At 50.3% G+C, this 141,093-nt stretch overlaps 2 protein-coding genes and 2 long non-coding RNA genes across 8 annotated transcripts in view; all 4 read left to right on the forward strand.

The window, feature by feature from the left end:
* Window positions 1-9,153, forward strand: part of MFNG (MFNG O-fucosylpeptide 3-beta-N-acetylglucosaminyltransferase) — a 17,727-nt gene extending 8,574 nt beyond the window's left edge. The window contains exons 6-9 of one of the 3 annotated variants that reach the window (XR_010305001.1): window positions 1,926-2,091; window positions 2,605-2,690; window positions 3,725-6,519; window positions 9,015-9,153. Coding sequence is in view for 1 of the 3 variants with exons in the window: in XM_064155302.1 (XP_064011372.1) it covers window positions 1,926-2,091; window positions 2,605-2,690; window positions 3,728-3,794 (319 nt within the window). In the remaining 2 variants the exon portion in view is untranslated. Of the gene's footprint in view, window positions 1-1,925; window positions 2,092-2,604; window positions 2,691-3,724; window positions 6,520-9,014 lie in introns of those variants that run through there. The other 2 variants (XR_010305002.1, XM_064155302.1) reach the window with 2 other exon arrangements.
* A 16,552-nt stretch (window positions 9,154-25,705) lies between these two features.
* On the forward strand, window positions 25,706-86,819 carry LOC135181867 (uncharacterized). 3 transcript variants are annotated; one of them, XR_010305003.1, is made up of 4 exons: window positions 25,706-25,901; window positions 27,174-27,271; window positions 45,679-45,858; window positions 86,566-86,819. It is a non-coding gene; the product is annotated as an uncharacterized LOC135181867 (long non-coding RNA). The 3 variants fall into 3 exon arrangements; XR_010305005.1 differs by lacking the exon at window positions 86,566-86,819 and adding an exon at window positions 53,865-55,207; XR_010305004.1 differs by lacking the exon at window positions 86,566-86,819 and adding an exon at window positions 49,889-50,734.
* A 54-nt stretch (window positions 86,820-86,873) lies between these two features.
* Window positions 86,874-95,739, forward strand: ELFN2 (extracellular leucine rich repeat and fibronectin type III domain containing 2). Its single transcript, XM_064155306.1, has one exon. The coding sequence runs from the start codon at window positions 87,225-87,227 to the stop codon at window positions 89,649-89,651; it is 2,427 nt and encodes an 808-aa protein (XP_064011376.1). The 5' UTR covers window positions 86,874-87,224; the 3' UTR covers window positions 89,652-95,739.
* A 5,374-nt stretch (window positions 95,740-101,113) lies between these two features.
* On the forward strand, window positions 101,114-102,476 carry LOC135181553 (uncharacterized). The gene is made up of 2 exons (XR_010304917.1): window positions 101,114-101,837; window positions 102,011-102,476. It is a non-coding gene; the product is annotated as an uncharacterized LOC135181553 (long non-coding RNA).
* Window positions 102,477-141,093: the final 38,617 nt, after the last annotated feature.

The raw sequence follows: 141,093 nt of genomic DNA on the forward strand, positions 1-141,093 counted from the left end.
CTAATTTTGCATTCTCCCACCCCAAACACTCTTCAGCTTCTTACAGTGGTTAACATCATTTCATTATCTTGGTGCATGGAGAACAGAGGTAGGTCCCAGGATCTTGTGTTAGCCCAGTCTACAAGAACCTCCTAGATGATGGGAGGTTGACCATGAGCCAGCAATGTGCTCTTGTGGCCAGGAAGGCCAATGCCATTCTGGGGTGTATTAAAAGGGGTTTGGCTAGTAGGTCAAGAGAGGTTCTCCTGCCCCTCTACTCTATCCTGGTGAGGCTGCATCTGGGATTACTATGTCCAGTTCTGGGCTCCCAAGTTCAAGAGAGACATAGAACTTCTTGAGAGAGTCCAGCACAGAGCCACAAAGATGATTAAGGGAATGGAACATCTCTGTTATGAGGAGAGCCTGAGTGAGCTGGGGCTCTTCAGCCTGGAGAAGAGGAGACTGAGAGGTGACCTCATCATTGTTTATAAAGATGTGCAGGGTGAGTGCCAGGAAGCTGGAGCCAGGCTCTGCTTGGTGATGCCTGATGGCAGGACAAGGGGCAGTGGGTGGAAGCTGAGGCACAGGAAGTTTCATGTAAACATGATGAGGATTTTTTTCCCTGTGAAGGTGACAGAGCACTGGAACAGGCTGCCCAGGGGGGTTGTGGAGTCTCCCTCTCTGGAGATATTCAAAACCTGCCTGTACATGTTCCTGTGTGATCTGCTCTAAGTGCCCTTGCTCTTCAGGGGCATTGAACTGGATGAGCTTTTGAGGCTTCTTCCAGCCCCTGACAATTGTGTGATTCTGTGAAGATGATGCTTTCCATGATGCCCTAGGTTCTCTTGCAGACTGCGTGCATGTACACTGACAGGTAATAGCTGTTCCAGCCTGAAACTGAGCTGTGTATACCCAGAAAGATGGATCTGATCCACACCAGGAGGCTGGTTTAGCTGAAGCCCATGATATGTGTTTTATGGTAGATTCAGACTGGATGATCTGTGGCCTAGGGTAAAAGGAAAGTGTCCTGCATAAGTAACACCTAACTTGGCATAAAGCCTTCCACTACTGCTGAAATTGCTCAAAACACATTTGAGCTAGCTGAGAGGTGTTACAGCAGACAGTGCTTCATGCTGTGTGGCTTCTTCCAGTTCTAGGAGCCAGAAAATGTGGTCGTCTGTCATCAAAGGGTGGCCAGGATGTTACATTACAGTGGAGCCATAAATAGCTTACTCAAGCTGCACGAGGCTGTCCTGTTTCTTCTTCCTTCTGGTTTTGGCCAAGTGGTCCAATGATTCTCTTATGCTAGCGTATCTGACCCCTCCAGGGACCCAGTGCAGCTCACCAAACAGGTGGAAAAGTCATTTGTCAAAATCCATCAGCTCACCAAGGAGCTTATTGCTCTCTACAACTACCTGAAGGGAGATCATAGCCAGGTGGGGTTGGTCTCTTCTCCCAGGCACCCAGTGACAGAACAGCTGGACACAGTCTCAAACTGCTCCAGGACAGGTTTAGGTTGGATGTTAGGAAGGAGTTCTTCACTGCAAGAGTGATTTGCATCAGAATGGGCTGCCCCAGGAGGTGGTGGAGTCACTGTCCCTGGAGGTGTTTAAAAGGAGGCTGGATGAGGCACTTAGTGCTGTGGTTTAGTTGATTAGAAGGATTAGCTGATCTATGGGACTCAATGATCTTAGGGGTCTTTTCCAACCTGGTTAGTTCTGTGATTCTGTGTATCAGGGACAGCACCCAACAGTTGGTAGGGCAGGATGGCTGAGTGTGGTCAGGGAGCAAACTCTACCCAACTCTTTGCAAACAGAACTCAGGGATTTCTTGCCTAGTTCCAAGATTTACTCTGTTTTTCAGTGAAGTCATTCATCCCTCACCCAGATGGATGTCTGTACCCTCCCAGGTCTTTCCCTAACCCATGCAGCCCTGCTCTTTTCCAGTGGCAGGAACTTCCTGAGTACTTCAGAGCTCATTCGCCTGCCAGATGACTGCACTGTGGGTTACATCATCGAGTGCAAAGTTGGTGGGCAGCTGCTGCCCAATCTGCTCTTCCACTCCCACCTGGAGAACCTGCAGCTCATCCCCACCTCTCAGCTCATGCAGCAGGTAAGGAGTGGAGATGGAGCAAGATGGGGGTGTGTGAGGAAGAAGAAGTGGAAGGCAGCTTAAAGGTGCATTGCTCTGATGGTGGCACTGATGTGGATTGAATCAACTGTCTGCTCTTTTAGGGAGCCTTTCCTGGCAAATGCTTCTTTGAAGTAAAGAGCAGATGTTACCTGCTGCACAGATGCCAGGTGCCATACTCCTGGGGTCAGCAGTGGGGAGCACATATATGAGATGTGATGAGAGGATTGAGGGCATCTCAGGGGGAATGTGGCACAAGGACAAGGGAGGAGTCTTTGACATGGCACTGTGTGCACCTTGTGTGGAGAGATAACAAGGTCGGGGGGCTTGGAAAGGTGAGAGGCTGGCCTGGTGGACTGTCATGGGAGGACAGGCAGGAGAGATGTGGAAGTCAGAGGCCAGGGAACCAGAGTGGGAATTTCTGTCACCCAAAGCAAATTCTTTGCTCCTGAACTCACCTGATTTTCCCTGATCCTTTCTCACTACTCTATGCAGGTCACCCTCAGCTATGGTGTCTTGGAGAACAAACTTAATGTTATTGAACTTAGTGGCCCCTTCTCACCTCAAGAGGATCCCTCAAGGTATAAGGCATGAGTGCTCTTAGCATTGTGAGGGTGGTGTGGGCCCTCAGACAATAGGCTGGGAGGAGGAGACAGCCAGCTGGGGTGCAGGAGGTCTAAGAGTGAGGAACCTTGCATTCCCATGGCTTAATGGGTGAGAGGCACACCAGCATTAGAATCATTTGTGAATGCTTATGAACTTTGCAAAGCTTACTGGATGAGTGAGAAGAAAGGGAATATCAGAACACTTTATCTGGACAATTTCTGAGCCAAAAGTATTGCCATTTATTTCACATTTTGAGACTGAACAAGCCAGCCTTTTACCTCTGGGACTGGAACAAAAAAATGTTCTTTTAAACTCAGGAAAGGAAATTCTGCTTGCTTTTTCCTTTTCTTGTTTTGCTGAGAAAACTGAAGGGAAATAAAGAAAAAGGTTCACTTTGGGCTGACTGCAAACAAAAGTGTTCTTTGATTTACCTTCTCTGCTTTCAGTGAACAAACCTAAAGTTGTTATTTGCAGAGCATGGGTAGGAAGCTCTTGGCTGGAGACAGCAGGGGTGGGAAGTATCTCAGTGATGAAAAGAGCATCAGCAGAACCACGAAGTGGGGGCTGGTGCAGTGCCTATCTCCCTGCCTGTGATCAAGGTGAACCATGGGCTTGGGCTATATGGGCCAGAGCTGGATTCAGGTGTCACAGAGAGTGATTTCTCATTGGAATGGGCTGCCCAGGGAGGTGGTGGAGGCACCGTCCCTGGAGGTCTTCAAGAAAAGACTGGATGAGGCACTTGGTGCCATGGTCTGGTTGACTGGATAGGGCTGGGTGCTAGGTTGGACTGGATGATCTTGGAGGTCTCTTCCAACCTGGCTGATTCCATGATTCTATGAAAAAGAGGCCTGGCAGCTTAGCTTTGTGAGAGGTGAACAACCAATCCTGGAGCTCTGTAGAGCAGGGTGAGTGCCTGATGTGGGATGGGATGTGAGGGAGAGGTCTTCCATTCTCCAGATGTGCAGTGGTGTAAATACTGTCACCTGACCTTCCTTTGCTCTCTCCCCAGCAGGTTTCGATCACTCCACTGCCACCTCTATCCCAACACCTCCTGGTGCCTGCAGGCTGTTGGCTGGTGATGCCTGAGCCTCAACTACAATGGGTCCCAGTGACATCCATTCACCTTTTGCATGTAGCAGGTGGGACACTGAAGAAGCTTGGTGCTCCACATTTCCCCTTTTTTGTGATGGTTTTGGGGCTATGTGATAGCTTTTTTTGGCCCTTTCTGAATACTGGTGACACAAGGTGAGAGTCAAGATCTGTCCCAAAGATGGACAGCAACAGTCTTCCCATCTGGGCTAGAATCTATGCAAGGGATGGGAGCAGGATGCCCTCTGAGCAGATGAAAGACTGAATAGTGACTGCTGGGCACCTGGATAGAGATGGGGACCCGCTGCTGCTCCTCGCTGTGGATTCATCCTGATGGACCAGAAAGGTCTGGGTCTGGGTAATCAGTGCCCACGTGGGGGTGGCTAATAGTGTGTCCTGGTTCCAGCCTCCCTGAGCAGGTCCTCTGCCTCTGTGTCTGCCTATACTTTCCTCACCACCCACTCCTCCTAGCCATAGACCCTCATCCGAGTCTCTGATAAGTCAGGGTCTATAGAAATGGAAAATGTGGCCATTTCTGTGCTGGATGAGTGCTGGACAAGTGTAGTCCTTGCTCAGCAGAGGGGGAATGGGCAGGAAGTACAAAGAACGAGGAATTCCTCCTCTGATGGGACAAAGGAGAGAGTTTGGCCTGGGGAACCCAGGAGGAGACAGGCTGAGATGAGGATAACTCCTGCTCTGAACATTGAAGGCTTGATCTTGTATGGCCCTGCATTATTCCTCTCTTTTTACCTTCTTGATATGGGGCCAGGATAATCTCTTGCTCTAATTACCAACCTGTCGTCTGAGATTAGGCTCCAGCTCCTACCTGTGAGAGAGGAGACATGAAGGATTAGAACTGGCTGAAAGGGAAGAGAAAGGAAGAGAGAGAGAAGGAGCACTCAGGAGCAGATTAGAGGTTACAGCTTTATAATCTTCTCTGTGTCCCAACCAACTGAAAAAAAAGAAAATATGAAGTCATGAAGAAATGGAAACAGCAAAGACCTTTTTACTCAGCCTCATTCCTCCAGATACTAAAAGCAGCTTTCTGCCTTCTTGCTGTCCCTGCTGAACGCAGCAGGGGGAAGGAACAAGACCAAATAGGCTACAAGCTTTCTGGAATGTTTGTGGAGAGACCTTTTCTCAGCACAGAGCCTGGCATGAAATCTGGTCGAGTCTGCTTGCTGGGGAATGAACTTTGGCACCATTTTGTCCTTACACATACAGTTAAATGGCAGGGGGAGAGTGTTGCAGGGAAAGCTGGAAAACAGAAAGGCTGTTTTAAGTGGCGGGGGGTGCCACAAACAGGTATTTCACTTTAAAGAGCGTTTCAAAACACACTACTGGGATCTGTGAAAGATTCCTGTAATCTCCAGATGAAAGGACAAGTGCCCTTTCTCCAAAGAGCTTCTCAGCTTTGATGCTACTGATGTGAGCAAGCCTGCTGTTGGTGGGCTGGAAGAGCCGAGGGCGACTCTTGCTGTGCCTCTACCATTTTGAAAACTGGCCACCCTGTCACCTCCTCCCACTCCCTGCCAAGCACCAGCATCTCCTACACAGCACACATGAGGTTTAAAGGAAAAGTGTCAGGAGGACCTTCCACCTCTGTCAAGGGGATTCTAGAAATAAACAAGCACTTTAATTACAGGAGAAGTGGAAAGCAGGAGTCTGTTGAGCTGTTTTCCAGGCTGGTCATTCTTAGTGACATTTAATCAGCTTGTGAAGCAGCACAGAGCCCTGCTCCCTTTTTTTTTTGGACAACGTGCCTTTCAACTGGAAATTCATCCTCAGCAGGGGCAGGGGGTAGCTGATGCCAGCTGCATGAACCCAGGAGTCATGCAGCTCAAAACAAAGACACCCTACTACTGCAAGGTAGGTGCAGCACAAAGAAGTCCTGCTCTACAGGGCAGCTGTTTTGATTTGCACTCAAGCAGAGGATGAAGAATGCTTCATGAGAAGGAATGAGAATCTTCAAGAGAAATCTACACTACCTGTGTGTCTTTCCCCCCCCCACTCAACCTTTCAGCTGTTGTTAATTGAGTCTTTGTAGGAAAAGGCCAGTCCTATCCGTCCTGGTGACAGGCAAAGCAAAGTGCCTGGAGAAGCAGAAGAAGAATCTGGTACAGCAGCTGCACTTCACTGGGAAAAAGCAAAGCAGAGAAAGTGGAAGCCCACTTTGGATCCTGGCCTCAGCTGCTCTGAATTACCTGGTGCCTTTTGAATGGCTGAAGATCAGTTATTAAATGGGTTGAGTCCTTGAGTGGCTGCACGGGGACTGATTTAAGACTGGGCTCCGTTGGTGGAGCAGTTAAGTGCCACTTCTGTGGAAAATGTCTTGTCTCATAAGGAAGCTGAGAACAGATGAGAAGATGTCTGGGGCAAGGTATCTCTTGGGCTGTGGAGAAAGGAATGACAGAAAAATCCTGTTATGCCTGTGACGACAGCACACGGCAAAGAACAGAGCTCCTCGGAGCTGACAAAAGCAAGCAGGTTTTCTCCAAGAACAGAGAGGCAGCTTAAGGGGACATTCACCACATGAAATCTGATCAACGTTAAAACCCGAGTTAAAATTAGTCTCAGGAACGGTTCCTGCCCCTGGGGCTTGCTGTCAGATGTTGTGGTTTTACAGACTCATTTCCCTACTCTATTAAAATGTTTGGCTGCTCGGGAAAATGCGAAGCAACCTCACGTGAAGCTTCTTCGGGAGGACTCTCCTTTGTAAGTGCTCCTTCATCATTTTCTCCTCTAACAGGGAAAGTTTTTAGAAAGGTTCCACTGGATCTATTTTTTTTTCCCCTCTCTCTCTGTCTTTTTTTATATCTCACTTTCTCTGGATCATGCTCCCTTTTCTCATGGCAGAGCAAAAAAAAAGAAACAACCCACCTCTCCCAAGAAGGAAAAGGGATGGAGACGTAGTCTTTATGTTTTACTGGGGAAAATGGGGTCAAAGTCAAAGGTGTTGGCACGACCCTGCTGTGGTACAACATTAAGTATAATCCAAGGTTTCAAGTACAGAGACCTCTGCCTGCCCAACACCATAGCAACCAACGCTATTAATGATGTTTAAGCTGTATACTGAAGATTCAGAAGAAGGAGAAGGAGGGGAACAAGAGGCAGTTACAGTATTTGAATGGGAAGCATTAAGCGAGGCTTTCATGTTAACAAGATCCTTCACTTCCCCCCTTAGCTGTGAAGAATTTTTATAAGGAAACCCCTATTTGGCAGTGCAAAAAAATGGCTAATGACTACCCTTTCTTTAGGGGAAAAGAGGAGTTACTTGGAATAGGTGGGAAACTGCAGTTGTTGCTAAAGACTTGAAGGGGAGAGAGGAGAATAGCAACGCTAGACAATTCTCCTGTCTCTGTTGCCAACTCCTCTTAACAGCTCTGCTGCCGAGGGAAAACAGGTTTCTAAGGCACTGTGAGATTTACCTGACTTGTACCCTGATTGCAGCCTTCAGCTCTTTCCCCAGGCCTCTTGCTAAGTATGCAGCCTCCCAAAGATGAGCAGTTTGTTAGGCAGAAGCCAAAAGGTGAGAGATAGGAAAAGACAGATAGGAGAGTGGAGGGAGAGAAACCACCAAGTGGAGGAGAGCGTGAGAGCATGGGGATATCAGCTGTCCACTCAGAGTGCTGTCTGGGAGATGCCCAGCAATGCCCAGCACTAGCAGGAAAGGGAATGTTGCCTGGAACCCCAGCTCTGGAGAGGTTTTTTCTGTGATTAAAATGATTGTAGCCCACCAGTACTATAGAGAATGCCAGCCCAGGATGTGAGTTACCTTGGAAGAAGTGAGATCAGGTTGGCTGCCCTCTAACCTTGTCTCTTTTTTTAACTAACACTCCAGACAGGTTCACATATTTTTGTCTGACAATTATACTTCATTCCTTCCAGCAGATTTTGCCTCTTAATTTTGGTACTTCCTCTGCCCTTGCCTAAAATGCAGGCTCTCCAAATAGTCCAGGAATAGGATCAGCAGCTCTCTTCATTAACTTAATTTATTTTGTCTTCAATCCCTGACAAACCCTGCAAGGCAGCTTGCTTGCCCTTTGCACCATGGGCCACAGGGTTCTTCTTGTGTGACCTCACTGTTCCAGATGGGTTTGAAGGTGAAGAGGTGTGGGTGACTGCTCTCTTTGGTGCCTATTGCGTCAGGAATGGTGCGGTCAGCAGGAGCAGGGAGGTCATTCTGCCCCTGTACTCTGCACTGGTTAGACCACACCTTGAGTGCTGTGTTCAGTTCTGGGCCCCCCAGTTTAGGAAGGACATTGAGATGCTTGAGCGTGTCCAGAGAAGGGCGACGAGGCTGGGGAGAGGCCTTGAGCACAGCCCTATGAGGAGAGGCTGAGGGAGCTGGGATTGGTTAGCTCAGGGGTGACCTCATTGCTGTCTACAACTACCTGAGGCGTGGTTGTGGCCAGGAGGAGGTTGCTCTCTTCTCTCAGGTGGCCAGCACCAGAACGAGAGGACACAGCCTCAAGCTATGCCAGGGGAAATTTAGGCTGGAGGTGAGGAGAAAGTTCTTCACTGAGAGAGTCATTGGACACTGGAATGGGCTGCCCAGGGAGGTGGTGGAGTCACTGTCCCTGGAGCTGTTCAAGGCAGGATTGGACATGGCACTTGGTGCCATGGTCTAGCCTTGAGCTCTGTGATAAAGGGTTGGACTGATGATCTGTGAGGTCTCTTCCAACCCTGATGATACTGTGGTACTGTGATACTATTGGCATAGATAGGGATGCACCATCCTTATGTTCTTCCTTGAGGCACCTGCTAGCAGCTGGTGCCAGAGATGGGGTCTCATGTTAACTAGGACTTTAGTTTGTCCCAAATGCTGCTCGATGTATGACTCCACTGAAGAGGATGCAAATGGAGTCTCTAGACATAAGCAAGGCCAGGAAAAAAGAGCAGCATCACAACTGTACAAATAACTGTTTTTATTCTTAGCAGCTGATGAAGGAATTTTTCCTCTAGACTTTCTGCTCAATTATGTGGGAGGTTAAAGAAGTGCAGGGCTGAGCTGTTGTTGCTCAGCTGGCTTTGCCTATTTAAGGCTGTTCCTTGACAGCCTGCATTTTTGTAACTCTGTGTTTGATCGAGCCTGGACTTCAAGAAAGCTGAAAACTCATCTCTCTCTCTCTGTTTGAACTGTTTGTGATTAATTACAGGCCCCGAGAATGGGCTCCTTGCCTATCTCTCATGTTTAAATTGCCTTCCAGGATTTTGCAAGGCTAAGGAGCCTCTTCAGATGTTACCTCTGACTGTGCTTCGGTCAAGCCTCCCTTGGTTTTGCTGGGAGCTGCATCTGATTCATAGCAAACTTTGAGAACAAATTAAACTGAATGCTTTGTACATGGATTTGCTGGCCCTGACCCTTATGCTGCTGCTTGAGAAGAAGACAGTGTTGATTTTAGAAACGTAGGAAAAAGAAGTGCAGCTAACCAGGGTGGTTGCTTGGGGAGAGATGCTGCTATTCTGAAGCTCTGCATTCCCTAACCCACCCTTAAAAGTGGGGCACAGAGAGGATCTGCAGCTGGTGCCTTTGGCCATGATGATATCATGTGAAAGACAGGCCATGAAATATCCAGCACTGTCAGAGAATCCAGCAGTCCCAGTTGTGAGCCAAGGCCAGCTTGTGCTTGGTGCTGGACTGAGGGAAAAATGGAATGCTTTCAAGCAGAGACAAGGTGGGAAAGGAGGGGAGGACTTGCAGGACAGATGATGTAGTATTGTCACATCTAAGCAGGGAAAACATAGTGGCCTTTAGGACAGGGAAGGGCAGAGTTCTGGAGCAAAGATCCCTCTCCACTCAGAAATACCATGCAGCAACAGATCTGAAGGATGGTTGATATAAACACGTGGTGAGGGAGAGGGGAGGGTGAAGAAAGTGATTTGGATAAGAGAAAGACCTCAAGCAAAATCTACATTCTCTTCCTGGCTGCATTGGCTACTGGTGAATGCTGGCCTGAGGACCAGTCCCTTGAGTCTTAGGGGTTCAACAAAAAGAAGGGAAAGCTGGAAAGGAGGAGGCAATGACTGTTTTATCCTAGCCACACACTCGGTGCTGACCTGTGGCTTCTCACTCATGTCTCCTTCAGTATCAGAGGAGGAGAGGTGGGGTATGAAAGTCATCAGCCTTTATTCTGTGCTGTCATCTGCCAGAGGAGGCTGCACACAGCTTGGCTTTTGTGAAGGCTCAGAGAAGCAGCAGGCTGGGGCAATGAGCAGTATGGATGTGCTGAAGACTCTGCTCGCCGCCCCACCTTCACCACATCACCATCAGCTTTGGCTGGAGAGAGGCAGCTTGCAGAAGCTGGCCGAGCTCTGGCTTGCAGCAGTGTTTCCTCTAGCGTGCAGGGGCAGCTCTCCGCTCTGGGCTCACAGGCAGACCTGTTTCCCAACGGCACGGCGTGGAGTGCAGACAGAAAAGGTCTTGGTGCAGCTGCTAGGCAGAGCAGGGCCCCTCCACAGCCCCCTCCCTTTCCCCCGGCATTCAGCTAGTGTTGGACAGTGTCTGTTTTTAGCAAAAGTCGCAGATTCAACAGCTGAGCTGATTTTCCAAAGGGACATCTAAACCAAACAGCCTGCCATCTGCTCTATTGTCCTGGAATAGCGGCTTGGAGGGTGCAGGGAGAGGGAAGGAGGTGCAGGGAGAGGGTGGGAAGGGGAGAGCGGAAGAGAAGGCAGAAAAGGGAGGCATGGAGGATGTGGAAGGGGAGGGTGCAAGTGAAGACTGAGGTGTGTGTGGGGGGGGTCGTGTGTGTGGGTAAAGGACAGCCATGTGAAAGTAGAGAGGTGGTAAGGGGAGAGAACCAGAGGCAGGCATGAGGGCAAACAAGGCTTGCTTGGGAGCACCCTGGCTGGATCCCTGTCAGTGCTGTGAGCCCCAGGGGCAGGCACTTCCATCACCCCTGTCCTTGCAGAGCCACAGCCTGACTGCAGAAGAAACAAAGGGGACTTAGCGACCTGGATAATCACTCCTCTTCCACCCACACAGCCCTGCCTGCCTGTCCTACGTCCCCCCCCCATCCTGCCCATGCTGGCTTTTATTGAGTGCTGCAGGGCAGGGACTGAACTCCAGGTTTGGCAGCAGAGTAAATAACAGCAGCATTGGCCTCTCTGGCCCAGTGTGGGAGGAGGGTTGGTTTTAATCAAAGGTAAATAACAGTCAATATTCTCTGACCCTTAATCCAATTTCCTAGAACTGGAGAATAATGTTCCAGCTTAGACACATGGTGCTGGCCCACAGGAGAGGGATGGCTACTCAGCCAGCTGCTGGGCACAGCCAAGGTAGGCAGAACTGGGGATAATGCCACAAGGCAAGTAGTTCATCCCAGCTGGTCTAGAACTGTGCTGTTCTGACTCTTCCTGGTGGACCTTCTTTGCTTCAGTCATCCCCAAAAATGGGGCTGACTTGCTGGTAGGCATTACATCCTCCTGCCCTGTTCACAGAAGAGTTGGGACCCAGCTGATGCCCCACATCCACATCTGTGAAGGACATTTTGCCTTCCATGGTGACCTGGTGATTATGAAGTTGTGCTTGCTGTTAAGTGGCCATGGCAGGAATCACTACCTGCTGCTGAGTGTGAGCAAGGTTTCAGTGTTGGAAAGAGATGTCTGTGTTGTCATTAGTCTGGCAACACACGAGTCTGTGATTGGAGAGTCTGCCACATATTAGAATCACAGAGGCAGTTATGGAGCTCTCAGGAGGCTGTCTAGTCCTGCAGTGGGCTCAGCCATCTTACACCCCTTCTGTCAGATCTTTTTCCAGCACTCTTCAAACATATTGTTCTAGTCCAGACCATTGCTGACAGATTAGAAAAGGAGGTTGCTGGTAACAAAAGACTTGTACCAGGCTGATCTTGGAAGGGCAGGTTTCTTCTGCAGCTCTGTGCCAACACCGATTTGCAGATGCCCATGGAGCAACTCTGTCAGACTCTGGAGCACTGCTTTCTCCTCTGTGGGGCAGCTGATTTGCAATTCTCTGGAACAAAAACAGCCTGGTGAGGCCAAGACGTGTTTGTAAAGAGGCAGAGGAGTCCACTTCCCTTCCAGTCCTTTAATCTTGCAAAATGACCTGGCAGTCCACAGCAGGGGCTTGAGCTGCTGTGGAGGCAGAGCACCTGTCTACCCTGTGGGTGGATCATGATTTTAAGACCACATTTCAGATCAAGCCTTTTGTAAGCCTCGAGACATGGAGAAAAACCTCCTGACCAAAAGCTGCCTGATGGTGACTGCCACTCAACACGCAGAGCCACTTGTATGGCTGCCAGCTCCTGGTCATACAATCTGGGTAGATCAGGTCCAGGTGGGATATTCAAGTCCATCCTGCCATCTCCATCTCTGCTTTTCCTGTGTGGATGCCCAAATCCTGGCATCCAGCAGGAATGAGCACAGGCACCACCCAGGCACATCTGGGGCAATGCAGACTGGGAGTACTGAGAGCCCAGCACAAGCAGGAGTGGGGTCTGTCCTGTACAGACAGGCTAAGGCAGGGCTGATCCTTACAGTGACCTATACAGGCAGGTCAGAAATGCAGCTCCAGAGGTGTTGTATGTTCATTCAGCTCTGCAGCCTCGGACATGTGATTTACTACCAGTCATTCAGTCCTGCCTTCAGAGAGTCCAGGAGAGAGAGAGAGGAACAATTTCTGTTGCACCCAGTTGATGGTGTTTCTTTTCCCCTTGCTCAGCCCACTCCAGGAGGCACACTGACGTCTTTTGTAACTGTTTGAAGTCGCATGAATGGTCCCTGCCCTCTGTGCAGGAGAGGGGTCAGGAGGACGTGGGGGGCTGTGGGGCCTGAGGCTGGGAGACAGCAGTCGCTGGTCAGCACCATGGACAGGGGCGGACCCTGTCTGCTCCTGTCTTGGCTTCCTTCCCTTTCCCCCTTCCCCCTTCCCCCTTCCCCCTTCCCCCTTCCCCCTTCCCCCTTCCCCGTTCCCCCTTCCCCCTTCCCCCTTCCCTCTTCCCTCTTCCCCCTTTCCCCCTTATCCTTTTCCCCTTCCACCTTCTCCCTTCTCCCTTCCCCCTTTCCCCCTTATCCTTTTCCCCTTCCCCCTTTCTCCCTTCCCCCTTCCCTCTTTCTCCTTCCCCCTTCCCTCTTTCTCCTTCCCCCTTTCCCCTTCCCCCTTTCCCCTTCCCCCTTTCCCCTTCCCCCTTTCCCCTTCCCCCTTTCCCCTTTCCCTTTTCCCGTTCCCCCTTTTCCCCTTCCCCCTTTTCCCTTTCCTCCTTTCCCCCTTTTCCCCTTCCCCTTCATCTTGGTTCAGGCTCACGGGCACAACCCTGCTTTGCGTGCAGCTTGCCCAAGCCCCATTTTTGCTGTTGCTTAAGAACAAATACACAGTGCTGTGGCTCTGTACGCAGCTGCTCTGAAGCTGTGGCTTAGATCTGGGTTATTTTTTGCAAATAAATCCTCTTTTCTATCAGATTTGACATCAGGCAATCCCTCCAGATCCCTCCTTTTTTCCCCTGTCTGATTTTCCTCTTCTCTTCCCTGCCCCGTTGTTCTCTTTCCTTGCATCTGTGCTCTTCCCTCTATATGCCTCCCTTTCCTTTTCATTCCCTGTAGCCAGGTCTCTGTGAATATAATTTCATCTGCTCACTTTCTGCTGCTCTGCATCTTCACATTACTCTTCGTGTCTCCGCTGCCCTCAAATGTATGTATTTTACTGCTTTCCTTTTCGTGTCTCTTTTTCTCATTCCCTCTCCTTGTTGTTCCTCTGGGGTCATTTTCACAGAGAGCCCTCTTTGCCCTGGAGTTCTGCATGCTGAGGTCAGGTGTAGAATACCTCGTATGTGCTGGCTTGGGGGGGACCTTGCTATAGCTTCTGAAGCCAGGTGTCCTCTGCAGGCTACTTAACTGTTTTATGCATTGCCACTTGACTTCCAGCTGATATGAGGAGGAACTTTCAGGGTGGTGGAGGGATAAAGCAATCACAGGGAAGGGAATTAAAGCTACAAGCAGTCTGAGAGACAGCTGGAGTCACAGGCTGATAGGTGGATTGAGTGGGTAGGGCTCTGACCAAAAACATTTCAGAATCCTGGTCTGTTTCCCTCAGGTTCTGTGCCCACAGGGAACAACCAGCCTAGGAATGTGGCAGACTGCTGTAGAGACCTGGAGGGGAAGAAGAAGCCTGCAGGGAATTGCAGTCAAGGTTCATTACAGGAATCCAGTGCAGGTTTCTATCTCTCCAATCTTCTCCTCAGAGTCTGGTCTGAGTGGCACAAGAATCACCCTTGGCTTCCTCCTGGGAGCTCTGCAGGCTCTGAAATGTGCCTGAAGTAGGTTTCCAACATTGCTGCAGGACATCAATAATGTGCATTGACTTATTTGGTAAAGCTGGTACCTAGCAGGCAAGAAAGGAGGCCAAGGGCTTCAGTGCTGCTTGGAAGTGGTCCAGTTTGGGATAAAGGGATCTCAGTTTCAGTTGCTAAAAATCCTTTTAATTTAGAGGAGCCCAGGGAACTCCCAGCCTGACGTCACTTTGGTTGGGATTTAGCAAAGGGACCATGGAGAATGGGATCCGTGACAACACCTTAGGCTTCTGAATTTGAGTAGGGAAAGTCTTGACTGTCTTTCATCTTTTTTTTGGGTGCCTTTTAAAATGGCAGCCCCTGTGGTGGTGCCAAACTCATCCACAGGTAAATGGACTGCAGCAGCTGAATGTTGAGTAGATGGTTCTGGAAAAACAGCAGTTGTGTTCAACTTTGCAAGACACAATGTGGCATCCAGGAGAACTTACTACCTGTTTGGAAGAGGCAGTGGATTTTGTGTCAAGCTGGAGCTGTTTTCTGTAAGGTGACATTTACATTTCCCCTAGACAAAGTCCTGCTGGCCTGCAATTCTTGCAGCACTCTGGGTTAATAGGAGCAGAGGCTGGCTCCGCATTGTCTGTGCCTCGACATTTAGATGACAGTCAGATGGGGAGAGAGGGCAGTGGTTGCAGCAGTGCTTTATGAAAAGCTGAGGGAGATGAAAGTAAAGTTTTTACTCCACTTTGGACACTTAGCAGCTTACTTTTTACATTACTCTAACAAAGGCCAGGGAAGAATGATTGCCACTGGTAGCTCTCTTCCTGGCAGGCAGCTGCCATGCACAGCATTTCAAGACCAAAAGCAGTCCCAGTGAGGGTGCCTGCACTATCTATTAGTCTCACGCTGAAGCCTTTTGATGGACTGCATGTCTAAGCAATTTCAATGTCTTTTTCCAGTGCAGGGCACAGCACTGTTCCACTTGCTGAGGCTGCAGGACACCTTTGTTTGCTCCTTTAAAAAAACACCCACAACCCAACACCAAATCTCCTTCCTCTGCATATTTTTTTCCCTGTCATTGGTTTGTGATATTTACAAAAGACAGTTCCTGATGGAAGTGCTCTCAGGGCTTTGCTGACTACCCATGACATGTGGGAGGAAGTTTTTCCTTGGAGACTCATCTGGGACTATCCCCTGCTCTGTCAGGCCCTCTAGTACTGGCATGTCCAGCACCTCTCTGCAGCTCTTCCTCATAGGCCCCTAAATAGCTCAACACAGCACCCTAGTTTCAAACTCCCTGGGTGTTCCAGTTTCTGTTGCCTCTCTACCACTAACAATTGCCTTGAACAGTAACCAGCCTTAGCATTCACCATTTCTGCAGCACTTCAGCCTGGAAGGAGCTCAAAGAGAGCACTGCTAATTAGTTCACATCTTATCTGTCAGGTCAGAGATACTCCTGTTTGAATGACTTAGCTGCCAAAGCACAGTGACCAGCTCCGTGGAGGGACTTGAACTTCTTGGGTCATAATCCTCCTCTCTTCTTCTCTCCCCTGTTGACAGCAACAGAAGGTCACCTCTGTAGCTCTAAAGCCCACAAGTAGTGTGTCAGGTTTTCTGCTATTCCAAGTTATCATAAACCCACAGGCACTTCAGACCCCCAGTATGAATGCACATTCCTGGGAGACTCCTTAGAACAACCTGGGAATCAACCTTGAGGTCCCAACCCAGCTGTCCTGTATTCAGGTAGAATGATCCCAGCCTTCCCTGCCAGTTTCAGCATGGCTAATCAGGATAATCAAAACATGAGGAGATATCTAGGGGAGCTCTGGAGGAAAGCTTAGGGCAAGGACAGAAGGCCTGCACATCCCAGTGTGATGGAGGTTCCCAGCTGCCCGGAGCAGGTGAGTGGCCAGAGTGTTTTGCCCCAGCTCAGTGGAGACTCATTCAAAGTGGCCAGACCATCCCTTCCTATCACAAGGTCAACCATCTGACCCTCCCAAAGCCTCAAGGGAGAGAGTGACCTCTTCAGCCACTTTCACCATCCTCTGATTTTCTTGCCGCTTGCAGCAGAGCAGCAGAGGATGGATTGTTCTTCTCACAGGACTACAAGGATAAGCAAAAAGCTCCTGGGAGCCCCTGCCAGACCTCCACAGGAATACTCGGCAAGCTTGGGAGCGATGCCTGCACTCTCGCACTCGCCCACAGCCACAGCTAAGCGCTGCCCTGCAGCTGTTTGTGGGGCAGCTTGCTCAGCCTGTGGGCTCCTCTGGGGCTGTGAGCCAGCCGAGCCAGGACTCTGTGCTGCTCGTGGGCCGGCTGGGACTGACTGCTGCTGGAGCAGTGCCCGCCGCGGCTGGCGCGCCCAGGCCTGGCAGGGGCAAGCCGACACCAAACTTTCCAGGGGTACTGGAGGTGTGCAAGGCTTGGGCGATCCAAATAGTCCAGAAATGGGGCCAGCAGAGGGCACTCCGATACCACCGCTCACCCACCGGGCCGAGCCCTCAGGTGGGGAACGGGGCCGCCCCCAAAGCCCCGCAGTCCTTCTCCGCTTTGCCCTGGGCGTAGGCGGCGACGGGGAGCGAGAGCGGCAGCCACCAGCAGCGCTTTCTCCACCTCTGGAAGGAGAAAATGGGTGAGGAGAATGCAAGGGGAGAGACGTCCCAGGCATCTCCTCCGTCTGCCTCCCTCTGTGGCAGCCCCAGCACACGGGCAGGGGCGGTGGATGCAGAGCACAGCGCCCAGGCTTTTGCTGCGGGCGGCAGAGCGCAGCACGGCTTGCAGCGCAGGGCAGCTGGGGCAGGCACTGCCTTTCGCTCCTTGGAACGACTGCTGAGCCGCAGGCTCAAAGCCAGACTTGTCCGCCCCCTTCCCCAGCTGCCTGTCCTGGGGTGTCCCTGTCACTCAGAGAGACCGTCTCTCTCCAGCCATCTCCACCTTGCAGACAGCCAGCAGGAGTGTCATCAGGGCTGACTCGCAAGTGGAAGATGGTCAAGGCTGCTCCCTTGGCAGCTGAGAAGTCTGTCCTTAATGGAGTCGACAGCAGCCATGCCAGCACTGCCGCTCATGGTGTGGAGTGGCCGTGGCGATGGAGAGGGGCCTGGTGAAGCCCTGAGGGGTTGAGACATCCTTTAGAGAGGTACCTAGCGGCAGGCTCTTGGAGAAAAGTTTTGCAAAGGCCACAGTGCAGCAAAACCTTTGAGGAGACTGGCAGGCAGCCCCTGCAGGAAGCCTAGGGTCGCTGTGGTGAGCCCTCTCCTGTCTCCTTAACACCTGGCAGCTCTTTGCAAGCAGCTCAAGGAGCGCTGCAGGCCGGTGCAGGAGGCATTGCTCCTGCTGTGCTTGCAGCAAAGTGAGCAGCACAATGCCTCGCAGAACTGCGGGGCTGCAGCCACAAAATCAGAGGGGTCTTAACTGGCCTGCTTGTTTCTGCCTGAGCTCTGGACACCTTCCCTATCACAAAATAGCACGATAGCTACAGAGGAAACAAGGATTCCCGGGAACTCTTGTGGAAGGGAATGTCCCTGGTTTCTCTGCAGAGATGGCAGGAGCAGAGAACCTTCAAACGTGCTCTGAGAGCCTGAGCGCCTTGTGGTTTTGCTGCAATAAATCTGGAGCAGCTCTAAATCTGGAGCAGCTGGCTTAAGTTCCTCCAGGGTTCAGAAGAAAACACATCCAGCCTGATGCATTTTGTTTGCCCACTCACTGTGTTTCTAATTGGAATGTTTGTAGCTTGGGAAATTGCTTCTTAGACTACAGTACCCACAGTCCTTCACTAGCAGCTCAGCATAGCCTGCTAGGGCAAAGCAAAACCCAGACCTCTGAGCGAGGTCTTTCCTTACCTGACCCTGCAGGCAGCTGGAGGTCTTCAGTCAAGCCTGACCTAAAAGCAGGTGCACTTATTCAGTCCAATGAGAAAAGACTGGAGAGATCAGTGAGTGAGAAATACGGCTGTGGTTCCCTGCTACCTCCCCAAGGCGCTTTCCAGACCTTGGTCCTAGCAAGCAGGGTCTCTTGAGTCTATTTCTTCTCCATCTCTGCAAGCCCCATGCAGAACTCCTTTTTTTTTTTGTCTAAATGAACCCTGAAGTCCAGTTGGGGAGAGATCACAAGGCAGAAACAACAAGCATAATGAACCATATTTAAAATGGTATTTTTTTTCCTGCCTTTGGAGTTTGGTTAATTTATAATCTATAAAAGTCTCTGCATAATTGTATCTTGATTAAAATGGTATAATTAGGCGCTCTGGATCTCTCTCCCCTTTCCCTAAGATTATTTCTGTCTAATTGCTTTAATCTGTGTTTTCATGCACCCACTAGAAAATCAAAGCATGCTCCCATGAGGACACGGGTGAGAGTGAATAAAGCTGACGACTCATTAAGTGCAGCAGAGAGAGGAAACTGCTTCTAAATCACCACTATATTAACGAGGTAAAATAAAAAATCAAACCCAATCAATAACAAAGAGGTAGAGGATTTAAAAAGGAGAAAACCACAACAGAACAACCTGACATAGATTTTAATATTAATTAAGAACCCAGCGAATAGCAAATTATCTGCTGTGAAAGTCAGCTTCCTCATTGCTGATGGAGACCAGAAGGGCTGGGAATTTTAGCTCTCTGGATCTAGGGGTGTTTTGTGGTGGAAGGGGTAACTTGTGCAGCACACAGCCCTGCTGAGGACAGCATAAAGTTCTGAAGGACCTAGGTAAGAAGGATGTCAGTCCAATCCAGCCGTGCTTAGCCTGCTTTGGAATGAGAAATGGATTAGATTCCAGGATGCTCAGCACCTGGATTCATGGCTGGCTGACTGCATTGCTGTGGAGGCTTTGACAAGGCCTTCTGGAGCTGATCAAGCAGATCCCATGCCCTAAGACCAGAACAACTTCACTTCTCCTTCCCAGGTGACTTTCTGTCGTGCTATCAATGATGTTCAGGCTACAGACTTTCAGCTAGCCCCAGCAACCTACAAACAAGTCACTTATCTCCCTCCAAGTGAGAAATCAGGAAAACAGAGTGTTTTAAAACTGCTGCTGTGCATGGCTTACTAGCATCTACTCCAGCCTTGTGAGGAGAAGCCCAAGGTAGTGCTGTCCTCTGGTATCTCACTGCAGAGGAACCCTTTGTTAGTTGCCTGGCTTAGGTGCAGCATGAGGAGGCTGATCTTTACCCCAAATGCAGCTGGCAAAGTTTGTCACCAACTGTCTATTTGCAGCAGTGCTAAGCAGCCCAGGCAGGGCACTCTGCTCTGGGATCTGGAGCTTTGCACTGTGTGGCACAGACATGATCCATGGCAGGGCTGGTGATCCAGCTGCTCAGAGCATGAGTGAGCACTATGATTTCCTCTCCAGTTGTCAATGATGGCACGATATGCCCATGACCCATCCATTCCCTCTTCATTAGTGTGGGATGTTATGGAAATGTGCATTCAAGTGGGGTTCTGTAAAGGTCCCTAGACAGTCACCTTGGGCAAAAGTTGGTCAGTCTCTGTCTCCACATGATCTTCATACTCATTACTGCACTCCACACTTTTTCCTGCTGTGGATAGACAGATCTTCAAAGAGAAGGCAAAAGGCATGTGAAGGTGGTAAGGAAGGCCAGGAACATCATTACTTGACCAATGAATAAGAGCTGTTGTCTCAGCAGAAAGCTTGTCCTAGCTGCATTCCCTGGACCCTGGCTGCAGGGCAGGCCTTGAACCTTTGCCCTGACTGAGGGAACACTTCACGCTGCTCCATCAAGTGAGCAGATAAGCGCAGGGTTAGTGGCCTGTATTTAAATGCCCTGCTGGGTCACCGCTTGGTAACAGGTCCTGATTCCCCAGAGTTTCCCTGTCAGCATCCCACGGAAGGGCAAGAGGAGGCTCGATGGTCACATCATCCATGGTCACAGCAGCTGACAGGATAACACTGAAAGAGAAAGAAGGATCAGCAGCTTGCAGCCCTCGAGTTCAAGAAGAGCCTAATCTAATTAAGTGGAGACCACTATCGAATTAGCATCTCTCTTTTAACGTAGCCATTTAAAGTGGTTTGGTGTATTTATAGTAGGAGAGTGAGGGAGGGCATTTCTCTCTTGAGGTTATGCTTGTGTGTAAGGGAGAGACGTAAAATCTGATCCCAGCTAGTCGCTTCCTATGCCTAGGAAGGAAGTGTCTGTCTGGGTTGTTTCTGATCTTGCCCTAAGACAGCAGCACAGAAGCTTCCTCTTAGGATTAAGCTTTCCTTAAAGTAAATGTATCTCGCACAGATACCTCAGGTCAGTTGACAGCCTTGAAAGGGCAAGAGGAGGGGCTGGCTTGCCATGGCTAGAAATCAGCAGCTGGTTTCTGCTGAACTTTGATGAGAGTGGGCTGGACCTGTCAGCAGTGGTTAGAGAGTGCGTGGAGAGGCTCTTGGCCCCACAGCCTGGCCTGAGTTGCTGGTTGATTGAGTGCCCCTGGTTTGTCTTGCCTTGATTGGTGTCTCTAGCAACCTGCAGCCCTCTCTGTTACTCTCTCCATAGTTCCATCTCTGGAGGGAGCTCCTGTGTGGCAGGATCTGTGTCAAATGGCCCCCCATGATCGTGGGAGGGATGAGTTGGGAAATGCTTGTTTGGAGCTGTTTCCATGCCTAACAACAGCAGTAATCCTTAGCCCTTTATCTAAAGCTTTTATGAATGTTAGTTCATTAACCTCTCACAATCACTCTTTGAGGTGAGGATTATTATCCACAGGATTGGACAGATGGGGGAAGCTGGGATGTGGAGCACCCAGCCTGAGGCTGTGGGACATGGCACTCAGTGCCACCAAGTCCTCCCTTGTGCCTCAGAAACTTGTCTCTCCTCTCCTAGTGAGGAGTGGGCTGGCTTCTTCAGGTCATTCTGCCTCTGACAAGAGGATACATTCCTGGCAACGTTTGCTGTTCATCTCTGACTCTGAAAGAACCTTTCACGAAATGCTGGGGCACAGAGCCTTGTGCCTCTCTACAGCCACAGACTGTCACCAGGGGAGGGCTTGACCTGCATCACACAGAGGCCATGGCACTGCCCTTTCTCCAGGTGCTGAGACCCCCCCAGCGTGTTTCTGTGTCTGTCAAGTCACTGCCTATGTTATTGCTTGTAAGCACAGAGGAAAAAGGCAGGAGGAGAGAGACACACAGAGAAAGGGAACGAGGCAGAAGGCCTGGAAAAAAGAGACCCATCTCTCTTTCAACTGGGATTTCTTCTGCTCTTAATGATGTATCTCATTCGTGATGTGAAAGATCAAAACCCAAGAGATTAAAAGATTACACAAAGTGGATGAGATGGACTTTGCTGCCACCCTGCCTCTTGCTGGGACAAACCTCTGGGAAACCTCTCTTTCCTGCTTTTCCCATCTTCCTTCTCCTCCCTTCCCCTCCCACTCCTTGATCTTTACAGATCAAAAGACTTTTGCCTTCTGACGGTTTCAGCCTTTCTGACCATCTTCAAGGCCACTCTCTGATCCTTGCTCAGGGGTAGGTGTAGAGAGAAAGGGTATGTGTAAGCCTGGGGGAGCCACTGACATAATGTCCTAGCTGTCCATCTTCAGTAACTCTAGCATTTCTCCTCTGAGAAACCCTCCTTCCTTGGGCAGTTGGAGCTCTGCGACAAGGCAGGAAAAACTCTGAGGCATCCTGAGCCCATTGCAGTTACGACACCACCCGTGGTGATGTGAAGCTGCTCTTGGGAGATGACTGCGTGGGACGAAGGCTGGAGCAGACCAAAGTGATGATGGTTCCTTCAGTTATTCCTCCCAATGATGGGCAGATGCAAAAGTGATGCACGAGTGAGAAATCCCCTGAGTAGACCTTTCAGCTCTGACAGCAGCCAAGTCTGATAGTTCAGAGATTTGATCCTGTTCACTCCAGTGGTGTTTGGAGTGTAGAGAGGAACATGTTGCACTTTGGGTTGATCTCTCCATTCTCTGCTCTTTCTTTGAACACCAATTTTCCCAGACTGTCTTCTGCTAATGGGGACTTTGAGGATTTGAACTGTCTCACTGTAGTTTGAGACCAGAGCTGGAAAACCCAATACCTTTCTGCCCTTTGATTTTGCTACCCTCTCCTCGCTTCAGTTCACTGTTGCTCTTCTTGATGGCACAATAACCGTCAGAGTCACCACCAGGTCTGCCTCCCTCTGGGTAATGTCTAAACCATAAGAGGGAAGAAGGTTGATTCCCTGCCTGGAGGAGCTACCGAATCCCAGCAGAACCTCCTAGTTGTGGCATACTCAGAGACCTCTCAGCCTGAGGAAGACAGCAGCATACAGCCCTTGCACCACCCTCTAGGTCTACAGCTCTTAGGGGAGAACTTGGAAGCACTTCCACCCTACAGGCTGTGAGCAGGTCCAGTGCACTGACAGGATGTGATTTCCAAACATGCTGCCCCTTGTAGTAAAAACTGGGCCCCACTCATGGCACTTGGCAAAGAAGGAGCCGTCAGCATAACAGTGCAGGAGGCATCCACGCTACGGAGCGCTTATACAGCACTTGCCATCTCCCACGGCCCTTGCAATGTGCAGCTACCCATGTCGAAGGAGCCTCATGTCTTCATTCCTGACAGCTGTCAGTCCCTGGAAAACAATCTCTTCCTTCCCTCCTCCCAGAGTCTCAAAGCCAAACTGGGAGGCTGGGAGCACACGAGCAAGGAAGGAAATCTGCCAACTTTGTCTCTCTCCCTCTTGCTCTTTCTTTAGCTGCCTGTGAGGGAAGTTGCAGGAAAATAATGAAATAAAAGGCAAGGCCCAGAGAAAGCTGATTCATCCACAGCCCAGGGCCAGCGGCCGGCTCCAAGCAGAGCTGTAAAATCAATCTGTCACTGCTCACCGCAGTATAGATCAGCGAAGAGATTCTGACTGCAGCGAGGGCAGAGCCCAGCCTCCTCCCAGGGCTTGCTTTCCCCAGCCGTGGGACCTGGTTGTACCCCTGGGGAAGATGGGCAGATGGGCGGGGGAAGAGGCAGAGAGGGAGAAGAGCTGATCCATCACCTCTGAGAGCTGGAAACACTCCCAGAGAGACTCCTTTCCTTGGCAGCAAGCACTGAAGGCAGCACAGGCAGACTGCATGGCTGCCTTCCCTGCCTGACTCTTCCCTCCTCGGGCAGGCAAATGGCACAAGGGCCAGGTGATGGGGGATGAGTGCGAATGGCTTTCTGCACTCCCAGCCCCTGCTCCCTTGAGGTAGTGTCCACGTTGAACATTACCTCCAGGATTCCCTGGTTCGGTCACAGAGGGTTAAAAAACACACTTTTATCATCACCTTTGTGACTCCCAGATTCTGGGATATTCTGGGACTTAATAGCTCCCTGGCATATGTTGGAATAACACCAGGGAATCGCTCTAATAAGGTCAGCTCCCGTGCTCATCCCTATAACAGCATCTCCAGTCTTAGAGGATGTAGCCAACAGAGCAGCAGCTGAGAAGAAAGGTGCAAATCAAGGTGGTTCTCAGGGCTGTTTCCATCCCCATTAAGGAGGCAGAGAGGTTAGACCTGGCTGGAGGGTGGTGGTCTCAGGGACATGATTACAAAAGTACTCAATGATTTTCCTTCTGTAGTGCTGGGCATGGAGAATGAAGCATCTCTGCAGCTGACTTAACATTTCTGTGACGTCCTTAGGAGGTTTTTTTAATTGGTGAAAGTTTTTGGGTTGTTGTGGGTTTTTTTTTCTTCTTTCTTTTTTTCCCCCTTACTTGTAAAGTAACAAACAACAGAGTCTTTCCCGGGCTTTTGACAAGGTCAGAGACACTGCAAAATAATCATGAGGGTGAGCTCCTGTATCCCGTGAATGATCATCTGCAATGGGACAAATAAGCAGTGGGAGCCTGGCTCTGAATCAAATTGAGGACCCAAATGTCCCACACTGCTGAGGATATGGTGCTTGCTCCTGCTTGTCTCTCATGGGAGTTCTGTTCTGCTGGATTTAGGTGCTCTTCCCAGGTCAGCAGTAGTATAAGGAAGTACTATTTGACCCCCATGGGCCCTGGCAGCACAAAGATCCTTCCCTAGCACTTCTGAGTCCAGAACAGGTCTGTGCCAGCAGAAGAGCCTCACAGAGTCTCAACCCAATCAGAATGCAAGATGATCTTGGAGGATCTCAAGCAGGAGCAAATCCTGCATTCATTTAGAGATGGAAACCTTTTCGCCTACTTTGACACCCTCCAAGATTAGGTAGTGTCTGTCCTTGGAAGAGGTAGAAAAAGGTGGAAGCAAGTCTCTGTTCCTTTCGCTTTTAGCTTCAAAAGAGCTTGGAGGAAAAACCTCGTGGTCACAAACCTGCAGAGCAACAGGGGCAAGGAAACGAGAACCTGCAGTTGCCAAGATGAGCTTCTTTCTCTTCTCATCCCAGGCTGAGTAACTCTGGCATTTAATCCAGTGGGAACAGCCATCTGCAGATGGTCCAGGGAACATCCAGAAGTGTCCTCAGAGCTGCTCATCTCCTGTCTCTCTGAGGAGTGTGTGTGTGTTTGTCCACTCGAGTTTGCAGGTTTGGAGCAAAAGAGGACACAACAAGCTTCTTATATGTCATTTTCATCAGGGCTGATGACTTTGTGTGTTTGTACTTGGTGTTTCCTTATGTCATCTAGGTGGTCTCTGTGGTGTCTGGGGTAAGTTTTGTAGATGGATCCTCCACTCTTGGTGGCTTTGTTTTGAGGGAAGCAGCTCATTCCCTTAAGGCTACTGATTGTTTGCCCCTCTGTGTAGAGTGTTAGTGGGCCTAGAGTCCTGTCCCTCAGGCTGCTGTATGCATGTGAAGCAGGCAGGGGCAGTCCTGTACTTGCTGGGTTTGGATTTCTGTGAGATTATTTCTCTCCCAACAGAGACAAAAATGTGCAGGAGGATCAGAGGAGTTCACCACTCTCCTATAGATCTGCAGATGTGAGATAGATGAGGTAATGACACTGTTCTGTGCTTACACAACAACTATCAGGATGAGGAGGTAGGCCAGAGGTGAGCTGCTTTTAGGATGAGAGGAAATGGCCTCAAGTTGCACCAGGGGATGTTTAGATTCAGGATTAAAAGAAACTGGTTCACTCAAAGGGTTCTCAAAACCTGGAAGAGGCTCCCCACGGAGGTAGTTGAATGCCCATCCTTGGAGGTGTTTAAATGATGCATAAATGTGGTGGTAAGGGACATGGTTTAGCATTAACTTGGTAGTTAGGTAAGGGTTGGATTCAATGATCTTAAAGGTCTCTTCCGGACAAAACGATTCTATGACTCTCTAGGTGCAACTGGACATTGTGATATAATGCATTTAATAACAGTGCTGCCTGCACTGGGGTGTGTGTGGCAGAGTAATTCCACTGCAGTTTTTGGACTGCATGAAGAAACTCATCAGAGGTTACCTGTGTTTGTCTGTCTGTACCTGTGTGTGTGAGTAGGTGCAGGGGGCAGAGTTTGGGCATCTGTTTCCTAGAAGCTGTTGTAAGCATGTTGATATTTATGCTGAGGGGAACATCTTCACTCAGCTGTTGCCTATGTGTGCATTTGCATGAGGCAGGGGTGCAGGTGGTGCCTGTTCAGCTACAAGCGGACGTTTCAGAGCACTTCCTTTGTTCTTGCAGTCAGACGACACAAGAACAGGTGGGTGTGAATTGGTCATGAGTAAATGCAGGTGTTGGGGCAGATATCTAACATCGGAGGGGCCAGACCAGCCTCTGAGCAGGCAGCAAATGCTCTCACAGTGCTAGGATGGACCTTGAGACGTTTCTGAGCAAGATGATATGATGTGGTTGCCTGGAATAGCAGGAGACTGGATCGTGCATCCAGGAAGCCAGCTCCCATCCAGTGTCCTATATTCCTGAGTTTCTTTACAGCTGTTGCATGTCTGTGCGAGTCCAGGCCAGGGAGTCCCTCCACAGTTGTGGTGAGTGTAAAGGACTCATGGTGTCCTGTGAGTTGTGCTCTGTGTCTGTATGCCTGCACAGAGATTATTTAAGCCTAATTGTCATGTATGTTTGTGCTTTCTGTAAAGGGGATGGGAAGGAATTTCTCTGGGGTCACCTTCTGTTTGGTAAGGTGGATTCCTAGCAGATAGTTGCCTCATGCAATATTGGGGGGGCTGAGCTGTGAGCAGCTCCCCAGCCCCTGGTGCATGTGGGTGCTTGTTTCTGAGTGCCATCAGTGATGGCATGTGTGGGTTTGGGTGCAGGGAGGGTGGAAGGTCTCACAGTAAATTGCTGCCTGTCCATGAGGGTATGTAGTTGCAGGTGGCTTCTGAGGAGCTGTTGCATTTTCATGTGTGGTGATTTGAGGAGGGACATGAAAGACTGTCTCCACAGAGAGGTCACATATGTGTGTTTGGATGAATGGTTTCCTCCACCTCCTGTTGCATCAATGTGTGCCAGTTTTCTTGGAAAATAGTGCAGGGGCATGTACCAAGGCATAGTTTCACATGGCTGTAGCACACACCTGTGACAGCAGGTGTTAGCTGTTGCATGCATGTGCCTGTGCATGTAGCTCCTGGGGAGCTGCTGCTGTATCATTTCCAGCAGATGTGATATTTTCACGGGGGAGACTTGATTCTGAGAAGCTGTAGCCTCTGTGTGTGTGTGTGTGTGATTCCCCAGCAGCTGTTGTTTACATGTGTTCCTGGGAAGCTGTTGTATGTTGTGTGTAGCTCTCCGGCAGCTGTTGGAAGGGAATTGTGCGTGTGTGTGCAGTTCCCAGCAGCTGTTGCATGCGTGCTCATGCCTACGGTGGAGGCCCACCCCTTTCTGCCTGCACCGGAGCGGCGGCAGTGCAGGCGAGGAGAGCTCGGAGCTGGCTCCATGGGAGAGCGACTTTTGCTTGTCACAGCCTTCCCAGCTGGGAGAAGCAGTGCCGGCTCTGGTCCCACAGCCCTATCAGCCGAGCCAGTGCCGAATTAATCACTCTCGTTTTAAATGCCAATACAGCCCTTTCTGCCGTCTTCCCCCAGTGATGCGGATGCGGCGAAGGCAGCAAATCCTCCGGCTGTGTGTGCCCTCCCCGGACTGCTGCTCCCTCCCCGCCTGTCGGGCTCGCCTGTGTGCCAGGCTGGGAGTGCTGCCTAGGTGCAGCCGGGAATGAGGCAGCTGTGGGGCAGGGGACAGCACAGCTCCAAGGGGTGGCACAAGGTGGGGGATACCCCCCCATAAACACACACACACATCCACAGGGCTGCAAGTTGCTGAAGACAGGGCTCTTCCGTGCCTCCACTTCGCCTCTTGTCATGCCCCATTTGGAAGCTGGGAGCAATCGCCCCTCCAGAAGCAGGTACGTGTGCGTGTGCGTGACACGTCCGTGTGTGCAGTCCTAGTGCAGCTGCCTCGCTGTGTCCTCCGCTCCCTCTCGTCGTCCGTGTCGCCTCTGCGAGAAGCGGCTGAGATTGGAGGGGAAGGACTGAGGCTGGGGAGAAGGGCAGGATGGATAGATTGCCTTTCTCCTGTCCGTACATGCACTTCCTGGGGGGTTCATGTCTCTGATCTGAGGATGAAGGCAAGGGGTGAGTGCAAGGGAGATAGGGAAGTGGCTGGAGGGGTGGAGGTGTGTGGGGGGTGGGGTGTGGGGGAGATAATGCCCACATGGGGTGATGGGAGGGAGAGAGGCTTGGAGACAGGTCTCCTTTCTGTGTGCATGTGTGTGTATGTGTGCTCTTGGTTAGGATTAGGATGCTGAATAGGTGCAGGACTTGCTGCACACAGCTGGGTTTTGACTGTTCTGCTTCTGTTCAGACCTTGCAAGAGGAGGGGATGCATGTGTATGTATATGTGTGTGTGTGTGTATACATAGAAATGTATAGGAATAGCTCTAGGTGTATGTATATACCCCCTCACGTACATGTATGTGCATATACAGCTATAGATACAGACATATATGTACATTAGCTGCAGTTATGGGAGGGAAGAGCAGGCAGCCTCATCCCACAGCCCTCTGCTCCCTGCCTCTTTGCAAACTTTGTTGGGGAGCCCTTGCAGACAGTGATGCCTGTGTCAGTGTGTGTGTGTGAACACTCTCCTGGTTTGGATGCAGAGGTGTGAGTAAATCTCTGCTCTGCTCTTAAACTGCTCTGCTGGGAGGCAGACTGGCTGCAGAAAAGTCATTGCGTGGTGTCTGTCGGGTGTGTGAGTGTGCGTGTGGTGGCGGTGGGAGCTGGTTATTTATGTAGGGGCCCAGGACAGCTACTCCAAAGCTTATGTATGTGCATAGGCATTGCTTGCTGGGTGTCTGTGTGCCCATTTATTCCATCAGAGAAAGCATGCCCACGTTTTTTATGCATAAGGATTCTCCTGCTTTGGGGCATCGGATGGGGGGAGGAGAAGCTGAATGAATGAATGGGAGCAAGAGGAGGGGGAGGAGGAGGCGTGGGGGTGGGGGAGAGAGACGAACAGACGCATCCTATTCTCATCCCAGGACGGGCAGGAGTGCACAGCTGCTGCTGTTCCCGTTCCAAGGCTTGGATTTGGCCGGAGGAAGGCAGCATAAATCTGCTAATGCTGCGGCAGGCAGCGTATTTGGGAGCTGCCGTGTGTAATGCCCTCTCATGTGTGTGCTGGTGTGGCTCCCCCCTGCCTCTGCATGCATGCATGGGAGCCCTTGTGTGTGCACTGCGTGTGTGCAGAGGCAGTGGCGGCTGTACACAAACAATATGTTTGCAAGCACCCGAGGAAGGAGTTGTCGGCGATGGGGAGGAGAGCGCTGCTCGTCGTGCGCTGCGGGTGCGTGCATCTTGCGGCCGTGCTCAGCCCGCGGTCCGCTGGCACCCGCTCCGGGCTCACACAAGTACCCGCTGCTGGGGGCTGGTGTGCGCACACCAAGTGGGTGCACAGAAAGTGGATGCACATGTGGAGGCCAGACTCAGGAGCTGCTCCCTCCCTTTTCTCCTAAAGGCTGGAGAGCACAATCTTTCTTCCCATCCCGAGGTAGGGAACTAGAAACCAAGCTATGGAGCAGGGACGGGATTGCTGAGATTAGAGAGGGGGGAGGGGGAGAAGATGATGTAGGGGGTGGGGAGGAAGGGGGTGTCCGTGTCCCTGAAGGTTGCCTAGGGGACTGGGGAGCCCGGCTGCATTGCATGCTGTGAGCCAAGGAATTTGCTGTGCGCTGGGAGGTGGGAGCGTAGTGGGAGCGTGTGATACGGGAGAGATGGGGAGAAGGGGGGCTGGGATGGGATGGGAAGGGATTCCTGGTGACCTGCATCCTGCCCCTCCACTCCCCATAAATACTGCCACTCCTGGGTTCCAGGAAGCGCAGCCTGACAGCATCACTAATGGAATATTCAGAGGAAGCTTCATTTGCATGGAACATGCATTATTAATATATTTAAATACAGCCCCCCCCTTTTCGCCCCCCCCGCAGGCCCTACCAGTAGCAGCGAGGAAGCTGCAGGGAGCGGAGGGGTGCCGATGCAGTGCCTGAGGTGATAAACAGCCACTGTAATCCTACCGATTTCCCCAGCCTGGAAACCTTTCCCCTCTGCAGTTGCCACCCCACGGGCTACTCTCCTCACCTCGTTATTTGCCTTGGGGAGGCGGTTGGCTTTCAAGGCATCCACCCCAGGAGTGTGCAGATGTGTTGGTGGGAAGCAGTCTGCCTTCCCCTGTCAAAAACTACGGCTCCGAGGGAAGAACCGTGGATGCATGGCCTTTTCCTCTCTTCCCCCAGCTCCAGGCAAAGTGGGAATGTGCTGTCTGCTCTGCTGTGCTGGTGCAAAGCTCAGCTCTGGAGCAGAAGCTGCTTTGGAGGGTAGAGAGGGCATCTGGGGAAGGGAAGCATACGGAGGTGTAGTTTTTGCTGGGGGGAAGCTCGTGGTTAAAATCAGAAAGGTAAAAATCACAGGCAGAGGGAGGGAAGCATAGCTGTGATGATGTCCATGGTGTTTGTTCCTACCTGGGTCATGTCAGAAGCCAGATGCAGCTCCAGGCAGAGTGCAGCTGCCTCATCTGACCCTGTTTGAGAGTGGTGGAAAGCACTGTTCACCTGGGAAAAAAGCTAGTGGTCACATCAGGGCCTGTTGAATCCTCCTAGTACTGTCAGCAGCTGTGCCAGAAGATATCAGTACATTTGCTGAGAGTGAGAGACCTGGGTTGCTCTCTCTCTCACCCCAGATTCTGTAGTTTCTCCCTTGGTGCCCTGAAGTGTAGACCTGGTCTAAGTTCTTTGTGTGAGGGAGGATAGAGGACATGCAGGGAGCACCTCTGCCCTCACACTCTAGTAATTTGAGAGGCATCCTGCTCGAGCAAAAGGGGTGTGATGTCCCCAAAAGACTCCTGCAGCCCTCACCCATGCCTGTGCACCATCACAGGACATGAGCAGCTTAGGTGCAGAGCAAGTGAGCTCCAGGACAGCATCTCCTTTTCTGGGAACAGAGAAGCTTTTGCTTTTCTCCCGCATGGAGGAACAGAGCTGTTGTGAAGAGCGAGGGAGCCCAGGCTTCAGGCAGGTATGGAGGAAGTTGGAGCTTGCCCAGTAGCACTGCAGCTGCTGCTGGTGGGGGTTGTCCAGTCTGGTCCTGATGCTGAGTTACAGCAGGTGCCTGAGCTTTCTTTGAGATTCTCTAGGCACAGAGCTCAGTGTCTCCTGATGTCTTTCTGTGTGGGAAGAGGAGTGAACGAGGATGTGGAGTTGAGACGCTGAAGGGAGGCAGGGTGAACACACAGGAGCAACCTCCCATGCCAGGGCTGGGGGTAGAAGTCATCTTTTTGGGCTGGAAGGGGAGAGAGCAAATCTGAGGGAGCAGATCAAAGGGCTGTGACCCACCTCCAGTCCTTTCTTTCTGCTGGACCAGAATGGGTTTCCTGCAGCTGTGAACCACATGAAGGCTGCATTTAAAGCCACAGATGAGTCAAGCTTGGCACTTTGGAGGTGACAGTGGCTGCAGGACCACTGTTGCCTGTGCTTTAGTGGCAAGTTGCTCTGGCAGCTTTGCTTTAGGAGAGCTGCATCCTGGTTTTCTTGTGCTCCTTAGTTGGTGCAGTTTTGTGGCTTGCCTTGGTGTTCCTTGACCTCCACTTTAAGGGTTTATAGCAGTTCTTTGGGTGTCCCGGGAGCTGAGGGGTGCCCAGCCATTGCCTTGATGAACCACTTTCCTCACAAACAGGACTGACCAGATAATTTTCTGTCACTGAGGAGAAATGACCTCATTTGCTCTAGACTTGTAAGCCAAGAGGAAACCCAGTTCCAGCTGACCAGCTGAGGTACAGAAGGAGGGAAAGGCAGTTGTCACTCTTTCCATGGTGTTGTAAGGGATGGGAAACAAGCTATTAGGAGCCAGGCTGAGGTGAATGACTTGATGGGCTTGGTCTCTAGATGGGACACTTCAGAGTTTCCAGTCAGTTTGGATAGACACAGTGGCTACATGGTGCCTTGCAATGTGGCACCAGATGCTATGGAAATAAGCACAGCATCAAAATCCCATAGATGTCTGTCCTGCTGTTGAAGGTGAGGTCCCTCCATCCACCTACCTGACCTAGCTGATGTGTTGAGGCCATCCCTCCCCATCTCTTCAGGGAGTACATTTCCAGCTTTGCAGTCCTTAAGTGTAGCATTTTGTTCCAGACAATGCTTTGAGGAGCTGATGGTGCAAGATGAATTTCACAGAGCTGAGAAGATGTGTCTGGGGACCACGAACCCACATTCTTTCCTACACAAAGGCACCAGTACACAAGATGAACACTTGTCTGGTTTTGGTAAGCTGTGGAGGAAGGGCTGTTTCGAAGAAACAGGGCTCTTTTGACTCCTGTGGGTATCAGTCTGACAGCAGAGTGACAAAGCAAACACTGTTGTGAGGACAGATCATCAGTAACACGACTTGGGAAGAGGGTCATGAAGCAGCAGAAGGTATCCCTGGCTCTGCCACAGCTGGCCTGTGGGGAAGTCCCTTCCTTCCCCTCCATACAGCCCAGCACTCGCTCCACTTGTGAGTGGCTTGGATGATAAGCTAATCACCACGGAAGGCGCTATAGATGTGCAGGCTGTGTCTCAGGATGGTGTACAGGCTACCAGTTGCCTTAAGGCAAGGTGTCATATGTTTGTATTCATTCTTTCCATGGCTCATGCACTCATTCTGTAGACCAGATGGGTCAGAGCTGCCTGTGTATTTTTAGGTTACTATGAGGACTTCATGAGCTCTCCTTCCTCTGGGAACATTGGTTTATGCATGAGAACATGTATGTTTGTGAACAGGGAGAGAGCCATTTTCTGCCAGGCTTTGCCCTTCCTATCCTCTTGTATGCATCTTGTTATATCTGTGCCTCACAGAGTCACAGAACGTTAGGAGTTGGAAGTGACCTCAAAAAATCATCTTGTCCATCCCCTCTGTCAGAGCAGGAGCACCTAGAGTAGGTCACATAGGAATGTGTTCAGGTGGGTTTTGAATGTCTCCAGAGAAGGAGACTTCACAACCTCTCTAGAGAGCGTGTTCTAGTGCTCTGTCCCCCACTCAGTGAGAAGATTTTTCCTTATGTTCATGTGGAATGTCCTCTGCTCCAGTTTGTACCCATTGCCCCTTGTCCTGTCATTGGATATCAGTGAGCAGAGTCTGGCTCTGTCCTCCTGACACTCACCCTTCATACACTTATAAACATGAATGGAGTCACCCCTCAGATTTCTCTTCTCCAAACTGAAGAGCTCCAGCTCCCCCAGCCTTTCCTCGTAAGGGAGATGTTCCCCTCACTTGATCATCTTTGTGGCTCTATGCTGGACTCTCTTAAGCTGGACTCTCCCTGAGGTCCTTCTTGAACTAAGGGGTACCGAACTGGTCACAATATTCCAGATGCAGCCTCACCAGGGCAGAGCAGAGGGGGAAGAGAACCTCCCTCAACCTACTAACCACATCCTTTCAAAGTCTGTGTGCACCTGTGTGCCATTCCCTGCTCAGCTTTGTCTGTGTTGTCCATCTCTACATGATCCCATGTGCATTTGTCTAGGCACCTCTGCGTGTGTTGCAGGTGACTGTGGGTTTGTGCAGTGAGCATTTGTGTGAATGTGCACCTTTTCCATCTCTTGGACCTGATGTCTCTTCTTGAGGTGTGTAAGGACGTGTCTGTGTGCCATGTTCAGATGGAGAACACTCATTCTGTCTGCCCATTTGTCTTCTCCTCCACCTCTTGGGAATCTGCTTATTCCTTTCCCTGGTCCTGTGCTTTACTGGAAGTGTTCAAAAAAAGCCTGGATGAGGCACTTAGTGCCATGGTCTAGTTGATTAGATAGGGCTGGGTGCTAGGTTGGACTGGATGATCTTGGAGGTCTCTTCCAACCTGGTTGATTCTATGACTCTATGTTACTTGGTGCCAAGTGTATGAAGCAAGTTAGCTTTCCTGGCATTACTGTGCTCAAGTACATGCAGAAACATCAAGCTTTGAAGCACAAGGGAGATCCAGTTCCTGTTATTTCCAAGACTTTAGTGAGACCAGTCTGGAAAACCAGAATTCAAACCTATGTGTTACCCTAGCTGAAGCAGGATGATAAACTGCAGGGAAGTCAGAGAAGAGCAATAAAAAGATGAGAGGGCTGGAGGGACTTATTTATGAGGAGAGATTAAAAAGAACTAAATATGTAGTGCTCAGTTACATGATGGTGTGATAGCAGTTTACAATTATTTGAGGACTGTGAACACCAGGGAGAGGAAGACATTTAAGGTGACAAAAGACTGACAAAGGTATGGGGTGAGGCTGGGTGAATGTTTGATGGCTCTGAAGATACATGGAAGTCTCCTGGTGTGAATGTTCAGGCTGAGGCTGGTCTGTGACATCTGGCAGGTTTATGGAGATGCACCTTCTTGCAGCAAGGAAACACATGGCAGTGAAATGGGGTGGAGAGAACAAGCTAGACTTGGCTGTTGGTCGAGGTGGTGTGAACTGTAAGGCCTCTTCTTCTACAGCATTGCCAGGAAGATGTTGAGATGTTTGCCTGTCTGTCACCTTTTGTTGATTCCTTGTCTCATAGCTGGGGAGAACCTGCAGGCGCTGGTGTTAAGGGAGCAGAGAGGTGGCATAGGAGGAGTTGGTAAATGGAGTCTGATGGAGGTGGAGGGCATTATTCTCTTCATCTCTTCATCCTCTCTGTCTGGAGAGGTAGTCTAGGAAGCAATCCTGTCAGAAGTTCCTGTAAACGAAAGGTGGCTTTGCCGTAAGAACCTTCTAGGAGGGAACAGGCTGAACCTACCAGAGCTGGCAGATCTCTCTTTCCAGAAAAGGATGGTTTGGCATGAGGACAGTGGGGTCAGGAGAATCAGACCTTCCTGCTCTGAATTCCTAGTCACAGATGGTCCAGAATTGGGACAACAAGGTCAGAAGGATTAGTACCCTTCATTTTTCCCCCCTGTTGCAGTCAGAGGCCAGGAAAATTGAGTCAGATCGTAATAAAAGGATTAATGTGGAGAGGCTGCCATGAACAGAGTGCTAGACAGGTCAGAAAAATGGAAGGGAATTCAAGGGGGCTGGCCCTGATACAGATGGTCTGCTGAAAGGGCTCTGTCTTTATCAACCAGGAAAGGAAATTTGGTCTTAAAAGTCTGGAACAAGGCATCAAGGGGGCTGGCACTCAAGCACAGATGTTATTCCCAGCAAGAATCCATACTGGGATAAATGTGGGAGAGAAGGGGAAAAAAAAAGTCCTTCTTGGAATGGACTCTGCTGTTTGTTCACTTGTCCATCAATATGATCTAATGCACCAAAGTGATATTGTTTCCCATAGCTACTGTTTGCCCAGGACTTCCAAGTCAGCCTGGCTATGGAAACCCATAGGAGCATAAGAAGGACCCTACTGAGCCAGGCTTAGGGTTCTTCCAGTTCAGTGTCTGCAACAGTGGCTGAAAGAGGGAAGAGCATAAAGCCTGGACAACTGCATAGGAACACGTCCTCTGAGCACTCTTATGATGTGTGGCTGAAGGACCTTGTGCTAGAAGGTCTGCTGTGCATTTCCTATGTTTCTGTGGATTTGTTTCTTCCCTGAGTTTTGTCCAGCCACTTTTCAAGACAGGGAAACTCTTGGCACCCACAAAAATCTGGTGGTAGAAAGTTCTGCAGCCTAACCATGCAGCATGCAGTCCAAGACTTCCTCTTGTTTGTCTTGAACCTCTTCCTTTCCGCTTTCATTTCCTGACCCTCGATTAACACCTGTCCTCTCTACTCTTCCTGTGTCATCTGTGGTTTTATAGACCTGTCTTCTTTCGTGGTCTCTGTTGCTTCTTTGCCAGCAACCCTTCAGCTTTCCTCTTCTGCATCTATCAGCTGCCTCTTTCTCGGCTGCAGCAGCGCGACTTCGCAGTGACAGAAGGACACAGGACATTGCTAGGTGGGAAGCGACACCACAGAGATGAGCTGTGCCACGTCCCATGCAGGTGAAAACTTTAGTGTCAGCTGCATGGTGTAGGATGAGGGGAAGAAGCTGTGCAAAAGCTTTGAAATTAGTTGAGGCTACCCTTGGCCAGCACTGGTTCCAAGGAACTGGATCCTAGGAGGACTGGAAAATAGGAAGTGGAATTTTGAAGTGGAGGAGAGTGGGAGGAGAAGCTGAGAGGATATTGACTATCTATAAGGAGGCTTTCAGGCCTGAGCAAAGCATGGGGACATCTTGACCCACTTGAAAAAGTCAGCTCCCAGCTCAGCACTAGGCTCTTCTAAGGCAGATTGGGAGATTTAGTGACAAAACCCTTGCTAAAGTGAACAGTTTCTCATGTTTACTGAATAGCTGAGACCCTCTTGCAGGTGGCAGAGGAAAAATGAATGAAAATGAAACATCAGCCATCTTGTGAGTGGTCTTCAAGCAGAATAGGTTCAAAGGAAGGAAATGGGCTCATGCTGGGAAGAAGAATTGCCTGCTGGGGTGCAACAACCTTGTGGTTTTGGAGCAAAAGAAGAAGGTGCCCTTAGTAGCACTTAGCACATTTCCTACAGAAGAAAACAGTTCAGGATAACCTTTGAATGAAGGAATATAGGAGACTGAGGTGAGTAAAGGTGGAAAGTCTACTTGGCTGCTGTGAGATGTAACCTGGGCCAGGACAGGCAGCAGAGAGAGTGAGGGACAGTACTGTCAGCAAGGGCAGAAGATGAGGGGAGAGGTTTGGCATGAAGGAAGAGACAAAGCATAAGGTCAGGAAGGCCTATACAACATCAGTAGGTGGTGAGATCTCTGTAGCAACGATTTACACCTCCACATTTTATCTCTGCTCCCAACTGGCTGCCCCTCACGGACCAAGGAGCTCTTGTCTAATCTCAGCAGCCTGTTCCCAGCCTTGTCACACCATGGGACACTGCAGCTGCATGGTTCTTCTTTACAGACCAAGGAATGTGGTGGGACATGTTGTATTGCACCATGTGTGTATAAAGATTTTCTGCCAGTAGTGAAGTGTGGAAATGGCAAGGGAGAATGAATTTTTTTCTGTCTCCCCTATCTCTTTCTGTCCTTTCCTTTCCTCTGTCTCCCCCTCCCATGCTGTTTGTGACTTGTCTTCCCTTCCCCACCTCCTCACCTAGCACTGGCTGCCTCCCGTGTCTCTGTTTTCCTTTAATCCATGCGATGGATCAGTGACAGACCCCCCACTGTAATTTTTTTAAATCAAAGCCCTTTATCTTGAATTGAGCAAGGTCAGGGGAAGCATCTTAAGGCATCAGTTGTATTTTCTATCTCTGCCTTAGAGCAACTTAAAGGATGGCTCAACAGGATTAGTAGAAAGCGCAAGATTGGACAAATGGATTTGGCAGGGGCTGACTGGTGGGCCTGGGGGAGTGGGAACTGCTTGCTGCGCTGGAAAGTGGGAAAGATGGGCTCTGCTCAGGGCCTCAGTCGTTGCCTGCTGCCCAGTGGGCATGTGAAGGCAGCTGGGCTGATGCAGAGCACAGTCCTGATGCTGCCCTGGGAGAGAGCAGCCTCACCCTGCAGCTCTTTGCTAAGCAAAGCTACTTAGCGCCAGATGGGTGCTTTAGGGCCAAGGCACCGGGGACCACTTTGGACTTAAGGGATCATTGTCCCCAAGGCAAACCTTTCTGCAGAGCCCAGAGGGACATGCTGAAGGGAACGGAGCTATGTGCAGCTGGAATGGGGTGGGTTAGGCCTCAGGAACAAGCCAGGATGCCATTCCCTGCAGTCGCAGGTCCCTGTGGCAAGCTTCCCACTCTCTCCCCAGCCTGATGGGTGCTGCTGGAGGTGTGAATTAGCAGCCCAGCGGTGCTGTCATTAGTCTCTGCTTCCTTGGCTTGGCTTCTGCTTCCCTCCTCCCCTGCTTTGTCTTACGCTTTTGCAAGTGCACGTTTCAGAGGAAGGAGTCAGGGCTGTGGGATGATGGAAGAGCAGCAGCCACACGCAGGCTCTGCTCACGCAGCCTGGCTGGCACACTGCAGCTCCAACCACTTCGTGGCCTTTGCTCCTGCAATGTCCCCTCGCTGCTGGCAGCACCAGTTCTCCCCTCCTCCCAGCCAGGGTGTCCTCTCTGGGGAGCAGTTGGCTCTGCCTGGGGTGGGAGAGGGTCTGGATGAAGTTGCCCTTTTGCTTGCAATGACCAAGCTGGTTTGGCCAGCCACCTGTGCACCCAGTCCGTTTTCCTCCAGTCCCACAGGTCATCACTTACCTCCTTCATCTAAACCCTCTCTGTCCTGTACTGTGTTCTCATCATATTTGGGCTCAGTGAACAGAAAGGGGACTCCTGAGCATCATCCCCAGTTGCAGCCAGCTGCTACAGCCTGTTCCCTGTTAGGCAGACACTTTCTCCTTGCACATTGTGTTCAAGGGCACATACCCATTGTGTTAGTCTGTGTGCATGCATATGGCAGCCTGAATTGAGCATTCAGGGGAGTGGAGAATCACACAACCTTAGCCTTTCTTTCCCAAGCCTCTCAGGAAGATGGGATGGCTGGATTAGCTGGGAACGTGACTGCTTGTCCCCAGTGCAAGGATTTCCCTCACAGCACTTGCTGCACCGTTGCCTTCTCATTGGCAGCCCTTCTTCTCCCAAGCAGATGAAGGACCTCTTTGGCATCCCATTTGCTGTCCACTATCCTTCTTCACCGGGCTGGCTGTACATCCCAGGGCTTGTCTTCAGCCTCGAGCATCCCAACCCCTCAATGTGTGCTGCCTTTGGGTAAGCTGCCGTGGCTTCCACAGAGAAGGGGATTTGCATGCACGGTCAGGGAGAGACAGCCTGGCCTGTTTATTCTTAATGGTCCATATTATCTCCATTAATTATGCCACCTCTGCCTCACATGCTAATTAAGGCTCAAGACTGTTAATGTAGTAGGGAATTTGGGCAGAGACCACACAAGACCGGCCGGATTAAGTTAACCGTATGGAGTGTTAATGGATCTCCTGGAGGGGCATTTCTGGCTAATGAGAATCTAGCTTGAATGGTAATCAGGGGCTTGCACTCTGCAGACCCAGCAGAGCCAGGAATGCTGCCGGGGCTGCAGGGCAGGACTTGGGAAAGGCATCAGCAGAAGTGGCTTGTGAAGCCGAGAAGAGAAGGGTGGAGGGTGGGAGGAAGAGAGCTTAAAGTGAGGGAAGAACTGGGGTGGGTGGAGTGGTGATGCTGGTGGTGCTGAACAGAGGAGAGCCCCAAACAGGCACTGAGGCTGGCTCTCTGCTTTTTGTGGTGGCTATTTAAATATTAACACAAAGGGCTGTTTCTTGTGGCTGTGACTGCCAGCAGTGAAAAGGTCATCCAGACTGTGTTAGCTTTCAGCAGGTCTCCTCTCTGGGGAAAAACACCTAGGAAGATCCTGGCCTGGCTCCTAGAGACCTGTACCATGGGTCATGGCTGCTACTACCAGGCAGATCAGAGAGGCAGACTTTGCCAGCCTGCCCTGTTGTGTGGTGTGGGGAAAGCATCGAGGAGGGGATCTGGCATTGGGCACTCTGGTGTTTAAGGGGTACACTACCTTGCTGGTGAGCAGTATGGTGAAAGGCTGGCTCTCTGTTCAAAAGAGACCTGGGGACAAATTAAAGGAGCCAAACTTGATCTCAGAGGCTGGGCTTTCAGTGTAGAAAATTAGATGAAGTTTGGGCACATCACAGATTCCAGATTGCATCTGAGGCGAAGCTTAAGTGTTAGGCTGCATTTCCAAGGCAGAACTGTATGATTCTAGGTCTAGATGAAACTGGGTCTTGCTGGGTGCCTGTGAAGCCTTCTGGGGTAGGTGTGCATATTTTCATGTCTGGCTACTGTGTGCTAGATTTTTTCCTCCAGAGGGAATAGTCGTGGAGTGGGATATAGGGCAAAAGCAAAGCCTGAAATGGAGGCCAGTTGTTTGCATCTCCATTTGAGGAGTTGAGTCATTTAGATCAGCCCCAGAACAAACACGTATATCTCAGGGTAGGGTGTCTGGGAGGAAAGTATTGATCTGCAGATTTGTTTAAAGGAATAAAAAGATGTCTTTGGAGTTTTCTTCTTGTTCAAGTCTTACTGCCCTAGGAGGTGCTCCGAATGGACAGGCTCTGTGCTCTGAGTTCTAGCCTGGAGGTTACTCAGTATGTGGGATCCACAGATTGGAAGTAGCCCTCACATGTCATCTAATCCAACCACCCTCCAGTGAGCAGGGACACCTCTAACACATATGGCCTAGGGCTGCATCAAATCTGATCTTGGATGTCTCCAGGGGTGGGGCCTCAACCACATCCGTGGGCAGCCTGTGCCAGGATTTCACCACTCTCAAGAAGGAAGTTCTTTACATTATGTCCAACCTAAAACTGCCCTGCTCCAGTTGAAAACTGTTGCTCCTTATCCTATCTCTACAAGACCCTCTAAACATTCCTTCTCCAGCCTTCCTGCTGGTCCCTTTCAGATATTCAAATGCAGCTATAGGGTTTCCCTGGAGTCTTCTCCAGGCTGAACAGACTCCTTTTCATGGGAGAGGTGCTCCAGCCCTCTGATGGCCTTTGTGGCCCTTCAGCAGGTTCATGTGTCTCTTGTGTTGAGCCCCAGAACTGCACACAGTACTGCAGGTGAGGTCTCACCAGAGCAGAGCAGAGCAGCAGAATGACCTCTCTTGGCCATACTTCTTTTGATGCAGCCCAAGATGTGATTTGTCTTCTGGGCTGCATGTTGGTTTGTGTCCAGCTTCTCGCCCACCAGTACCCCCAGGTCCTTTTCTGCAGGGCTGCTCTCAATTTCATCATTCCCCAGATAGGTCTTGCACTTTGCCTCACTGAACCTCATGCAATTCTCCTGAGCCCACCTCTCCAGCCAGTCCAAGTCCCTCTGGATGGATCTAGCCAAAGATTTAGCCTTCTTCTATGGGAGCAATGAGAGAACAGCTAAGGTGTGTTGCTTTGGTTCCAGAGGTCTGAGTCTGATCTGTGCTGACTGCAATTTGTGCAAAAGGTTTCTTACAGCAAACCCAGCTGTGGGTGTCAGACAGGTATCACTGCAGCTGCAGGAGCCTCTCTCTATTCCCAGCTACAGGGACTGCTGCCTCCTAACTTTGTTACTTTGAGCTTCCTTATCTGAGCTGTGACAGTTTTAGGTAGCCCATAGCTTGGATGTGAGCCATGGTTCTGGTTTTCAGGTGTTAAGAGTGGAGGTTTGTGTCTCAGGTGAAATCTTGTGGGTCTGAGTGAAAGTGTGTGATGCAGTTCCTAAAAGCTGGAAAGGGATGACAAAGACATGGAAAGGGAACAGGTTCAGTTCAGGTTGCCCAGTGAGGTTTTTCTTCACTTTTGGGCTCTTGATATGGCAAGATCCCAGGGAACTGCAAGGAAAGGAGTTCCCTTGCTGTGTGTTGGTGTGTGGGAGTTGGTTCCCAGGGCAGAGTATGTTGCTGCCACTGAGAGAGGGGAACTGAGGGAAGGCGAGAAAGGAAAAGCAGAGACCAGGAGGAGATGCAGCTCAGGAGTCAGATGGATTGCTCTGCCCAGAGAGGGATCCCATCCCTGCAAACCTGTATGCACCCAGGGGTGCATGCAGCACATGCACTATTACCATAGGTTTGTGCTGTGCTCACAGCACTGATTTCACAAGGATGCTCACTTTGCAGGTCTGGTGTCTCACGGGGGTGTAAATGCTGCCACACACACACACACAAGGCACCCACAGAGGACACATTGCTCCTTATGACAGCTCCCAAATGCACCAGAGTCTTCAGCAAAGAACAGATTCACACACACGTGCACTGTTCACCCTGCAGTACAGCACTCAGCTGCACACATGGAAACATACAAGCTCCCGGAGCCTGCACGCCCTTGTGCTCACTGTGACACCACTTTGTCCATGTTGTCCACTTTCAGCATTGCCCCACCCAGATGGACACGCTCATGGCAGTGCTGACAGACACAGGTGGTTTTGTGTCTTCCAGGCCTCCTTGCTTGCCAGCACAATACTGGCATGTGAAGGTGAGGCAAACCCCAGCCCTTTGAGACGAACAAGCTGAGCACCACACACGTGCATTCCCCTTGGCTCCTGCTTGTCTTGCTTTCACTCTCCCTTTCCCTTTGTTTAGCTAGTCATGGTGCTTCTTCCATGCTCCTGAAGCACAGGAGCAGATGATCCAGAGGTTAGTTTAGGATGATGGTTCCCTTTTCTACTAGTGGCTCTCTTCAACTGCTTAACTCAGGGCTAAGTATCTTGGAGATGAAGATCCTCCTTGTGTATCCACACTCAACACTTCTGTGTTACCTCTCAGCACCTATTAGAAACCCTGAGCCCCAAAGCCTCTTTAAATTGTCCTCATGACCGTACTTTAACCCAAGCAGCACTTCAGGCAGTGGTGGCTTTCCAGATTCAGCAGCATCTGTTAGTTTTGACCAAATGAGGCAACTCCATCTCCACTCTGCTCTGTACACGTGCCTTGCTGAGGCCTCAGACTCTCACTTGTCCCCTTTCAGCTTGCATTATTCATCTCCTGTAATGCACAATGGATGTTTGTGGGAAAGAGCAGGCAGGTACAGTTAAGCATGGTGCTGTGGAACATTCTTTGCAGACTGAGAGTGCCTGGGTGCAGGAGCCAAGCTTAGCTGAGAGAAAGGACATTTTTCCTCCTTCAGTGCACTGCTGAAAAGTGAGTGGTGGCAGTGGTGGTGATGGAGGCAGAGGGGGGAAGAGAGGATTGTTGGCAGGAGTTGGGCTGGTCGTGGAGGCAGAGGGGGAAGAGGGAGCTGTTTGCAGGAGTTGGGCTGGTGGTACAGGCAGAGGGGGAAGAGGGAGCTGTTTGCAGGAGTTGGGCTGGTGGTACAGGCAGAGGGGGAAGAGGGAGCTGTTTGCAGGAGTTGGGCTGGTGGTACAGGCAGAGGGGGAAGGGGGTTGTTTGCAGGAATTGGGCTGGTGGTGGAGAAGAGGGGATTGTTTTCAGGAGTTGGGCTGGTGGTACAGGCAGAGGAAAAAGAGGGAGTTGTTTGCAGGAGTTGGGCTGGTGGTGGATGCTTACCCACATGGTTATTCTGGCTCCTCTCATGCTGCCACACGAACATGAGCGTGGGGTGCATGTGGGAAGGTGGGAGTGCTCTGAGGGAAGGTGTGAAGTAGGTAGGTGGCTTTGGGGAGTGGAGAGTTTGCACGCCTGAGTAGTGATGGGGAAGATGTTCTTGTATGTGTGGGGAAGGGGGCTGAGGATTGTTTGGTGAAGAGCTGTGAAAGCAGGCTGCTGGGGCATGCAGGGTGTGGAAGGGCAGGGAGATCCTGGAAGAGGCTATGGAATGTATGCTTCATGGACGTACAGCAGTGTGTCTGTATGTGCACAGAGCCCATGCCCATCCAATACCACAGGACAAGAGCTTGTAGAACTCCCTCCACTTTCCCTCCACGTGGTTAGGGCTAGACCCAGTGACAACCCCTGCTTGCCTGTGTCCAAGTCACCTCTGTGCCAGCCCCTTCATATCTGTGGATTCATCCTTTTGTACCTGTGGCAGTACTCATTGCTCCAGTGCTCCCAGTATAGCTATGGACCCCTGCACCACATGCCTGCAGATGCACCCACAACCGGCTGCTCTTGCTCTCTGGAAGCCTGATGTCTTCCCTTGCCTCTCCTGTTTCCCCGGGGCACACAGGTACAGGCACTTGCCCTGATGCTGAGTGCTGATTGCTCTCAGTAGTCAATAGCAGTATCACGCTGTGATGCTACTGAGCTTGTTAAAGAAGACTGGCAGAGTGCTTGTCATGCCATCTCTAGTGCCAGGCCAATCTCTTCTCCTTCCTTTGCCTCTTCTTACCTACCTCGTGAATCTCCTTGTCTCTCCTGGGGCCCAGGGGAAGCTGGTGCTCTCCTGGCCAGATCTCTGCTTCCCATAAGGGTTTATGTACTTCTTCACCACGCTCAGGTTTTGCAGTCATGTTCCCATTGGTCAGTTTCAGAGCACTCAGGGCCGTTGGGCTCTTGCACTCCTCTTTGCACGCATATTATGCACCTCTAATGCCAGAAGAATAGAGGAAAGAAGGGATGAGGGTGGCTGTTTTTGCAGGCTTTCTGCTGCAGAAGCTTTGCACCCAGGAGCTGCCATGTGTGTCAGCAGGAAAATACATGGACTTTGCTGGGAGCTGGTAGCAAGGGCAGAACCAGAGAAAGTGCACAGAACCTGAAGATCTCAGAGATGGAGGCAGTTTAAGCAGAGTTGGTGTGTCTGTGTGTGTGTCTGTGCAGATGGACAGAATCATAATACAGCTGTCTTTAGAGTGAGTCCCAGCTCCAGAACTTCCAAAGATCTCTTTTTGGTTTCGAAAGGGGGAGGGTGAGTGATTCTGTCTGTCTGCATTTTGTCTGTAGTTTGTGTTTGTCTGCCTGTGCTGGATGTTGATGAGTATTTGTGTTTTCCATGTGACAGGATGTGGCTGGTGTTTGGTGGTGCTGGGGCTAGCATTTAGGATCCAGAAGGATGGTGTGCCTCTGAGTGGGCTGAGTTAGGTAGGTTAACAGTATGTGATGCAACCAGTTTGTATGCTGCAGGCAATTTGTCAGTGTAGTATATTTGTGTGTGATATGCAGCCAGTGGTGCTTGCTTGACTTCTGTTCCTAAGTGAGCAGGGACATTATTCTGGGTGCTTTTGTTTCCTTATGGAGATGTGTGCTGTGATATGCTTCTGTGCTGTTTGCACTGATAGAGGTGTTTGTGTGCACATCTGTGTGGCACCTTTTCTGCTCTTTGCTAAGGAGTTTGGCTTGTTAAATCACAGAGACCTCAAAGATCATCCAGTCCAACCCCTGACTCAGCACTGAAGGGTCAGCACCAAACCGTGTCCCAAAGCGCCAGGTCCACGTGCCGCTTAAACACCTCCGGGGATGGTGACTCCACTACTGCTCTGGGCAGCCTGTTCCAATGTTTGAGAACCCTTTCAGTGAAGAAATATTTCCTAGTACCTAGCCCAAACCTCTCCTGGCACAGCTTGTATCCACTTCCTCTAGCTCTGTAGCTTATCATCAAGGAGAAGAGGCTAGCCCGCTCCTTGCTCCAACCTTCCTTCAGGTAGTCGTCGAGAGTGATGAGGTCTCCCCTCAGCCTCCTCCAGACTGAACAACCCCAGCTCCCTCAGACACTTCTCCGAGGCCATGTGCCCTTCACCAGCCTCATTGCCCTTCTCTGGGCATGCTCCAGCACCTCAGTATCCCCCCTATAGTGAGGTGCCCAGAACTGAGCACAACATTCAAGGCAGCCTCACCACTGCTGAGCACAGGGGGATGATCACCTCCCTGTTCCTCCTGGTCCCCATGTTTCTAATACAGGCCAGGATGCCATTGGCCCACTTGGCCGCCTGGGCACACTGCTGACTCATGTTCAGGCTACTATCAACCAGTACCCTCCGGTCCCTCTCCAAGTTGCAGCTTTCCAACCACACCTCCCCAGATCTGTAGCTTACCATAGTGGTGTTGTGACCCAGGTGCAGGACCTGGCACTTGGCCTTGTCAAACTCCATACAACCAGCCTTGGCTAAGGTGCTTGCGCAGTGACAGTGACACCTCCATGGTCAGGAGTGCCCATGTGGTGGTAAGCATGGGTTTGTGCCATGGTTGGTATTCCTGGTGCTGGATATAGATTGTTTTTGTGGTTGGTGTGGTTGTGTGGTGGTTGTCTGGAATACTGTGTATGGGTGGTAATGCAGCTGTGCAGTCTTGTAGGTGTAGGGTGCCTGTGGAAAAGAGAAGCACCTCACCCTTTGGAGTGACTCTGAAGGTTTAGGGTGTGTATGCAAGGTGGTGCATGGGACTATGAAAAGGCCAGTGAGCATGTGTGTGTGTGTGTACAGCATCTGTGCAGCAGTCTGAGTGTGAAGAGTGTGTTTGCAGGGGAGGGTGATGCATGCAGAGCTGGGAGACGGCATGTCTGCCCGAGTGATGCCGTGTGTGTAGGCACACTTCACCTTCTCCTGATGCAGTTCCATCAGCACCTTGACCTGCACTGGGCCAGGTGTTGCCTTGTTTTTGTCTGCTGTGGGACAGCTGTGCTCTTAGGGTAGAGGCCATCCTCCTTCCATCCGTCTGCCTGCCTGTGCTGCTGCCCGTGTCCAGTTGTCTGTTCCCATAACCACCGATGCGCCCTGACTAGCTCACACCCCACACTGCCTGTGGACTCAGCAGCTGTGCAGCTCGCCGTCCCTCCCACACGCACATTCACACACACACACCCTGGATCTTCATCTGTGGTATATTCAGTTGCCATTGGAAACCTAAGAAAGAAGTGAATCTACCCTCCAAGTCTTAAGCTGTTGGGCTTTTGCTTTTTTCCTTTTTTTTTTCCTTTTCCCTCCCTCCCCTTTCCTCCTCTCCTCGCAGAAGGCGAAGTCGTTCGCAATGAATCCATGGCAGCTTCGATCGAGCGGTGAGCCGAGCACCTACTCGCAGGCCACTCCTCGATGTGACTGAAGAGAGGCCTTTCCCAGCACTTGCCGAGGAGAGCAGAACCCTGGATTTATGTCCCACACACTGGGGCACCCCCAGCACAAGCACTGCCAGGTAAGCCAACCTCAGCACCTAAGTCTCTGCTTCTCTCCATCCCTCCCTCCCGTTCCTCCTTCCCTCCCTCCCTCCCTCCCTCCCTCCATCTCGTTGCTTGTTCCCCAGAGGTGCGAGGAAGGGAAAGCCTGGGGGTTGTGCTGTGCTGTGAACAAAATCTAGGCTTTCATCAGCTCCCCCCCTCCCAGCCCAGTGATGGAGAGCTGCTCCCTCCCCTCCAACCTCCTCTCCTTGCAGCTCTGCGTGCGTGTGCAGGGAAGGGTTGTTCGCAGAGCAGCAGGGGGACGTGCGGCAGGTCCCCCCGGCGCGGTCCCAAGCGCGTCCCTCTCCTTTCCCAGCGCTCTTTCGGCACACACCTGTCTGCTCCTCTCCCTGTGGGGGCGTTTTCCTCCCCCTGCCCTGTTTCTTCTCGGGAGAAGGTGCAGCTGGGTTGGTGGTGCTGCAGTGGAGCAGCAGATTGGTTTGGTCAGCGGCTCAGCCAGGCTCTGAGGACCCCGGCCAGGATCCCCTGGGGCTGCAGCTTGCAGCAGAGCAGGAGTAGGCATCGTGCTACCGGGAGTGAGGTGTGCAATGGGGGGGGGTTCCCCTCTTTCCTAATCTCACGATATTTTGGGTATCCCAGTTCCCTAAGGAGGGTGTTTGCCTCCATTTCCTAGGCAGCTACCTCTTCTGAATACCCAGGCCAGCCTGGCACAGCTTTTGGGATGATGGGCATGCTCTTTGTCACTGCTTGTCTGTGGTCCCCTGTACTCCTGCCCAGCTGGAAGGGATGTTTTTCTGCTGGAGATGTTTCATAAGCTGGGAATGCCTTGTGCCCTGCACAAGCACTGGCTCAGCCCTATGCTGAGCCTGACCCATTTTGGGGTGCAAAGCTCTTGGGAGCACCTGAAAGGGTTTCCTGATGCCTTATGCTGCCATGGGTCCCCCTTTCCCCAGCTTCTCTGTGGGGATGGCACGAAGATCAACAACATTGTTTCTGTGTCTCTGTGTTGCTGGATCTGTGTGGGGATGGGTGGGGAGCTGGGAGCAGCTGTTTCTCCCATTGCTTGGGCAGGCCCAGGCATGCTGCTGGCCCTCAAGGAGTACAGAGGTGCCTGGAGGTTCTTTTCTCCAGAAAAAGGCCTTAAAGCAACACGCTGCTGGCAAGGCAGCATCCTCAGAGGCACGGATTTTAGAGGGGAGGTTTAGTGTTTGCACCTGTCAGGCTGTGCTTTTGGGCTCAGCACAGACTGTGGCAGATGCTCAGTTTTCCAAGTCAGATTTTGGGGCTGCTGCATATCTCTGGAGGGAAAGAACTGGCAGGGTTTGTGCTGCTGTGTGGCACTGGCAGTGCTGCTGGTGTGGTATCCCCTGAAGAAAGTGATGGGTTGCTCTGCTCCTGTCAAGGTCCTACTGGTGATGCCAGCAAGGAGGGTATACATTCCAACAGCATTCCCCTGCTACCACCACAGGGCAAACCATCACTTTGAGGAACTGCACCTAAGGAGGGCTCAATGCTCATTTTGACCACCCCAACACCTACTCTCCCACCTGAGCTACTGTCTTCAACTTCTGTCTGGTGGGGTGAGCTGTTTTTCTTCCTCTTTTGGGATATCCCTGAGCCCTCTTTCAACAGCACCCTTTCCTCACTCCCTCTCCATCACTTCCTGTTCCGTATGACCCCTTGGTGCATGCCATGCTGGGCAGGAGCAGCTTTGGGCAGCCTTAGCAAAGGTTGATGCTCCCTGGCAGGATCATTTCTGGCTGACAATACTGTGAAGTGATCTTTTCCCCCATGGTTCACACCACTCAGTGCAAGTGTGTGTGTGTGTTGCGGGTGAGAGAGTGACTGCAGTGTTGTTGATGTGTCACTCTTCCTCCTGGCTGGGGCCCGGCAGGGAGTGTGACCATGCAGTTGCACTTGGTTTCGTCACTGAGGAGTTTGCAGAAGGCAAGCTCTTCCCGAATGGAGCCTCTGAACTCAGCTGGCATTGCTTAAATTCCCCAGCCCTCTCAGGACATGGCTTTGGCACTGGCTCAGAGTGGACAAGGCAATAAATCCAGCTCTAGGGAGTTTGGTACTGGCTCAAAACTGCTGCAGCTATGTGGTAGAAGTGCTGATCCAGTATGAACTCACTCTGCTGCTTCAGATTTGTTTAGAAAACAATGTTGGCTTAACTCTGTACTGGCAAGGTTTATGTTGCATCGGGTATTATCTGTCTGCACAACTCTGGCTTGCTGCTGGCTCGAGTGTTGTTTGTCCTTCCACATCTGGCACCCACTCCGCACCGTGTGCGTTCTGCCTAATTTGACAGATGCAATTGCACGCTGCAGCCAGCCTGCTTCGGTCCCTCCTGTAGAGCAAGCCACTTTAAAAGAGGGTTGAATTACAGCCTAAGGAGGGAGTGAGCCATGTCCCACCCAGGCAACTGCCCTTCCCTTTCAGGAGTTACAACAGCCATGGCTTCCCAGGTGCCTTGAGAACCGATGCATGGCAAGGCAGAAACCCAGCTCTCCATAGTTCCACCTTTCCTAGCACTACTTCAGGTCCTGAGGGATCCTAGAGAGACAGGCATGCCCTCTGGCTGGTGGACACATCTCTGCCTGGCTCTGCTCAAGGACTTTTGAGCACTGCCTTACCCTCTGCCCTGGAAATCATGTGTACAGGGATGAGAGGATGACACCAGCTGGAAGGAGGGGAGGCATCACACCAACGGGGAAGGAAGTGTTGTCTCAGCAGAAGGATGATGCTTTGCAGCCCTGACCACTCTACGGCCCTATGCGCAGGGTCCAGAGGAGGCATTGTTGTTCCTCGTGGGATAGTGTTGGCAGAAAATGGGGTTGCAATGTGGGCAGGAGCTCCCATTGGAAGTAGGTGCTCACATGGGACAGAGTAGGAGCAAGCCCTCACTGTTATGCTGCAGGGATTTGCCACTCAGGTGCTTGTGTTGCAGAGGGAAGTAGTTTTGTTTGGGGTGGGTGGGGGGGAAGGGCAGGAAGGTGGTGAGGGGTGGTTGGCCTTATGCTGGTGTGTGGACATGTGCAAGTCTCTGGAGATAAGGAGGAACACTTGCTGACCTGGATTTGCAGTCTGAAGCCAGCTTTACTTTTCAAAGCCCAGCAGGATGAACATTGGGGGCTTGAAGCCAAGAGATGACACTGCCTACAAAACCTCGTTGCCGAGGTCTCTAGAAGCCTAGCTCAGGTGTGGCCTCTCACCAGTCACTATGCCATGTCTCGGTTTCCACTACCTTTACATGCGTTATTTATGCAGCCATCAGCATTGAAGGAGATGAGGTGGATGGGGAGGAGGGATGTGAAGTCACTCTTGGTGTTTGCATGGTGCCTCAGGCTGTGCAGAGGGCTGCTGTGGGGGAAAGGAGGTGCAGCCTGCAGACTCTGCTGGTACGGCTGTGTGCTGATCTTCGCAGGGGGCTGGGTGTTGGAGGAGAATTCATAATGACCAGAGTGCTGAGTGCCAGGGCTGAGGCAGTGATTCACTCAAGCCTCTGTTTGTTTGGGAAGAGAAAGAGAGTTTGTGGCTTGTCACTTGGGGAACAGAGTGGGGATTCAGTGGCAGAGGGCAGGTTTCTTGGCCGGGCCACCCCGGGCAGCCATGCTGTGTGTCTGTGTGTGTCAGGGGAGCAAAGGGAACCCTGGTACAGGCCATGACTGGCAGCCAGCCATCCCTGTCCTCCATCACTTCATCTCCCCCTTGTACCCTCTGCACGGCCGCTGCTGAGCAGATGAGGGCAGCCCAAGATGCACATGTGTCACCGACCTGTGTGTGTGAGGAAAGGGAGAGGAGCCAAAGCCTTGCTAGGAGAGCAGCTGGATGGGACTCGTGCTACTTCCCTGCCTGGCTTAGCCCACACCTGGTGACATAGCATCTGCACAGGTGCCCATGCTGCTTCATTCCAGGCCAAGCAGGCATCTTCAGCAAGATCATGCCTGCTGTGTGGAGCCAGGTCACAGGCTGGGGAGTCATGTTGGACTGACCTCTTCCTCCCCATAGCTCCTCCGTTGTCTCATTCCTGTTGTGCTTCCTCAGGTGTGAACCCTGCCTTGTTTCTTGGAGATGGAGACCTGCAGGCAGTGGAAGGAGGTGTCACAGAGGGAAAGATGATTGCAAGGCACACAGGTGGTATGGAAGGGATGGAGACTCTATGAAATAGGGAGGACCTGAGAGAAAAAGGGCAGAAGCAGCAAAAGAAGAGAGGAGTGGAAAAGGAGGCAGGAAAAGAGCATCATGTCTCTGCAGTGACAGTGTGGTGTGGAAGTCTCCTACAGAACTATCTCAGTTTGAAGTGACTGTGTTTTTACTGGGCATGGATGTGATCTGGAAAGCTGTGGCAGGAGGACCAGCTCTGCGCAGGGGGCTGCTCATCTCCCATCCACTTCCTTAACCCACTGAATAATCAGCCCTTCTCCTGCTGTGACCTTTCTTCTGTTCATGTTCCTCTGCTCCCAATATGAAGGAGGGAGCATTGCTGAGAAATCCTTTCCCATGTCATCTGTCCTCCTGGCCCTGACCAGTGGAGCCAAAGGAGGTGAGTGTGCTGAGCAGCACTGCTGGGAATTGCCTTGCTCTGTACAGGAAGGTTCTTGGTGAGGTCTTGAAGAGAGCTGCAGACTTGCCTTTAGACTGCCGCTCCAAAATAGTTATGGCCACACTGCTCTACAGAGGCAGTATCTGCAGGGAATGAACTCAGCACACTAGATGAGGCAGAATTTTCTCAACAGTTGCTCCACCAACATGTCCTATAAGAATTGAATAACAGCAGTTAGGTAAAAGGGATTTATGGAAGTTTCTCTTCTTCTTCTATGAAATATGCCTGAGTATGTATCTGACAGGGAAGATAGGAATGTCAGGTCTGTCACAGAGTAGACAGACTTCATACAGATGTCCTGAGTATTGTTATTAATGGGAATGTAGCAATTCCCAGAAGCTGGAATCATAGAATCAACCAGGTTGCAAGAGACCTCCAAAATCATCCAGGCCAACCTATCCTCCAGCCCTATCCAGTCAACCAGACCATGGCACTAAGTGCCTCATCCAGGCTTTTCTTGAACATCTCCAGGGATGGTGAGTCCACCACCTCCCTGGGCAGCCCATTCCAATGCCAATCACTCTCTCTGGCAACAACTTCCTCCTAAGACCCAGCCTGTACTTTCTCTGGCACAACTTGAGACTGTGTCCTCTTGTTCTATTGCTGGTTGCCTGGGGGAAGAGACCAACCCCCACCTGGCTACAGCCTCCCTTCAGGTAGTTGTAGACAGCAATGAGGTCTGTCCTGAGCCTTCTCTTCTGCAGGCTGCACACCTCCAGCTCCCTCAGCTTCTCCTCACAGGGCTGTGCTCCAGGCCTCTCACCAGCTTTGTTGCCCTCCAGGAATGCCAGCGCTGGCTTGCGGGGGCAGGCTTGCAGGAGAAGAGGTGCCCACAGCCAGTCATGTGTTCACTGCCACACAAACCCATGGGTGCTTCTTGCCCATCTTGAGCTTCCTCCCCATCCCTCTGCTGTTGGACCTTGAAGTCAGTGGCATATCAGGGCCATCAGGCTGTGCCCTGCTCTGAACTCCCCTGCCTTTTAAAGCCAGCCAGTGTGGTGAGAGCTATCGGGAACCAGCCTGGCACAAAGAGAAACACTCGTATAATGGGGCTACTTATTTGAGTTCCCCATCATTTCCCATTGCATTTCATGTCTTGGGCCTGATTCAGTTGAAAGGCAATCAATGGAGCTAACAGCCCATCATTGTTCTGCTCACCTTCTGATTTACTTCTTTTCATCCTTGCCAGGTTTCATCTCTTCCCAGGTTCATGCATCCCCCAGCACTCAGGTCACTTTCTTTTTGTTGTAACTTAGGCTGTATATAAATCAAACTAGCTCCATCCCTGCCCCAAATCTTCTGGGGTCAAGACAGAAATCACTATTCAGCAAGAGACCCAAACAAATGAGCAAAACTAGCCTGGTCGGTCAGAATAAAGAGGAAGTTATCCAAGCAACCTTGCACTGATCAATTCCAGTCACCTCCTGTGCTTAAAGTGACTCAGTATCTCCATTTTTAGGATGTTGCTGGGGAGCTGAATTCTCTTACGATTTCCCTTATATCAGTCCTTACCAACGGTGTTTGTGAGATTCATTTCCTATATCTGCTTAGATAAGGAACTGTTGGAAACTATGCTGGTAGAATAATGGGTGTTGGGACAAAGCCAATCATAAAAAAAAAACACCCAAAAGCCTGCTGGGAATAAAAGAAAACAACAAACCACCAAACCACACCACAAAACCTCCCTTCCATTCCCTGAACAATAAGTTATCAAGTCCAGATGGTTAAATCCGAGAGTTTGGAAGGAGCTTAAGCGATTGAGCTGCTAACAAAAATATGCAATCTCTTGAGGGGGGGAGAAAAAAAGAGAGAAAGGCTACTGATTTGGGGAATTGGAGAAGACCAAATGTTGTACCTATATTTAAGAAAAGGCTCCAGTGATGATCTGGGGAATTAAACATTAGTAAGCTTTGCATCTGCCTCTGGTAAACTGGTGGGAATGATAATCAAAAAGCAATGCTGAAAGACATCTGGAAGACTGGGGGCTGGTAGGGCCTAACCATCACTGCTTCAGCAGGGAAAAATAAAAGCATCTTGCTGATCTCCTACAACTCTTTGAATATGTCAATAAAGCACTGGATAAAGGAGAACCAAAAGGCTTTTCAAAGATCCTGCACAAGAGCTACTAAAGGAGCTAAGTAGTCAGTGAGAGACAAAATATTGACAAAGATCAAAAACTGAGTGGGAGACTGAAAGAATGAGGGGATTAAACAGGCAAGTTTCACCACAGTGAAAGGTTAACGTGGCCTCCAGGTCTTCTTCTAAATCCCATAGGATTTCCTGTATTGTTTAATGACTTGGAAATGTGGGAGGAGAGAGATGATGCATGAAAAGTTGCAGATGAGACAAAGTTATTAAGTTGGTTGTGACCAGAAAGGGCTATGAGAAATGACAGGGAAAGAGAGCTAAGTGAAGTTTATGTGCTGTGCTTTGATCAACAAAACTCAGTGTTGATACGTCCAAAGTGGTTGTGTTCAAGGTGGGATTGGTCTCCTCTTCCAGGCAATCAGCAACAGAATGAGGTGACACAGTCTCAAGTTGTGCCAGGGGAGGTGTAGGCTGGATGTTAGGAGGAAGTTCTTGACAGAGAGAGTGATTGGCATTGGAATGGGCTGCCCAGGGAGCTGGTGGAGTTGCCATCCCTGGAGATGTTCAAGAAAAGCCTGAATGAGGCACTTAGTGCCATGGTCTAGTTGACTGGATAGGGCTGGGTGCTAGGTTGGGCTGGATGATCTTGAAGGTCTCTTCCAACCTGGTTGATTCTATGATTCTAAAGCAAATGTGTGTTGCGTGACAGACACTGTAGATACCCTTCATTTAGGGGCATCAGCCAAATGAAAGGGGGTGTGGATGCAGGTGAGTTCTTTTCAGAGCTTTGGCCCATGTTCTGTTACCCTTGAGCAGGCAAAGTAGCTGTTTGATTCTGGAGACAGCAGGTAGAGAGTGGTCTGGAAAGGCTGCAAGGCTCTCAGTACAGCTGTGGTGCTGCCTCATTTGGAATTGCAAGCTGGACCAGCGTTGCCCTGGTTTTGAAGGCATGCTGGACAACTGAATGGGCACTGAGGTGAGGCAGAACACCCCCAAGTGAAGAGATGGTGGAGATTGGGGTTGCCAGTGTCAGAGAGTGGACTGGGAGTGGATGTTGAAAGGAAATACAACTATTAGACTTATGAGTACCTCTGTCCTTCCTTATCACAGAGGAGCAAGGGAATGCACAGTGACATTAAAATGCGTTGGGATTCAGGTTCACAAGGTTGGCCTGTGGAACCCTAAGCCATGGGATCTTTGTCAGGACTAAGAATTCATAAAGGTTGATAGCAAACTTGTGTATTTTTGTGGAACACAGGGATACACAACTGAGCTTTAACTAAGGATGAGCCAAATTTTGTGCCCTGAACCTTCATCTTCAGTTTTCAGATCCTGCATTAACCTGCAACTCACAGTGGCAAACAGGAAAACAAAAAGAGGATCAAATTTTCCCCTCATCTCTCTGCTTTGAGGTTTTCCCACCTCTTCCCCCTAGAAATCTGGTGATGTCTCTCGTGAGAGTCAGTGTTGACATCTCTCTGATCTGGAATGGTTGTTCCCCAGTGTGCAGCTTACCTTAATAGCACCTGCTGGGAGATAAGCAGTGAAATTCCTTTCATGTCCCAACTCTTCCTAGCATCACATGTGTTCAGGAACCTCCTCAAGCTCAGGGAAGAACAGGGTCAGAGTCTCTCCTACCGTAAGCCAGCGTATTCGTTGTCAAAGTCGAGAGCAAGAAGCAAGGTTTTCAGCCCCTAGTTTGAACTCGATTCCGGTGCAAACCAAATGCCACACACACATACAAAACAACTGGAAAAGCACCTAAACTCCTGAAAATGCCTGAAATCAGAGAGCTAATATGGAGAGTCTCCAGATGTTCCTGAGAGACTGCACGTGCTTCCACCTCCTGCCTCAGCTATGGATGAAGGAATCAGTGCCTGGATAACAGAATAATCAGAGGACTGGAAGGCTTGCCATAGGAGGAGGGGCTGAGAGAACTGTGTTTGTTCAGCCTTGAGAAGAGAAGGCTTAGGGAGGACCTTATCACCACATTCCAGTACGCAAAGGGTGGCTGCCAGAAGGATGGAGACTCCCTTTTTACGAGTCAGGTGGAAAAGACAAGGGGTGATGGGTGCAAGTTACTCCTGAGGAGATTCAGATTGGACTCCAGGAGAATCTTTTTCACAATGAGAACTGTTAGAAACTGGAAGACTCTCCTAAGGGAAGCAGTGGATTCCCCTACACTGGTCAGTTTTAGGACTCAGCTTGAGAGGGTGCTGGGCCACTCATTTAAACTACACTATCACCTAGAAAGGTTGGCCCAGGTGATCCTTGAGCTCCCTTCCAGCCTGCCATTCTGTGATTCCGTGGGTGCTGCAGCCTTGCCATTTGCCAGGCCAAGCTGAAGTCCACAATTAAAAGTCTGCTGGGTCTGAAAGGAGAAGAGAAATCCCTGAGCCTACAGAAACTTTGAAATCTAATTATTTCCTCCTCTCTTCAGTGTAAGGAGCTGAGTCTATAAACACATCCTCTCCATCCTACAGCGTTCGCTACCCAGAAGCATGATCCTAGTTCTTGGGGTTTTCTTGCTGAATACATGATACAGGGTGCTGAAGTCATTAACAGCTTGGCTAACTGAACCTGTTCACAGAGTTTGATTTCTGGCTATTTGTGAGTAGCACATGCAAGTCTCTGTCTCCTCATAAGTCTCTCCTTGCTGGGCAGCCCACAAAGTGTGAATGGAGTGACTCCTTGTGCAGGGAGATGATTTTAAGCCAGGAAAACAAACACCGAGGATCATCTCTGCATGACACTGTTTGTTGGATCTCTAAGCAATCTTTTATTCTTAGAGCTGTGACTTGTTTTGGTGGATATCTTGGAGCTACACCCACTGCAACTGCTGCTGGATAGAGTGGGAGCAGCCAGGCTCACGTCCCTGTGCTGAAACTCGGGCTTCAATACAGCACCTTTCCATGGGGTTAAGTTCTCTCTGTAAGACCAGAGAGAACTTTGGCACTGTTTCAGAGCTGACATCCTCGCAGCCCCTACAAACCTCTGGGGTGGAATCAACAACTCCAACACCTCTCCTGGAATCCAGGATCTGGGGACTGCGGGGGCTGATAGACACTGACGTCACCCCTGCTGTGTGCCAGCAACCCCAAGGCTTCAGAGACAGCTTGATCACCACTGCTGTGTTATAGCACCTAAAAAGACCTCTGGGATCAGAAGATGATTGCATCTCCCTGCTCTATTACAGCAGCCAATGAACCTCCAGGACCAAAGGATAAATGGACCATCTCTGGAGCATTAGAGCATTTAGAAACCTTGCTCACTGACTCACAGCTGCCTTCCCCTCTCCACCAGCTTCTCTCAGCATCCAGCCACCCTGCTCTACTGAAGTGTAGCTGCATAATCCCTGTACTTTTACATCATCTGGCTCTCTACAGTACTGAGATGAGACCACACTATGTTTCTTAGGGTGTTGGGGAGCACTGGAGTTGCAATGCATTTGCTAGACCTTAGCTCCAGGAGCCCATCGAGTGACTACTGCAATGGCTTATTTCTGCTTAATGCAGCATCTGTGCACCTCTGGCAACTGTTCTGCTGTGGCAGGCAGTGATCTTCTCTTGCCTATTAGAGGATGGAGGCAACAGACTGCCCAGAGGGTGTGGAGTCTCCTCCTCTGGTGACATTTAAAACCCTCCTGGATGCATTCCTGTGTGAGCTATGCTGGATGATCCTGCCATGACAGGAAGGTTGGACTTGATGATCTCTGGAGGTCCCTTCCAACTGCTAAAGTTCTGTGATTCTGTGATTCTGACTCCGTTTTGGATGTTTCAGGAGACAGTTCAGCACCTGGGAATGGCTGTGTCATATCAGCAACTGAAGCTAGCAGACAGGAGTGGGGAAATGGAATGTTTGGTCAGCCATCCTGGCATTTAGAAAGCACAAATTAATTTCTCAGACACCCTAGAGAGGTGGAGTTCTGTCATATTATGAACCTGACTTGTAGATTCTGGGGAAAATCCTAAAAGCTTTTGGTAATAGAGGTTTTAGTGAGTTTAATGCCGATGGAATTAAAAGTCTCAAGGCACTCGTCATGAATGGATTTACATCAGGGAGATTAGAAAAGGGAAAACATTATTGGTGTCCAGGAAACTCAGGAGAGCAGCTGTCAGCTGCTTTGGATGGAAGGTTCCCCAGTGGGCAGGCGCCCTGGGAGCCTGGCAGCACACATGCACAGGCTTCGTAGGGTTGTCTCGCAGGATGGGGACACGTCCCAGAGCCCACAGTGAGCCGCATCATGCATCAGCTCTCTCAGTGCAAGGGTTACACCAGGCAGTTTTACAGGCACGTTGAATGTGAGGAGGCACAGGGAGAGTGTCTCCATTTGGGCTGGCATTCTCTTGCTCCAAGATGCACCTGCCTCACCCAAGTGCTCCCTTCCCTTCCTGGCATGTTTACCAGGCACTCCTACAGAGGGAGAGGAAGAGGAAGACCTGGCAACCCTGCCCCCTGCAGGGATACACCCCAGAGTCACAGAGTTGGAAGTGACCTCTGAATGTCATCTAGCCCAACCCCCCTGCTAGGGAAGGATCACCTGGAGCAAATCACATAGGAACACATCTAGGGGGTTTTGACTGCCTCCAGAGGTGAAGACTCTACAGCCTCTCTGGGCAGTCTGTTTCTTGCTCTGCCACCCTTAACATGAAGAATATTTTCCCTATGTTTCTTGGAACCTCCTGTGTTCCAGTTTGTGTCCATTGCCTGCTGTTCTGTCACTGGGCATCACAGAGAAGAGTCTGGCTCTGTAGCCCTGATACTTGTCATTTAGATATTTACAAGCACTAATGAAACCCCTCTCAGTCTCCTCCAGGCTAAACACACCCAACTCTCCCAGCCTTTCCTCGTAAGGTAGGTGTGCCAGTCCCCTAATCATCTCAGTGGCTTTCTGCTGAGGTATCTCCAGTAGTTCCTTCTTGAACTGGGAGCCCCAGAACTGAGAAGACTGCAAGGCAGTCTTTTCCTTCATGGATGGCTCATCTGCTGCCTCCTTTCTTCCCACCATAGCTATGAAGTCTAACTGTAAGGAGCAATGAAAGGGGAGACTGGGCTGACTGCATGAGGTTTAGTAAACTCATAAGGACCATATTCAACTCATGAAACTTGCCTGGGAGAGTAGAGTAACCTGGGGAGCCCTTACTGTGTGCTGGGCAGGTCCTGCTCCTTTTTCCAGGGCCTCAGAGCTTGTAAGTGCTGGAGCAAGATGTCCCTAGCCTGTGCTCTTAGAAAAGGAAGGCATGATCCCAGAGGGCTTGGCCTTTCTTGGACTTCCCTGCTGGGGCTGGGTGGCCGAGGCTGTGCTCTCTACTGAGGGATCATAATGATAAGACAAGAAGAGACACTAAGAAGCCTGTAGAGAGAGTGAAAAGGATTTTGGCCTTTAAGTACATGAGGTGGTTATGCTCCTCTCAGGAAGGCTCTGAGAGCTGCTTTGTCTGCCGTCCTTGTTATTTCTCTGCAAAGTCCTCACCACTTGGTACATCTCGTTGAGAGCAGAGATCAAGGTTAATTCACCCTGGCCCTCTCCTTAAGTGAGACGTCACAAAACTGAGGACTTCATTCAAACCCTGCTTCGCAGGTTTTTATTTCCCCTGTAGCCTAGGAGAGCTGCCTGGGAGAGCTGCCTGGGAGATCAGGCTTTGCTGAAGCAGGGAGCTCTCTGCCCCGGGGAACATGGGCAGGAGGGAGAGCAAGGTGCCTTGCCAGGACAGAGATAAACCTGATTACAAAGTCAGCACCAGGGTGCTGGCAAGCACCATCGCCCCTGGCACTTCCAAGAGTTACCCTTGCTTTGTAGGGTGAAAATATTGCCCCACCCACAACATACAACAGAGAGCTGAGATTCACAGACTCTGAGAATCATGGAATTGTTTCTGTTCTTAAAGGAAAAGACCTTTAAGATCCTCGAATCTTAACCTAGCCTAATCTGATTTAATCCTTATGTCCTGAAGTGCTATGACTACAGGTTTTTTGAACACCTCCAGGGACAGTGACTCCACCACCTCCCTGGGCAGCCTATTTCAATGCTTGACCACTCTTTCAGTGAGCACATTTTTCCTAGCATTCAATCTAAACCTCTCCTGCACAACTTGAGGCTATTTTCTTTTGTCCTGTCACTTGATACTAGGCAGAAGAGACCAATGCCCATTTCACTACAACCTCCTTTCAGTAGTTATAGAGACCAAATGAGGTCTCAGTCTCCTCCATAGTAAACAATACCAGTTTCCTCAGCTCTCCTATTAAGATTTGTTCTCCAGACCCTTCACCAGCTTTGATGCCTTTCTCTGGGCATGCTCCATCACCTCAACATTTTTCTTAAACTGAGGGGCTCAGAACTGGACACAGTACTCAAGGTGTAGCCTAACCAGTGCAGAGTACAGGGGCAGAAGGACTTCCCTAGTCTTGCTGGCCACACTATTCCTGATACAGGCCAGGATGCCATTGGCCTTCTTGGCCACCTGGGCATGCTGCTGGCTCATGTTGAGATGCTGTCATCCAGTACCCCCAGGTTCCTCTCTGCCTGGCTGCTCTCCAGCCACTCTGTCCCCAGCCTGTAGCACTGTGTGGCATTGTTGTGGCCAAAGTGCAGAACCTGGCACTTGGACTTATTACAGCTCATGGCTTTGGGCTGTGCCCATCTGTCCAGCTGGTCCAGGGTGGGGATGTGAGGGGCCCGAAACAACACAGTGTTCAAGGTGTGGCCTCAACACTGTTGAGTACAGTGTTGAGTACAGTTGAGTACAGAGGCACAATCCCTTTCCTACTCCTGCTGGACAAATTATTGGCCACTAAGGCACACTGCTGGTTTATGTTCAGCTGGGGCTCAGCCAGCACCCCCAGGTCCTTTTCTGATGGGCAGCTTTCCAGCCACTCTGCTCCAAGCCTGCAGCATTGCATGGGATTGTGGTCACCAGCTCCTGCCATCCTTTTTCTTCCTGTTGGCTCTGGGGCATCTGGGTGGAAGGGAAAGGCTGCAGCAGTGGTTGCCAGTGTCCTCAAAACAAAGTAGCTGGTATTGGGCAGGATAAGCTAAATGTCTCTGATGTCCCTTCCAGTGAGTGGGTAGATGCCAGAGAAGGATGTTCAGCTACTATCTACCAGTACACCCAGGCCCCTCTCTGCCTGGATGCTCTCAGCCACTCTGTCCCCAGCCTGTAGCGCTGCTTGGGGTTGTTGTGATCAAAGTGCAGAACCCTGCACTTGGCCTCGTTAAATCTCATCCCATTGGCCTCTGCCCACCCATCCAGCCTGGCCAGGTCCCTCTGCACAGCTCTCCTATTCTCCAACAGATGGATAGCTCCTAGCTTGGTGTCATCTGCAAACTTACTGATGCTGGACTCAATCCCCTGCTCCAATCATGAATAAAGATATTGAACAGGATTGGGCCCAGCACTGATCCCTGGCAGGCAGACAGGCCTTGCCCTGGCACACACAGCTTAGGGAGAAGAATCACAGTCATAGAATCAGTCAGGGTTAGAAGGGACCACAAGGATCATCCAGCTCTGACCCCCCTGCCATGGGCAGGGACACTTTACCCTAGATCAGGCTGGCCAGAGTCTCAACCAGCCTGGCCTTAAACACCTCCAGGGATGGGGCCTCAACCATCTTCCTGGGCAATCCATTCCAGGCTCTCACCACTCTCATGGTGAAGAACTTTTTAATGTGAAGCACAAGGTTTAGAGGCAAACCCCAGAATGTGCTGACTGGGTACATGGCAACGTGCAATGAGTGACCAGCAGTGATGTCTGAGCAGGAGCTAGAGCTGCCCCTGGAGCTGCAGGCTTAATCTGTGGTAGGGAAAGGAGTAAATCCATTGCTGTGACTGCTTATCCCAGGAAGGTGTTTGGCACTGCTGAAGGCATACTTGTCCTGCAGATGTACTGCATCTGAGCTGCTGGGCATGCAGGCATCTGCCTTTGGATGGGTACACAGAGAGACTGGGACATGCTTCTGTGTAGGTTGCATTGGCACTGACAGAACCTGTGTAGAGAAGCTGTGGAGGCGCCAAACCTGGAAGTGTTCAAAGCCAGGTTGGATAGGGCCTCGAACAACCTGGTCTGGCAGGAGGTGTCCCAGTCCATGGCAGGGGAGGTTGGAACTAGATGATCTTTAAGGTCCCTTCCAACCAGACTATTCTGTGCTTCTGTGATCTGAGCCAGGGGTGCTGCTCCAGAAATCGTTTTGCGCCTGACACTGTAAAATCTTTTATATTCTCCCTGCATCCTGGTCAAAAGAGCTTCTACCTCATCATTGTCTTTCTTGAGGCACCTCTCTTTCTGTTGGTGTGTCTTCAGGTGCAAGGAGAACGTTGGTGCAGGTGCCCCCTGCCTTTGCCAGCCGTGCTGGCCGTTGCGATAAGCACACTCAGGCAGGATGTGTTCACCCGCTGTAAACAGCAGTCATTGTCTGTTCCCAGGCAGAAGCCTGCTTTTGGAGGACATCTAGCACAGCTAACTCATCATGACAACCAGCAGCAACTTCGGGCTGCATTCACAGAGCTGTTTGTGGAATCACCTCGACCCTTCAGCACAAGATGTACACTTGCAGGAAGCCTTGCCTCTGTGGAAGAGACAGGCTTCTGCTTTCTGCTGCTGGTGTGCTCCTGGCAAGGGCTAGTTCATGACTAACTTGGTCACTACTGACAGGGCCACTACCAGAACTGCACTAGTAGCAATGGGTAAGGTGATTTGTGCTGATGTGAGCTTTCTTAGCAGGCATGAGGTGGGAGAAAGGAGTCCTTTGGTGGAGTCCTTCGGCTCAGCAGGACTGCTGAGTGCTCAAGCAGCTGTAAGGATGCTACGAAATGATCAGCTTCAAAAGGCTGTGGTCTTCAGGCCTCCATTTAGAGGCAAGTTCATGAACACACAGGTAGGCATGCTCACCACTTCCCTGGAGGTGGGAAGAGGTATTTAAAGGCAGGTCCTAGGTTTTTCAGCACCTATCAATTGTTTTGTAGGCTGAGGAAACCTGCCGTTTTGCTGTTGGGACTGACTAGCCGGGGTTCAAAGCCCTCCCATTTGCACAGTTAGCAGGGTTTCTGTGTGCTGTTTTTTGGGGGGGATGCCCTGTGCAGGGAACTGTGTTCTCACCAGCAGCCACTGGGCTGAAGATGGTGTAGTAGACGGTGGAGACCAAGTGCACCTTTGTTTTATGGTAAGATTGCAAATCCATGTGGATGTCAGCATGGTTTGTGCTCTTTGCACCACACTGGCCTGCTACATTCTCACAACAGGCAGGTGTGTGAGAAGGGGCAGGCTTTTCATGGGGAGCTGCCTCTGGGCACTGCTATTTTTCACTTCATCCTTGGAGTTGGTGAGCCTGGTAGCCTTGCAGGGTGATATGCATGAGGCAACCTGACACTAAGCTGCAGGACCCATGAGGCAGTATCATGATGTAGCCAACAAAGTGAGCTGCTTGCTGCTGCTTTGATGTGATCCTATGACAGTTTGATGCTTTATTCAAAGCACTGGTTACAACTTCCTTACTCTTCGTTCCCGAGCACTTCAAGGCCAACCAACGTATTAATAAATTAGAGGGATTAAAATAAACAGTGCTTTGAAAATCATTAGGCATCCCAAATGTCTGGAAACAAACAGCAGTTGAAGTAAAAATACAAAATGCAAATAGGCTAAGAATTGGGCCATAAAATATTGTAGCCTAGCCCTGGGGCAGCTGTGGAAAGGGGGGAAAAAAAAGTGTTTATTCCCTTGTCTCTTTGGGCTGAGACAGAGGAAGCAGTACTGGGGTACTGTGGATGAGGAATGGTCTCTGCCCCATTTCCTTCAGTGGTACAGAGCCTGCCCCAGCAGTAGCTTTACTGGCTGCAAAGCAGGGGTGCGGGGAGATGAGGCCACAAGCACCAGCCACAGGGCTGGAGCTAAGGCAAGATCTGAAGGCTGCAGACTGGAGACCATCTGGGTGAGCAGCTGTCCTAGGCAGCTCCTTCTGCTGCTCTTGGTCCTGACCCTCACCCTCCAGGCACTGCATACCCAATTCTCTCCTCCTCTCTCAGCTCATTTGCCTTTCTCACTCTGAACGCAGCTCTCCCTTCCCTTTCTGAATGTTCAGGGACTGACAGAGCCAATTGACACAGCATCTACTTTGTTTCTTCTCAGGGGTACCAAAGCCCATCCTCTGGCATCAGTGACCACATCAGCAGCAATCCTAGCTGCTGCCAGAGCAGTGAGAGACCCTGGTGCTCAGTGACCTTTCCTTTTTCTGCATCCTGGCCAGGGTGATGCTTTTGTTGTTGTGGACTGCCTTTTTTTGTCAGCCTGTGCCAGTAGCAGACACACTGTAAGCAGCATTGTCCCAGTGAGGGTATGCAGCCTCCAGGGAAATCACAAGTGGCACAGGGCAGTGGATGAGAGTGTGGCTGCTGATCTGACTGCTGTGATAATTTGGGTGGTACTTGAAGCAGGAGATGTTTGAAAAATGCATCAGAGCAACACACACATCTTTAATGAGTTTGACAAACACTGCAGTCCTGCTTTAAGAAGTGAGAGTAATGAGGGCAGTCAGCCTCAGCTTGTAGGATGATTTTAGGCCTGAGAAGTACTAAGGAGTCACAACTGGCTGATGCTGCCAGCCCAGTGGGGAACAAGGGGACCCAGCTTTCCAGGCAGTTGTTGGAGGTCTTGTGTCAGCGAAGGAGATACTCGCTGCTGGCAGACCAGACAGCCTGGCTGTGCTCAGGGAAGACCACATACTTGTGAGGAGGAGGACTTCAGCTGTGAGAAGTCTGGCTGATTCAGGAATTGCCTGGACCATCTTGAGCTTCTCTTGCGTGACAGACTTCTCAAGCATCACTGGCCAGGGAGAAAGCCATCAAACAATAAGAGAAAGCTGGCCTAGGAGAAGGCAGAGCCTGTCTGATAATTGAATACTTCTCCCTGCCTGGCCAGCATGCTGTGAGTGCAAGGCATCATGAGGCCAGGTGCCTGGCACTGCCAAGGGACTTTTCCCCTCCACATATCCACTGGGATTTCTAATCCAGGCTGGGTAGGACAATGCTGTCATGTTAGTATTGGTATAACTCTCTTAGCAGGCTACCGGTGTGACAGAGTCACAAAGAGAGGAGTGTAGGCTGAATATGCACTCATGCTTGCTAAGCCTGTAATCCCAGCTTTGATTTTCTCTCCCTCTCTTTCAATTTCTTTCTTCTTTTTGCTTTTAATAATAAGTTCCAAGTTAATAACAATGATTCACTAGTTGCTGGTTTATCTGTCGTTGGCACGGTGTCCAATTTAGATTGCACAGGGCAGAAGGATTGGGGGGAGAAGGAAGAACTGGGAAAGGAGAGGGGAAGCTGGAGAGTGCCCCTGTTGCCTCTCTCCATGGAAACTAAAGCTGGTGTCTCTCTGTGAACCTGCAAGTCTTGGCTGTGATTTCCCCTATGGTCAGAGGAGGCTGGTGATCAGCTCTGTTCCCCCACTTGATTTAGGTCTTGACTGGCTTTCTTAATAAAGGTTTAGCAGCAATTAGCAGCTGATGTGCTGCATTTAGTGGCCTGTGGAAGGGAAGGAGACTTCCCTGAACTGTGCTGTGATTGTTACACCTTCATGGGTCAAGAGTCAGTGATGGAGTTAAGCCTTTGAGTCTTACAATTGTGTCTGAGGCTGTCTGCACCTTCTTAAGGCTGATCTCTGCAGATCCTAGCAGACTCCACATATTACTCAGCCTAGGCTGCTTCAAGACCTGCTGTGAGGTTGGTTCCAGCACCATAATCTCTTTCTGCAGCCAAACCCTTCTGACTCTGTCTGCCTAGGAATCTGACCACCTCTTCTCAAGAAGTGCTTGGGTTGGGCAGTGAGATTCCTCATTGGGCAGTAGCAAGAAGGGGCACAGAGATGTGTGAAGACCTTTGTCCAAGAGCTGCCTTGCCCTGCTCTCTGTGCCCTGTCAGTCACTGGTCTGAGTCTCACCTCAGCCAGTCTTGCTCCAGGTGCTTTCCCCAGGGTAAGCTTCCTCCCTCTTTTGTCTCCATCAGTAGGCACAGCCTTGCTGATCCGCTCTGGGCCGCAGGTGGCTGCGCTTTTGGCTGGGTGACACTAAGCATGGAAGACATGGAGCAGGTCATCTGGAATAAGCAGTTAAGTGTATGCTGGTGTGTTGGAGAACAGTGAACAGGAGGGGACAGAAAGGTCAAAACCCCTAAAGATCTGGGCAGTTTTGGAGAAGCATTAGAGGACTACTGAAAGGGGAGTTCAGCTTCACCTTGGTTAAATTTTGTGTACCCATGCATCATCATGGCAAGACTGGTCCTGACCCCCAAGACCAGTGATCTATGTGTGGTGCTGAGACAGTCTGGCATAGAGAAGACAGCTCCCTTTGAAGCTAAGGGGAGCTGTGGGGCACTCTGGCAGCTTGTGGGGTGTGAGTGATGGCAGGGAGCATGCTGTTGTGCAAGATCAGTGAAGCGCTGCTTATCTCTCAATCTGCTTCTCTCGCTCTTCGTGAGTCTCTTCTCACTTCTTCTCATGTGCTCATATCACTTTTCTTGTCTCTCTCTCACTTTCCTTCTGTGCTTGGTGCATGGCCTAGTGAATATAATCTGCCTCTGTTCTCTCTTTTCTCTTCCTCACCATCTTTCTCACTCATCCTTTCTTCCTGTCTCTCACTAACACTCTGTTGCTCTGAGAATTTATTCTTCTCTTCTCTCCCACACTCTGTCCCCGTTTAATCAATCTCAGCACAGGCCTGTTTTTCCACCAGAGCTGCTGTTTCATGCTTATTCCCATGGAGGAAGGATGGGAAGGTGTGTGGTTAAGGGACTAGGTAGGAAGCAGGACATCTGAGCTGAAACTCTTTGATGGCCATGGCTGAGTCATGTCACCCATTATGTGGCTTGGCTCCTTCCCTTTGACACAGGAACACTACAGCTGTGAGTGAATCTGGCATGCTTACAAGTCGAATGGCCAAGATCTGTGAAGCTTCTGGAAGCAGGATAGAGCTCTTTGGGTGTCCATGCAGTGCTTATTTGGATTGGTGCACAGCTAAGTCCAGAGCCTTGTGCCCAGGCTGACACATTGGAGACACAGTCCCAGCCCTACCCATTGTCCTGTTCCCAAAGCTTGCCCCTTCCAGTCTTCCATGAGAACCAACCCCACAGGATGCAGGTGACAAGACTCAGCTACGTAGTTTTGATCTGTGGTGATCCAAAGCTTTATTCCTTGCAAATCCCTGGTGACTAAAGGCAACTCCTGTTCCTACAGATGCTACCTTTGCAAACCAACCACACCATGTCCCTGCCTCTCCCCTTCCAGCTCTTTCTCTTCTTCTTACTCTTTATACTATAGCTCTTGTCTGCCTTTGCTTTTTTCCAGCACGGTGTCCCTCCACCTCCTCCATGAGCTTTCCCCCCTTGTGGCACCTCACTCTCTGTACCAGAGCCTGCCTTGCTGCTAGCTGTTGAGGGCTTGCCCAGAGCTGCCAGATGCTTGCACCTTCTTAGCTCTCATGGGTAGGAGTTGCTATGGGAGACAGGGAGAAGGAAAAAAAGTGCCTTCTCCAGCAGCACTAGGAGCCAGAAGACTTCCATTGAGTGGAGAACACCCCCCTCTTGTGCTCCTTCCTCCCCTCAGCCCCCCTTTAAAGAGCACGCTGCAGAAAGCCGCCTTTGAAGCCCCTTAATTAGTGTCCCGCGTGTCCTGAACGGAGCCCTTCATTACCAGCAGCAAGAGGCACAAATTGGCATGTGTTCCAGCTTTGGGCTTGGTGCCAGAATTTTGTTCCAGTCCCCTCCCTCCAAACCTCCCCAGCTTCCCCCCCTCCTCGGCACACATGCACTCACACACACACACACACACTCACAGGCAAACAGACACAGAAGGGATCTTGCCAAAAAAGAGACAGCCTCTTCCCAGTATCCCAGATTTGAGGAGAAAAAAATCCCCAAAGGCAAAGGTTGCTCTGCTCCCTGCCTCCCTTGGCTTGCTCTTGTCTCTGCTGACCCTCCAGCATATGCAACTGCAGGTTGGGGGTCATTATCAGCCCCAGAGTATCTCTCACAGCCTGTGAATGTGCTCAGAGGGTGCTAATTAGTGAGAGAAGGGCTGATTAGGTTAGAAATTAAGTGTTTGTTTTCTCCTCTTTTGTGTGTATGTGTGTAAAAATAGTGAAGCCAGATGGAGTGTCAGGAGTGATGGGAGAAAAGGCAGCCAGGAGTCAAAGGAGAGGAACCTGTACCCCATCTCACCTCTTCTTCAAGCAGAGGGCCCTTGATGCCCAGGTGCTTGTGGCGTTCCTGAAGCACACACCCAGACACCACATATACCCTTCAGCTGCCTTGTCCTCTTTGGGATTGAGCTGGATTTCTCCTTTCCACATGATGTTTGCAGTCTCTCATCTCCATCACCTCACCTTTCCCAGCACATTAACCCCTTAATTTCTCCCTCACACACCTTTTGCAGTTTATCTCTGCCATGGTGGCTTTGCCTCTCCATTGGTTAAGTCTTACAGAAAAGGCTGAGGAAACTGGGGTTGTTCAGCCTGGAGGAGAGGACACTTAGAGGGAACCTTATCACTCTCTACAACTACCTGAAGGGAAGTTGTAGTCAGGTGGGAGTCAGGCTCTTCTCCCAGGCAATTTGTGACAAAACAAGAGGGCATAGAGTCATAGAATCAAGCAGGTTGGAAGAGAACTCCAAGATCATCCAGGCCAACCTAGCACCCAGCCCTGGCCAATCAACCAGACCATGGCACTAAGTGCCTCATCCAGTCTTCTCTTGAACACCTCCAGAGACAACGACTCCACCACCTCCCTGGGCAGCCCATTCCAGTGCCAATCACTCTCTCTGTGAAGAACTTCCTCCTAACATCCAGCCTAGACCTGCCCTGGCACAACCTGAGACTGTGTCCCCTTGTTCTGTTGCTGGTTGCCTGGGAGAAGAGACCATTCCCCACCTGGCTACAGCCTCCCTTCAGGTAGTTGTAGACAGCAATGAGGTCACCCCTGAGCCTCCTCTTCTGCAGGCTGCACACCCCCAGCTCCCTCAGCCTCTCCTCATAGGTCTGAAGCTGCACCAGGGAAGGTTTAGGCTGGATATTAGAAAGCACTTCCTCAAGCAAAGAGTGATTGGCACTGGAATGGACTGCCCAGGGAGGTGGTGGAGTCTCCATGGCCAGAGGTCTTTAGGAAAAGATTGGATGTGGCACTTGGTGGCATGGTTTAGCTGATGTCTTGGTGTTAGGTTATAGGCTGGGCTTGGTGATCTCAGAGGTCTTTTCCAGCCACAGTGATTCTGTTGAAGTTGCAACAAAGGATTCCAAAAGCTGATTAGGAGTCTGACTTCCAGGAGCAGCAAGGCCTCTATGCCTGAGTAAAACATATTCCTGTGCTGACATCAGATCATTTCTTCCCCACACCGTTGTGGGATAAGGAAGAACAGGTCATGATGCAACTAAACAGCAACTTTGCCTAGCTACAAGGCTGTTCTGTGCTTCCAGCTCTCGGGGGAGCAGCTGTGAAGCTTTGAGGAACAGCTGAAAAATGATCTCTCTTCTCTTTGACCCAAAGAGGGGCACTATTCTGGGGGTGATCGATGCTGAGCCCTTCTCCACAGTGTAGGTAGAGAATTTTCAGGTCTCAGAAGGCTGGAGGAGAGGGAAGGAAAGAGGCTGTACTCAACTCTGCTCTGCAGCTTGCTTCTCGGAGTGGGAATTGTGCAGACTCATAAGATGGTAGTTGCACAGCTGGAGGTTGGCATCTGCAGCAGACCAGTTTATGTGACCTGAAGGCTCACTCTGATTTTGGGAATGGATTCTATGGCTCCCAGGTTGGATTATAACTGTTGAGACAGGGCCAGATTTGTTTTGTTGATGACCTCAAGGGATAAGAACTAATTACTACGATGCGCTGGAGAAGTATTTGCTGCTCAGCAGCCAATCTGGGGTTTGTGCACCGTGGTTGGCAGGGATGTGTGGACCTGAGGGCAGAGAACAGTCTCTTGCTGAAACAAGTTGGTGGGCCCCAGATTCTTAGTTACCTTTCAGAGCCCTGCCAGCAAGTGGCTGGTGCATAAAAGGCTTTATACCTATGAAACAAGAACTCTGGCTTCTTGGGATAATTAATTTGAGAGTAGTTTGAGGACCTCCAGCTCTGGACATGTGTGTGTGTGTGTGGTGGGCAAAGAGGACATATGCTGGTGTTGCTCAGGCTGTGTGCTGTGAACATGACTTTGTGCATGAGTGTTTTGTTGTTGGGTGAGAGGAGGGCATATTTGTCTGGGCACACTTCAGGCCCCATTGCCTTTTCATTGCGACAGTGTGGGGTTTTTTCTTTTACCATGTGGCTCCTGCAAACATCCAAACAAACAAACAAACAAACACACACATGGGAACCCAAACTCCCTATTAGCACCACACTGCAGATGCAGCCCGGTTTGGCCTGTATTTCTCCCGTTGCCACAGCAACGGTAAGCTAGGGAGTAAATCAGAATATCCTCTCCGGTGCTCAACACCCCCAGACAGCAAAATAATAGTGACAGTGTGAGAAGCCTGGTCTGTCTCCCCTACCTCTCCTTCTCAACTTGAGTTCAGTAGAGATCCTCCAGAGATCTGTTATGTGTCGGTCAGAGCCCCGAGGAGATCACAAGCCTCCTCCACAGAGGATGGGGGAACACAAGCAAGCACCTTTGTTCCCTGCTCCGATTGCTGTGTCTCCCAAGGCAGGTGTTTAGGCCTGAATCAATGTTCAGTGTCCATGGTCTCAGCTCAGCTGGCTTTTAACAAGATGAGTCCCATTAGCTCCACTAGAGACCAAACAGCATCCAAACCAGGCTTAGCAACCTGCTTCTTGCTTCAGCAAACTCTGCTTACAGCTGGGAGATACAGAGCCTTTAGAGAGGAGCAAAGCAATCAAAGCACATTTAGGACCATGACTCCTGTCCAGCTGAGCTCAGAAATATGCTTGCTGGGACAGCTGCCAAATGGGCTTCACCAGCTACGCTTTGTGTTGGCCTTGGGCACTTCCAAAGTTGGCCATGTGCTTAGGAGAGAGATCTGTCTGCCCAGAAAGAAGAGTCCTTGGGAGAAGAGGAGGGATTGGTGCCCCTGGAACAGGTGTGGGGCAGTCCCACGGAGGGAGAGGAGAAACTGGCCTTGCATTTTCTGCAGCAGCTCTTTGTATGTATACCCTACTCTGGAGATTTCTAGGTGTTACTAAAGCCCTGGAGGGCAACCTGCATCTCCTTTCCTGCCAGCAGGCGATTACAGCCTGTCCATCACTCATGCCTCCCCCAGCTCTGGCCACGAGTACCTTCATTAGGAATCTCACTGTGTTCTTTGGCTGGATTTCCCCAGAGAATCCGATTTTAAGGCTCCCCAGTGATTGCTAATGTGTAAATACAGTGTGCTCCAGCATGGCAATGCGATTGCCCAAGTGGATCTGAGCTGTTGACTCTCCAGCAGCTGAAGATGCTCCCCATGTCTCCCTGTTGTGACAGCCACCTGGTTTCACAGGGAGAGGGTTGGGAGCCCAGCCTCACATCGGTGAGGATGGGCGAACCCCCAGGCCTCCTCATGCTTCTGAGGAGGGGAAGAGGCAGGAGCAGCCCCATAGAAAAGGCAAAAAAGAGCCATTTGATGATGAAATGCTGGAGCACAGCGGCGGTGTAAAAATATACATATATCACAAGCCTTAATTAACACAAGCGAAGGGAAAAGGAGGAAAAAAAGGCACTTTTTAAAGGTTTCACAGAGACTATAAACTGGCAGCAGAGAAAAAAAACATAATACATGCAAATTAATGGCATAAATTTAGGGTTACTTAACTTCACAAATGTTAACAAGCCCATAAAAAAAAAGAAAGTTATTCTTTCCCCATTTCTTGTTGCTGTTTGTTTAATTCTCTCTCTCTTCTTTCTCTGTTGAGAAGATTATGTTTTCAGCATATTCCTCCTAAATTAATGCTGTCTTTCTCTCTTCCTTCTCCCTCTCTCTCTCCCTCCTTCATCTCTGTCTCTTTCTCTGTGCCTGCCTCTGTTTGCCTTCCTTTCCTGTCTATCTATCATGTTCTTAATGTCCTCATCATTACAGCATCTAGTCTGGGATACAAAACTCATTTCTCTCCCTTTTTCCTTGCCTGGTTTTCCCCCACTCCCAGCCTATCTTTCTTCTCCCCAGCTCTCACTTTTCTCCTTTCTGAACCTGTAGGTTTTTTGTGTGTGTTTTAGGTTGTGTTGGGGTTTTGTTTTGTAGGTTTTTTGTTTGGTTGGTTTGGGTTTTATTTTGTTTGTTTTTTTTTCCCCCTCTTCCTGTAGCAGTCAGCATAACTCCAGCCTGGTAATGCTATACCCAACACTGCCAATTTCTAAACGTGCATTTTTTATCCCTGCCACTGGCAGACAAAGAAGGCAAGGAGCAAATTAAGTGGTCTGCTCCTTTTCAGCCATTTGAATGGCTGTTTGTTGCTGCAGACTGTGTAGCTGGAGGCAGAGGTAAGAGTGTGTGGGCAGGCTGCATTGGTACGCCACAGTCCCACTTTAAAACAGCTGTCACAGCTCCCCCTACACCGTCCCCTTTATTCAAGGCTCTGCCTCTGTACAATGGTGGATAATAAAGGGCATGGTAGCTCCTTGCTGAGCCCAGGAAGTCATGAGCCCTTGAGGTCACCGTGTCTCTGCTTCCTGCGTGTTTCTTGCTTTGCTTACAGACAAAACTAAGTTTAGAAAACTCAGGCAATTGCCAGTTTAGCTCTGCCAAAACTCATTTCTCCGGAAAGAGGACATATGCCTTTTGTTCTGCTTCTTTTAAAGCCACCAAGGACACCCCAAGTTGCATTCCTCGTGACGTAGCTCCTCCTGCCCATGATGCTGCTGCGCTCTGTTCTTAGGCTCCTGCTCTCACTGCTTAAAGGGAGAGTGGTTAAAAAAAAGTCATTTTGACTTATGGACCAGACTGAGTCATAGGAAGACATCATAAAAAAAAAAGGGGGGTGGATATAATAATTTTTTTGGCCAAAAGCCATCCCTGGAGCTTTCAAAGTAGCCTGTAAATATTCCTGCCAGCTCTGTTTCAATATCAGAGACAGCAGTGCTGGCTGTTAGCTTCTCTCCTTAATGGCCCAATTCGGTGTTTGAGAATACTGGAGAGCAGAGGGAGAAGGCAGTGTTTTATGGAACACAGCAATCTCAGGGAAAGGGAGGTGAAATTACAAGCTGGAGTCCCCGGGCAGCAGTGACAATGAGAAAATCCAAACAGGCAGAGAGGGAAAAAAGGGAAAAGTCTAAATTTCTCAAAGCGAGAGAAAGGATGCTGGTGGGTGGGTAACAAAGGCTGGGCAGGGGCAGCACAGAAGGAGAATCTGTTGTGTTTGGAAGATGTGGGAACCATAAACACAGATGCTGAAGAAGAAAGCAATTGAGAAGCTGAATGGCACTTGCATAGGTTTACAGCTGTGTGCATGCTTAAGCATATTGCCAAGTGGAAAGCTGAATGAGGAAGGTAACAAGAGATAATCACGCAGGAGGCCCTGTGCAGTGTTGGTGTCTATCCAGATCTCCATCACAGACCTTCCCACTGATTTAAACCTTTGCTTTTCGTGGGTAGGAAATGAGTCAGGGTGACTACAGAGCTTAGAGTTTGGCCTATGCAGATCAACAAGAGTAGTAGGGAAGGAATAAAATGCGGCATAAGTAAGAGTGGCTAAGGACTGGAAGAGAAGCAAAGAGTAGCAGTGGGTGTAAGTTGCAGCAAAAGAGGTTCTGCCTCAACACAAGAGGGAACTTCTTTACGGTAAGGGTCACAGAGCACTGGAACAGGCTCCCCAGAAAAGTTGTGGGGAAAGTCTCCTTCTATGGAGGCTTTCAAGGCCGGTCTGGATCTGTTCCTCTGTGATCTGTGTATTGCCCTGCTCTGGCACGGGGGTTGGACTCGATGATCTCCTTGGGTCCCTTCCAACCCCTAACATCCTGTGATCCTGTGATCAGTGTGAGGGAAAGAGTAAGAGCTATGGTGAGGAATGAGGAAAAGACTGTCAGATGAATTACTTGCTAGGGCTACCTGATGAAGCCTTTGGAGATCATAAAAGCACAGAGTCAGATTTAGGGTGATGTGGCATCACTCCCTGGTCATGGAGCGTATGTCACCTGGGTTAGTGGGTAAGACATTCACATGCCCTTGCTGGCTGAGTGATATTCCTTTTTTCCCATTCTTTCAGCTTGAAAACAGCCTGGAGTAAAGTTTGCTTCCCGCTGAACATATTTGCAGCACCTAGGAAGTCCAAGGCCTAATACCAGTTGCAACCACCATGTACTCTTCTACTAACAGCACCAAAAGAGGCAGAGCAGCGAAGGGAGGCAAGGGGTAGGGGGGGAAGATTGGAATCTTGGACTGAGCAAGCAGAAAGCAAAGGGTGGAGTGTTTCTAAAATTAAGCAGCCCCTTAATTTTTATTGCTTCATAGCTCGAAGTAGCTTTGGCCTATGTAGTTAAAATGGAGTATGACAGGGTACCAGCAGAGACAGTTGTTCTGTTGGGCTGTTTGCATGGTTCGTGTTTGCTGCACAGCTGCTGTAGGAAATGCAACGCCATGAGTAGACATATATAACTGGAGGGGGGGAAGGGGAGATGAATAAACGTGTTTCAAAGAACAAGGAGAAGTCTAAATGCCAGCAAAGGGGTATATGAGTCAGTCATTGGGAGAATACTATTATTGGATATGTAAGTAGGATTGTACAAAGCGCTCAGAGGAGGGATGCTACTAGAAGAAAAGGGGAATTAATAAGGGAAGGTAGCATTTGGATAAGTGACAGTGAATGAATGAGGCAGTATGCTCTGATGTGCCGTGAGCCAACACAGGGCCTGGAGTGAAAGCAGAGGGAGAAAGCAGAGTGAGTGTGGTGAAGGCTGAAAAGGCAGAGATCATGGACAACTGAGGAGGAGTGTTATTGGAGACTGCTGGAATACAATGGAATGGCTGAGTGTATGTTAAAAGACTCTACTTGGCTTTTGGCAGAATAATGGTGACAAAGTGTTTCTGCTCTACTGTGTCGGGATTAAGGAAATAAATGAGGTGGAACTCCATGGGAGGAGAGGAGGTGGTTGTGCTGAGGAGGCAGGAGGAAGCCCAGGACTCAGCTGGAGCTAGCCAGCAGAGGTGGATTAGGCTGGGATGGATGAGTGATGTGCAGGAATACAGCCCTGCTTTTCCAAAGGAGAAAGCTGCGTTTGTCACAGGCAATGCCCTGTAGATTATGGATGTGGTTGAGAGGAGCGGTGCAGTACCCAGGCCTTTTGCATGAGTTCAGGCCAGACGTGGAGCTTCATTAATTGCTGCTCCTGGTACACTCAGCAACGAAGCTGCAGACTCCTTGAATCCATAACATGCTGAATTTGAAACTTCTCTGTTTCCAAATCCAGGGCCGCAGCCTAACAGACCTGTCACAGAATCATGGAATCATAGAATGGATTAAGTTGGAAGGAACCTTAAAGATCATCCAAACCCCCACCATAGGCAAGGACACCCCGCACTGGAACAGGTCACTCAAGGCCTCCTCAAACCTAGCTTTGAGCACCTCCAGGGAGGGGTCATCCACAACCTCCCTGGGCAACCCATTCCAGTGTTTCCAGTTCTTCCTCAAGAAGAAGTTCCCACATGTCTGGCTGATCATCCTTGCAGCCTAAAATGCTGAGTGCTAGCAAGTCTGCCCAGGCAGGGGCTGAGAAGTCCAGCCACTGCAGTGAGTAGATCAGCCGAATCTGCAGCAGGGGCCAGGGCATCTCCAGCCCTGGAGGGACAGATTTCTGGAGCCTTTAATTTGGGTCTGGCTGGGAGCAGCACCAGTTCTTATTTTGGTTTTGAGACTCCAAATTTCCAGCGAGCTGCTTTTTTGGCTAGCTTGGCTTGATTGAGTTGGTAGAGAGACAGATGTAGGAGGATAATGGGGAGAGGGGGTGGTAAGTGGCAGAGCTATTGCCTTAGAGAGAGGGAAGGATGCCGTGTAAGTACTGCCAGTCCCCATTCAGTGAGCAAGTGGTGAGTCAGGGGCAGATACTGAGTCAGCAAGAAGGCGGACGGTAGGCAGGTGGGTGGAGCACCCTGGCCAGCTCGGTACCAACCGCTCAGCCACGCCGCTGCCCTCGCTCCTCGTGGGAAAGGTGCAGGCAGTGGTTCAGGATACCTCATCGTGGTCTCTCCCCCTCACATGCAGGTCCCTGGTCTGCCTGTCTGAGCCAGTGGGGCTTCAGAGAGGCTCCCTGACCGTGGCCTCTGGTGAGCACATTTTCTCCTGGCAAGTTTATGCTCCTGCTTGCAAACACTGCCTCTCTGCGAGGTGTGCTAGTGAAAGAAGGGGAATGAAAACAGCTGGTGAAGGCAGGAGAGAGCCCTGCAGCCTGTCTCACCCCAAGGTATCACTCATGCAGTCAGGGAGCTGGCGGAAGGTAGGAGGAGGGAGAGAAAAAAGAAAGAAAGAAAGAAAAGAAGAAATGAGGTAGAAACGAGAGTGAGAGAGAGAAAATATTTGAGAGATGAAAAGAAATTACCATACGGCAGGATCCTGTTATTCAACCTAATTTTCAAAGGACTGCAGCTGTCGCACTGAGATAATCTGTTAATTATAACAGTCATTGTGTTTTGGCAATGGAAGAAGAAAACAGGCTCTAAACAAGGCAAGGTAGTGGGGAATAGAGAAGGGAGGCACGGCTAGCATGTCAAAATGCATGTCAGGTGTTAGCTGGAAATGTAGGTGGGCGAGCTGGCCGGGAGGAGGGTCCCTCCCCAGTGGGACTGAGCTGCCACTGCCTGGGGGTGGAGGATGGAGGGAAGGTGGAAGCAGCCACGTAGAAACACAATGTCCTGTGCAGCATGGCATTACTTGTCTTGCTGAATCCAGGCACCCATTGACCAGAGGAGGAGCTTTGAGAGGCTGAAATGTCCCCACTGGCCCATGCTGCCACAGTATTTCACCTTTGGGACACCCGAAATAGCTTCTCCATGTCCTTCCACACCTTTCCTCTGCTCCTGCTCCTCACCAGATCAGAAGTGCATCTGCCATATATGAACCATCATCTGTAGTGGCTTCTGCTTCTGACTGACTGCATTTGAAGGAAACCTGAGCACAGAGGCTGCCCTCTCTTCTGGCGACTTGCAGATGAATGACTTAGGATGGCAGACATACTAGCTGGGGAGACCTTTCAAGGGCAGCCTCTTCCTTTTGTGGCAATGATGGCTATGGAGTTCCTATACTGGAGCTGTACTAAAGTGGCTCTTTGTCCTACTTGGAGGGAGGTCTCACTGCCAGCAATGGAAACTGTCTCAGATGGCTGCCCAGGGGAAGGTCAGCTAGAAGGTGAGAGCACGTTGAAGGAATCTGGAATGCCAGTGCTTGTGCCCTGCAGGAGTTTTCAGGCCTGGAGGTATTCTCTACAGCATGACTGGCCACCAGTGCACCTTGTAACGTGATTGCTGCCCTCAGCCAGGACCTGTGTGATTCCTTAGGCTACAAGTCCCTCCAGCAAGAGACAGCAGTGAGCTCTAAGGCAAGGACTAACCCCTTCCATGACCCTTCCCTGCTCTACCAGCAAGGCAGCATGTTTTGGGGCATTCCAAATAGCTGGCTTGCTGGGGATGTTTTATCATCCAGAAATACTGGAGCTATGCTTGGTTTCAGGGAGGGCATCTCTCAATACCTTGTGGTCCTGCCTGTTACAGCCAGCCCGGTGAAAGCCAGGAGGTGCTGTTGCAGAAACAGGACAGCAAGGCCAGCACAAGACAGCAGATGTGTCACAGTAGCCCTGAGGGGGTGGATGTCTTCATAGGGACATCACATACTGCCCAAGAATTTCTCCTGGCCTCATGCTGGACACGCTGCCCTCCCCTGCAGCAGTGCCTCACACACAGAGTCAGTATGCCCACCCTGCTCCCACAGAGCTGCCACTCCTGTCCCTTCCCCCCCATCAGCTCCTAGAGAGCAGAAGTCACTCCTAGAGCAACTCGCTCCCATGTGCACATACAGCCAGACAGCCCTCACACCCTGCTCCCTGCAGTGATTCATGTTGGGGGACACATGCAGAGGGAGTGCTGCCACCCCTTCTCCTGCAGCCCTTCTCTGGCACGCACACTTGTACACCCACTCCTGTGACCCACGCACGCCCACGCTCAGCCTGCGCCTCCCCCCGTGCCCTGCGGCCCCGCACACATGCTCACACTCAGAGAATCATAGAATCATAGAATCAACCAGGTTGGAAGAGACCTCCAAGATCATCCAGTCCAACCTAGCACCCAGCCCTAACCAATCAACCAGACCATGGCACTAAGTGCCTCATCCAGTCTTTTCTTGAAGACCCCCAGGGACGGTGCCTCCACCACCTCCCTGGGCAGCCCATTCCAATGCCAATCACTCTCTCTGTGAAGAACTTCTTCCTAACATCCAGCCTATACCTCCCCTGGCACAACTTGAGACTGTTCTATTGGTGGTTGCCTGGGAGAAGAGGCCACCCCCCACCTGGCTACAATGCCCCTTTAGGTAGTTGTAGATAGTAATAAGATCACCCCTGAGCCTTCTCTTCTCCAGGCTAAACAGGCCCAGCTCCCTCAACCTCTCTTCATAGGATTTGTGCTCCAGGCCCCTCACTGCACAGGGACTCCCCCCACACACTGACAGTGCTGTCACAGACCACAGAGTGGGTTGGGTTGGAAGGGACCTCCAAAGGTCATCTACTCCAACCCCTCTGCAGTCAGCAGGAACATCCTCAACTAGATCAGGCTGCCCAGAGCCTTGTCAAGCCTCACCTTGAATATCTTCAGGAATGGGGCCTCAACTACCTCCCTGGACAACCTGTTCCAGTGTTCCACTACCTTTGTGGTAAAGAACTTGTTCCTAACATCCAGTGTAAATCTGCTCTTCTGTAGTTTGAAGCTTCTGTCCCTTGTCCTGGTGCTGCAGGCCTTGGTAAACAGTCTCTCTCCAGGCTTCTCACAGGCACTTTAAGGTACTGGAAGGTCATTACTAGGTCTACCCAGAGCCTTCTCTTTTTCAGGCTGAACAACCCCAGCTCCCTCAACCTGTTTTCATATCAGAGGTGCTCCAAACCCCTGATCATCTTCATGGCCCTCCTCATGACCCACTCTATCAGGTCCACATCCTTCCTACATTGAGGGCTTCAGAGCTGGATGCAGTACTTCAGGTGAGATCTCCCCAGAGCAGAGCAATGCTTCTTTTGATGCAGCCCAGGGTGTGAATTGCTTTTCTGGGCTGCAAGTACATGCTGCCTGCTCATGGCCAGCTTCTTGTCCATCAGCACCCAGGAGTCCTTTTCTGCAGGGCTGGTTCACTCTGGCACTTTCTCCCCACCTACAATCATAGAATCAGCCGTGTAGAAAGTGACTTCCAAGATCATCCAGTCTGACCTAGCACCCAGCCCTGTCCACTCAACTAGACCATGGCACTAAGTGCCTCATCCAGTCTTCTCTTGAACACCTCCAGGGATGGTGACTCCACCACCTCCTTGGACAGCCCATTCCAATGCCAATCACTCTCTCTGTGAAGAACGTCCTCCTAACATCCAGCCTAGACCTCCCCCAACACAACTTGAGACCGTGTCCCCTTGTTCTGTTGCTGGTTGTCTGGCAGAAGAGACCAACCCCCACCAGGCTACAGCCTCAGATAGTTGTAGACAGCAATGAGATCTGCACAGAGATTGACCCCCATATACACTTGGCCTGCATGGACACCCCATCACCTATAGCAACTCTTCCACATATACTCCCCTTCTACATTGTGCCCCTGAAGCTAACACCCTGCCCCCTCCTCCTCCTTTCTCTTAAGTGACTCACAGCCCTGTGAGCTGGGGTCATTCAGCCTGAAGAAGACAAGTTTGAGGAGAGACAATATCACTCTCTATAACTACTTAAAAGGAGGTTGCGTTGAGGTAGGGGATGAGAGGAAATGACCTTAAGTTGCACCAGGACAGGTTTGGAGTGGACATTAGGAAAAAATGTATTCACGGAAGGGTCCTTGGGCACTGGAACGGGAAGGTGGTGGAGTCACCATCCCTGGAGCCATTTAGATGATGTTTGGATGAGGTGCCTGGGGACATGGTCTGACAGTTGTGTACAGGGAGTTGCTAGGTTATGGTTGGACTCAATGATCTTAAGGCTTTTTCCAACCAGGTGTTCCTGTGATTCATGCACAGCCAGGCACAGGCAGAGCCATCTTACCGTTGCATTCCCTATGGCAGGTCCCTGCAGACGGTCAGGCAGAGCCTGTGCTCCCTCCCCATTGCCAACAGGAACACTTGCTAAGCCTTTGCACTGCCTCATGTCTGGGCTCGCAGGATGACACCAAGGGGAGTGATATTTCCCAGGCACCCCTCTCCCAGGGATGGGGAGTGACAAAGGCAGCTTTATTGCTGCTAATATTTTTTTTATAGAACCTGCAATCCCTTGACATCTTCTCCTACCTGGAGAAAACTGCTTCCCGTGCCTACCCCCATGCACACACACGTGGGCTGCTTCCACAGGCTGGCTGGGTGGAGCTAGCTTGACGCAAATCCCCCTTAATCTGCAATAATCATATTAATATACAAGGTAACCATTTCACTTTGGAAAACAAAGGTGGCTTTCTGGCCTGCCAGGGAACCACTGGCATATGAAAGACCTTTCTGCCAATATTTATCACTCTAAAATAAGATTTAAGCTTCTAAAGCTCTCTCTTTTATGCTTCTGAGCTGCTTCGTTTTTGTCCCCTGAGCTTTCCTATTCTCTCTTCCTTGCTGCCTAACAAATTAGGCATCTACTCGCTGCTGGGGAGGCACGATGGGAGAGCAGAGCTTTAGATACAGACTCATGTTGGTGGGTTCTAATTTTTTTTTTTCCATGGTTAGTCTTTAGCTGTTCGGCCCAGAAAAGGTTTTCAGTTAAGCACTGTGCATTTTCTTGAGCCTAGATGTGTGGGTAATGCAGCTGGAACTTTAGGTTAACACCTGAGCATCTCCTTGGGGTAGTCCTGCAGCCTGTATTTCACCTCTCTGCCCTTCCTCACTGCAGGGCCTTATCATTGCTGGCTAGAATTGGAGCACTGAGAGCATCTTTGCAGCAGTGTCCTGTGAGGAGAAGCTGAGATCCTCTGTGGGCTTCCTCACCACGGTGTCCTGCTGGGGTCCTGGTGCTTTGAGTTTCTGTGTGTAAGGGACATCTGGAGATAGGGAGCTGTGAGCTTACTCCCTACTCATGGCAGGGCCAGACTAACTTTCGGTGTTCAGTTTTGGGCTCCCCAGTTTAAGGGACAGGGATCTGCTGAGAGGGTCCAGTGGAGGGCTATGAGGATGATTAGGGGACTGGAGGGCATGGCTTATGAGGAGAGGCTGAGGGACCTGGGGCTGTTTAGTCTGGAGAAGAGAAGACTTAGAGGGGATCTGATAAATGTTTTATCTGAAGGCTGGCCAGGAGGAGTGGGACAGGTTCTGCTCACCTGCTCCCTGGGATAGGACAAGGAGTGTGTGAGTTACAGCAAAAGAGGTTCTAGCTCAACACAAGGGGGAACTTCTTTACTGTAAGGGTCACAGAGCATTGGAATAGGCTTCCCAGAGAGGTCGTGGAGTCTCCTTCTCTGGAGACTTTCAAGGCCTGTCTGGATGTGTTCCTCTGTGATCTGTGTTAGATAGTATTGTCCTGCTCTGGCAGGGGGCTTGGACTCAATGATCTCCTTGGGTCCCTTCCAACCCCTAATATCCTGTGATCCTGTGATCCTGTATGTGACTGTAACCCCAGCAGTTACTGTAGATTCATATATAATGATATGAACCTGCCCAGAGCTGAACCACAGGATTTCTCTTCTGGCAGCACTCTGCCAAAGCTCACAAAGCCTCCAGCAGTGAGTGGCCAGCCTTCTGCAGGACCCACTGATACCAGTTCAACCCCTGTCAGGGATGAAGTCTTGGTCTGGTTAGTGACATGAAAACACTTTCTATTGCAGGAATTTCTAGGCAAACTGTACAACTTCTTTTATTTTTATGTTTCTTCCAAAGTCAGATTTTTGGAGCAACAGGGCCAATTGCATATAAATGTAACACTGGGATGGCTTTCAGAGATGCTGAGATTTTATGTGTTTCATGAAAACAGGGGGAATAAATTAGACAATAGAGAACATGAGAGAGAAAGAACTTTGCAGAGATCCATTAAAGGAATGAGAGCTGTGTGCACTGAACCCTTACTGGACACCAGAGAATCATAGAATCAACCAGGTTGGAAGAGACCTCCAAGATCATCCAGTCCAACCTAGCACCCAGCCCTGGCCAATCAACCAGACCATGGCACTAAGTGCCTCATCCAGGCTTTTCTTGAACACCTCCAGGGACAGTGACTCCACCATCTCCCTGGGCAGCCCATTCCAATGCCAATCACTCTCTCTGGGAAGAACTTCCTCCTAACATCCAGCCTGTACTTTCCCTAGCACAACTTGAGACTCTGCCCCCATGTTCTGTTGCTGGTTGCCTAGAAGAAGAGGCCAACCCCACCTGGCTACAGCCTCCCTTCAGGTACTTGTAGACAGCAATGAGGTCACCCCTGAGCCTCCTCTTCACCGGGCTAAACAACCCCAGCTGCAGTATAAGACATTCTCTCTCTCTTTCAGACACATACACACAAATGTCTTTCATGGCACAAATCTATGTGTCATCAGGCTTCCTGATCCCTCTTCTCTTGGTCTCAAACTGCTCAGGGATGCTGGGAGATCACACAGGGAACAGCCACAGATTTTTTACTCCATGACTCAGTGGTGACTCCTGCAATAAATTGCAGCATCCCTGAAATCAGTGGGGCTGATAGGGAAGGGGCTGCTGTCACCTATCACAGCCCTGCTGTGAGCTTCTCCCACAGCACTCTTACTAAAGACAAGGTCAAAAGGAAGGACCATCTCCAGGTGGTGATTTGAAGCACCTGCAATGATGTGCAGACCAGTAAGTATCACAGAAACTATCCAGCAGATTTGGAGAGTCCCTTAAAGTAAGGCACCAACTCCCAGTACCGCACACCTCTGGGAGCAGAGCTTTTGGAAAGTGGTTAGAGAAATCCTGGAAGAACCTTGAAGTCAAGAGATGGGGAGGCAAAGCCTTGTGGAGATGGTGCTCGTGCCCTGAGGCTCCCCAGGAGCAGGCAGCACGCTGAGCTGGGAAGAGGGCTGGTGCCCAGCTGCAGCACAAAGCACAAGAAAGCAGCAGGAGCTTTGGCCTGGTTTCGGGGTGTCCCCAGAGGAGCCAAGAATGTTTGGCAGGCTTTTAATGCATGCATTTGTAATGGCAGGCTCTTAGCACCGTTTAAGCAATGGTAGAATTAAGTGCTGCCTTTTCCAGTGCAGTGGGCCCCAGGGGGACAAGGTTGACAGGGTTAGAATTTCAGGCCCAAATTGCTGCTGCTGGTGGCTGCTCTGGTTGCCTTTTCAAAGTGTGGCCTCTATAATTTGTATCCTCACAGCCTTTCTAACCACTCAGCCCCCAGTTTGTCCCTTGTGGTTGTACCTGGTCTTATACCTGGAAATCTAACTAGTGACTGTACTCCTGTATCACCTCCTGTGCCACCTTCATCCTTGAGCCAGAGGTCTGTCTGGGGCTATCAGAACAACCATCCCCTGACTCGCATTTGGGAGTCTCCTCCCTTCCTCTTTCCCTCCCTACTCATTCCTCTGGATAGGGGACCCATCCTTGTCCTGTCCTTCCCACCTTCTCCATGCACTCTGGTGCAAAGAAATGTCAATATATAGAGACAACTGCTGGCAGGAAACAAACCTGAGGGAAGTCATTGGGAACTTGAAGCTGGTGGGTTGACTTTGTACCAGCCAAAAAGGGTGTAGCTATTCATGGACACAATGACATTACTGCTCCTTGATGCTCTTGCATGCATGAGGATGGCCAGGGACCAAAGGTACATGTAACAGCCTTTTGGGTTACATTGAAGAGCACTGGAACCCTACAGACCCAGCACATGGAAGAGGTGACCTTGCACCTACCCTGTGACATAGATCCCATGTCACAGCTTTTCTGTAACCATAGCCTCCCTCCAAAACAGGGTCTCCACAACTCATGCATCCCCCTTCCTCAGATCTCCTCTGGGATGGAGTTGCTTGCCTTTGCTCTTCCTGCCCACTCTTTTCCAACCCTATTTCTGCATGCTCTGTTGCTTGAGAGGCAAGAGAAGGAAACAGTCAACTCCACTGCCAGCACTTTTCAGGCCAGCAAAAAGGACAGAATGTTCCTTCCTGTCTGATTTATGTTCATCTAGAAGTAAACAGTTGAGGGAGGGCATGGTGCTGACCCCCATCCCTGTCCTCCCCTTGCCTATGAATTGCCAGCTGCTCCCAAAAGAGCAGGGCATGGCTGTGGTGGAGCTGGAGACTGGCACTCCTGTGGCAGCACTGCAGCAGGCACTGGTGGCATTGTGATGAGCTGAAATGGGGACAGGGCTGGAGGAGGCAGCTACTGGAATGGGCTGCCTGGGGAGGTGGTGGAGTCGCTGTCCCTGGGGCTGTTCAAGGCAGGACTGGACGTGGCACTTGGTGCCATGGTCTAGCCTTGAGCTCTGTGGTAAAGGGTTGGACTTGATGATCTGTGAGGTCTCTTCCAACCTTGGTGATACTGGTGATACTGTGATACTGTGAGGCCACAGACTGGGCTGGCCTCAAGGCCCTTCAGACCAGTGCAGTGGTGAAAAGAAGGGTGCCACTGGAGGAAGAATGGCAGAGTTTGCATGTTTCTTGCATGTAGCTTCCCTGGAGACCCAAGATGATCAATGTATCTGGTTTGAGGAAGGGCTTGGCCCTTGCTTTGGCCTGTGGCTGAAGGAAGGTTGCAGAGGCATTGCAGGAGTTAGGAAGCAGATCTTTGCATGGTGCCCTTCTTTTTATAGAACCACAGACTTGATTAAGCTGGGAAAGACCCTTCAGATCATTAAGTCCAACTGCCCACCACTAAACCACGTCACTAAGCACCACATCTTCTAAATACCTCCAGGCTCCCTGGGCAGCCTGTTCTGATGCTCAGCAACCCTTTCAGCGAAGCCGTTTTTCCGAGTACCCAATCTAAACCTCCCCTGGTGCAACTTGAAACCATTTCTTCTTGTCCTGTCTCTTGTTACTTGGAAGCAGAGACTGACAGCCACCTTGTTACAACAAGCATCCTTTCAGATAGTTGTAGAGAGGGATAAGGTCACCACCTTATTTTCCATCCACTCCCTAATCCAGTCACCACTTTCTTTTCCAGGCTGCTAGGATATCACCTCCTCCAACCCCTCTCTGTGCTACTTAAGTGCAGCTCCCAGAGTGAGGATGAGGTGGTCACAGCAATTACCAGGGAGGAGCTGCAGAGGAATGCAGCCCTGGCCTCAGAGTTTCTCCCTGTGAACCATGAACAAGCTTCATCAGGCACTGATGACTTCAGCCCAACATTTGGCACAGCCTGCTCTACCAGAATAGGTCAAAGCAAAGGGGATGGGAGGTTCCTGTGTGGAGTTGAATGTTTTGCAGGGTGTCTGATGAGGTGAGACAGACAGGCCAAAGTGTAACACTCAGAAAAGGATGCTAACTGAAATCTGGGCTAAACTTTTCATTGCTTGATGAGGGGCATCCCCTGGCCTCTTCAGAGTAGGCACACTTTGGCCACCAAGTGTGCAAAAACTGTGATTTTATCTGTGATGGTTTGGGTGTTACTTGCCCCCCCTACACTTTGGAAATCATCCAGGCTAGACTCAGCCAGCTCTGGAAATTGAATGAAGCTTATATTTACAGCTTAGCAGAATATACAAGCAGATATTTACAGTATATACAGTTATATACAGAAATATACAAGGTAAAAGGTAATACAGAAACACAACAGCCCTCCCAGAAACCTGAGTCCCCAGGAGGGGCTGCCAACTGTTCATTCACCTTCTCCCAGCCCTCTCAACCTTCCCCCAGTCCCAAGGAAGAATGGAGGTTCGGCCAGGGGGTTAGGAAGCAAAGTGGATTAATCAGAGAGATGGCAGAGAGGCTGGAGAGAGAAAAAAATGCAGCTCCGAGCTCCCCAGCAGAAGCAGTAGTGCCTTATCTAGGTTTGCATTCTTGTTCTTATACCTCTCAGCAAGCCTATGAGTGAAGTAGACCTCATTCTGTGTCCCTTTCACAGCCTGTAATCTAGTCCTTCTCACCAAAACATTCTAGCCTGCTTCAAACTAGCACATTATCTGCCACAGTTTTGTTCAGTGGAAGAGACTGGGCAAAGTGAAGGAGCATTAGAGAGAAAAGTAAAGGGACAGAGAAGGTGTGGAAGTTTGGCTGGATCTCTGTGTGGAGTCACCTCTGGAAAGGTGGAACAAGGCAAGGGACAAGCTCTGAAGAATATCAGAAGCCTGGGGGTCCCAACCTGTAGAGTGCCAGATGTGCCTCCTTTCTGATGCATCTGGGGAGACAGTGTCAGGAAATTATTTCTCATTGGATTATAAGGCTGAGAAACAAAGCAACAGACTGTAAAAACCTCTGCCTTCTGCTTCAGTGCTGGCTGATGCAAAGCTGAGGCAGCAGCTGGAGGCCATCATATGACAGCCACAGATGACATGAGTTTTGTGGCCTCAGATGCCGAGCTGTGGGGAACAGAGGCTTGCTTTCTGTCTTTTCCATTGGTCTAGCTCTTCTCTCCCTCCCCTTCCCCATCTTGGCTTTACTTTTTGGATTATTGAATATTTAAGTGTTTCTCTGTGACACTATCTCTGATCCTTTAATCCAGCTGGCCTGGTAATTCCACAGACCCAAATCAGCTCAGATTTCTCCACAGACGTAAGCCTTGTTCCTCAAGGGTTCACTCCTCCTCCACTTATCTTCCTTCATTTTATTTCTGCCCTTTGTATCTCTGTGCTAGAAATTGGTTTGGCTTTTGCAGCAAAAGCTTCAGTGATATCTTTAGTGAGCAGTCTCTCCCCAAAATAAAAGGAGCAAGAGGGAATCTTTATTTTTCATTAACTAAGAATCTTTGCTCTATTTTTTATTGTTTTATTTCTCCTCAAAATCTAAAAAAAAAAATTGCCTACATTTTCTCTGCTCTATGAAATTATTTCCTAGGAGAAAACCCCTGCCAGGCTCCTGTCTCAGCAGAGTGGGAGAATAGTTGAAGCCGTAGCTGGAGGAAAGGGTGCTCCAGGCTGCCCTTCTCAGTCAGAATCAGGATCTTGCCCGTGGCCCAAAACCACACTGAAGCAAATGTCACTTTGATGCTGATTCCTGCAAGGTGTCCTTTTCCACAGCAGTGCAATGTTCACAAACCCCCAAGGAAAGGTGGCAAGGCAGGAAGGTGGAAGCTGTGCACCTCTCTCTGGTGGGAGTTAGGTGGGTGATGTGCTCCAGCTCAGGACTGCTGCCATTTCTGGGTGAGAGACTGGAGGCTGGTATTTGACACATTGCCTTCACCCTGCCCCCTCTCAGCATGCTCAAGCCAGGCTGGCTCACCTCAACAGCCTTGTCCCTGCACCGAGTGGCAGGGACAATTTTTAGAGCACAAGTGGTTACACATGACTTGAATTATTTATCCCTCTTGCATCAAGGAAGGAAGGAAACCAAGAAAAAGGTGTTGCTTTTTTCCTTTTTCTTGTCAGAGGGAGGAGATTTGTGTGTTTCTCTACTTCGTGTATGCTGTGCACACCATCTTCAGGTAGCTGAAAATCAATCCTTGGCTGTGGATGTGCTTGGGGCTGCTTTTGTTTATGCCAGAAGTCTTGATCCTCTTACAGCCTTCTATTTCCCACCCTCCATCCCCTTCGCCTTCTTCCCCCTTTTACCCCTTTCTGCTCCCTTCTACCACTGCCTTCCCCTGTGTCCCTGGCTGTGTTCACGTTACCTTGGAGAACCCAGGTACCCTTCTGTGTTCTCCTGATACAGGAGTATCCAGTGAGGGTTCCCTTCTCAAAGGCTTATCAGCGTGCCAGGCATCGCCCCTTACTTGAACCCCCTCCCATAATCCTGTGTCACCCCCATCTTCTTTTTCTCCTGAGCCCTTGCCGCCAGTGCTCTTATCACAGAGGCCCCTCCAACTGATGTCTCTTCTCGTCTCCCGTGTGTTTTCTTTTCCAGATTCCAGTGACAGATGGATCTCTCTCGTGCGCACTTGCTCTTTCCCTCTCTGGCTTCTTTTTGTTTTCCATGTGTTTGATCTGAAGCTCTGAAGCTTCTCAGAGGGAACTCTGGAGAGACCGAAGAGAAGGAGAAGGAACCAAGGAAGTGTGAGCGACAGAGGAGGCAGCCCTGCCTTGTTCTTGCGATTTGGAAATCACACCGTGGAGGGATGGGGGAAGACTAGAGGCTGGGAGAGGCTTTTCTTCTTTTTTTCTGGGGGTGAGTTCAGCGTGGGTGGGGGGTGGGTGGGAGGGAGAAAACTGGAAAAGGTGGATGAGTCGCTCATCAGGCAAGATTAGTTATCCTCAGCCGGGATTTTCGTTTAGAAAAGAAGCACAAGGTAGTGCCCATCCAGACCAGTCATCCACGATCATAGCTTTTGGGTGTGCTGAAAGCAGACTGTGTGTGTTCTGCCTGCTCCGTGCTCCTGGCTTGACCTAGAGGGCAAGAAGAAATAATGGTGACGACATCCAACAGAACTGGGATGCTCACGCCCTTCCGCTGCTGAACCCCGGTTACTGCTCCTTTCTCTTCCCTCTGCCCCTTAATTTCCTTTCCCTGTGGTCCTGAGTTTTGGGGTTGGTTTGTTTCTCTTTCTTTTTATTTTTTTTCTCCTGATGAGGGCACCACTGCAGACCATGATGTGCCTGGGGTTGTGGGCAGCTGCCCTGCTCTGCTTGTTTTCCCCTGGCACCGTGCGAGGTGACTGTTGGTTGATTGAGGGGGACAAGGGTTACGTGTGGCTGGCCATCTGCAGCCAGAACCAGCCCCCGTATGAGACCATCCCCCAGCATATCAACAGCACCGTGCACGACTTGCGTCTGAATGAGAACAAGCTCAAAGTGGTGCTGTACTCCTCCCTCAACCGCTTTGGCAACCTGACTGATCTGAACCTGACCAAGAATGAGATCTCCTATATTGAGGATGGGGCTTTCATGGGCCAGTCAAACCTCCAGGTCTTACAGCTGGGCTACAACAAACTCACCAACCTGACGGAGGGCATGCTGCGGGGCATGGCCCGCCTCCAGTTCCTCTTTGTGCAGCACAACCTGATTGAGCTGGTCACCCCAACTGCCTTCTCGGAGTGCCCCAGCTTGATCAGCATTGACCTGTCATCAAACCGCCTCAGCCGCCTGGAGGGGAACACTTTCACCAGCTTGAGCAATCTGATGGTGTGTGAGCTGGCTGGGAACCCCTTCAACTGCGACTGCAGCCTCTACAGCTTTCTTAACTGGCTGGCACTCTTCAACAATGTCACCAAGAACTATGACCGGCTCCAGTGTGAGACTCCACGGGAGTTCGCTGGGTACCCACTTCTGGTACCTCGGCCTCACCACAACCGCAATGCCATCACCATCTTCCAGTCCATGTGCAGAGGTGGCACCATCCCCTCCCTTTCCAGGGCCAACCCCACTCCTTACACGCCTGACTCCCAGAGAGATCTAGATGAAGGCTCAGCCATCAGCCCTGGTGACTTCCTCTCAGTCAAGCCTCCAGCCTCCTCCACCACTGACTCCTCCTTCAGTCCCAGCATCAAGCTCCATGATGTCACCATCACCTCAGCCATTCTGATGGTAACCATCCCCATGCCCTACAGTAAGATGTATGTGCTGGTCCAATACAACAACAGCTACGTTTCTGACATAGCCACACTGAAAAGCAAGAAAGAATATGTCACTGTCAACAAGTTGAAGGCCCACACAGATTATACATTCTGTGTGGCCTCCATTCGCAACAACAGGCGCTACAACCACACTTGCCTGACCTTTGCAACCCGGAGCAAAGGCAGGGAGGATCCCATTTCCAGTACTTCTACCACCACCCATTATATCATGACCACCCTGGGTTGCCTCTTTGGGATGGTCATTGTCCTGGGGGTGGTGTACTACTGCCTGCGGAAGCGGAGGATGCAGGAGGAGAAACAGAAGTCCCTCAATGTCAAAAAGACCATTCTGGAAATGCGTTATGGGTCAGATATAGATACCAGTACCATGGTCCATCCTTCCCAGAAGCTGGGTGAGCCACCAGTCATCCCTGTCTCAAGAATGTCCTCCATTCCTTCTATGATTGGGGAGAAGTTGCCTCCATCAAAGTCAATAGAGGCTGGGATGGAGACTCCTAAAGTCACCACTAAAGGTAACTACATTGAGGTGCGGACTGGTGGTGGGGATGGACTGGAGCGAACCCAGCGGGACGAGGATCTGAGAGAACTTGACAATGGGCAAGGCTCAGCTGCTGAGATCTCTACTATAGCCAAGGAGGTAGACAAGGTCAACCAGATCATCAACAACTGCATTGATGCCCTCAAGCTGGACACAGCCTCCTTCCTGGGTGGTGGGACTGGTGTTGACTCAGATATGGCCTTTGAGTGCCAGTCCATCCCAGCCAGTTCCTCGGGTGGGCTAGAGCGGCCCAGCTTTCTTTCCCCAGCCTACAAGGAGAGCTCCCACCACCCTTTGCAGCGCCAGCTCAGCGCTGATGCTGCCGTGGCCAGAAAGACCTGCAGCATCTCCTCTAGTGGCTCCATCAAGAGCGCCAAGGTCTTCAGCTTGGATGTGCCTGACCACCCACCGCTCAGCAAGTCTGACTCCAAATACATTGAGAAGGGCAGCCCACTCAACAGCCCTTTGGATCGTCTTCCTTTGGTGTCCCCAGGTGCCATCCACCACTTGGAGGTGAAGCCTTCTTACCACTGCAGTGAGCACCGACACTCCTTCCCGGCTCTGTACTATGAGGAAAGTGCAGACACCTTGAGCCAGAGGGTGTCCTTCCTCAAGCCACTCTCCAGGTCCAAGCGAGACTCCACATATTCCCAGCTCTCCCCCAGACACTACTTCTCAGGCTACTCTTCCAGCCCTGAGTACTCATCAGAGAGCACCCACAAGATCTGGGAGCGATTCCGGCCTTACAAGAAGCACCACAGGGAGGAGGTTTACATGGCGGCTGGGCATGCCCTGCGGAAGAAAGTTCAGTTTGCCAAGGACGAGGATCTGCATGACATCCTGGATTACTGGAAAGGAGTCTCTGCTCAGCAGAAGCTGTGACTCTCCCTTGCTCTTTCCAAGGAAAAGCAGAACAAAACAAGACCCCCTCCCCAACAAACCAGATAAAAAACCCCCAACAAAACAAAAAACAAACCATGCCACTTGACTGTGAAAAATAAACACCAACAAAACCCTCCCGTCAAAGACAAAACTGACAGAATCCTTTCTTAAAGTTTACAACAACAACAGCAAACTCTCTCACACACAGACACACAGACACCCCCCACCCCCCACCCCCAGATTGTTTCTACTGTGTTATGGGGACCACTGTTTTGCCTGCAGATGGTTGGGAGGAGTATCCTGCTCTGACACTGTGGTAACGGCACTGGAGCGCAGGTGGGTGGGAATGGCCTGGGAGGAGGTGACAGCAGTGGCAGGGGGAGGGCAGGGGTAGACTCCCACTGGATATGAAACAGTTGTGAACTCTTGCTCTTTCTGTTCCTGTTGAGGGCTGGTTCTTCTTTTTGGATGGGAGGGGAGAGCTTCGGTCTAGAAGGCTTGTCTGCCCACCTGGCACACCTGGTTTCCCAACTCTTCCATCACTCATTTTACCCTCATTTCTTTCAGCAGTGGAGGCCTGGCCCCTTCCATGATAGGTGGGATTTATTGAAGGAAATTAGCTGCTTCTTTGCCTTTGCCCTTCCCCACCCTTCTCTGTCAAAGCTCCCTAGGCTTGCACTTTCTGTCTAGATATTTCATGGAGCTCCATTCTCCCCAGAGGATGGAGAAGAAGTGTGAAGGAACAAGAGAGGCAAGGACCTCCGTGCAGCAGGCTCTGTGCTCTTGCTGATCTAACTGGTTTCCTTCTCCTGCCATGTTGTTGATGATGAATACCAGCAATTCTGGAGTGACAGAAATTCTCCAGGTCTGCTCAGAGATAGTAGGAATGTGCTCTTTGTCCTGGCAAGCCAAGTCCTCAAGGAGTGGTGGAGGAAAAGACAGCCAGGCCTAGTCTCACAGAGGTGTAAAGGGTTCCCAGCTCTCCACCAGTGTCACAGGTCCAAGATCCTCCCTACCATACACACCTGTACTCAGGCTGCCCTTGTGCACTAAGTTTGCTACTTTCTGTTCATGCTTCCCTTGCTGTAAAGAAGGGACGTGGAGAGGAGCTCAGCAGAAGCTGTTGCAGCTCTTGCCTTGCACCATGAGGTATGAGGTGGATGTGCACAAGGAGAACGTCACTCAGTGTCAAGAATAGGATTTGAGTTGCTCACCTCACTGGGTTGATAGAAAAGCCACAAAGTATTATTCCCTTTGAAAAGGCCATGGACATTTTGACATAGATAGGAGACAGCCTAGGTTGAAGGCAGAAGCACAGGGCATGAAGGGGATGCAAGACCGGGGCCTGGGAGTAGCCCAGGAAGGATGGCTCCAGAAGAGGCTCCCTTTGTGTGTGCAGCCACACTGTGTATGCTGGGATTGAAGAGGATACCAACCTCTGGATGACAGTATTCCTTTGAATACTTGGAGACCCTCATGAGAGTCAGAGCAACCTATCACTTCCTAAATCCTCCATCTTCTGACAGTTAGCTGTGACAGATATTTCTTAGGGATCCTTTAATATCTTACCAAAAAGCCAGAGTAATTTGCTACGTCCCAACCTCTGTCCCTTGGATAAAAGATCTACCACAAAGCTGGGAATGAGCACACTGCTCTCCCTACTTTCTCCCGTTTCTGAGCAGCCCAACAAAGCACAATCTTGGTGCCATCTGACCCAAAGTTTACTTGTGAGGCTGGGGTGCTGCCTGCCGAGCGCACCTTTCTGTAGCACAGCTCCTCTCCATGAGCTGCACACGCTGCTCAGCTCAGTCAGGATGAGGGTGAGGGCTTGTGCTATGCTGGCCTTTTCTAAGTAGCTATTTTCTTTCTGAGTTGCTCCTTAGAAGCCCCAGCATTTTGGGCACTCACAGGAGAATGATGAGGGTGTAGGAGCTTCTCTGGGAGGGATTTGCACACTGGGTGTAGAGAGTCTGCCTGTTATCTGTCAGGTAATAGCTCTGGCAGCTGTGAGAGCTGGTTTCTATGCTGCAGGTGACATGACTTCTTTTTCTGCAAGTTACAAGCAGAACTGGGCAGAACTTGGTGCGCAAAAATCAGAGGGGGAATCCCCAAGGTCTGAACCTATGAAGATCTGTGGGGTTCCTTCCTTGTAGGGATGCTGATATAATCCTAAAATGGGTCCTTATTGCCTCAGCCTCCCTCACTGTCAGTCTGCTTCCCCACAGTCAAAGCATCAATTTGCCTTGAGTCCAGAGGTATTCCTGGGACTGACTCCACACTGTAAGAACCATTCCAGGCCAGAGGGAGAGCTGTGCACACACACACATGTGTGCATATGTGCGGGAGAATGCAGGGAAGTCACATCACTGCTGCCAGACACTCCTTCATGTTGGGTCAGTGCAGCAAATCAAGAATGGTAAATGTTGTGGGAGACGCTTAGGCACAGCACAGACCTCTCCAGCTACTAGGAGGAGAGATCCCAGTGATCTTCCAGCGTAGCAGCCATCGAAGCAGGAAAGAACAATGGCTGGGGTGTAGAACTGGACAGGGAAAAAGAGATGATAGGTATGGGGAGATGGAGTCCTGTTCCTCTTCCCATGTCTTCCCTACCTGTGCTTCTCTGCTGCATGGTCTTGTAATCAGTCCCATTCAGCCTATATTTTCGAGGGGACCATTAACTTCTACTGGTTTCTTCTCCTTCTCTCCGTCACCCCAGCGAGGCAGAAAAGAAAGGTGAGGGATAAAGATATCATCAGGCCCTTCTTTTGCCTGCTGTGGGGTAAGGCTGGGAAGGAGGGAGCAGCCACTTCTCTCCAAGCTGTAGGCCCCCCACTCCAAACCAGTGGGTGAAGTTTGCACAAGACGGACTGTTCTGTGGGAGGAAGAGGGCAAGGGAGGGGCACAAAGAATCTCCGCTTCCTTCCTCCTCCCTTCTTCCTTGTCCTGCTCCCTCCTCAGGGTCGAGGGCTCACAAAGTGGCTCTAGTCCTGTTGGAGGAAAGCAGATTTACCATTCAATTTGCATGATGATTTTGCTGTATCTTTTCTGAGCAAACACCTGTTGTGTATGTACCAGTTTGTTGGAATTTAACCCCCTCCCCCACAGTCTCTCCTGTCCTTCTCCCTGTTTTCACTGCTCCTTTCATTCATCCCTGGTACGATTTTCTGAAGGCCTCCTACCAGTTTGGCAGGGAACACTCCCTACAGAGAAGCCAACACAATCAGCCCTATAAAAAACATTCCTTCTTTCCAGTCTCCTCCTCCACTTGCCCTAATTGTGGTCTCTCAGATGCTTTTCAGGGTCGCGTGTGCGAAGGGGGGGGGTGTTCTATACCAAAGGCCTGCTCTTTCTAGTGGTCATAACTTCTCTTAATTATTTAGAAACAAAACTGAGGCCCATCAAGGTAGCTCTCATAAGAGAGATTGTCAGTACCATCCCCATGCCCTGTTTCCTTTTCTCCCAAATCCACAAGCAAGGCGATTCTTGGGGGTACCAGTAGTGCTTCGTCTACAGGGAAGTCTCGGATACATTAAAAGCTTGGTGTGGAGCTGGCTGCAGTCCCTTAGAAGACCTCCCACTATCTCCCTCCCACTGATTGCAGGGAGCTCTGGATTGGGTCTGTCCTACCCCTCCTCTCCTGTGGCTAGCCCTGGCAGAGGGCAGGGCATGCTGAAACCTTTAAGGTCTCTGTGATGGAAAAAGGATAGAGAGACTATCTGAAGATTCTAAGTCCTCTGTGGCTGTTTTGGCTAAAGTCCCTCATGCCTGCCTTCTCCCAGGGCATCCACGGGACAGAACTAGGATCAGCCCCTTTCACATTTTCTTTCTAGTTTGATGGCTCTTGGCACAGAAAACGAGGGTTTAGTTCACCTCACTGGAGAATATGGAGGATAAGGAATGAGGTTGAGTGTTGACCCCAGGAACAGGCTTACTGGGGGCAGCCTGGGCTGAGTTCCTGTGCCCAGAAGAGCAAAGGTGACACCCTAGTCATGCTGTTCCCTCGGGGTAAACCTCTTTCCCACCCCTGCTGGTGCTGCCCCTGCTTATGCTGCAGTACCACGTTCCCCTCTCCCCGTCCTCAGTCTTCCATACTGAAAAAAATCCCTCCCGAGGCAGGTGTGAAATATTCATGACTGACAAATGAAGATTTATGTCGGGCTGAGGAGGCCTCTGTGTGTTTGCAATGCTAATCAGCCAGCCTTCCTTGAGGAGGCTCTGCCAGGCGGGCTGGGGGGAAGGAGGGGGAATGCAGAAGCGAGAGGGGAAAAGGAGCTGAGGAAGAGAGAGGAAGGGCAGACACAGCAGAAGTGAGGAAGGTTTGGTGGGACCAAGGAATGGGCAGGCAAGGAGACAACAGACAGAGGGATATAGAGGGAGTGGAGAAGAGGGACAGGTTGGAAAGACCAGGGGAAGGAGATGACCACATTGGAAAGAATGGGATGCTAATGGGAAAAAGGGACCAGTAAGAGAAAGAGTTGAGTGCAGGAGTGGAGGCTGCTGGGAGGGGGTGAGGAGTAAGTCAGCAGTGCCTGAAGAAAAAGGCTGGCCAGAATTCATGACGAGCTGTGCCCCTGTCTGTAAGGCAGATCTCAGTGCCACAGGGCGGGCAGCTGCCACATGGGCAGGAGCTGGACCAGGGGCCCCAAAAGCACATTTGCCATGCTTGTTGCTGACTGGAAAGCTCAGGTGCACCTGGAAGGACACGCAGCCTTGGGGAGCCTGGACAAGGCCCCTTCCACTGCCACCACCTCCTTCAACGCAAGCTGCAGGCAAGAAGAATCTCATGGAGCTGTGTCCTCTCGCTGGAGCCAGCCTGCTGCTGATCCGCCGTCTGAGCGCGAGGAAACGTCTTCGGGGTGGCTAGATGTGGGACGAACACCGAGCGCCACCCTCCCCTAAGCTGTGGGGGTCTCTTGAGTGTTGAGAGAGCCTGCCCCACCTCAGCTGCCCCCTGCCCACCCTGGCTGAGGCAGGTGGGTTTGGGTCTTTCCCAGAGAAGGGCCAGAGCGAGTGTCTGTTGCCTCCCTTGTACACACGCACGCACTCCTGCATCCCGTCCCTCCAGCCGCTTGGGCCTTCTACTGTGAGGGGCGTCCTCGGTCTGCCTCCCCTCGCCCTCCTCTGCCATGTGCCGCGGGGAGATGTCTCTATACCTCTCTGCGCGCAGTCCCACCGGGGCGGCTCCCTGCGCGGCTGCCCCAACCCACCCCCACGGCCCCGCCTGGAGAGAGGGCAGCCTCCGCCCAGCTTCTCCCTCTCCCACAGGATGGGCACTTTGTCTTCTCCTCGCCCCGCCGGGAGGTAAATAACTCCTTCCCCTCTTTACAGTCTCCCCTCCGTCTGCCCCATCCTTGCGCCTTTGGCTTGGCCTTTGCCTCCCCCGTAACTACCACCGCCACTGTGAGGCCTTGCTCTTGGGTGGCCTGTCCCCACCGCCTGCCCTCTGCCTTCCCTGGGGGGGGATAAGGTAGAGGCTGGCTGGCTCAGGCCAGACCCTCCAGGGCTGGTACGGCTGGTCCATCCACAAGCACAGCACCTGGGGCGAGGGGGTGGGAAGGGACAGGCAGCTGCTGGGCACAGAGCCAGGGGTATCAGCCCTTGAATGTAAGGAAGGGCCTGGGAGGCAGCTGCTGGGACTGGCTCCTTGTGGCCTCTTTGGTGTTCCTCCTTCTGTAACAACCCTGTGACGCCCCCCCCCACCCCGGTTGTGTATGGACAAATTTGAGTTGGAGTTATGTCCTTTTCTTCTTCTTTCCCCCCTCCTCTTTCTTATATTCTTTTAATGTTTTCTTCTATCTCTTTCTTTTCTTTCCCTTTTCTTTCTTTCTTTCTTTCTTTCTCTTTCTTTCTTTCTTTCTTTCTTTCTTTCTTTCTTTCTTTCTTTCTTTCTTTCTTTCTTTCTTTCTTTCTTTCTTTCTTTCTTTCTTTCTTTCTTTCTTTCTTTTCCTCTTTTCTTTTCTCTTTCTTTTCTTTCCTTTCTGTGTTTTAAAACTGAATGGCACGAAATCGTTTTTCCTCAACTTGGAGATTCCTGTATGGAGAAAATCAATTTCTATATTTGCAATAAATTTCTTATTTAAAAAAAAAATTCCAAAAAACAACGAAGAAAGACTACAAAAAGCTGCTTCTGAGTCCTTTTTTTTTTTTTTTTGCAGCCTTGTTTTGTAGAGGGTGGGATGGAACAGGGTACAGGAGAAACCAAGAAAGCTGGGATGGGACATGGGAGAAGGATTGGGGGTTTCTCCCAAGCACCCAGTGATCGTCTGCTCTCCACACACACACTCACACACAGTTTCCCAGCCCTGGAATATCACTTTGCCTGGACACCTCCTCATTTTCACTCAGTCCTCAGTTCTGCTATGAACTGATCCCCTCCTGCAGGGATCAGCATCCATTCTGGGCATGCACTCAGCACTTCCTGGATGCAGGGCAGCAATTCCTTGCCCATCACCTACATACCAAATCCTTAGCTGGTTGTGAGAAGCATCCTCTGCCTAAGCTCCAGAGCTCTCTGGAGGAAGGCAGTCCAGGCTGGGTGATTCGGCCATGGATAATGACTGAGCAATCTGTAGCCTAATCCACCAGCAGATACCCTGATCTCAGCTCTTCCTAAGCATCAATATTTAAAGTCAAGAATACAGACAGCAAATCCGTGGCTATTGGTGCATTTATATACTTAATTAGGCCAATTTGTGTATGGTGACATAGCAGCCCTTCCCTTGCATGCTTTGTCTCTTCTCTGCCTCCTGTTTTTTTCCTCATTCCGAGTTTCTTCCAAGAGTGGCGCTCCTGTTTGGCTCAGAGGGTTTCTTCTTCTGCCCTTGCACATCCAGCTTTGATCAGATAAGTCTAACCATGGATTCTGAGTTTCCTCCTTGGGTGTGCTGAGCTCACAGCCTCTGCTCCTAGTGTAGGGAGGGGCAGGAATAAATGATCCTGGGGGGTTGTGAATATAAACACAACAGTGACTTTCAGCTCCTGGATATGCACGCTGCAGTAGCTGATGACTCTTATTAATGCTTGAATTGATTTTAGAGCAGCCTTGGGGGCAGATGCTACTACAGGCAGATGCTTCACAGTCTGACGCGTTCTTCATTGGACTTGGGAAGAATGATTGAGTGTGGGAAGGAGTGATGCTGGGCTGTGCACCTCCAGGGGGATGGACAGCAGTGCAGAACGTGGAGCAGCTCTGCTGGGGTTAATGTGATGCGTGGAAAGCTGGAGCTTTGGGTCAAGGTGGTGCTCCTGGCATCTGCATCTCCGCAGTGCAGGGATATGGGCTTTGTGAAACAGAGGATCTCAAACTTTGGGAGGAATGAATGCACAAATTACAAAGAGGTGTAATCTAATCAGTGGAGTGCCCCCATGCTGTTTATTTTGCTGCTAAATTCGATTTTGTCTCCACAGTCCCTACATTTCTTCTGGTTGCTCTGCCACGGGCATAAGAAAGGACAAGATGTATCTGCAGATGCTGTCTAGGGGAAGCTTTGGGAAGAGAGGACTGTCAGGGATGAAGTGATCACAAATGTTCTCAAGCCAGCTGCGTATTGCAGCTCTGAGGGGACACAGAAGCACTGTAATCAGCCCTCTGGGCCAAAATGATCTGTGATGAAAGAGTTAAGCAGTGCCTGAGAGTTAAGCAACATTTGGCTGATTCCAGGCAGAGACCTTGGGAGTCCTTCACTCTGCACCAGGTTTGTAAGGTGGTGTGTCCAGAGTGGGGACGAGGTGTGAGCTGCATCTGGGAGTCTGTGTTGTTCTCTCCAGTGCCTTTGAGTATAGCTGTGTCCAACTGATGCAATCCCTCCAGCAAACCACATTGACCTCTGCCTCCAGAACCTCCCTGGTGAGGCATGATGGCTATGTTGTGGAGTGGGCAAAAGGCTCAGTGCTCTGCTGTGAAGAGTAAAGTGGCTGCAGTGGACAGTGGGAGGGAGGGAGTCACCTGGGTGCCAAGCAGACCCATCGCAGCGAACAGGGCAGCTTTCCACAGCCTCGTGTTTTAGGCTGGCTGCAGATTCAGGAAGACAATTTTGTGTGGTTGGTTCACGCTGATGTGGTTCTTTTTTGCCCCCATGAAGTTCAGTAACTTACCCAAGCAGAGGCAGAACTGCCTTGTCCACAGCACCTTTGCTGGAAGCCACGCAGGACAGCTGAGACCTCTGCGAAGTGTGGGCACGCATGTGCACATGTGCTGTGGGACCAACAGGCAAGTGGGCAACATTGCCCTCTTCTGGGCTGACTGTCAGGTCTGGCACATCGTCTCTGGTGGAACTGCAGGCTCCTAGGTGAATTCTGCTTCCCCTGCAAAGGTGACACCTTTCTGAGCTTTGGTCTCCTGTTCGGATCCTGGTGGCTTTTGCAACAGCCAGGTCAGCTGGGGAGATATCACTGCTCACTGCACCTCCAGTGCCTGGGAACCCTGGGCCGAGCCTAAGAGAGCCCTCAGGAATCACTTACCTCCAGAAAATACTGACTTCAGTGGAAACAGTAAGCAGCAGCTCTGAAGGGCAGGGAGCAAATGGATGACTGTGTGAGGACCACACTGCTGACAACTGTCACAGAGGAAGAAGGCTGGGGAGTGGTCAGGCCAACATCTTTCCCTAGGTCTTGGGTGAACTTAGGTAAAACACAAAGATGTGTGTCGTGCAGAGTTGGAGGACAGACTGAGAACTGCACAGAGCCCAGGGGGATTTGGGAGTGCAAATGCACGGTTGGTAGGCATCCTTTTTAGCATGGGAGCAAAGGACATCTCTGAACAACCTGTGTGTCTCCCTTCTCATCCTTGGAGGAAGCACAAAGTGGGAGAAGGCAAACTCAAACATCTTGAGAGCGAAAGATTTAGAAGCGAAAAGGCAAGAGAGATGGAAGGAAGACTCAGATATGCAAGGAATAGGTTCACATGCATAGTTAAGATGATGGCTGGATTGGTGTCACTGACGTGTCACAGTATCATAGAATCATAGAATCAACCAGGTTGGAAGAGACCTCCAAGATCATCCAGTCCAACCTAGCACCCAGCCCTATCCACTCAACTACACCATGGCACTAAGTGCCTCATCCAGGCTTTGCTTGAAGACCTCAAGGGACGGTGCCTCCACCACCTCCCTGGGCAGCCCATTCCAATGCCAATCACTCTCTCTGGCAAGAACTTCCTCCTAACATCCAGCCTATACCTGCCCCGGCACAACTTGAGACTGTGTCCCCTTGTTCTATTGCTGGTTGCCTGGGAGAAGAGTGTTCACTTTCATGTTGGAGTCAATGACAGCTTATGGCATGGTGAAAGTTAAGAAAGCCTTTGAGCTGAAGCAGTGACTGCATTATTTCTCTGGCTTTTCAAAAGGAGGCATTTGACATTAATGATTTGGTTATTAAGAGCAATCCTTTTGCACTTCTAAGTTCTAAACCAATTGTTGATTTTCCAAGAGTAAAACCAAAAATGCTATTAAAAAAAAAAAAAAAAAAAAAAAAGAGAGAAAGAGCAAAGTATCATTTAAAGCTGCTGCGTTTCTTTTGTGTGGTTATTAGTCACTGCTAACAATCATCCCTTCAAATAGAAATTGATAATTACAACATAGAGATTAAATTGTCAGTTTGTCCAAGTGATTCTGCCACAGGCTTGGTGAAACTATGGCAGAGTGCAGAACTGCTCCCTGCCTTGGCTTCTCAAGTATCCCACATCTTCCTTTCCCTCATCAGGCTCCCTTCAACAGAGTCCACCTTCACAACGTGGTGATATGACACACCTTTCAGTGGGACTGGCAGACTACTCGAGGTCTGACACTTGACACGCATCCTCAGAGGCAAAAGATTCACTCTGAAATGGGTCAAGAACTGGCTGGAGAGTTGGGTCCTGAGAGTGGTGGTGAATGGTGCCACATCCAGTTGGCAGTTGTCACTAGTGGTGTGCCCCAGGGATCAGTGCTGGGCCCAGTCCTGTCCAATATCTTTATCGATGATCTGGACCAAGGGATTGAGTCCAGCATCAGTAAGTTTGCAGATGACACCAAGCTAGGAGCAGGTGCTGATCAGTTGGAGGGTAGGAGAGCCCTGCAGAAGGACCTAGGCAGGCTGGATGGGTGGGCAGAGGCCAATGGGATGAGATTGAAGAAGGCCAAGTGCAGGGTCCTACACTTTGGCCACAACAACCCCAAGCAGCGCTACAGGCTGAGGACAGAGTGGCTGAGAGCAGCCAGGCAGAGAGGGACTTGGGTGTACTGGTAGACAGTAGCTGAAGATGAGCCAGCAGTGTGCCCAGGTGGCCAAGAGAGAGCCGATGGCATCTTGGCCTGGATCAGGAACAGTGTGGCCAGTAGGACAAGGGAGGTTATTCTTCTCCTGTATTCAGCACTGGTCAGGCCACACCTTGAGTACTGTGTCCAGTTCTGGGCCCCTCAATTCAAGAGAGATGTTGAGATACTGGAACGTGTCCAGAGAAGGGCAACAAAGCTGGTGAGGGGCCTGGAACACAAACCCTATGAGGAGAGGCTGAGGGAGCTGGGGGTGTGCAGCCTCATTGCTGAGGTGGTAGCCATGTGGGAGTTGGTCTCCCCTGCCAGTAACAGAACAAGGGGACACAGTCTCAAGTTGTGCCAGGGGAAGTATAGGCTGGATGTTAGGAGGAAGTTCTTGCCAGAGAGAGTGATTGGCATTGGAATGGGCTGCCCAGGGAGGTGGTGGAGTCACTGTCCCTGGAGGTGTTCAAGAGAAGACTGGATGAGGCACTTAGTGCCATGGTCTGGTTGATTGGACAGGGATGGGTGATAGGCTGGACTGGATGATCTTGGAGATCTCTTCCAGCCTGGCTGATTCTATCACTCCATGATTCTGTGAAGCAAGTCTGAGGAGCTGTATTGGTGACTCCTACTAAGCAAGGCAGAATGAAGCAGAGGCCTGGCCAATGCTACAGGGGGAAATGGATCAAAAACCTCATCACTTTTTAAATAAGAAACACTTCAAAAAAGAAAAGCATTCAGCTCCATCTCTCTGTGTATCACCAGAAAGGGCATCATTAAGAATTCATTGCAACTTCTGCACCCAATTTTCCAGCCCACTGCCTTGTCCCGCTTGTCTTACTCCAGCTCCAAAGACAGTGGAGGCTCTGCCACGAGCATCAAGGGACAAACGGGACCTGAATAACAAGATGGAGCTTGAAGAAAGGGTGAGGGGAGCTGAGGACCTCTATCAGGGAGCATGAGGAAGAGCCAGGCTTGCACACAGATGTATGAGCTGTTGCCTGCTCACACAGGTCAGGGCATTACCTTCCACTCTGCTCTTTCCCTTCTTGACAATCCAGAGTTTATCCAGGGGTGGATTTAAGGGTTGGGATGATTGGAGATTCCTAACAGCTGAAAATGGCCTGTGTGCTGTTGGGTAAGGGTTCTGAGCTGACAAAAATGGCCAAGCCAAGCAAAGCTGTGCCGCAGAGCAGACTGATCAGGGCAGTGAGGGGCTAGGGCCTGGCAAGGTAATGCTATAAATGCTGAAGTGGCTGCACCTGGTGTGTATGAGTGCCTTAGTTTGAAGCAAAGTGGCTGCTTCGTGTCAGGATACCTGTGAGTCTGCAGGGAAAGGGATTTCATTCTGGGCTTGGCTCAGATTGAGCATTGTGCCACAACAAACAGGAGACCTTCCTGATAGGGTGGGGAGATGGCTGTTGCCTCTGTCTGCCATAGCTTTTCTGTCCTTATCTTGTGTCACCACCAGGCTTCCTGCCTGTGACACCCGTTTCTCTTTCTCTCTGCTTCTCAAGTGGCAGCCAGGGAGATAATTGGTATTTTTGACACTGTCTGTTGAGCACTTTGTGGCAGGAGCTGCCAGGATGAAGCCATGAATTAGATAATTAAAGTTAATTAGAGGCTTTCCAGGGCTATGTTACCATACTCCAAGAGGACAGTGTGCTCTTTTCACAGCCATTGTAGGGAATGGTGTCTTTGGGAGAGAGGAGTAAGAGGTGTCAGTGGCACTGATGGTGGTTGTGGTGGCCAAGAGAAGGGTGTTCCAGCTTCTTAGTGGCATTGGAAGTGCTGGGGTGGAGCAAACAGCTCAGAAAATTGAGAAGCATGGTTGGATGCAGACTGAAGTGAGAAGACATGATGGTGCAGCCAAGAGAACCAGTTGTCAGCAGCAGCTGTTGGGATTCAGCTTTTGCTGCAGCAAAAGCAGTGGATCTCTAAAACCTATCAGGTAAAAGAGAGACTCTGAGGAGATAGATCAACTGGAGCTATTCCTGAGGTTTAATGACTGATGTGGTGGAGGTGAAGAGTTTTTAAACTCCTACAGAGCTGTGGGCAGATGTTGGAGGCATAGCTGGGTGGCAGGTCCCCCATTAGTCCTCATTTCTTCCTCTGCCTCTGCAGGGAGAGTTGGAAGAAAGAGCTTGTCAGTGCAGCACCCATAGAAACCAAGGCCTGAGTGATCTCTAAAAGGCACTTGTCCACCCACACCTGCCAGATGACAGCTCCATTCTGGCATGTGTGGCCTGCTTCTGCAAGAAGACATCATGGACCCTTCTATGACCCCTGCTTCTCTAAGAAGCTTAGCTTGCCTGTGCTTGAGTGTGCAGTGGACAAGAGCACCAGAGCAGTGGTGGAGAGTGAAGGAGAGAAATGATTCTCCAGCTTTTGCTGTCCCCATCAGACAAGCTGCTCTGTCAGCATCCACTCTGCCAGTTCTGGGTTGTTTGTCTGTGGAGATGATGAGGAGACACTGCTCACTCATCACCATCCAAATCCTTAACAGAGAAGGGGACACTAATTTCTCCAGCTCTATTGTGCAGTCACTGTGTGTCTGAAGGAGAAGCTGCCTGAGGCAGTTTAGGTGACAGCTCTCCATCCTACTTGTAGTTGCCCTGAAGAGGTCACCTTTGTCAGCACAGCCTCTCAACATCCCACTGCCTTCTTGGACGAATAGAAAACTTGTCTTATTGCTAGAAAGCCTTACAGAGATCACTCTGGCATATGGTGTGGTCTTCCCACAAGAGTTCAGGTTCACTACATCTGTCAGTTTACACCTTTATACAGCTCCCAGGTCCAAAGGGACTGAAAAATTCCTTTCTGGCTCTACGGGAGGGATGGACTTCCCTGGGTCCCTTGGAAAGTCACAGCCATTATTCTCCAGACAAACTTCATGAGTGTCTTTGGGAAATGGAAGAGATTTGTCTCCCTCACTTTCTCTCCAGATCACTAAATCTCAACTCTAATCAGTGTGGTGGATGGAGAGAGGCAACACATGGTGGTAACCAGACCTCAGGGTCCCTTCTGCCTGGACACTTCTCTGCAAGAAGCAGCCAGCAGACAGAGCACTGTCAGAACAGGACATGGCTCCTTCTCTCACCTTGGCTTTATCTAGCCTGATTTGGCCATCTTAGCTCTTCTCCTTTCCTGCATTCTGTGTTTTCCCCACAATTCTCACTCACCACTCCCTTCACACCTCCTTTTCCCCCCTGTTTTCTCCATTCTCCATATTCCTTTGCTATCTCTCACCTCTCTCTCTGTTCCTTAGGGAATCACAGCTTTCTCCATCTCTCCTTTCATTTCTTGATGTTTTCAGTCACCACCTTCCAAATGTTTCCATTTCTCTCCCTCCATTCAACCCTATCTATCTCCCCCTGTGTCCACGTATTTTTCTCTCTTTTATACCTAATGTAATTCCTCACATCCTGAGTCATCTCAACCTGCAAGGAATTGCTTTCCTGCAGGGAAACAGAACGTGAAAAAAAAATCTTTGTTCACCAAAAATTAAATATTGACCATATGGGGTGGAAAAAAACCAAGGGGAAAAAAAAAAGCCAGCTCATTGCTCAGAAAGGACTGAAGAAAGGCAAACCTTGTTTGAGCAAGTGTTCACCACTAGGTTTTGGGTGTTTCTGCATCACTGCGGCACCCAAAGCCCTGCTGAGATTCTTCCTCAGACAGGCACTGCAGTGGGGTTCAAATGCAGTGCACTGGGGCTGACAGAGGGTGGAATATGAGGTGCAGCTGAGATACAGCCTGTGTGGAACTAACTTACAGTGTCCCTTTCACACACACACGGTCGTAGAATCATAGCATCAATCAACCTTTGTCCTTCCAGGCTGAGTCGGGGAAGAAATTTCATTTTAGGGGAGAAGTAAAGGCCTACTGAACACTGAACCTTGCTTTTATATTGAACAAGGGCTGGAATAAAGTGAAGACATAGGCCTTCAAAACAAGGAGAAGGGAAATGCAAGCCCCACCAAGCTGTTGGGTTTTCTCTGTTTTGGTCATTTCCGAGGCAATGCCTTTGTCCAAATTAGCCCAGTTGTTGGCTTTCACAGAAATGGCCTTGACTGTGGGGTAGGAGGGGCAGGAGTAGGTCCATTCTAACATGGTGCCATACCACCAGACATAGGGACCTGGTGAGCACTGACAGCATCCCTGAAAAGTCATTCCACATGGGATCAGGCACTTTCCCCTAGAGATGGTCCTGCCAGATCCCTGAGTCTCCCCTGGTTACTTATTACTGTAATCAGCTTTTCCCACACCTTGGTCCCAGAGATGACCTGCTGCAATGTCTGGGTATCACCCACAGGCTGCAAGTTTTTAACAAAGACATAGTGCAGAGAAAAGTCCAATAGATTTAGACAAGGGCATCACCTCAGGTTACACAAAGTAACCTTGTTTTTACAAGCACCACTCAGGTTCTAAGAAGAATTTGACTCAACACACAGCAGTTCTTTGGCAATCCCAAGCACAAATCCAGGCTGGGCAGTGATTGGCTGGAGAGCAGCCCTGAGGAGAGGGACCTGAGGGTTCTGGTGGATGAGAAGCTCAACATGAGCCAGCAGTGTGCACTTGCAGCCCAGAAAGCCAACCAGACCCTGGGCTGCATCAGGAGAAGTGTGGCCAGCAGGGCGAGGGAGGTGATTCTCCCCCTCTACTCCACTCTGGTGAGAGCTCACCTGGAGTACTGCATCCAGCTCTGGAGTCCCCATTACAAGAGGGATGTGGAGATGCTGGAGTGTGTCCAGAGAAGGGCCACGAGGATGCTCAGAGGCTGCAGCAGCTCTGCTGTGAGGACAGACTGAAAGAGTTGGGGCTGTTCAGTCTGGAGGAGAGGAGGCTCCCAGGTGACCTTCTTGTGGCCTTCCAGTATCTGAAGGAGGCCTCCAAAAAAGCTGGGGAGGGACTTTGTAGGCTCTCAGGAAGTGACAAGACTGGGGGGAATGGAGCAAAGCTGGAGGTGGGGAGATTCAGACTGGATGTGAGGAAGTTGTTCAGCATGAGAGTGGTGAGAGCCTGGAATGGGTTGCCCAGGGAGGTGGTTGAGGCCCCATCCCTGGAGGTGTTTAAGGCCAGGCTGGCTGAGGCTGTGGGCAGCCTGCTCTAGGGTAGGGTGTCCCTGGGCATAGCAGGGAGGCTGGAACTGTCTGATCCTTGTGGTCCCTTCCAACCCTGACTGATTCTGTGATTGAAAGGGCAACTTTGGTGGGTAGAGGAAGAAAATCTCAATGAATCCCTGAGACCTTTGTGTTCCAGTGATCTATTAAACAAACTGCATCTCTCTGTACAGTAAGCACAGGTTTAATCCCACATGACTCTGCTATTTTTAGCAGCTTGCTCATGAATAGGGTAACTGGGACCTTTTCCTCCTCCACTTGCAGGAACCCTGAAGCCAGATTCCAAAGATTCCTAGTAAATAGAAAAATCTCAGGTGAAATTCAAGGTCTCTGAGTGCAGCAGTGAGAGACACAAGAAGCCCAATTAGAAGAAGAATGTATTGAGATCTAGCTGAATCAGCTGGTTTACAGCTGGGTCTTAGGCTAATTCACTGCATTCCTCTGCTGGATCCATCGAAGTGAACAGAAGGTGGAGGGAAAGGCTTCTGCTTTGTCAGTGCTGCCTGTAATGGTGGTGGGGCAGTGGTGGGCTGTGATGCAGAGCAAGGCTGCAGACAAACAGGAGACTGGGAAAGGAACAATGCAGAGTGGCAGCAGAGACCTTGTGAGAGCGTGGTTTTGGTCTGCAGGGTACCAGATCTATCTCCTTTACAGGCTATCACAGCCCAAGCTGAGTGGTATGGTCTGGGGCAGAGACTCGCCAAGCAGTGTAGAGGCTAAGGCTGTGCTGACAAATTGTGATGGTCTGGAGCCAGATCCTACCATTGATCAGGCTCTGTAGCTGCAACAGAGCCCTCTGTTATGTGATGGGGAACATGTGCTCACCACCTGCTGTCATGAATGAGGGGGCTGGTGGGCAGGAAAGCATTCCTCTTATGGGTCTGTTCTTTCTCCCAGTTTCTGCTGACACCACTTGAAATAATCTAGAGAGAAGATATTCCTTGGATCTGGACCAAAGTTCCTTGGACAGTGTACATTCAGGAGGCCCTTGCCAGAGACATTCCCTGCAGCAAGCCATGATGGCAGGGTTTCTCATCCTTCAGGCTGCTTCTCCATCACTTGTATCCCAAGCAAGAAAAAGGCACAGTGGAAGAATGCACATTTTGTGGTCCCTGTCCCCATGCAGGTGGGGAAAATATATCTGCTCAAGGAATGTGGCCTTTCATCCTGATGGAGGAAAGAGTTTGTGGAATAGAAGCAGAAAAATGCCATATCAGCACAAATCAAAGGTGTCTGCATCTTCCCTTCCAGTCACATCCTAAAATTGCAAGTGGTCTGAAGAAGGCAAACAGGGCAAAAGTATTGACTCTTCCTTCCAGTGTGAGAACACTGAGTACCCTCAGAATGGTCAGGGTTAAGAGAGAATCCAAGGAAATCTGGGAACCCCAGTTCAAGGACATAGAACTACTTGAGAAAGTCCAGTACAGACCCACAAAGATGATGATGGGAATGGAACATCTCTATTATGAAGAGAGCCTGAGGGAGCTGGGGCTCTTTAGCTTGGAGAAGAGGAGATTGAGAGGTGACCTCACCAATGTTTATAAACCTGTGCAGGGTGAGTGCCAGGAGGCTGAAGCCAGGCTCTGCTGGGTGATGCCCAATGACAGGATAAGGAGGAATGAAGTATAGGAAGTTTCATGTAATCATGAGGAGGAATTTTTTCCCTGTGAAGGTGACAGAGCACTGGAACAGGCTGCCCAGGGGGGTTGTGGAGTCTCCCTCTCTGGAGATATTCAAAATCCACCTGGACACATTCCTGTGGATCTGTTCCAGGTGATCCTGCTCTGCAGAGGGGTTGGACTAGCCCCTGACATTCTGTGATTCTGTGAAACATCAAATCATGGCACAGAGATAGCTCATGAAACTCCTTGCCTAAGCGGTTAACCCAAGTCTCTGCATTTAACTGCTGATGGCCAGGGTCAAAGAAAAGAGAGGAAAAGTGAAGTGAAGTGAGAAGAGAGAAGAGGGAAGAGGGAAGAGGGAAGAGGGAAGAGGGAAGAGGGAAGAGGGAAGAGGGAAGAGGGAAGAGGGAAGAGGGAAGAGAGGAGAGGAGAGGAGAGGAGAGGAGAGGAGAGGAGAGGAGAGGAGAGGAGAGGAAAGGAGAGGAGAGGAGAGGAGAGGAGAGGAGAGGAGAGGAGAGGAGAGGAGAGGAGAGGCTCATGCCCTGCTCTTTCCCGGGCAGCCAGCCTGGATATCATCAAAGATGGAACAGTGGGTCAGATGGACCTCTGTGCTGATACAATGCATCCATTCTCCTGCAGTTTTGCACATCTCATTCAACCTCTGTCAGCCTTGTGCCAAGGTCTGCCCAGCAAGGCTGCTGCAGCACCAGATAAGCCTTAACCTGATCCTAAGATCATCTGACAGACTTGATGGCAAAACAGCCGCATCTGAAGCTTCCAAGCGTTGCAGCAGAGAGATGCGCAGCTTCAGGAGAGAGTTTCTGCAGATGCTGTTGATGGTTCTCCCAGCACACAGCCAGCATCTGCATCAACTCAGGCCTTGTAACGATCTGGCATGGACTGAAAGGGTGAGAAAAAAGGTAGAAAAAGGCTGAAATGTACACAGTGGTAATCGGATCAATGAGCAGGAGAAAGAGCTACATTTATCTTGGGCTTCTCATCAAATAAAACCACGTGAGTCAGGACAGCTCTGGAGACATTCTTGCCCTCGGCACCAGAGTCTTCACAATTACTCTGCTCAGCACCCTGGCAGGTGCTGTGACCAAGGCCAGGTACATCAGATGACGTGAAAGAAGGAGAACCATGGTCCAGGGCAGCAAAATTAGCCTCAGAACAAGAATGCTGATGTCGGCAACTGCTGACACAGGAATGTGTATGGGGAGTGGGTAGAAGAAATCAGGATTTTATTGGTCAAAATAGACAAGGAAGAAGCTGGAACATACAGCTTCATGACCTAAACCCCCTTCTGAACCAAGAGAGGTCTCCACTTGGGAAAGTCTTTGTGGGATTGATCCTGGGAGATGCAGGTCTATGCTAAATGTGCTGATGACCTTGTTTGCAGTCAGCTTCACGTCTTCTCTTGAGCAGATGGTAGCTGTGCTCTGCACTACCTGCCTATGGGACACAGTGCTGAGCATCTCCAGGTAAGCTTCCAGGTGGCTTCCCCATGACTGTCCAGAACCTTAAAACTGACAATAATATAGGAGTATATAAATGGCAAAAGCAAGATGTGGGGAAATGTGGGTCCACTGCAAAATGGGGCAAACGCCCTGGTAAGACAGGAGATGGAAAAGACTGAGGTATTGAATGCCTTCTTCAGCTCAGTCTGTGCTAGCAAGGCTGGTTTTCAGGAATGCCACATCTTACAGACAATGGAAAATGTGATGTCAAGGGAAAATGGGTGAAAGAGGATCAGAGAAGACTTAAGCAAACCAGGCATGCTTAAATCACAGAACAAATCCATGGGTCCTAGTGGGATGCACCCAGCAGTGCTAAGGCATCTGGCAAATGTAGTTTCCAGGTCACCCTAAATAATCTTGGAACACTCATGGTGGCTATGGAAAGTGTCTGAGGACTGGAGGAATGTAAATGGCACCACAGAAGAGCTAAGTCTGTATTCATAGATTCATAGAATACCAGGTTGGATGGGACCCCAAGGATCACCTAGTCCAAGATGAAGTCATGGGAAGGTTCATGTCAACTGGGAAGGACAGAACTGAAATTCCTCTTTCTTCTCAGAGACTTGTACCTCCAAGAAGGGTGATGCTGCTGTGCATTTCTGATTCCTGCCCAGTGGGAGCAATGTTGGTGAGGCAATGTTGGTGAGGCAAGGTTTGCAGAGGAAGATAAATCTCTTTTCATTTTTTTGACAATCCAAACTGAAGGTAAACACAGCCAAGCTCTTCTCTGGGCCTGCTGTGTTTACCTCTTTCAGATCTGCTTTCATGCTTGGTGCCTTGCCCGTTTCTTTCTGCTTGTATCAGAGCTGAGTCTTCTCTACAAACCTTGCCACTCTTACAGTCTTCAGACATCACAGTGTTATTGCAAGGAGTCAGCCATAGAAGCAACATAGCCTACAGTGACTGGGGAGAAAAGACTGCCCACTGACTGGGAAGAAAAAGAAGCAGAAGATTAAGGAACTGTTTGATGATCCATTTGCATACAGGTGCCCACTGTGAGAATCCACACTTGCAATAAGGAAGAAGAGGATCAGCTGTTCTTCCAGCTAGATGAACTGCAGATCAACAGTCAATCTTCCAGAGCTGACCCTTGCTACTGTATAGCTTGTACTCACATTAAACTTGCCTGATGTTCAGGCTGACTCATGTGAGCTTGCCACATGCTGGAAGCATCACTGACAGATAATACAGCTGAACAGAGCAGAGTCTAAATCAAAACCCTCATGCTCATGAAGGCATGCCTGGTGAATCCTAGAAACTGGGACATGTTTCTTGCTAAGCCATAAGGGTTGGAGGCCCTCCTTGAAGGCAGGAAATTGAGCTCTGAGCAAAGGAAATAGTAGTAATACAATAAAACAAATGGTCCAGTCTAAGAGGGAGCCAAAGTCTGTGACAGAGTAAGACAGAGCCTTGTCCCCTGAAACTGCCACCAATGCCAGAAAGAGAAAGAGGCAGAAGAAAAGGAAGCACATGGGGGCATGAGTGTGAGGGAGAGAGCTGTGTGTGAAACAGACATCGTGTGAAGGAGAGGGAGCCTGTACAATGTGTGAGTATCCTAGAGCTTTCATGGTTGTGTTAGAGCTTGTGTGTGTGAGAGGCAGACTGTGAGAGAGAGCTCAAGACAGCTACAGCATGCATGTGAGCAGGAGCATGAGAGCCAGGCAGAAGAAGGGTGAGATAAAGTGGAGCCTTTCCAACCTCCTCTCTGCCTGGGAGGCCACTTTGGAGGTTTGAAGATGTGGCAGTTTGGTATGTTTCAGGTGGAGATGGAGAGTCCTAAGAGCTGTGCACTGACTCTTCTGGCTTAAGTCAATACCAAGGGGAGCTAGCAACAAACCCCTGCCTGTACTCTTGCCTTCCCCAGCATGGAGCTTGTCCTCCACCCCTCTGCACCTGGAATGCCACTGGGCTTGTCTGGGGTGGTGAGGATGGAAGCAAGAGAGAATGGTTGAATAAATTTTCTCCCTTCCATGTACACTGGGAAGCCAAAGAGGTCTAGTCCAAAGGTCTCAATGGTCAGCATCTGCTGTCTGGTTCACCCAGCCAGTCCTGCTGCCTTGGTGGTGTTTGTAACTGGAACAGAAGGCAGACAGCCTTCCAGCCTGGCTGGAGGCTCCTGCACAGAGCCAAACAGCCAACACAGCAGTAGCCAGATCCTGGCTACACTCAGTCCTGTCTAACCACAAAATTACACCCTTGAGGAGATGGGAACATCATGTCCCTTCCCAGCACCTGCTTGTCTGAACATATTCCCCTTGTAGAGGAAAGTGCCTGCCATGCAGTGCTCAGAGGTTTGGTCAGGGCTCAGCGACAGATCCTTGCCAGGCCCTGCAAGGGTGAGGGAAACATCAGTGTGGTGACAAAACAAAGGTTTCTGCTGTGCTTATGCACTATGAAATGCAGCTCAGCTGTCTGCCTGCTGAAGGGACAGCAGCACGAGCCCAGTGGTGGGAACAGTTCTCCACATCTGAGTGACTGTCCTCAGTAAAGAGCAAAAACTGGATGAAAAGTATCCCACATAAGTTCTGGAGATGGAAGGTGGCACCCTTGCTTCAGGTCCTCAGGGGTCCAAAGGGTGAGATTCTGGTTTCCAGAGGCATTTTTGGTGCCCTGGTTTATCCAAAACATAGACTCAGTGCTGGCAAGTACCACGCAAAATGCACAGGAGACATTCTGGAGGAGGCAGTGAAGTTTGGGTGGATGACCTTGCACTGAACACTGATGTTTGGGCCTCTGACTCACTCATTGACTGACTTCATTTGTGCTAACCCTTAAAACCAGGGACAGCATCAGCACTGCAGCTTTCCAGAGGTACCATGTGACATCATCCAACAGAGCTCTTCAAAGCCTGGGCAATGTCATCACTGCAAAGCTGTGGTGCAGGGCTGATGAGCCTGTGCACTCCTGGGGAGAGAGCAGGGCTTTCCAACACCTTGCAGCTTGTTGCAGCTTCACTCATACCTCAGCACTGCACAGCAACAACACAAAGTGAGACCATCCTGTAGCTTTCAGTGCTGGTTGGGAATATGGTTTGTGAGCTGCATCTTTGATTTGAGATTCTGATAACAGACACAGAGGCTCTGGTCTGTGCCAGGGGCACCAATTGTGCTGCCCAGTGTGGTGGGTTAAGAACCTTCCTCCCCTCACTATTGAAATTTACCAGACCAGCTCAGGCAGCTTGGAAGTAAGATGAAGCTATACTTACAGCAAAGCAAAATTTAGGAGCATATATACACAATATATTTACAAGTATTTACAATGATATACAAAGAAGTAATGACACAGAAATCCAAACTCCCTCCTGGACAAATAAAGTTGCCCAGAAGTAGCTCAAAGCTTCCCTCTCTTTCTCCCTCTACTTTCCCAGACAGACAGACAAAGCAACCAGCAATGCTTAGGTTGTTTTCTATAAGTCAAGATTAGTAGAAAAGATACTAGAGTGGAGTGAGGAGGAATCAAATAGATCCAGCAACACAGACCAGAGTGGGACACATTGTTGACATTTTGGCTTTTTATCCCTCTGAACAAACCCATGAATGATACAGACCTCATCATTATTTTCTTTTCAAAACCAATGATCTAATTAAAATATTCCAGTTAGCCTCAAACCAGCACACCCAGATTCAAGTGTTTTGAGCATGTAGAGTGTCTGTGACATGTCACAGGCCCATGAACTCTTGCAGGCTATTTTCAGCTCATGAGCTTTAGGTCTTCCACCCTTGATGTAGAGAAAACAATGAGGTCCATGTGTGGCAGCCCTAGGGATGACCACAAGGACAGACCACCAGCATGACCTTTCCAAGGAAATAAAAACATAGAATCATAGAATCAACCAGGTTGGAAGAGACCTCCAAGATCAGCCAGTCCAACCTAGCACCCAGTCAACCAGACCATGGCACTAAGTGCCTCATCCAGGCTTCAGGACAGTGACTCCACCACCTCCCTGGGCAGCCCATTCCAATGCCAATCACTCTCTCTGGCAACAACTTCCTCCTAACATCCAGCCTAGACCTTCCCTGGCACAACTTGAGATTGTGTCCCCTTGTTCTATTACTGATTGCCTGGAAGAAGAGACCAATCCCCACCTGGCTACAACCTCCCTTCCGGTAGTTGTAGACAGCAATGAGGTCACCCCTGAGCCTTCTCTTCTTCAGGCTGCACACCCCCAGCTCCCTCAGCCTCTCCTCACAGGCCTCTAGGCCTCTCGCCAGCTTTGTTGCCCTTCTCTGGACACATTCCAGCACCTCAACATCTCTCTTGAATTGAGGAGCCCAGAACTGGACACAGCACTCAAGGTGTGGCCTGACCAGTGCTGAGTACAGGGGCAGAATAACCTCCCTTGTCCTGCTGGCCACACTGTTCCTGATCCAGGCCAGGATGCCATCATGCTTTCATCCTATGAGCAGAGACTGGGTAGCAACTTTTAACAAAAGGCAATGACTCTCACCCATATGAGCCTCTAGAGACACTCAGTGATGCCACTAACTTGTGTAGCAGTCAATTGCAATGTCAGTTCTAGAAGCTAAAAGCTGGTGAACCACTTGAACAGAGTGTAATGCCCATCTGACCACTCCTAATAAGTAGGATGTCCCTGCAGGCACTAATGAACAGTTGTTGTGATTACTGACTCAGAGCTGGCTGGGGAGTTTGAGCACATGCCTCCTCATTGCACTGCAGGGCAAGTGTCTGAGTGCACTTCCCAGCAGGAGTGCCCCAGGAGAGAGTTACAGTGCTAGATAAGTGCCTCATTTTAAGCCTTCCAGAAATCATTGGTCTATGCTAGAGCCATGTGGCTGCAGCTCAAACCCACAGAGCTGTATGTCCCTGCAGTTATATCTCTTTCATCCAAACGTGCATCTTGATGTTGTCCGTGGAGCAAAGGAGTCTGTCCATCACTGCTCCCACGAGGGAGCAAGCACACCCCTACCCAACAGCCTGGGCTGGGGGCTAATTCAAGCTAGACTGAGATTTGATGTGCCTGTAGGGATGTGCACATGTACCTGGAGTGATATCTAGGCCTAAACCACGGGAATGAAACGCAGGATGGCTCTCTGCATTCAGTTCTGAGTGGAGTGCACATGTGCCCGGGGAGCTGGGGTTCCATTCTTGCTCCCACCAGGCTGCCCTTGGGCTCAGCACTGCCTGGAGTGCTTCTTGTAGTAGCTTGCCCTTCACAGCAGCTCCCTCTCCTTGGAGCCCTGAATGTTGTCCCCATGCACTTGCTCTGTGGTGCCCTGCTCCACTACTTCTCCCTCAGCCCAGTGCCTCCTCTGTGGTCACATTCCCATGCCCGTGACCTCCATCAGTATTACCTGTCCATCCCTATCAGCCTCTGAGAACAGAGACAATAAACTGACAGGCACAAGCCATTCCTGATGGGAGGGAGAAGATAGTCCCCACAGCTCTCTCATCAAGAGGCCACTGTAAAACCATCCTAATGAGATTCTCCTTAGGGCCGCTGTCAGCTCTGCCTTTCTTTGCAGGCTCCTTTGACAGACGGATGTCAGTTCAGGGAAAGCTGTTTGATGTTCTTCATCTTAATGAAACTGATCCTCAGGCAGGCACCGTCTCCTTTGCCTCCAGGCACCTCTGGTCTCACAGTGTCAGGCTACTCTGTGCTTTGTCATACTGGATCCTAATTAGTGGCTGGCTCCTGCTGCCTCTGAAATCAACAGGGAAGCATCCCTCTGGCTGCAGTGGAGCAGAAGGTAGAGGATAGGGAAGTCAGTCTCCAGAGGATCAGAGTATGTTCCTGCCCATCCCCTCCAGATCTTACCATCATCTGCTTTTCTCCCTTTCCTCTGTTCATCCAAAGACAGGGGTGGATATGCAGGCAGCTCTGTGTCTGCTCCCTGCCTACTGCTGACCTGTTTTGCACAAACGTGTTACTGTGGGGGAGAGAGCAGAGCCTCCCGGAGACCACTCACACCAGACTGGCTAGGTGCTGAGAAGAGGTAAAATGAGTGTGAGATGTGCTCTGGGGTGACAAGAAGTACATTACAGAGTCTCTGCTCTAGGCTTATGCCCAGAGAATGAGTTGCCTCTTTATGATTTAATTTGTTGCCTGAAGTTCAAGCTCCTGTATATTGTTTTCATTTAAGGAGGCAAACTAGCAATGGATCTAGGAAGTTGTCTGGAGACACCCTTTGTTTCCCAAGGAAGTATAAAGTGCTGCTTTGATAAGCCAAAAACAAGGAGGCAATTTTTTTTCCTGCCTTAAACAATTTTTTCAAGCTGTTCCTAGAGTTTGGGGTTTTTACTTCCTGCCTGTTATCTCATCCTCTATCAGACTGCTCTGCTTTCTTTACTCCTCTCTCAAGCACAGCAGCTAAATCCACCTAATTAAAGCACACTCAATCCATTTGTAGCAGAACTCATTAAAAATCCACTCAGATCCTCCACCCTTATCCACAAGCAAATGCAGGCTCCCTAGCAATCAGTAAACCTGCAGTACCTTTTTTGTTCATCCTTGTCAGACACACACAGCCCTGTCCTGGGTTCCTCTCTGCCTTCCCAGTGGGATGTCTGGCTGGCTGTACAGTCCAGCATCTCTCCATGCTTGTGTGCTGGGGCTCTTTGGAGTGATGGATAAATTGCTAATCTACAAGAAGTAGATTACAGGCTGTGAAAGGAAAACAGTGGTGATGTCTACTTTGCTTATAGGCTTGCTGAGATGTATAAGCATAAAAGCAAAACAGAGATAAGGGAGACTTCTTCTCTGCTGCTGGCAAGCTCCAAGCTGGATCTCACTCTCTAACCTCACCCTCCGTTTTCTTTTCTAATCCACTTTGCTTCCTAACCCCCCTGGCCAAACCTCCATTCTTCCTTGGGACTGGGGGAAGGTTGAGAGGGGTAAGAGGAAGGTGAAGGGGCAGTTGAGAGCCCCTCCCGGGGACTCAGGTTTCTGGGAGGGGAGTTGTGTTTCTGTATTACCTTTTACCTTGTATATTTCTGTATATAACTGTATATACTGTAAATATCTGCTTGTATATTGTGCTAGCTGTAAATATAAGCTTCATTCATATTCCCAGAGCTGGCTGAGTCTAGTCTGGGTGATTTGCAAAGTGTGTGTGGGGGCAGGGAACACCCAAACCATCGCAATAATGAACTTGAAAGCTTTGCTTGTATGCAGGCTTGTTATTGCCAAACTTCTCAGCCCCAACTTTCCTTCTATTCCAGACAAGTACATATAAGTTTAGACTCAAAATTGTCCCCTCTTCATATGCCACCATCTGGTTCTTTACAAGAGAAACCTGGGATTGAACTTCTAGGCTTAGAAAGTGTGGTAGAGAAGAGAAGAGTAAAGAGGATTACAAAATAGTAGTCGTAGTTGCCGTTTGGAGGAGATAGAATCATAGAACCATAGAATCAACCAGGTTGGAAGAGACCTCCAAGATCATCCAGTCCAACCTATCACCCAGCCCTATCCAATCAACTAGATGAAGTGGAGTAAGAGGGTAGAGAGGGAAATGGTTGTACTTAAAGAAGCATCACATCATGAAACAGAGAGCTGCTGGCCCCTCTTAGGAGGGCTCTGCTTGGCTGGGCAGCTGATCATCTGAAATGAAGAGAAAATGGAGAAGATTTAGGGCAGAGCAGCAGATAGAGGGGCAAAAGAAGGCCTGACTGATGAGGGAAGATTAAGCACTAAACGTGTTTAGCTTTGCTAAGTGATGACTAAGAGGATGTGTGATAACCATCTTCCCATCTGAGAGATACAAATGATGTGTGCAGGACTGTGTGGTGTGTGTGGGCAGACTTCAAGGCAGTGATGGGGTCAAGGCGCTGCAAAGAGCCAGACCTTGCCCCTGCACAGGTTCAAGAGGAGGTAGCCCTTGGCATAGCACCGAAGAGAGACTGCTGCTGAGGATCAGAAGAGATAAGGATAGTGGGTTTAGATCGAGTGAGACATGGGATGAGAAAGAGAAAATCTCACTGCTCCATCTGCAGATGCAGTGATCTGCTCTACACTAATCCTCCACTTCTCGTGTTAGCTTTTATCCATCTGGGCTTAGTTGGTTTACTTCGCTTAGTCTCCTCATCTCAGCCTCTTCACTTCCACCTTGCCCTTCCCATCTTCGCTCTGTGTTTCCTGTCTTCATTCTTGACACTCTCTCTGACTCACATGCCCATCTTGTCTCTGCTTTTGCCTTCCCTTGCCCATCTCTTTCTTCTTTGTTTCGTGGCAGGCAGATCTGCATCTGTGACTGAAGGTTCATTTCCCTTTCATTCTGCAGGTGACGAATTCTGACTTCGATAATCACTTGTGAAAAATCAAGAGAGAAGCAAACTGCTCCAGCAGCACAGAATCTGGCTGTGATGTTCATGAGGAACGATGGTGGGCAAGGTGGGTGGGAGGGTGCTGTGCAGGCAAGGGAGATGTTCCTCTTTCACTTCACTTTACTGGATGGGAGGGTGGAAGGGGGAATGACTGAGCAGATCTGGGACAAATAGGAAATCTCTTTCTCAAGCAATTTAGATCCAAGTGAGCACTGTGGAAAGTTTTCCTTGAGCTCTGGCCTCTAGGGAAAACTGCATTTTCACCTTCCAGTTGGGGAGGAAAGATGCTACACTGCTAGAACCCCATTAAAATTTGACTGCATCATGAGGTACTGAGCAGACCATGTTCATCCATGTAGCTAGATAGGGCTTGAATTAACCTACCCACCATGTGCTTAGGCAGAGCCCACTTTGGTGTTGCTGGCACACTGAGTTGAATTAAACATCTGGACAGGCCTTACTCCAGCCAAACTGTGACCATGGCCCTGCTAAGATGTCACTGTGCAGGTGATGTCGTTTCCACAAAGCAGTAGCAACCTCTCAGCACTTGCGTGAGTGCTGCTGACATGGTCAGTGAGTCTTGTTCATGTTCATTGGATTGACTTTGTCACCTCTCACAGAGCTCCAGGTTGCTCTTGGTAAGGAGATGGCTGTATATAATATGATCCTTCCTCCTCCCTCATGGGAGCTGAGTCAGTACAGTTTAGAGGAAGAGAAATCCTTCTGCCTCTCACGGCACAGTGGCACTCACAAAAGCAGAGTCATGGTGACAACACAGGGACTCTCTGATGCTCCCCTCTCCCTAGAGAAAGACTGGATGAGGCACTTAGTGCCATGGTCTAGTTGACTGAATAGGGCTGGGTGATAGGTTGGACTGGATGATCTTGGAGGTGTCTTCCAATCTGTTTGATTCTATGATTCTGCCAGGCATTAGTCTCAAGCAGAGGATTTAGGTGTGGTGGCTTACCACCCTGAGCCTCAGCAGCAGCAAACTATCTGAAGGGAGGACGTAGCCAGATGGGGGTTGGCCTCTTCTCCCAGGCAATCAGCAACAGAACAAGGGGACACAGTCTCAAGTTGTGCCAGGAGAGGTCTAGGCTGGATGTTAGGAGGAAGTTGTTGGCAGAGAGAGTGATTGGCATTGGAATGGGCTGCCCAGGGAGGTGGTGGAGTCACTGTCCCTGGAAGTGTTCAACAAAAGCCTGGATGAGGCACTTAGTGACATGGTCTGGTTGATTGGCTAGGGCTGGGTGCTAGGTTGGACTGGCTGATCTTGGAGGTCTCTTCCAACCTGGTTGATTCTATGACTCTATGAAATAGAAATGCTTTTGCTTGTACCTTTGTACATGTAGACCATGTGGAGTCACCAGGAAGGCACAGAGTTCTCAGTGTAAGTAGATCCACTGCAGTAAAGTGCTCAAGGGTATCCCTTTCACATACAGGCTCCCTGGCTTTCAAAGCCAAAGGCTCACCATCTTGCTTTTGGTGAACAGGAAGGGTCAGGACTAGACCATTAGGAGATTACACCAGATCCAAACTGAAAGAAGCCACCCACCTATCTCTCTTTTTGCTATCGACAGCTTAGTCCTTGGAGTGTCTGATCTGCAGTGGCTAATGGCAGAGCAACACTTCTACTCTCAGCATTCTGCCCGAGAAGACATTCCCCTGTGCTCTGACATTCCCCTGTGCTCTGGGGGAAGTTTCCTAGGACACAGGGGAATGAGCAGTGGGTAAAGACAGATGGTAGGAAAGGGCAGAACTTGGGGATGATTTGCTCTGTTCTGCTTTGAGTTTTCTAAGACTCCTCTCCAGTGCCATGAAATTCAGTGTATAGTGGTGAGAGAAGAAAGATGTTAGACAAAGGAGAATCTGGGAGAAGGTGGCAGCATGGCTAGAGGGAGCAAGTGAAAGCAGATCTGATTTGGGCTAGAGGTGACTGTGAGGCTTAGGCTGGCAGGTGTGTAGAGCTGTGGCCAAGAAGAGAATAGAATTAAGTGAAACATGGCCATGAGGAAGCCACAAGGGAAAAAGCTAAGGGAGGTAGAGACCAGCCTGTCCTGCAAAGCAGACCACAGTTCCTCTGACGTGAGAAATTGTGTCCTTTGCTCCCCTGCCTCTCTCTTGTCTTAACCTATGGCTGCTGGACATGTGCTGCCCAACTCATCCAAAAGGGGAACATTAATGGGGCAAATCCTCTGCAGCCACTCTAGGATCAGACTGAGGCAAGGAGTAACTGAGTTGTTAAAAAAGCCTATGTGCACCTGGGGCTGTAAGAGCCTCATGTCTGATGGACTCGTGAGCCCTAACGAGAAATGCCCAGACACAAGACAGAGCCTATCAGAGGCAGAAGCTGGAGGGTTAAGGGGTGGTAGGGAAAAGAGGGCCAGCTGATTGCCACACCTAGCAGAGCTGTCTAGGCAGGGACTGGGGAGGAAGGGGGCAGGGGGAATGGGGCAGGGGAACAGGCGAGGCAGAAGCCAAACCCGGGCTATGTGTCTTTGTTCACACTCCCTGTTGGCTTATTAATGACAAATTAATGGCTTAGGTCCCCTCTTCTGCTTCGGTTTGCTGACTGCTTACCTCTCTGCTTGGCAGCTTCCACTGGTGGGGTGGAACACTGCTACTGCGGGTGCCAAGGAAGGTGCTGGATAGGCTGCTCTGGATGCTTTGTTTTTCTTCACTCCTTTAGCCTCCCTTTTTCTCATTCACCAGTGTGGCACTGATCCAGCTCAGTGTGAATTTCCATTTGTATTTCAGCCTTGCCTGTGACACCATCCCTCAGTCCCTGCAGCTCTGACACGTGCTCTCCTGCTCTCCCAAATGCTCTGCTTCACTCAGCCCCTCCTCCTCCTCAGCCTCTTTGCCGTTCCCTCACCACTGCATGCAATCCTCCCTTCTCCCTCTGACCATCCTGCCATGCCACGTCTGCTCTCCCAGTCAACTCCATCTTCCCCTGACATGCCTCAGCCCATCTGCCTGTGCTCCCAATTAGCACAATCACCAAGTTTAGCTGGGAAGCTGGCACATCCAAGCCTGCATAGTTAAAAGATAGCAATTTCTGCTTCAGAGTAAAGCTGCATATGGACTTTCTGGTAACTGGGCTTGCTCTTAGAAATGCTCACCCTTCGGTCTCATCTCACAATGAACAAGTTATAGCCCAAGTTCCTATGGATTGCCAACCAGCACAGTCATCCTCTGCCTCCCTGTTCACAGTATGTGTGCCCCAGAGGCCTCTTCTATGTAGCTAGAAGCTGTCACACTGGGCACCCCTTGCTTGGGCTGAGGTAATTGGAGGTGCAGAGGCTGCCCCAGAGAGCTTTAAGAAGTGTAGATGTGTCATGTGTACTAAATTTGCACCCCTCCCAGATTAAACAGGCTGGGCAGGCTCATGCTTCCATGGGCTTCTGAAATGCACAGTGAAATCTCTTTTGAAGGATTAGTATGACAGTCTGAGCATTAGACCCCAGACAATACCGGGGGACACAGTTTTGCAAGTCTCCTGCATAAGCAGTTCTGCTTCTTCCTACAGCCAAGTGAGCTGTTGTGGTCATTCACTCTCTGCACCCCATATCTGGTCAGGTGAATTGTCCTCCAGTTGTTTCTATCTACCTTTCCATCCTTTCCCTGAGCTCCTGCGTCACTCTCGAGAGAAGGATGCTCAGAGATTGAAACAAGGCTGGGAACCAGGTGTTGCCCTCATTAGAAGGGAAAATGTAGTACACAGTAAAAGAGAGGAGGAGAGAGAGGGGAAGGGAGGTGGAAGTCAAATGTTCTTGCTGTCAACAGGGAGAATTATCTTGGTTTTGGAAAGAGGTGGGATCTCCCTGCCCAGCTTCTCTTCATCAGGATTAGAGCAGCAAATGGTACAGGCAGGCAGAGCCTTGAGATAGAAAGGAGTGAAACAGGCCATGCCCTCTGAGCGTGGGACCAATTACACACAGCCAACGGGGACAAGGAGGCACCAGCTTGGAAGGACACAGTTTCCAGACGTTGTGTGCCTCATTCATGTAAGTGAGCCAAGTGTAGCAGCACCACCAACAGCTGCAAGAAGCAGGGACCACTGCATGGCACTCACCACTTGCCATGTCTCCCCACCCATCCCTCTCCAGTATCATAGCCCATACAACCTCTGCAATAACTCCCACACAGCAAACCAGTGACCCTGCTGTGTCCCTAGCAGTAGTCCCCCTGACAAAGACACTGAGCCATTGCTCCCACTCTGCTCTCTGCACCTCAGGAAGCAGAAGCAACTTTCATGAGTCCCTGGCCAAGTCAGACGATGCATCAGGAAACTCAAGGAGTCCCTTTCTGCTTAAGGATCAGGTGGGGCTCAGACAGATGTAAAGGAGGGAGAATATTCAGCAAAACCAGAACAAAAGCAAAGACTCTGTGAAACAACATCTTAGAAAAGCTGGGGGTCTTGGAAGACTTCAGAAAAAGATGGAACATGGCAGAGTGGGAGGCATTTGCCACAGATGGTTTAGCCCTAGATGGAAAAGCTTCCTTTGCCCCAGGAAGCAGTCCCAGCTCTGACAGGGAGACATCTGGCTAAGAAGAGAGCTGCTGATCTCAGTACCTGCAGGGACTATGCATGTCAGTTTCTTCCTCCTGGCTTTGCCTCTACCTGTTCCCCAGTCCCCCAAAGCAGCTACCCACGCAGAGGATATTGAAGTCTGCAGCATTTCAAAGCCACTTTTGATTCCTCCTGTCCCAGCCATGCTGCTCCCTCCCTTTTCCGCTCCTGGCCCCGTGAGCACTCTCTCCAGAGGATCAGCTCATTGCAGCATCTCTGCTCATCAGCACAGACAGCATTTAGAAAATGCCACAGCTGAAATTATCTGTAGGAGAGCTGATGTCGCTGTCCATGCCAGAAGCCAAGCTGGTAGGAATGGTGTCCTCCCCAGCCACCCTTTCTATCTCTCTTCCCACTTCATCCCTCCTCCCTTTCAGTATCTAGCACACCCCCTTGCTCTATTTAGCCTACCTAATGTGAGCTCTCTAGGAGTCTTACATGTTCCACGTTGCCTTTATTTCAGCAGACCTCCCTTGAAGTATGTGCAGTGGAAGCTTTATTCATTTTCCCTCTCCAACCCCACAGACTCCCTACCACCATCACATTTGCATCCCACTGATGGTGGAGGGCAGTGATCATGGGACCTACACGGTAAAGGTGCTGAACACTGACTGTGTTGTCCCAAGAGAGCAAAAGAGGGTGCAGGAATGGCCACACAGACCTTCTGCTGGGCTGGATAAGGCTGAATTGGAAGCTGGAAGTTAAAGGAGAGAGGACTGATGGTCATGCTGGGAGATGTATACCTCAATCAGAGCAGGTTTCTTTTGAAAGCCTCAGCCAGAACAGCTCTCTAACTCTCTGTGTGTGTGTTGGATTTACAGAGTTCTCCATGATTATCTTGTTTCTCAATATTTTCCATGGTAGCAATGTGAAATTCCTGCTCTTCCACAGAGTTCATCTGTCACCCATGCATCCTTGCCCCAGCTCCCTGATACTTGAGAGAAGCTGTAACTGAGAGATGCCAGAGGTGCAGTGCTACTATGAGGCAAACTGAAGAGTCAGTGACTGTGTCACATACTGGGGCTCTGGGGAATGAGGGATCTCATCTGCACAAGACAAGGTAAACCACCATTAGTTCAGAAGGCAGACAAGTATCAAGCAGGGCTCCTAATGGGTGAAACCAGGGAGTCAAAGAAGGACTCTGGAAAAGGGTTAGCCTGAGTTCAGCAATGACATTTCCAGTGCTGGCTGCAGCAAGGTCAGAACCCTGCTGTGGTATGATCTCCAACAGTCTCTACTGCACCAGGAGTCCTCTCCTCTGTCCTAGAGGAGAGAAAATTATTGCCCTGGACTTCATTCATTTTAGAGGTGGCTTTTTCTGAGAGCTGCTGTAATCATTACTCTTCTGGCCAAGTCTGGCTTGGCATCGAGCTTCTCCAGCGATTTGCTGTTGGTGCCACTAACAACTGAGGAGGCACAACCCTTCATGTACGAATGCTCTGAACCAGCTTGTCCTTTCCCTTCTTTTGTCCTCTGCTGATTGAAGAGTTTCCAAGCCAAGCACTGCTGCACCCAGGTCTCCCTAAAGACTGCCTCCAAACATTTCGAGCAGTAATCTGGAGAGCACTTACTTTTTGATTGAGGAGATGAGGCTGCATTAGCAGAGCAAAGGAGCAGCATGTGAACAGGAATGGGAGCCTGCCACCGGCAGGGTCCCTGTTCACTGCTTTAGGCTGTCCCCTCTCTCGGTGTTATTCATCAATTTAACACAAAACAATGCCAGGGTTTTAAGAGACTCCAGCATTAGAGACTCTGTCAGGCATGAGATTTATGGGGTGATGTACGACAAAGCTGCTTCCTTTGCCAAGTCTTTCTTTCTTTCTTTCTTTCTTTCTTTCTTTCTTTCTTTCTTTCTTTCTTTCTTTCTTTCTTTCTTTCTTTCTTTCTTTCTTTCTTTCTTTCTTTCTTTCTTTCTTTCTTTCTTTCTTTCTTTCTTTCTTTCTTTCTTTCTTTCTTTCTTTCTTTCTCTCTTTCTCTCTTTCTCTCTTTCTCTCTTTCTTTCTCTCTTTCTCTCTTTCTCTCTTTCTCTCTTTCTTTCTTTTCTTTCTTTCTCTCTTTCTCTCTTTCTCTCTTTCTCTCTTTCTCTCTTTCTCTCTCTCTTTCTTTCTCTCTCTCTTTCTCTCTCTCTTTCTCTCTCTCTTTCTCTCTCCCTTTCTCTCTCCCTTTCTCTCTCTCTTTCTCTCTCTCTTTCTTTCTTTCTTTCTTTCTTTCTTTCTTTCTTTCTTTCATTCTTTCTTTCTTTCTTTCTTTCTTTCTTTCTTTCTTACTTTCTTCCTTTCTTACTTTCTAACTTTCTTCCTTTCTTCCTTTCTTCCTTTCCCCCTTCCTTTCCCCCTTCCTTTCCCCCTTCCTTTCCCCCTTCCTTTCCCCCTTCCTTTCCCCCTTCCTTTCCCCCTTCCTTTCCCCCTTCCTTTCCCCCTTCCTTTCCCCCTTCCTTTCCCCCTTCCTTTCCCCCTTCCTTTCCCCCTTCCTTTCCCTCTTTCCCATTCTCTATGGAGCTAGAAAACTGGGTCGTCCCTGACTTCTCCAACCAGAGAAAGGGCCAATATTACTGCAGCAGACAAGGGAAAAAGGGAATCTGTGGAGAAGGGATCAGCATGGGGCATGAGTGGGCCAGATAGAATCAGAGCAGACTCGGGATGATTTTCAAGAGTAATCTAGAGCACCAGGCTTTCTGTGCTTGCCCTCAAGCCCTCCTCCCTGTTACCTCTACCTAGCCACAAGGATGAACTTTATGCTGAGGATTTGCAGCCCCCTTGCATATCCTCAGTAGGCTCAGAGTTGTTACTGTTTTGTCCCTTATTCATAGCATGAGACTCACCAGTGCTCTCAGGAGCCTGGGGAAGCAGAAATCCAGCAGCTTTCTGTGATTATTGGCAACCTGCCCAGCTCTGGGGCTCCCAGAGTGGTTAAGCCCAGGGACGCTGAATGAAGTGTGGCAACAGTAGGCGATGACTGTAGTCCCCACACAGATTTCTTTGCCAAAAGCTCTACAAAGAGCCACTCCTGGCCAGCTCCAGCTTTCAGTCTCCTGACTGAGTGCTTGGTGGGACCATGGAGGGAAGATACTTGGGAAAACATAAGAAGATGGTGGAAGTGAAGAGGAGCAATGGAAGACAGAAAGGAAGAGAGGCCCTAAGAAAAGCAGCAAGCATGCGAGGAGTGTGTATCAGTAGTGCATGAACCAAGATGCATGTAGCTCACAAGCACTTTGTTTTCCCGATGCTCTTCTGCTTAGTGCACTCTCTGCTTGTCCCCCTGGATCTGATTTCTGTCGGATTTAGCAGCAGCCCTGTTAGCCTAACACTAGGTAACCAGTTTGTGGTGAAAACAATAAGAGAGAAGCCCCCAACCACCCCTGGCAGAGCAGCTGTCACAATGGATTGGCTTCCAGCCCCTTGCCAGCTGCCCCCAGCTCCAGCTGTCTATGTGAGTTATGAGCCTCCTTCTGAGCTGCTGAGAACTGCCACAGCTAGCCTGTATCATTCACAGCATCCATGAGCACAGAGCTGCTGTTCGGACATCACATGGCCTGCAGCTCCTTGGCCGCTCAGCTGGTGCAGAAGGCAAGCAGCAGCACACACTTGTGCACACACGCACCCCCTCAGCAGCACTACTGTGCAACAGCAGCCTGGGCTGGCATCTTGCAGGCACAAATCCACACTGCCACTTAGGCTTCCATTGGCTCACTGTGAGCACACAGGGTGGGTGGATGTGCACATGCACAGTCTGAGCACATGGGCCTGAGAGGTCTGTATGCGTAGGGGCATAAGGCACATGGGCACAAAGGAGTGCGCACACCGGGAGCGAACACGCACAGGCACATCATAAAGTGTATTTCCCACCCCTCTCATCCTGTCACTCTAAGCACAGCTTGTTTTCTGTTGAATGACATTGTGTCTCTCCCTGCCACACCATGTTTTTTGCCACTCACTCCCTCAGCTGTATGAAATGGGTTGATTTGACCTTCTCATGCCAAAACCTCCTGCCACCTCTGTGTGTCCATCCACATTGCTCCATTCCTCTTCCATACCCTTTGTCCCTGTCCTCCAGACTTAAGCCAGGTGTGTGCTCACAGATGACAAGGTCAGGGCATCTCAGACCCAGAGAGGAGTTGTTTGTGTCAGCCAAAAGCCCAATTCAGGCAATTTGTACGAAAGAATAAAACCTCTTTGTGTTCTCCACTCCTCTCTCCGCCCTTACGCCTCTGCGCCTCTTACTGCCCGGCATGGGATCTAGCTGCTGCTCTGGGCTGTGAAGATATTATTAACATTACAACAACAACAAAAAAAGGCTGTCACTTCACAGCAGCCAGGTGAAAAACAACATTTCCATGCAGTTAAGAATTTGTTAGGGGAGTCAGGGGGAGGCAGCACCTGTAAGGTGATGGAGGAGCCCTGGGCTGCCCTTATCAACCTGCTTTCCTTCCCTTGATTCTTCTCTCTCTTTCCACTTGTCTCTCTATCCTCTTGCCTTTTCCTCCCCAACCAGTTTGCCTCGCTGCTGATGTCCTGCCGAGGCACTACCTGCCACAGGCAGCATCACTGTGTGTTAATTAGGTCCTGCACAGCTCTGCGGATGAATGCCGCTGTCAGCGGGAGCAATAGCTCCAGCCTCCCCCACCTCCACACATGCAGGCTCCTGCTTCCTTCCCTTGGTAAACAGAGCTGTCAGGAGATCATTTATCCGTAATGGCCCTCTGTGATAATAAATTTTTGTTTGTGGGGGCATTGAGGAGGAAAAGGTGGTAAAAATAAAGCTGGCCCTGTGGCGGTAGAAGTACCAGCTGTGTACCACACCGGGTGATGTCTGTGAGGAGGCCTGATAGGGGAGGAGTGTGTGGTGCAAGGTCCAAATTGCACCTAAAATACCTATCCAAAACATGTCTCTGCACCTGAATGCCCACCGTGCTCCTGGGTGGAAGAAGTGGGAGAGCAGACAAAAGCCTTGGTGCCTCTCAGCCTGCCACAGAGACACCGTATTTGTTCTTGTTTTGCACCCTGCTTTGTTTTTAGCACACACAGGTCAGGGATGCTAGGCATCTGCACCTCCCTTTTCTGGTGAAATAACCCAGGGTCGGTTCTAGAGGTGTTTTGCTGTCGCTGTTGGTCAAAGGCATTCACCGAAATGCTTAAGAACGTAGCCAGCTTGTTTGCCTGCTGCTGCTGCTGCCTTTGCTGCCCCTTGGAGAACACAGAAGCTGAGAAAGAGTGACAGAGAAGACAGTCACCTCTGGAAAGGTGACAAAAGTTGCTGGAACTGGAGGGGAAGGAGGGCAGGAGGTCTCAAAGCATGTCAGCTAAAGGTGTGGGAGATAGATGGAATGAAGCAATGCCCTGCACATGTAGTGAGACTCTTTCTTCCCTTCTTCTCTGGTTCTTGGCCCAGCCTATCTGTTGTTGTTCAGTTCCATGATGTCTGACTGCCCTGCCCTGGTGTGGCATGACATGGCAGAATTGGCAGTGATCCACACCACTCTCCCTGGGCTGTGGTCTTATTGTCCTGGCCTCAGCTCTAGACCTCCAGAGATCACTGCAACCCAGAGGAGGAGACAGACAGAACTACTACAGTTCCTGGCACAGGGACAGCCCACAGGGACTCTGGGCAAGGGCTGGGGCAAGGGTGGCACCTCTCTTTATCTTTGGCAAAAGCCACGGCCACTCCAGCAGCAGACCAGGACAACAGCCAGACTGACATTGTGGGTGCTTGCTCCTACTCCCCAGGGAGACAGTCTGGGAGGAAGGCTTTCAGATATCCTTGTCCTGCCCCTTCCCCCTGCCTGCCCTGTTTTGGCCCAGATACATTACAGCCAAGCGAATCTGTGACTCCCCTCAGGATTTCACAGCTGTTGTTGTGCTGTGTGGCACAACTGCTTACAATTTCACAGTGGTGCCAAGGCTGGCACTCATGCCCTCCTCCCCTGGAAGGGCCCTTGGGGACAAAGCAAAAGCTCTTCTAGGCTATATTTGAGCTTCAACACTCCAGAACACTGCACAGCTATGGTCACTGCTCTGCAATGTACCCCTGTGCTGTGCCAAACCCATGTGTGGTGAGACCACACCGTCTGTACCTGCCTGATGTGGCAGGGCAGGGACTCAAGTGAGCATGCTACAGTCTCCCTGGCATCATTGAGGTTAGGATGAGAATACCAAGGCACGCTGCAGCCTGTCTTGGCTGTCCACTCTAGATGAAGCCTTTGCAGAGGCACAAGTGAGTCTCACAGAGGAGACAACACCAAGCCTTCAGCAGAGGCTAGCAATGCACAAATATGTGAGGTGACCTTCCTGTGGCCTTTCAGGATCTGAAGGGGGCCTACAAAAATGCTGGGGAGAACTTTTCAGAATATCAGGGAGTGACAGGACTAGAGGCAATGAAGCAATGCTGGAGATGGGTAGGTTCAGGCTGGACTTGAGGAGGAAGTTCTTCACCATGAAAGTGGTGAGAGCCTGGAATAGGTTGTACAGGAAGGTGGTTGAGGCCCCATCCCTGGAGGTGTTTAAGGCCAGGCTGGATGGGGCTCTGGACAGCCTGCTCTAGGGTAGGGTGTCCCTGCCCATGGCAGGGAGGTTGGAATGGGATGATCCTTGTGGTCCCTTCCAATCCTGACTGATTCTATGATTCTATGTACAGTGCACACAGGAGAGGTCCTGCCTCTGCCTTCATATTGAAACTCTCTGTTCTATAAGTTGGGCACATTATGGATTGCTCAATTTAGTACAACTGGGGCTGTGAGTGTGGTCCCCTAGGTATAAAAGGATGCCTTAGTTAGAGCTAGGAGGGGGAGCACAATTTTTCTTTGGGGTTAAGAGAGCCCACTGCATGTCCTGTGCACTGCTTAGCCCCATTCACCTTCCAGAAAGGACTGGTTTCTCTCCTCAAGCTTCCCATCCCTCCTTTGACCAAATCATAGAATCATAGAATCAAGCAGGTTGGAAGAGACCTCCAAGATCATCCAGTCCAGCCTACCACCCAGCCCTACCCAGTCAACCAGACCATGGCACTAAGTGCCTCATCCAGTCTCTTCCTGAACACCTCCAGGGATGGTGACTCCACCACCTCCCTGGGCAGCCCATTCCAATGCCAATCACTCTCTCTGGCAACAACTTCCTCCTAACATCCAGCCTAGACCTCCTCCCACCACAACTTGAGACTGTGTCCCCTTGTTCTATTGCTGGTTTCCTGGGAGAAGAGGCCAACCCCCACCTGACTACAACCTCCCTTCAAGTAGTTGTAGACAGCAGTCACTCCTGAGCCTCCTCTTCTCCAGGCTAAACACCCCCAGCTCCCTCAGCCTCTCCTCATAGGGTTTGTGTTCCAGGCCCCTCACCAGCTTTGTTACCCTTCTCTGGACACCTTCCAGCACCTCAACATCTCTCTTGAATTGAGGGGCCCAGAACTGCACACAGTACTCAAGGTACAAATCCCCATCTCAGCACACTCTCTGCTTGCCTGCACCAGGTTTTGACATGAAGCAAGCTATGCTTTGACACCCTTCCCTCCCTGCTGCCCTGGCCTGATAGCCGTTCATCACTGCCTGAGGATAGCAGCCTCCAGAGCACAGGAGCACTTTCTCCTCATAAATCATTGACACAACCCTTTGCCTTCCCATGCCCATGGACTTCCCGCCCCTCTCCCTGCCTCTCCTCACACTGCCTGTGTTTGTCACTTACCTCTTCATCCAGCCTTTCTTTCACAAGAATCTTTTTCATCTTGCAGAAGCTTTCTATGTGTTTGTTTCTTCCTGGGAGAGGGCTAGGGAGAGATGGTGTGTGAGGAAGGCACTACCCCAGCCTCTGCTAGAAATAGAAAGGCAGCTTGTGCATGGCAAGGCTCTTAATTGTCTGCACTCTGGGACCTCAGGGCCCATCCTCAGTGATGAAATACAGATGTGCACTTCTCTCCCACCAGAGACCATTGCAAGAGCAATGGGCAAGGGGTGGGGGAGGCAAAGTTTGAAACAATTTGTCAAGAAAGCATAGAATGACCCCAAACAAACCCAGCCCTCCTCTTCTCCCACTGCACTGAAGACAGCTGTTTGCCTTCCTGGGGCTTGCCCTCTCCCACCCCCTGCATCTGGTGACTTCTCCTGGGAGGCATGGTCATTAAGTGTCAGTGCAGGAGTGAATATGAGAGCTGTTAATTGGCTTGCTTGTATAAATAGCCTGGTTTCAGCTGGTGGGGGAGATTGGATGCTGCGTCTTGAGCACCTAGCCCTGGATTTTGGTGAAGTTGTGAGGAGAGTGGCTCTGTGAGACCCTATTCCAGATACACCACAGAATCACAGAATGCCAGATTGGAAGGGGCCTCAAGGATTACCTAGTCCAACCTTTCCAGGTGGTGATGTAGTTTAAGTGATACAGCCCAGCACTCTGTCAAGCTGAGTCTTGAAACTGACCACTATGCCCCTCAGGAGATTCTTCCAGTGTCTGAAGTTTCTTCTGCAGTCCCATCTGAATCTCCCAAGAAGTAACTCCTACCCATCACCCCTTGTCTTTTCCATGTGACTGCTTGTAAAAAGGAAGTCTCCATCCTCCTGGTCGCCACCCTTCATGTGCCAGTACATGGTAATAAGGTCTCCCCTAAGCCTCCTCGAGGCTGACCAAACCCAGTTCTCTCAGTCTTCCCACCTATGGTAGGTCTTCCAGTCCTCTGATCATTCTTGTGACTCTTCCCTGGACACTTCCTAGTCTGTCCACATCTTTTGTATAGCACTAGAGGGAGTCAAAGCCCTGCCTTCTGCTACAGCTCAGCTTGACCCAGGAGGTTCTAGCGATGGACGGGACTGCTCATTTGCTGTTGTATGGAAGGTACAGGTTACCCCCAAACCTCTTAGAGGGCAAAGGCCTGTGATGGGGCAAGATTTAAGGCTCCCTCTTCCCCTGCCATAAGTCCTGGATAAAGACAGCCCTGATAACTGACCTGAGTGCTAGGGAATAGCTATGGCTCCCCTTTGGCTGTGATACAGGGCAGCAAAAGGTTAGGACATTTTCCTGCCTGCCTGTAAAAGAAAGAGTTTCTCCTCACTCATATGAATCCCTCTTTATCTTACAGCCCAAATCCCAGTAAGAAGTTCATTGTAGGGGAGAAGAAGCTGCAATATACACCCAACTCTTGCCTCCTCCTAGCAGCAAATGCTACCTGATTGGTATTATGCCCACTGTCGAAGATCTGGCAGTTTCCCCATCCAGCAGGCAGCTTCCTTAAGCCTCTAGCAAATGCTTTTTGAGGAGGTGACTCCAGCACGAGCTGAAGTGCTCTTCTGGGTTAGGTGCACACCTGAAGTGGGAAAATGAGCATTGGAAAGTAGGGAGGGTGCCTACCAGCTGAGGACAAGAACAAGACAAGTTGTGGGTGTATTGTCTCCCAAGGAAGCTGAAGCTAATCTGCATGCCAATGAGGGGGGAACGATTTGCAAGTGGGAAAATGAGGGGGGGGGGCTGGGGGGAGTGGTGCCTCAGGAAGCCTTAGCTGGGGATCTGTGAAAAAAAGGGTACAAAAAGCAGGTGGGACTTCACACCTTGTGGGCTCAAGGCTGGAGTGTTTATATCAACCCATCTTGCCTGGGTTTTATTCTGGTGCTGAACGTGTTCTGAAAACAAACAGAACGCTGAGGAAGAAACTTGTGGAGCAAATGACTGTTTTTTTGGTTGCTAAGCCATCTGTTCTGCTCCAGCAGTTCACTGAGGGCTCCGCCGTCGCTCTCCATCTGCACGCGTGCGTTTCGGCGTGGGTGGCTGGCGCTGGCTGGCGTGGCAGGAGGGAGTATCAGGGCGGAGGGGAGGATGTGTGTGTGTGTGTGTGCTGGAGAGTTCAGAGGCTTTGAGCAAATTGGCTTGCGAGTGGGAGGAAGAAAGTTGGCTCTGGTAGCGTATGTGAACATGGGAGGTGCTGGAGCATGTCCAGAGAAGGGCAACAAAGCTGGTGAGGGGCCTGGAACACAAACCCTGTGAGGAGAGGCTGAGGGAGCTGGGGGTGTGCAGCCTGGAGAAGAGGAGGCTCAGGGGTGATCTTATTACTTTCTACAACTACCTGAAGGGAGGCTGTAGCCAGGTGGGGGGTGGCCTCTTCTCCCAGGCAACCAGCAACAGAACAAGAGGACACAGTCTCAGGTTGTGCCAGGAGAGATCTAGGCTGGATGTTAGGAAGAAGTTCTTCCCAGAGAGAGTGATTGGCATTGGAATGGGCTGCCCAGGGAGGTGGTGGAGGCACCATCCCTGGAGGTGTTCAAGAAAAGCCTGGATGAGGCACTTGGTGCCATGGTCTGGTTGACTGGGTAGGGCTGGGTGCTAGGCTGGACTGGATGATCTTGGAGGTCTCTTCCAACCTGGCTGATTCTATGATTGTATGATTCTGCTCTCTGTGTGCATGTCAGTTCTGTGTGCCTGTGTTTGAGGGTCTATAGGATCGCGGGCACAGGGTGGAGTTCACATCGGGATACGGATCAGGATACAGAACCACACCTCCACAGCTCTGCAGCTGGAGGTCTGCTCAGTGCATGGCAGCTTTGCCTGAAGGTGGTGTTTTTGTGCGCGTCGAGGAGATGCCCATGAAGAATGCATGTAGATGTGCAACAGCAGGCTGAGAGGCAAGGTAGAGGTGGGAGCCAGCGGGAAGGAAGTGCTGCATGCACACTTGTTGTGGCAGGCCTGATAGGCCCAAAATAGGCTTACACATGTCCTGCCTTGCCTAGGCATGCTTTTCTGCTCCACCAGAGAGGCAAGTGTGGGAAACAGACACAAAAGAACCTGTAGCCACTGAGTCTGGCCTGCCCAGGGTCCTGTGGCAAACAAGGGACACACACTTAGCTTGTGCCTGCCTAGTGCAAGGCCTGTGCTTTTCCCAAATTAGGGAAAAGTGAGCCTGTGGCTTTGCTAATATGGTAAGGTTTGGCTAACTGCCATCCTGGTTGGCTATTCTGTGTCCAAAGGGCAATTAATCTCAGCCCACATGGATAAAAGGAGATATGCAGGTGAACAACCTGCTTTTGCTCCCCTGCTTTGCTTCCCTGCTCTTTGCTGTGCTCTCTCTGCTGTGCCCAGCCATGCTGCCATTGCACACTGCCTTACTGCTTGCCTGCTAAACTCCACTGCCACCAGTTACCAGGAGCAGACCCTGGATGCCTGCACGCGGTCGGCCTGTGTGGCCAGCCTGACATCCTGCTGAGCCTGCACCACATCTGCCTTCTGCACCTGAGGGTCCTGCCTAGAATCCCTGGACATACACACAGATCATCCCGAAGAAGCCAAGAGACAAGGTCAGAGATTGTCTGAGTCCTTTCCCCAGAAGCTGGGAAGATCCAAGCCTCAATGTGCAACAAGACAGAGTCCCCTGAAAGCATTTGGGCACTGTCTGGACTGTGACTAAGCCCCCATGAGTGAGTAATAATAACTTGTGAGTAAATGCTTAAATGCCTCTTTGCAATTCTCCACTGCCTTCTGCCATAGAGCAGAAAGAGCCTGAGCCCAGCTACTGGGCAAGCAGCATATTGACTGCAAGCAGCATTTGACCACAGGAACCTTCTCTTCCAGTTCGATTAATGTTTATATATTTTGGTGGTTGTTACTAGCTCTAGATATTATCCATAGAATGTTTGATGATCATGTAAGAACCCAAATATTATTAAAATGAGTGGTTGGGGGTGGCAAGAGTTCTGAGCATCAACTACCTGAAGGGTGGTTGTGGCCAGGAGGAGGTTGCTCTCTTCTCTCAGGTGGCCAGCTCCAGAACAAGAGGACACAGCCTCAGGCTGCACCAGGGGAAATTTCGGCTCGAGGTGAGGAGAAAGTTCTTCACTGAGAGAGTCATTGGGCACTGGAATGGGCTGCCTGGGGAGGTGGTGGAGTCGTCGTCCCTGGGGCAGTTCAAGGCAAGGTTGGATGTGGCACTTGGTGCCATGGTCTAGCCTTGGGCACTGTGGTAAAGGGTTGGACTTGATGATCTGTGAGGTCTCTTCCAACCTTGGTGAAATGTTATTTATTTATTAATAAACAATATTAATGTTGGAAAATATCCTCTCGCATCAATTAGTCTCCCCTCCCCAACAACACTGCAAGCAATGTGGCCAAAGTGCAGGAGATAAAGCCCATGCATGTGGTGTTCATGGTCAGCCCATCAATGTGCAGGTATCCAGGATTCCCACCCTTATGCCTGCCCACCCCACAGCAGTCTGCTCCTCTGCTGTGCAGCCCCAACTGTGCTGCAGTGATGAGGGATGGTGAAGGCTAATGACCACTGCATATTGATTACCCTGAACTAGGCTCAGAACATCTTCTCTCCTCACACCCTTTCCCATCCCTCCCTTCACTCTCATTCTTCCTCACTCCTTGCCAGACAAAGCGGGGTTGCCATAGCAGCTGGCAGCTTCCACTGGCCTACCTCTCGGGAGGACAGCCAGCAGCAATAAAAAAGATGGGCTGTAGGAAGAAAGCTGTGGCCCATTTGTTTCACTGTCTCCTGGGAACCGCAGCTGAGATTCCTTTGGTGACCTCCTGAGGCTGTGGTAGTCACCTAGGTAGTCACATCCAGGTGTCAGTCACACTGAGGGGCAGCTGCTTGTGCACTGGGCGTGCGTGGTGGTCCTCACCCACACCCAGCTCTGTCCAGCTGCTGGGTTGGATTCAGCAGGGTGCTCATTGGTGACCACTGCGCTATGATGGCATTAAATAGAGAAGGGGTCTCCAGACCACTCCTTGCTGGCAGTGCAGGCATTGTCTGTTCTGTATCACATCTTTTCAGGAACGTTCATTCCTTCCCTCCCTGTCATGCAGACATGCTGCTGCACTGCAGAAGTGAACAGGGCATCAGGTTCCACCTCAGAAGCAGCTGCATTAAAAGCTGAGCTGAATTCCAGCTCTGTCTGCTCTAAGCAGCATCGTTCAGGGAACATGCTTGATGGGTAGCACTAGGAGAGCTGGTGTTGGTTTGTACAGCAGTTAGTGTCCTCTGAAAAGATGGTGCCCCCTTTGGGGGCTGAAATTTGGTATTTTTGTGGGTTTAAGCATTCCTTCCTCGGGGTAAGATTTGAGACCTTTGATCTACCCTGAGGTAGCAGTTCTTATATTTTAACTGTGTCATTATGGCCTGGTGCACATTCTCAAACCCCTTTCACCCATACACTTCAATGGCTTTTATTAATGTGGCTCAGGGACAGGGATCTGCTGGAGAGGGTCCAGCAGAGGGCTACGAGGATGATTAGGGGACTGGAGGGCATGGCTTATGAGGAGAGGCTGAGGGACCTGGGGCTGGTTAGTCTGCAGAAAAGAAGACTTAGAGGGGATTTGATAGATGTTTATAAGTATCTGAGGGCTGGCCAGGAGGGGGACAGGCTCTGCTCACTTGCTCCCTGGGATAGGACAAGGAGTGATGGGTGTAAGTTGCAGCAAAAGAGGTTCTGCCTCAACACAAGGGGGAACTTCTTTACTGTAAGGGTCACAGAGCACTGGAACAGGCTTCCCAGAGAGGTTGTGGAGTCTCCTCTGGAGGCTTTCAAGGCCTGTCTGGCTGTGTTCCTCTGTAATCTGTGTTAGATAGTATTGCCCTGCTCTGGCAGGGGGGTTGGACTCAATGATCTCCTTGGGTCCCTTCCAACCCCTAACATCCTGTGATCCTGTGATCCTCTGCCACTAAAAGCCTCAAACCCCACAACCCTTCACCCTCACAAAAAAAAAAAAAAAACAACAAAAAACCCCAAACCCAAACCCTCAAGACCTTTAGATCAAGAAGCATCACAGAGCTATGGAATTTGGGAGATTCTAGCTTGGTCATAGACCTGTGGGGCAAACCACAGCCTTCTCCTTCAGCTTTAAGATAATGGTGACAATGTTACCGCTCCATCCGTTAGCCTCAGGGCTCCAAACTCGTGGATGGGATATTATTGCCTGCACCCATTTCCTCCCTGGTTCCTTTCAGTGGTGGTCTCTTAGTGCTGATTGAGACAGAAAACAAAGACATAAGCACAGTGTGTAGTGACAGCACATCAGTGGCAAAGCTGAGCAAACCTCAGTGGTTAGCAGCACAGAAAGCTGGTAGAAAACCTGTAAAGCCAAGGTGTCTGATCTAGAGTCTGTGCAGGGAGCAGGAAGCTGAGCATGATCAATGCAATCACATTAACAGCAGCACCAGCATCTCCTGCAACCCTTGCTACAGCTGGCCCCAGCTTAGATACTCTCTCCACTTTGAATGCCCACAGAAATTCTTCTTTCAGAGTGGAGGTATCTTTGCACAGATGCACGATGAACATCTGAGCATGGACTTACAGCTGGTGTTGGAAGCAGAGCAGCCACTGGGACAGAGGCAAACCTCACTCAAAGGTTAGCAGAGTTTCTCATTTTGTGGCAGGTCAGAGAAAGGAGGCCCTGTGGAGAGGGGGATCTGTATCAGTTGTGAGCTGTGTCAGCCTTGGGAGGACAGGCAGAATGATAGGGAGCAGCACAAGTCACTAGTGTGAATGGGTGGCCTTACTGACTTCATCACCAGAGACAGGGTCACGGAATTAGACTCAGGAGAAAGCAGTAATGGAGGAAAATAAGCAGGTTCTGCTGACAGAGAGAGGGGAGGGAAATGGAAGAGATGTTTAGGAGAGGGAAAGTCATTAGAAAGAGAGGGAGGTGAGGCATGCAAGTGTGGTGGATTCTTTGCTTAAATGGGAAGTGTGGCTCTCTCTAGACTGAATGAGGCACTTAGTGCCATGGTCTAGTTGACTGGCTAGGGCTGGGTGCTAGGTTGGACTGGATGATCTTGGAGGTCTCTTCCAACCTGGTTGATTCTGTGATCTCCCCATGTTTAGGTGGTGTTTGAGAGAAGCTGACTGGGATTTATTAGAAAATAAAAATGCTCTAATTGAAAGTGAGTGGTTGCAATTCGTATTAATAATTGGAGAAATCATCAAATAATGGAATTGTTTAAAATCTATTAGCTTGCTCCACGCAATGAGGGGAAGGGGTTGATCATCTTGCAGTAGGTCACATTATTAAAAGGAGAGCCCAGACTGCTGGTCCCCTATGCAGATTGGAGACGTAATTTATTGAAGCAATTTATTTTTCTGTTGGGAAGAAGAAGGAAAAAATGGAAAAATATAAGAGCTGCAATCAAGTATTGGATTCTTAATTTGAAAACCTACCTCTTATCTGCCTTCCTTCAATCATCAGCAGAAAAAAAAACATTCATTCCTTCATTGGATTTAAAGCTGCAGGAGCAGACAGAGTGGATGAGGGAAAAAATAAGATCTCACGAGGAGGTCTGTTACATCTTGAAGCTTATATTATTGGCAGCAGTTGCTTCAAATTCAAGAGAAATCAACCTTGGGCTGCCTAGAATAGCATCAGGTAGCTCGTGGAGGTCAGTACCCAGGTGCTGTCTATCTAATCCTTCCTGAGGACAATGAGAACATGTTGCTAAACCTGAGATTAATTCAGAGCTCATTAATTCATTCATTCTGCCTGTCTGTCTCTCTGCTAATCTGGCCCTTGCAAACCAGAGTGAGGGAATGGCAAACGACTCTACTGTTCATGTTTCTAGTCCCTTCCCATCAATGGGGTTTTATGTGCCTAAATAGGAATTAGGCACTTAGAACTGTGTGCCTGGTTCTTGAGCTCTCCCTTGCCTGGCATGTCCACTAAAAAGGCCTTACAAGCTGGGGCTTTTGCTGTTCTTTGGTTTGCTCAGATAAAGGCCTTTTTGGTCCGTTTTCTCCTGGCTCCAGTAGCACCACACAGATCTGACAGACTCAGAATCACAGAATCAACCAGGTTGGAAGAGACCTCCAAGATCATCCAGTCCAACCCAGCACCCAGCCTTATCCAGTCACCTAGACCATGGCACTAAGTGCCTCATCCTTTCCTGAACACCTCCAGGGACAGTGACTCCACCACCTTCCTGGGCAGCCCATTCCAATGCCAATCACTCTCTCTGTGAAGAACTTCCTCCTAACATCCAGCCTAGACTTCCCCTGGACTCCACAACTCTTCCTGCCCCTTTTCTGTCCCTTGCATGCCCCTGCTTATGTAATTTCCTTGGCTCCTGATTGATCCCTTTCAAGGAGCAGTGCTGCTCCTGTTGCTCCCTGACAGCTGGCAGTTATCTTTCTCGTTGTCCATAACAAATTAGAAAGACTTTGAGATGCTGCAACGGGTCCTGAGAAGAGCAACTAAGCTGGTGAAGGGCCTGAAGGTTTGTGTTCAGTCTGAAGGAAAGAGGGCTGAGGGGAGTCTTTAAGACTGCTCTCTACAACTACCTGAGGGGAGGTTGCTGTGAGGTGGGTGTTGGTCTCCTCTCCCAAGTAACTAGTCATAGAACAAGAGGCAATTGCCTCAAGCTGCACCAGGGGAGGTTTAGGTTGGACATTAGGAAAGCAAATGATCACTGAAAGGCTTGTCAGGCATTGGAAAAGGCTGCCCAGGGAGGTGGCTGTGTGTGTTTGTGTCCTGGATGTGTTTACAAGCTGTGTAGCTGTGGTGCTTGGAGATACAGCTTGGTGGTAGACTTTAGGTAGAGTAGGACTCGATGACCTTGAGAGTCTGTTCCAAGCAAAATGGTTCCATGATTCCAAATGCATATCTGCCACTCTGTCTGGTGAGGATAGTATCACCTGGAAACAAGAGAGGAGGAAAAGCTGCTGGCATTGCAGGGTAACTAGAAGAACATTGGTGCTTGCTTCAGTGCAAGCAGGTGGGTATTTGTTTTATGAACACAAACATAAGTACACCAGACTGTACTGCCACAAAATCCTCTCTCCATCATTAAGCACATGCCCACATACATGTTCCTCAATAATCCTTCACTGAGGTTACCTAATGATTGAAGTAGAATCATCAAAGTAGAATCACAGAATCAACCAGGTTGGAAGAGACGTCCAAGATCATCCAGTCCAACCTAGCACCCAGCCCTATCCAGTCAACTAGACCATAGAATCATAGAATCTGTCTCACCCTATTTGTGCCACTAGCCTGAGTGCTTTGAGCATTCTCATTTGTGCTGGCCATGTGCTGTGTGTGTGGCTGAAAGACATGGATTCCTGTGGGATCACCCCTGCCTCTCTGCTGAATAGTCCCTCCAGTCTGCCAGCATAGCCATGCACATGTGAAACTGTACCCTCACACAGTCTTCCATGAGTCAAACATAAGGCTATGCTTTGACTTAGGTCGTTTGAATGGACCAGTTTAGGCAGCAATTACCTGAGCAGGCTGTTGTAGGGTGCTGTGCTGGTCTCGGGTGGCTATGGGCAGGGGGTAATTATTGCCTTGTTTTTCCTTTTGTCTGAACTTCTCTGAGAGGGAGGGGAAAGGAGGGATCCTGATAACAAGACTGTGAGGTAGGACAAAATACTGTGGGTGGAAGCACAGCCTTTGACACATGTTGGTTACACATCTGCATTGCTGCTCATAGTCACCCAGCCAAAATGGGAATCCTGATACGATTTTCTTCCCGTGTCTGGTGTTTGACAGCTCTGCAGTTAAGCAGTGCAGAACAAACTGCACTGGTGCCCAAATCATTTCCTTTCTTTGCCTGAATAATTTCAAGCCCTGTGCAGAAGGCACAAAGCACTTGTCTTTCTTGTCATTCTCTTCCTTTCTCTTTTCCCAAAGTCCTTTCAGTGCCTAGAAGGTTCTGCAGGTCCGTGGATGCAGCTCTTTGAGGTTTGGTCTATATCAAACATGTGCACAGCAGTTTGAGCACTGTTCTCAGGCTGTGCACACTGCAATGATTTGTCCACTCCTCAGCATGGCTGTGGCTTGTATAAAGCTGCAGTCTTCTGGATGAGGTTCACGCCTGGCTTGAGAGAGAGCTAGTGCAGAGAGTCATTATATGGCCTTCTGCTCAGGCAGAGGAGAGTTGAACTATCTGTGTTGCTTCAGGCCACTTGGATTTGACAGTTAAAGCCCTGACTCTATGGCAGCTCAACTGATTCACAGAGGGCCAAGTCCATCTTCTAACCTGGCCACAGACATCCAGAACAAATCCTATTTGCTCTCCTCACCTCTGGTCACCCCCAAGCAGAGGAGCACCAACTCTTCTGGTTTTGAGTGCTCAGTAGTCCAAGCTAGTGGAGGAGTGGCAGGCATGGCTTTGACAACTCATTTGCACAGTGCCTCAAACTCGAATCTCAGCAGAGGATTCTGCTGACCCCTGCAATGCAGCCAAGAGGGAATGCCAGAATCTTGTGTTTCAAACTTTCTCCATCCTTTGTTTTGTTTCTTGGAGGCAAAAGAGACTCAGATCTGCGCTTTGTCCTTTGCTAGGTATGTGTCTGGGTGTGGGTCCACGTGTGTGGTGTGCAAGAACACTTCCCTCAGGATAGGAGAATCCTTGAGAAGGAGTGGAGTGAAAGGTGGCAATGACAGATTTGTTGAACAGGGTGGGGTCGAGCCTATGGTAACTGATGTTGGTAGCGGGAACAGCAGACAGACTGGGCTGCAGAGGTACAAGGAGGTAGGGGCTGGGGTTAGGGATCAGGGAGAGAACAGTCCATGGATCTCAGCTAATGCTCTCTGGCAGAGTAGCAGCACTAATGGATATTAAAAGTGTCAGCTTCAAGATTTAGCAAAATGGTACCTCTCCTGATGCATCTCATCCTGGCACACAGAGCCCAGAGCAGAGGAGAAATTAGGGCCAACAGACTCTACATGCTGAGTACAGGGTTGCCCTTTCCTCTTGTCAGGGACCTTACTTTTGTGACTCTGCTGGTAGTGATGACAATCCTGTGCTCTCTTCTAAGAGCATGCATGTTTCAAGGTGGGAAGCCATTATCCAAAATCCACATGAATCTGCTCTCTGCCAAACAGTGCACAGAGGAGAACAAAGGGAGATGTGGCCACTCTTCAAAGGAAGGAGGAAGCTTGAGTATGGTGGAGTCATCTCCTCCTGCCCCATGGAGAGACATACAGACATGGCCATTCTGATGACAGTATCATCCTCAGGTGTGACTTGCCTCTCTTCTCTGTGGCAGAACACTGAGAAAACAAGAGACTGCCATTCCCCAGCCCTTGCAGACCCTCTGTGGAGAGATGTTGAGATACTGCAGCGTGGCCAGCAGGACAAGGGAGGTTATTCTTCCCTGTACCTGAGTACACCTTGAGTACTGTGTCCAGTTCTGGGCCCCTCAATTCAAGAGAGATGTTGAGGTACTGGAACATATCCAGAGAAGGGCAATGAAGCTGGTGAGGGCCTGGAGCACAGCCCTGTGAGGAGAGGCTGAGGGACCTGGGGGTGTGCAGCCTGCAGAAGAGAAGGCTCAGGGGTGACCTCATTGCTGTCTACAACTACCTGAAGGGAGGCTGTAGCCAGGTGGGGTTGGGCTCTTCTGCCAGACAACCAGAAACAGATCAAGGGGACACAGTCTCAAGATGTGCCAGAGGAGGTCTAGGCTGGATGTTAGGAGGAAGTTCTTCCCAGAGAGGGTGATTGACATTGGAATGGGCTGCCCAGGGAAGTGGTGGAGTTGCCGTCCCTGGAGGTGTTCAAGCAAAGCCTGGATGAGGCACTTAGTGCCATGGTCTGGTTGATTGGATAGGGCTGGGTGCTAGGTTGGACTGGATGATCTTGGAGGTGTCTTCCAACCTGGTTGATTCTGTGATTGCCTGGAGAGAAGGTGAAAGGAAGGAATCCACCTGCCTTTCCTCACTGAGTAGATGGGACACCACTGCACGTGGGGTACCAAAATGAAAAAGGGAAAGAACAAAGTAATTAGGGAGAGGGGGAGCAAGGTACCCTTTGCTAGTTCCACTCACTCCCCTCCATCTGCTCTACCCTCCCCTGATCTCTGTGGTGAGCTTTTTTGGCACAGCAATGGTCACAACTACTGCCTGATTTGGATGCTAGAAGCGGAGGCTAATCGAGGGGTAAGTATAATGCCTGATTTCTCTCCTGCTCATAGTGTCAGTAAGCTTCAGCTCCATCTATCCATACTCAGGCCTCATCCTCCAGAGAACCAAAGGAAAAAAACCCAGCTGAGTTTTGTCCTTCTACTGCTAAGCAGCCACAGTCTGATCTGACAGAGTTGGACTCCATCTCCCTCGCAGGTTTTCCTTGGCTGTGTTATGATTTGATCCATCTTTTCACCAAGTGGCTGACTGCTGCTCTGCCAACACTGGAG

The sequence above is a fragment of the Pogoniulus pusillus genome, chromosome 15, assembly GCF_015220805.1.
Source record: "Pogoniulus pusillus isolate bPogPus1 chromosome 15, bPogPus1.pri, whole genome shotgun sequence".
NCBI lineage: Eukaryota > Metazoa > Chordata > Aves > Piciformes > Lybiidae > Pogoniulus > Pogoniulus pusillus.

What these genes read in the sequence shown, in the direction of transcription:
- ELFN2 (XM_064155306.1), top strand. Translation starts at nt 87,225, where the DNA reads ATGAGGGCACCACTGCAGACCATGATGTGCCTGGGGTTGTGGGCAGCT.